Genomic DNA, 144,179 nt, shown 5'->3' with positions numbered 1-144,179 from the left:
GATGACTTGAGCTTTATTGTTGGCAATGACCAAGCCACAGGTCAATATGCATAAGACCAACAACATTCTGCTAGCTGCTTGTTCACAACCATGTCAACACCAAAAAAGAACCATGTAAAGCCCTTCGTGGGAGCTTTCCCTTCCCTCGTGCATACTTCACCTCATGTTGCTGCCACATCATGCTGCCGCTACCTCATGTCGCCGCTACATCGTGCTTCCACTACCACCTCATATTGTTGCCACGTTGTGCTTTTGCCACCTCGCGTCGCCGCCACATCGTGCTTCCACTACCACATGCTATAGTCCTGTCGTGCTTCCTCCACCTCATGTTGCCGCCACATTGTGCTTTTGCCATCTCGTGCTATGCATGTCGTGCTTCTACCACTTCGTCTTTCACCTCATGTATAAAAGCACGTCTCCTCATGCTTCGTTAGAGGGGGAAAGGGAGTGACCCTTTTCCTTTGCCAGCGAGGCCCAACACCAGTGTTACTGCAGCTTCAGCCCACAGTGGTAGCAGATGGAGGATATGTTACACACACACACACACACACACACACCCACCCATTTTATGCTACAACTACCATTATCCTGTTGATTATTACAATCATTGTTGCATTGTAATGCAAGATAACCCTCTTCTACATCATTTTCATAGGTAGAAACCCAAGAATTTATGGCAAACAACACTTGAGAATAAGCTGAAAAGTTCAGCAGTTGTCAATTCCGCTCCCATAATGTGCTAGGTGACTAGGACTTGGATCTCCCTCTTCCCTAACGTCTGCTTATATGGTCAAATTCAGCTGACACCAGCTAATAAGTTATGTAATTGGTAATCATTATGGATTTACTCCAAAATACCATGTAAATCTGAAAACATCTCTAAAATTATCATAAAGGAATTTGGTAAACCAAGATCAGTGTTCTAAAACAAGAACCAGACTGGATCACTGGACCTAAACAACCCACCTAAACTGTCCGAGTCTCTGTCAGTCAAGGTGGACATCCGCATTGTAAGAATAGAAGGAAACTCATCAGGCAATGCTAGAGATGGTTAACATTCAAATGCCTCCAACTCACTAGACTAGCTGCAGCTAGTTGTTAATTTCTTTCATTTTATCATTTTCTTAAGCAGATATCCATGCCAAAATGGGGCAGAGTGGGTCAGACTGGTTGAAGAGGTGGTTGGACCAAACTGCCCACAAAAAATGGGCGGAAGTCCAGTCTGGGCTTCAAGACAATTGATCAAAACTGTCTCCCCTTAAATCATTGTTTAGACATTGTACATCATATTCATACATTTGCGGCCCAAACTGATTCTTTCTTTATTATGGTCTCTGATCAGGAATAAAAGATAAAGCAAACAAAATATAAATATACTAATAGCAGTTTAAAAGCTCTTCCTCAAAAGACCCATTTCAAGATGGTGTGGCATCATGATAGATGTGAAAAGGGCCTTGGTAGGAATGTAATATTGAACTCAACCACTCTTTATGTGCTGGTGCTGGTATGAATGAGCCACAATGGAGAAAAACAGAAATATAGACGAGAGATCAACCTAAATCACAATGGCAGTTTCAGTGGCATAACTTGAATGACCATTCGACTGACAGCGGCTAAGCTGTTTATCTCAAGATTCAAGCTAAGACCACAATCTTAAACACATTCTCATAAATTCTTCCCAAATTGAGAACTTCCGAATTTTCTCCAAAACAAGCAAAACAGAGAAAAACTGATTCTTCGTTTCTCCTACTCTTGCAGCTAAAAGATTAGCTGTAAAAGTTTCCATAGAATACCCTATCAAAACTACCATTCTGTTTTATAGCAATCACTGCTGCAATCATCCCAACAGCAGTTCAAGTACCTGCACAACAGATTGAATATATGCATCAATAAACAACCCATGAAGTACCCAAAGGGAGGTGAATGGTATTTTCCAATATCTTTGAAAAGGAAGTGTGAGCTTCTGGCACTGTATTTGGGAATTCATTACCCCTTATATGATGTCTTTTTAATAAATCCTAGTTATATATACAAAAGAAAAAAACACCAGTGTTTTAAGTATCGACGATATCAGCCGATATATCCCACGATATATCTTGTATCCCACCTGTGCGAAATGAAACACACAAGTAGTGGGATATATCCCACATGTTCAATCCAGTGAATGTTTTAGATTTTCGACCCTTTTTTTTTTTTTTTTGTAAATCATGTTAAATCAGTGTCAGATAGTTACAAATCAATGATTTTTCATGTTTTGCATGAAAGATCATGAATTGGGAGCTTCTATTTCGAGAATTGAAGGAGATGGGCAAGTTGCGGTAAATTGAAAAAAATTAAAATTTTCCAATTTCTCGCAAATTGGTTCCAATATGTGTCCAAACATAAAATCGAACATGTATGTAACCTGATCTAGAGATTCATTTTTTGCTTTTGAATGTATTGCTTGTGTTTCCACATCTTCTTGCATTTATAAATTATATGAATAGACTTTGAATATACTCACATCAACTCAATTAGACGTTGCATAGATTACGACCCCCATACAAAGAAAACCTATTATGTGCACTTGTTTTTTTGTAATATTTTGATTTATAAGTGTGTATTGATGTCTTCTTTAACAATCACCGAAGTTCCATTGAAAATTTTGAACCATTTCCCCATGTTTCCAACAACAACGATACATTACGCGATACAACCGATATATCCCATGCGATAACCGATACATATCCATATCCCGAGGGTGCGATACGTAATGCGATACCAATATTTCAAACACTGGTGGTCACACATCACAAATAATGCAACAAACATAAATGCTGAAAAAAGGTGTCCAATATTGGGATTTGGGGTTAAGATCTAATGATCAGGGTTATGATGTGACTATAACTATAGCTTTTTCCTTGACCGGACATGCCCCTCAGTGAATGGTCTGAAAACATCCTATTGGTTAGAGGCTACCCAAGAAGGTGACAGGCAGCAAGCAACACAATCACATGAGAACCCCATCCCATATGAGAAAAGGCATGGCAGCATGCGAGCTTAGGTGGCTTTGTAGAACATGCATGCAACAACATGCAAGCCTTGAAAATAGATCATTTATAACCTTTTTCTTAATGAATGACAAGCTTTACAGAAGAAATAAGAGCATGCAACTTAGTGGCAGAGATTGCCCAATACAACGAGTGAAAGTGATTAACCCTTTATGCTAAATTGCCAAAGTAAATGACTAAATGGAATCTCAATAATAAAACTTGGGTACTGAATTTCATTGATAATTCATGAAAGTCACTGACCAGGATATCAGCTAGCATGCAATGACCGACCTGAGAGCATTTGTCAAATCCTCCTCTAGAACTAGACACCCGCTCAAAAACCCAACTTCCAAACCCTCTAGCGTGTTAAGCATTCTCAAAGGCAACCCACATTACGAAAGTTCTATTTTATCAATCACCTTCATCAATGGTTGCATGCCACAAGTCACGAGCAGTTACACCCTGAGACTCTATTCGGCAAAAAAGGGCCACAGGATTTTCTCAACCTTAGCCAAATGGACTCTTCAACTACTCAACAAAAAGGTAATCGACCTTCAGTTCTGATTACACTGCCCTCTTGGAGAAAGGAATGCAACAAAGGATCATGTTGGACATGTGTTGATGATCCAAACACTATTCTCTTGTCAAAATTGTTTCATGGAATATACACACATGATTTATCCTCCATAAGTCTGAAAGGAACATTTCATCATCCTTAGCTGTCTCCTAAACACTAGGTTCCGCATTATTCCACCACCCACCCTCTCATCCACATAGGCAACTAACTGCCCTTTAAGCCCACCTACCCTATAGAGGGTTGAATGACATGGCACAATGGCTCAGACCTTGTAGGAAATCTTCCTGAAACCTAACCTTACACCCACACTCACCCTAAACCTCAGCCCTTTGCAAATTCATCACCAATCTTGGGCCAGGTCCACGGTCCACCGAACCTGGAGCCTCTACCTCCAGCAGTACAATGACACACCCAAACCCCATACTCAGCCACAAACCTTATATCCATAGGTTTTCTTGTTCTTTTCTTTTTCTTTGCTTAGTCCATAACCATAGCCCTTCTTTTTTATTCCCCAAAATTCAGTGACTGCTTTGTGGTTGTAAGTTGACAATATAAATCTCTATGACCCTCATTCAGTTATTGAAGGTGATTTGGCTACTGTGAATCAGTGGGTGGATTCTTTGGGGGCCTTTCCTTTCCAACTTGGTGGGATGGGTGGAGGAGATTAGAGCACTGAAGGAGATAAACTCAATAGCCTTCTCTCATGTTTGTAGGGATGCAACTTTGTAGCAGATGATCTAACCAAAAAGGAATCTACTTTGCAAAGCCTTGTGTTGGAGATTCTTTATCTTTTGCAGCTTCCTCGTATTCCTTTTTTAATAAATTCATGTTAATCTAAAAGAAGAAGAAGAAGAAGAAGAAGAAGAAGTAGCAGCATCAGGTTACAGAAATAAATAGGGCTAAAGTCCATTGGCATCTTGATGAGGGAACGGAAGTTCATAGTTTTCAAAGTCGCACAAAATCCTCTTACTATGACTTCCAAAATAAGCATTACTTATGTCTTCAAACACACTGGAACTCCCTAGGACTTCCCATCATCAACATCATCATTGCCTTGTTCAAGCTATTTGGGTTGGCTTCATACACCTTGTTTTGCAGAAAACATATCTAAAGGTCTTATCATTCAGTAAGTAAACAAATGTTAATTCTCCTTGCACTACCTCAATCCAAGTCCTTTTAGCTCTTTCCTTTGTCCACCTTTTAGGTGCTTCAGCCCAATCAAGGTTCCCATCTTTACTAGCGCCATCCGGCTTTTGTAGCACATGCACCACCTCAATCCACTCTCTATCATTTTCTTGTATTGGGCTAATCTTAGGCAGCTACAAATTCTTGACTCATCTTTCATAGTCTCACCACAAGTCCATGCCAACATCATCATCTATACATTCTCATCCTCAGCTCATGTTGCCCCTTATTTGTTCAACACTCCATCGCAGGGTGTTAAACATCGACTGGCAGAATTCAGTATCGCCTTAGTCATATCGGTTTTGGTGGGAACCAGTCCAATCAGTGCCACCTACATATAAAAATCAGGCAACTTGGCCCCAACTAGGTGTGACTCGTTCCAAATTTGGACTAGTCAACCTGAAACAGACCAAAAAAGGAACAGGTCAGACTGGTTTCAGTAGGTACACAACTCCCTTTGGTATTTGATTGACACAACGACCACACCTGATAATATATAATTTCAATCAAGTTGTCTATACATTTTCGAATAAGTAAATCACGTTAGCCTGTCGTTTTGTATTGCTTCCAACTCCTCGAGTTGACTAATTATTATAGATTTTTAGGCTTAAATTTGTTAATAAAGCAATATGGGTTTAATGAATGCATCTAAATTTCTCTCAACATGTATTTAAGTTTTTGTTATTGACTGGATATGTGTTTCTATTTTTCCTAAAATTTCCGGATTTCTTCTCACAAATTTCTGATTTTTATAATTAATTTTCTAAATGTTCGGCCTTTTTTTTTGGGTTTTTCCTCACACACACACACAAAACCACACACACACACACACACAAAACCTTGGTCCATCCCATATAGCATAGTCATTCGTTGGACTTTCTAGCAATCACATTTCAACAAATGCAACATTTCAGTGCCTATATATTTGAGCAAATGATCTATCATTGGACAATCATCGATGAGGGAATATGGGTAGGAAGCCTTTTGTCACATTACACAGGTAAATAGATGAGGGTTTGGAGGATATTTGTATGTGTAATGGTAAAATTCTATGAAAATAAGGAAAATGAAACAGGAGAGCAAGCTAAGAGAGGCCAAACGTTCCCCATGCAATTGTATCTATAAACAACCCCCTTTGCAAGAATATTTGTGATGTCATACACCTCTCTAAACACATGGCTAAATAGAGCATACAAACACAACGGCAGAGAACCAAGACGGCAGATTCATCATAGATGAACACATTCTTCAAAGGATAATCCAGGTAACCACTCGTTTTCAGAAAGGTTTGGGATAAAGTGTTATGGAAGGGCCCACCTTGATCTTGATATATAGAAATAGATCCAAGGGTTGCACAACTTACAATAAGTATAGTCATGCCATACAACCAGATTTGATTATACGGTCAGGTAGACCCCACCATACGATCAGACCCACCTCTTATTCACTGTGATTGGTTGTAGCTTTTTGGTTAAATGGATCTATAGATAAGAGGAATGTGAAGACTTCTATGGGCAACTTGGATGGATATCTTTCTCCATAGAATTTTCACAACACTTCCAGTGAATAAAAGTCAGCAAGCATGTGAAGCTCTCGAATTTTCGGTATGATGTCAATGATCTTCCTTCTTCCATCTATTCTCTCTGTGGTCCCACACCATTTTTGGTCTTAGAGCACGGTTTACAAAATACTTGAAGTATTTTCTTTCGTAATTCATAGTTTTTTGTCTTCCATTTCCAAAATCTCTAGATCACATCCTTCCCTAAAAGGAAAGAAAAAAAAAAGTTCTCCATACTTCCCACCTTCGCTAAAAACCCTAGGTTTCTAATAAAGTAACATTTTCCCAAATCTCCTCTGTAACCTTACTGATGGGGACATCATGCACACGCCCCCTCTACGCACTTATTCGAGGAGGCGGGCCCCAGTTTCAATTTGGATCGACGACGACATCTTTGGAGGACCCCATAATTAGGGGGCTGCGTTATGGAGCATTGGAGTGGACTCGATCATCACATAGATCCTACCATCGGATCTCATGATCGTGGCCCACTACTTTAGATGATTTAGGATTTTGAGTTCTAATTATTTTTATTATTAGAAACATTAGGAACGGCTTTGATTGCTTAAATTGGTTATTTTATTTATTTTAGTTTTGGTATTAGTGCGCGCACATAGCGCAAGGGTAGTTTTGTCTTTTTAGATTTAGGGTTTTCTTATAAATAAAGCAATCACATGTATGGACTCTCATGATATTATGAATATTAGAAAAAAAAAAATCCTGCGTTTCTTCCTCTCTCTTTCACATTGAGTTGAAGGATCAAATTGGGTGTGAAGCCTTCCCTTCCTCGAAGGGTTAACTATCGTGGTGCGAAGCCATACCCGCTCCAAATCATCACCATCTTCTTCAGCATCTCATACATCATCCTCAACACCCCATCCACCATCAGATTCATCAATTTTCGCATCAAAATCCTCTCCTACAGCAGTACACAAGAAGGTTTTCAGATTCTGGCGCATCTACGGGGCTTAAACTTCGGCGGAGTACTACATACAAACCATGTGCCGGATCGAAGTAATTTTTGATATGGAAAAAACCCACCCCTAGCCGATCCTAGCCTAGGAGTCCTTTCTTGATTTTGTGGGCCCCACACATGTACGAACGTCCAGTCACACATGTACATCTAGGCCTACCTGCTACCCAGCATGCGTGGCCGATCCTAGGTCCTCTTTTCCCCTCTGTTTCCTTTTTTTTTTGGCTTAAAACCTCCCCATAGGATCCCCCATTAATCCTCTACCTAAACCCCCTTAGATCTACCCCTAATATTCACTCCTAAACATGATCAACCTGTGGTATAATGGATTTGTTCAATCTGGAAATTGCTAAATCACTCCCCGTACCCTCGAACACCTTGACCAATCCCTAAACGTCATCTAGAAAACCTCATAATCCGAAATCCATAACCCAAAAGGGTCCAGAATCTCAAATTTCCACAATTTTCAAACCTAGATTTTCCCCTAAATTGAAACTTAGTGAATCTCTTGAGTCAGGAACAATCCTATGTAAGAATGGGTGATTCTTACACTCCTTTGGGTTTGTTTGGCTTATAATTTTATTTGATCCAACCCTAATGGTTGTGTAGGCTTGGACCCCTATAGATTCCCCTTCTTGAAGGTTTGATAGTATGTAGGGTGTGGAATTTTGTGACTGCTTAATATTGGCATAATCACAAACTTGATTTCTTGCACTCCATTGTTAATTTCATTTCCTGCATCACTTACATTTCAAAGCTCCACTCGAAATACTCCAACCCCTAAAACTCATCCTGCCCAAAACCCAAAATCTTAATTTTCATGGCACATCGAGGAAGAATGGAGAAAATTATCCCCCTGGATGAGCACTGGTGTGCTAGGGATAAAATGTCTAGACAAGGTTAACTCAACTTAGTTGGGGAAATGGGTCTAGAGACTCATGGTGGAGGGCTTGTGGAAGTCTATTGTGTCTAGTGAGTCTTTTCCCAATGGGCTAGCTGACTAAGGATTAGTCTTTGTATTGTGTTTCCCATATTTAGAAGGCGGTAGCTAGGGTAGCTCCAATTGTGTTTTTTGGCACCGGTTTTATTGTTGGGGAGTGTCTTCAGGTCAGATTTTGGGTTGACATTTGGTGTGGAAATTCCTCTCTTTGTTTAGAGTTTCCAACTCTTTTTTTTTTTTTTTTTTAAATGACATCAGGGTATCCTTACCCCATTTTGGGCGAGACTATTCCCTATGGATGCACACAATCACCTGCAAACCACATGCATCGGGAAATCCCGAGGATAGGAATCGAACTCGCGTCTATGGGAAGCACGCCCACAATGCTTGCCATTCGCCCAAACCCCGTGTGGCTTTCAGAGTTTCCAAGTTTAGCTAGGCTTTCTCCTAATCCGGATGTCTATGTCGCCAGTTGTTTTTCGTGGTCAGGGAATAGGGGTGTTTGGCATCCCACTTGCCAACTTGATTTGTCTGAATGGAGTTTTGAGGAATTACTTCGTCTTCTTGAAAAGCTTAAGAGGATTTAGCCTTTCCCCCTGGTGCCCTTAATGCACTCGTCTGGAGATTGACTAAATCTGGAAATTTTACTATTAAATCTTTCTATATGCTCATCCCTGGCTCTAGGTCTCAGATGCATGAGAGCCACATAGGGCCATTGTGGTCGTGCAGGGGTCCCCCTAATTTTGTTGCTTTTGTGTCGTGTGTTAGTAGGAATAAGATTCTCACTATTGACAATCTGCAGAAGAGATCACTTGTGCTCCTAATGTTTGTCTGTTATGCCTCAACAACATGCAATTTATGGATCACCTTTTCATCCACTGCAATTTCTCCAAAGAAGTCTATGCTGGCTAGCTTTAAGATTCCTTGGATGATGCCATTCACTTCCAAAGGGCTTTTTCTTTCCTGGCATATTGGTTCGCAAGAGGGCAATAAGAAGTGTAAATGGAGAATCTCCATTCTCGTAGTTCTTTAGTCTATATGGGATGAAAGGAACGATTGCTATTTTCGGAACCTCTTCTTCAGCTGGGTTTGTCTAGGGTTTGAGTTTTAGATCTAGGTTTGTTTTTATCATTTCTCCCCTTTCCTTTGTATAATTCTTTCTTTTCTTTCAGCCTTTTGCCTTAATCAATTTTCAGAATCTAAAAAAATTAAAAATAAAATCAACGATAGAATCTTAACACTCGAGCACCTTCAAGGGAGAGGTCTCTATATGCCAAACAAATGCGTCATGTGCAAAAGCAAGGAGGAATCAGTGCGTCATCTGCTCATTCACTGCCTGTTCACATGTACACAGTGGAATTCCTCATTCAGATTATTTAGTATTGAGCAACCCTTGGGAAAGAAGGTGAAAGAGGTTGTGCTCCAAAGCTGGGACAACTGTCCGTATAAATCTAGAGGTAAAATCTAATGGAAGCTCCTTCCTTTAGCTCTCTAGTGGAAGCTTTGGCTTGAAAGAATAGGCATATTTTTAAGGATTAAGAGCCATCCATAATGAAGATTGGGGAGAAAATCAAGGAAAATATGTTTATTTACACGCTCAATCATAAGATCTTCAGAGGCTTATCCGTGACTGTTATTCACAGCAATTGGAGTAAGGTGAGTTGGAGCAAACCAATTACCAATGTCCCAACAGCCAGGCCTACTCCCTCAATAACCAGTTGGTACTTCAGGGTCCACGGTGTTAGCAGCAAGAAGCAAACTCCTTTGGTGAGGGGGAATTGCTCTCGAATGAGAATAGGAAGGTGGTTCTCATTTTCTTGGGTCCAATAAAGTGATCTCGGTGCATTAGGTTGTTGCATTAGGCATCAAGGATGCCACAAGGATTATTCACTCCTCAATTCCAGAGATGAGCAAGGGGAAGATCTCTGATGTTATTAGACTGGTGAAAGGGGAAGAACCTATCCTATGGGCCTTTGCTTTTATTTTTCCAGGAGATTAACACCTTGACTGTCGGGCTAAACTTTTCGTTTGACACCAACTCCATTGTCTTTGAGCTTTTGCTGCTTCAACGGTTTCACACTCTATTGTGTGTTTTGGGAATTCTCTTCAATATCATTATCTTAGAGAGAGAGAGAGAGCTCTTCCTCTCTTCCTAATTTAAAAGCTATCTCCCCAAGGAAAAAAAAAAAAAACAACACATTATTGATGCCATTTTAAGAGAATGGGAGTAATGGAGCGTGAGAGCGAGCAAGAGAGTTAAGAAACTAGAGAAACTGAGGGAGGAGAGTATTAGAGTGGGGGAGTGTAAGAAAGTAATATAGTTGTGAAAATAAGGGGGTGTGAGTGCCCATCGGCAAAAAGTAAGAGAAATGAAGCAAAAAATAAGTCCCAACACTAAGAAATCTAACAGTAGGGAGGTTATGCCACTGCACATTGTGTACACAATGGCATAACCACATAACTATGGCTTATGCAGTTGCACAGTTGCATACTTCTCTGTGCAACTGCATAAGCCCCAACGACACAATAACCACATATGCCACTATGGCGTATGTGGTCAACTGGTCCAAAATGGCAAACATGATGGCAGAAGCGCTTATGCGATCACACATGACAACACTGGCAACCATTGATGCATATCGTCCATCCTATGGGTCCTACTTTTTCTTACCAATGCCTCTCGAGAATACCGTCCATCCTATGGACCCCACTTTTGCTTGCCAATGCCTCTCAAGAATAAGTTTAACCTGATAATCCATACCATCCTAATAGCCATGAAAATGGATGATCCACATCAATTTACTTAAGATATTCTAGACTACCGATTATATGGGCCCAACATTTGTTTGTCTATGCCTCTCAAGATCTATAGGGTTGTCCACTAGATGGCCCCAAATTGCTAGAGAAAGAAAGAGGAAAGAAGTGGAACTAGGGGAGAGAAAAAGGCCTCCTATAGTCCTATGCAATGACATGTGACTATAATTCATATTAGATTTCTCCTATTCTCCATTTAGTAAAGTTGTGGCTATCATAACCTATTATTGTTATGAACTTAGTGTATGCAACAAATAGCAAATTTTTAGATAATTCATTTTGTTATAATTAATCAATTCCTAACTCATCATATGCGCTATAATGAGGTATCCAAACAGGTACCTAAGCGGTCGGTTGTACTATATGGATGTTCAAAATCAATAATAACACAGTTGCAATCAAATTATTTATAAAAGCCTTCTTTCCTTTGCAAACACATCATGGTAGACCATCTTCATCACAATGAGACTCAAAATAAAAGATAAGTTACAGACAGTCAACACTCCTAGAGATTCACAGCAAGTTTTTACCATAATGCCAGCTACAAAAATCTACCCTTTGATACATATCAGGCCTTTTCTTTTTGTTTTTTTTCTTTTTTTATTTTAAGGATGAGTAACAATAAACCCAACGAGGTTTGGGCGAATGGTCTTCATCGTAGGTTAGCTCGGGTGAGGGTTCGATTCCCCTCCTTGGCTTTACCCAATACACGTGGTTGTGGGTGATTGCGTGTATCCGCAGGGATTAGTCTCACTTCAAAAATGAGGTGGGGACACCTTGTGTCTTCAAAAAAAAAAAAAAAAACAATAAACTTATACTGAGAGAGAGAGAGAGAGAGAGAGAGAGAGAGAGAGAGAGAGAGAGAGAGAGCTACATCAAGGGAAGGAAATTCCAAATATAAAAAGAAGATATTATGACCCCTCTTTTGCAAAGACATGAGCCAATAGATTAGCAACTCCTGGAATTATGAAAAACGAAATAATCATCCTATCAATATTAATGTCAATTTCCAAGGTTCCAAGGATTTGTTTGACGTCATCCATATAATATTTCATACACCTACAGTCAAGGTTTTGAGGAGTATGTGCCAACACCATTGGAAATGCATTCAAAGAAATGAGCAAATTGATCGGTAATTCTCAGAAACAAGGGAGAAATAACTATTTTCATCAAATATAAGTCCCAACTTCCAATGTTTCAAGGATTTGTGTGACGTAATATTGAACACATTCCGAGAGGATCCCTCAACAATTAACAGGCCTGGGAAAAAAGTAGGAGAAGATTTGAAGCCCACGCTTGATAGCCTTTGGCTTTAGCTTCAATGTGGTCTACACACCATGCCAAAACATAAAACACAAATCTAGCATGCCCTTGATCATCTCTTAGTTTAATAGGTATTTGGCTTTTCAAACCTAACAATCGCCATCATCATCATCTAAGCCTCATCCCAACTAAATGGGATTGGCTATGGGATTCGTGTTCCACCATTCCACTCCATCAAGGACCATATCCTCACTTAAACCATATTTCCTCAAATCTTTTCTTATACCTCCCTACACATCCTTTTGGGCCTTCTCCTCACCCTTTTAGTTAGAGCCATCAAAACTTCAACCAACTCATAACTGGTGTAGTTCTCTGTCTCCACTAACATCGCCAAACCATCTACAAGTCTATTCTCACCCCCCCATCTTACCACTCATCCATCTCAACATCCTCATTTCAACTATGCTCATCCTATCAACATGTTGTTCTTCCTTGACTACCAAGATTCTGCCCCCTAAAGCATGACCTCATAGCTATCCTGTAAAATCTCCCATTCAGTTTGATTGGTATGTGGCTATCACATAAAAGTCTAGTTACTTCCCACTTCAACCACTTCTATGGGTAGCATCCTTCTCAATCTCTCAGTTCTCATGAATTATTGACACACGATATTGAAAATGGTCATTGTACATCTTGGTAAAAAATCTTAACAAATTCCTATTTCCCAATACTCTATTTTATACATGGTTCTGAATATTGGTATTGGAGGCGGATTTGCCTGGTCAAAAAATGCATCACATATCAATATTGATCCATGTCAACCTGTATTAATCGATTTTATTTTTTTTTATTCCAAAGAATTAAGAAAAAATATTAGAAGAAAGGGAAACAATGTATTTGAGACTATTATCTTTTTTCATATATTTTGGACAAGTATATAATGATTTATTCGACCTTCCTCTAGTTAGAATGTTGTTTATTGGCTTAAGTTGTTGAAACTCAACCAAATGGGCCATAATTGAATACAAATCAAACATAATTTGGTGAATTAGGGCCCACTGTAATGAAATATAATAAAAAAGAATATTAGAATACAAAAAAAAAAAAAAAGAGCTATGGTTTACCTTTTTCTTGATTTTTCCCATAGTAGTCCATTTTGCCTTGATTCATTAAGTCGCACTCAAATCTTCTATTATGATTCCCAAAATAGGCCTAGATGTAGTCTAAATGACTTCCTAAGCTTCTTCCAAGGTTTAAATACACAGAGAGAGAGAGAGAGAGAGAGAGAGAGAGAGAGAGAGAACTGAGAAAATTGAAAAAAAGAGAGTCAAATTTGGGCCTTTATGGCTATACAACCCTATATTGTGTATCGTATCAAGAAGATATAAATATGAAACACGCGTATCAGCCGATACAATAAGGATATTTCAATCCATGGTTTTATACTGATTGATTTTAAAACAGATTCTAAAGGACCCCTCCATAATTCTAGCTTTGTGTTTACCCCCTCTCATCTCGTCAAACAAAACTATGTCATCTACAACCAGTGTTCGAAATATCAGTATCGCACAATGTATCGCACCCTTGAGATACAGATACGTATCGGTTATCGCACGGGATATATCGTTTGTATCGCATAGTTTATCGCACTTTTTGGGAAACATAGGGAAACATTGGGAAAATGGTTGAATTTTTTAATGAAACTTTGGGGATTGTTAAAAAACCCCTTAATACACACTTTTAAATCATAACATCTCAAAAAAAATATACACATAATAAGTTTCCTTTGTATAGGGTCCTAAGCCATGCGATGTTTAACTGAACTAATGCAACTATATTAAAATTGGATGCATGATATTTATAAATATATTATAGTCATGTCTGAAAACACAACCAATTCATTGAAAAGACAAAGAATAACTGAAAAAGTAAAATTTGAGAAATATACTTATGATTAATGGGGATATGAAGTGACGTCACCAAGTTCTGAAGGGCCCACCATGATGTACGTGTTGTATCCACACTGTCCATCCATTTGAAGATATCATTTTAGGCCATGAGAAAAAGAATGAGTTAGATCCAAAGCTCAAGTGGACCCCACCACAGAAAACAGTGGAGAGAGTGACGCCCACCATTAAAAATTTCTAAGGGCCACAAAAGTCTTTGATCAAGTTGAAAGTTGTTTTTTCCCTTTTTTCATGTCTGACTTAACTTATAAACAGGTTGGATCTCAGATAAACATCATAGTGGACCCATGATCAGGGTTTCAAGGGTGGGCGTCCCTCTCCCTACTGTTTTCTATGGTGGGGTCCACTCCAGATTTGGATCTGACCCATTCTTTGTCTCATGCCGTAATATGATCTAGCCAAATGGATGGACGGTGTAGATACAACACATACATCATGGTGGGCCACACAGAACTTGGTGACGTCACTTTAGTAGCTGGTCTGGCTACGCGTCCTGAGAATCCAAGGACGCGGATTTCCTTCGCAAGCCAGTTGCAGAAAGATCCGGCGCTGAAAACTTAAATGGGGCCCAACGTGATGTTTGTGAGTAATCTACTCCGTCCATCCGTTTTTTGAGATCATTTTAGAACAAAGAGCCAAAAATGAACAGGATCCAATTTTCAAACGGGCTGAAAACGTAAGGATTGAACATCCACAGTCGAAATATTCGTGGGGCCATAAAAGTTTTGAATCAGGTTAATATTTGTGATTTCAATTCATCTCAGATCCGTGGATCCCACCATAATGTATTTGTTTCATCCATTCCGTTCATCCATTTTTCATTTTAGTGCCTGATACAAAAAATTATAGGGATATGATCTCATGTGGACCACACCACAGGAAAACAATAATGATTGGATATCCACCATTAAAATCCTCCTAAGGCCCACTGTACTGTTTATTTGACATCCAATCTGTTGATTGGGTCATAAAGACCCAGATGAAGGGAAAAAATAAATATCTAGTTGGATGACAAACAAACATCACTGTGGGCCTTGAAAAGGTTTCAACGGTAGAAATTAACAGTTCCACTGTTTCTTGTGGTATGGTCCACTTGAGCTGTGGATATGGTTCAATTTTGGGCTGAACACCTAAAATGATCGGTAAAAATGAATGGACGGCATGGATAAACCACATGCAATCACGGTGGCCCAACAGAGTTTACTCGGTACCAGCGTACCATGTCACCCGTCATTGACGGAAACGGATTGGCTACTCCACCAGCCAATGGCTGATGGTCAGTGCTCTGTGGGCCCCACCATGATGTATGTGTTTCATCCATGACGTCCATCTATTTTATATATCATTTTATGATATTGCACAAAAAATTAGATATATTCCAATATCAACTGGACCACATTACAGGTAATAGTGTGGAATGAACGTTGACCATTAAAAACTTTTTGGGGTCCATAAAAGTATTGGATCTAGCTGATATTTGTTTTTTCCCTTCATCTCGCTCTTTATGACCTAATCAATAGATTTGATGTCAAATAAAAAGTACAGTGGGCCTTAGGAGGATTTAAATGATGGATATCCAATCACTATTGTTTTCATGTGGTGTGGTCCACCTAAGATTTGTATCCCTCTAGTTTTTGGGATAAAGCCATAAAATGATCTTTAAAAATGGATGAACGGAATGGATGAAATACATACATTATTGTGGGGCCCACAAAGCACCGACCACCATCCACGGGCTAGTGTTAGGGGCAGTATCCAATCTGTTTCCGTCGTTAACGACCCCAATGCCACGTGACCAGCTTACGTGGGTCCCACCATGATGTATTTTTTATATCCACACCGTCTATACATTTGAAGAGATCATTTTATGGCATGAGCCAAAAAATGGGTCAGATTCAGAGCTCGAGTGGACCCCACCATAGAAAACAGTGGAAAGAGTGACTCCTTTAAGGTGGGCCCTTAAAATTCCTAAATTTAGGGATCAACCCCTTAAATTAGATGGGAAAACGAATGGATGACGTGGATAGACTACATACATTAAAGGTTGGCCTAACTGAGTTTATTGAGTACGATAAGAGTGTACTCCGCAACGCACCGCACAATCGAAAACCTCTTTTCACCCCATCTCCACGCCCTTCTTCTTCATTTTCCCTCTCCTTCATGCACGCGGAGGTTTCGACGATCGCGGCGGCGACGATTCTCGTTCCGGAGGAAGGGGTTCCTCAATCTGGCCCAATTTCTCGCCGGAATCTCCGAGAAATCCCCACAGATATATCGTAATGGCCCACCTCCGATCACCAATCTTTGCAGGTACTCTTCGATTTCTCCTTTTTTTCTCTAATTCAATTTTTTTTTATTCTCCACCCCATACGCATGGCGATATCGTGTGATATCGCACGATGAATTTTTACATTTTTGGTATCTTCCAGGCGTTATCGCCCGGGTATCGTCTCGTTGGGGGCCGATTACGATATATCGGCCGATAGTATCGATATTTCAAACACTGTCTACAACAACATCCACCATGAGACCTCTTTTTTTGTAAATGACTCTTTAACTCTTCCATAACCAATATAAAAAGATATGCCCGCTCAATGCCAACCCCTAGTGTAAGCCTATAGTAATTGGAAACTCACTCGTCTTTCCTATAGTGATCCTCACACTTGTTACCACTTCATGCATAGCCTTAATCATGCCAATATATTGTTTTAAGACTCCTTTCTTACCCAACACCCTCTAGATTCTCTCTCTAGGGAGTTTATCATATGCTTAAGACAATAAGAACCATAAGGAGATCCTTCTTCCTCTCCCTATATTTTAATCCAAACAATGCAACATAAAAATGTATATGCTATTGATATAACAATGAAGTAAATCCATAATGTTATGAATCAAACACCCTCTACACTATATTATACATACCAACATTACCCTACTATGGATAGGACAAGGATCCGATTTGGCAGATCTTCAAAATTGAAACATTTAGGATACAGGTAGGACAGAAAATGGTTACTGCTCATAAGCAGAATCATGTAAAATCTTCTTCAACACTATGGCAAGAAGAATTTGTACCTATTGGGAATATGGGAAAATTCAGAATAAACCTAGATAACATCTATGGAGTTCAAAATACGAGTCACAAGCATCATCTACGCCTTATCCCAACCAATGTTTTAAATAGCGTCGCTATGTAGCATAGCGTAGCCTACACACTACGTGGCATAAGTGACTATCGTATTTCCCATGTTGCATGTGCTTTGTAGCGTACACTACAAGTTAATAGCGTGTAGCGTGCGTAGCTTATACTACACCATACCACTAATTTTATTAAGAAATCCTTTTGTGTTAGTTTACCTGCTAATGTAAAATGGTGGGGAGCAATCCTTATTACATGTGCCAATGATTTAGAAGTATCCAGACTACCTGCTGTTACCTACCGTAGGACCTCCATCTCCGAAGTGAAGAAAGAGAAGCAGGAACAACAGGTTGTCCTCTCTCAGCCCAGTAGTTCTGCAACTACTACCGTGGTTGTTGCCAACGGGGATCCCCCATTCCGAAAACCAAATGGTGAGTCCTATTATTGATGAAGAATATCTGTACATATACTAAGGTATTCTGTATCGGTATCGATTGGCGTAACGGTGTCCACTGATACCGATACGGATACGGGGGTGTAACGGCGATACGGGGGCGTAATGGCCCGTAACGGTGCAATTTTTATTTTTTTTGCCAAAAAGGTATGAAAAAATATGGATTAAATCCGAAATATTCTAAGCATTCCAAATATGCATTCATTTATAAATTGGAACATGTTTATAGTGGTGTAACGGTTCACTCTTTGGTGAGAAGTTGTATCGGACTGTCTGATGAATTTATGAACCAAACAACCTAGATTTGACTGCAAAACTCATATACTTAATTTTCTAACTATCTATTATCAATGATAGATATATTAGAATGAATGTAATATGAAAATATCTTACATGTATAGGTGTTTGCAATTATTTTTTCATAATTTATTCTATATTAAGTTATTAACAATTTAACATACCTGTGGCTGTGACTGTGATTCCTGTCCTGTGACCTGTCATCCTCAAGTCAAGAATATTATGTAATTCATATACCTAATAAGTTGATATCATTTTCCCCCCTAAATCTTTAAAAAAATTAAAATTAAATTGAAGTAAATTGTGTTGTCAATTCGGGGTTGGTTTGGGGACCATTTGATGCCCTAAACTAGCCTCAAATTAATGTAATCTATTGGCACTTATTCCACTAATGGATTGGTGGACATTTATTGGACAGTGAAAAATGAAAAATATCAAATGGTCCTGTTTCAAAAAACAAGTGTATGCAAACTAATGGTAAAATTGTAGGAGTTATTTACTTTTGGGATTGTGACTTAGCAACAATGGTCCCAAAATTTAATTGGTTAATTTTGAGTTGATACATATGTCATGTACAAATTTTTAGGGCCATGTACTGGGGTCCACTCGATTATGTATTATATATCCATGTCATCCATCCGTTTTGTCAACTCATTTAAGGGCATTGGAAAAAAATAAAGTAAATCCAGATCTCAAGTGGACCACTAGTGGGCCAGGCTATGTGACCTTATGAACAAGTTCAATGGAAAATAAACATTATAGTAGACCGCATGGATATTCTATACATAAATCAAGGTGGGGCCACTTAACAAAACAATGGCAAGTGCAGAGGCAGATTGCGTACTGAGTAACTCAGTACGCTAAGCGTAATGAGTAACTCAGTACGCTAAGCGTAATGAGTAAACTCTGTGGGGTCCACTATAATTTATGTATTTTATCCGATCCGTCCATACATTTTAACAGATGATTTTAGGGCCCTATCTCAAAAACAAAGCATATAAAAAGCTAAAATGGACCACACCACAGGAAACAATGTGAATTGAATGTCTACCGTTGAAAATTTCTTAGGGGCCATAGAAGTTTTGGATCAAGCTTATATTGGTATTTTCCATTCATCCATGTTTGTATGATCTTATGAGAAGGTTGGATGACAAATAAACATCACTGTGGGGCCTAACAAGGTTTCAACGGTAGAAATCATTATTTCCATTGTTTCATTTGGTATGGTCCACTTGGGCTTTGGATAAGCTTCAATTTTGGGCTCAACCCCTAAAATGAGCTGAAAAAGCCGATGGACGATGTGGATAAACCACATAAATTCACTGTGGGCACAATCCGATTTCCACAAGTGCACTGTGCAGCGTGCACCGCAGGTCCGCTAAACATTTTAAAAAGAAATTTGAAGTACGTGGCTGTTTCACAGCCACGCAGTCCATTCGTTTTTCAAGAACGAAATGAAAAGAAGAGAGAGAGAGAGAGAGGGAAACCGAAAAGAAAAGAGGAAAAGGAGAGAGAGAGAGAGAGAGAGAGAGAGAGAGAGAGAGAGAGAAGAAGGGCCGTAGCAGTCCGAGAAGAAGAAGAAGAAGAGGAAGAAGAAGGAGGAGAAGAAGGAGAAGAAGAAGAAGGAGAAGAAGAAAAAAAAGGTATTTTTTTTCCTATTTTCTTTAGGCCTGTAACAGCCGTCACGGGTCCGGCCGTTACAGTCACAGAATTGGAGGGGGGGGGGGGGGCAGGGCGGCGCGTAACGATATTAGCCGTTACCGTTACGTATCGGCCGATAACGCCGTATCGTAACGGATGCGAGACACACTGACATATACCCATATCAGATAGTTTTAACAATCTATACAAGGGCCTACACGTGTACGATTGAAGATTTATGAGTTTTCTAAGTGGTGTGGAACTCATATACTCATACTTACTCAAAATGCTTTAAAAGAACTGGGTTTGAAAGCCCTAATACCCTTAATGGTAAGCCCTCTTTCCACCAAACTACCTATTTTCGATTCTTCCAATCCAAGGAACTGTAAGAGAAGAAACTTTAGGGCATTGATTGGCCCTGTTGAAAGGTCCTATGGCTGAAGTTTCAAGGGCATTGGAGACTAAACAAAGAAGAACTTCAAGATTCCCCTTTTGGAAGTGCGTACGGCTGTGGAGCTAAAGATTTGCATTTTTTTAATTGATTTAAAGCTAAATACAAGGATTTGCATTTTTTTAATTGATTTAAAGCTAAATACAAGTATTTCTTTTAGTCTTTAACTCAATTAATAACTTTTATTTTATTGTAATTGATTTAGAGTGTCTTTTTATTTTACTTTCCTTTTTTGTTTCATTTTTGGGGGTCATACCATGCAATATTTAGCTTGTTCTACAACCATCTGTGTAGTGTGTAGTGACTGGCATGATGATGGTGCTGGTGGTTTTGGTTTCTATGTTGTGGTTGTCTATTGTTTTTTTATGGTTGATCGAACCATCATGTGGGCCACCATATAATAGTTGGCTTAAATATAAATAGATTGGCTTCTGATAAGTGATAATTAAAAACTTGTTTTGAACATGCTTTTATATGAAAAATAAAAATAAAATAAAGGAAGCATTTTTAGGCTTTTAAAAAAATTGTTGTATTTTTAATATTTATTCTTACTATTTATCATTTTTTCTATTATTTTAATTTAAAAATAAAGAATCATGTAGAAGGATGGACACTACACAATACACTACACGCTTTTTAAAACACTGATCCCAACTAAGGTTGGGAGTTCAAAATAAAAGTAGGTGGATAGATATTGGGGAAGGGTGACACTTTTTCTTTACCCTAAATCAGATGCTACCATTTTTTGAAACACCCAGAAGTGTACCAATACATGGGCCATTAAATGTGTGCTCAAATGATGATATTTTAGGGCATGCTAAAATATCATATACAAAACGTATTCAAAATCAACTACCATAAAAACCATACTAGGAATTACTCATTGAACGCACACACACACACAACAAAACAACCAAGAAATCAGGTTTGTTAACTTAAGTTTTAAGAAAATAAAATTCTAACAAGGCATCAAAATAAACACAAAGCATAAAGTGAAAGAACCAAAAAAGTAAAACACAGCAAAAATACTGAGATGTAAGTAAATAATCAGTGAAGTAGATAATTGAGGAGTCAACATCATCATCTTATTCTCTCTCCCAGCAATTTGGGGTTACCTGACTGGTGGAGTTAAGATATGTACAAAATATCCACAAGCTTGACTATTTCTTGAATGGTAGTAACATCCCCCAAACACATGGCATGGATGCACGTCAACCCCTGATTTCCAAATCCTAGGCCTCATTGCAGATGAAGCATATCCCAAAAACCGCATTGACTGGACTATTGTTACCATCCAATAAGTAGCAAGCCGTAACCATATCAACAGTTAAAAAGAAAATGCTAAGGTATCCAACTTTGACTGCTAATATCGGATAGTCGAGATTGCACAATATGCATAATGTTTGGGCTAATCCCCCATCCACATGAAAGCCTACTATTTTATCGGTCTGGATTGATATATAAATATTCCCAATATAAAGCAAATAAGTCGCATCCATTTAAGAAATCCAAACATGTTTACTACACTTTTCTCCTTCTTTTAGCTATTATCCCTCTCTCGAGTTTTATTCATTAACCATCCACAAAATTCTCCTGCCGCTCGACTTTAATGTTTATTCAAGAAAAAAAGAACCACCAAAATAAAAATAAAAATAATAACCTACAATGCTTGAAGCTGTGACACCATTCTCTTCAGCGTCCCGATAATGCCCAGCCTCTCTTGTATCACCCATCTTTTCCATTCCTCCCTATCAATCCCAATCCCATTTCAAACTTAAAAAATAGAATTTAAATTTAAAAAAAAAAAAAAAAAAAAAAAACCCTAGCAAGCATACCCCTTTCACAGAATCGACCAAACACATCAGACCAAAACAACAACAAGCAAACGAATAAATGAATCGGGGGGTGTGTGTGTGGATTCTACTGAAGGTGTGCACCGGAACGGAATGGGTGTGGTTCCTAGAACAGTTGTAAAGACTCACAAAGAGACAACTAGCGATCTTGACAAGTGCGGGAGAGGGTACCCTGAGACAGCTCGCAGCAAGCGCGCGAATCGATCGACAGGTGGGATGTAAGGCGGGCTGCCGCCACCACGCTGTGAAGTGGAAGGAGAGACTGCGTGCATCCAAGCTCCCCTAGCAACCTGGTAATTTCGAGAAACGCAGATGGGCATTTTCGTCATATGCCATTGAAAGCAGAAAAAAATGGGATTTTCTTTCCTCTCTCTGTTACCTGGGATGGGCGAAGGTTAGGCGGCTACGAGGAGGGCGAGGGGCGGCGAGGGGCGGAGAAGGGCGGAGACGGGGAAGCGGTGGGGCAGAGCGGAAGGAAGAAGATCTCGCCGTTGATAGAAGGGTCCTTGAAAGCGATCCTGATCGCCAAGCCATCTCTCTCTCTCTCTCTCTCTCTCTCTCGGGTTTTGGAAGACTGCAGACGGGGTTTAAGCCGTGGGTTCCTACTTTAGTTTGGGGTACGCGTCTGTGGGGGTGATCGCCACTCCTGGGTGTCAGGACCCAATGGGGCCACTGTGATGTATGATTTTATCTGCGCCGTCCATCCGTTTTACCAGCTTATTTTAAGGACATGAGCGCATAATTGAAGTATATATCGAAAGCCCAAGTGGACCACACAACATGAAAGCAACGAGTATTGAACTTAAAAACTTATTTGGGCCATAGAAGCTTTTGGAAGAAGCTGATATTTATGTTTCTCCTTCATCAGGTCCGCAGGGCCTTTTGAAAACTGAAGAGGTTGGATGACAAATAAATATAACCGTGGGCCTGAGAAAGTTTCAACGGCCAACGTTGTTATCACCGCTATTTCTTATGGTGTGGTCCACTTAAGTTTTGGGTATGCTTGAGTTTTCTGCTCATGTCCTAAAATGATCCAGCAAAAAAAATGAACGACCTGGATGAAACACATACATCACTGTGGGCCCCCCCGCAGAGTCCACACCTAGCCTTATGAAAAGGTTGGATGACAATTAAACATCACCACGTGCCCCTAAGAAAGTTTCAACGGTGGATGTTGTTATCATCACTTTTTCTTATGATGAGGTCTGCTTAAGCTCTGGGTATGCTTTAATTTTCTACTCATGCCTTAAAATGAGCTACCAAAATGGATGATCGGCTTGGATAAAACACATACATCACAATGAGCCCCTACATAGTCCACACCAGGCAAAAAGTTTGGATGACAAATAAACATCATCATGGCCTAGAGAAAGTTTCAATGGTAGATGGTTATCATCACTTTTTTTCTTATGGTGTTAGAGCTAGGCAGAATCCAATCTGATCCGACGAATCCAATCGGATACAACGGATCCGACCCGATCTGAACCGAACCGAACTGAACCGAAGGCCTAGATCGGTGCAGATTGAGTAGGACCACTCAGATCCGATCATACATCGGATTGTGTTCGGATCAGTGGTCAATCCGGACCGATCCGATCCGAATTCGATCTGAATGGATCCGATACGATCCGGTCGGGCCCTATATATAGGTTTTTTACTTTTTACTACCCCTCTACTCGTCCCGAACCGAACGAATCCATAACTCTAGCCCTTCTTTCTCTACCAGAGCTCGATCTAAGCCCACCACCACCACCGCTCAACCCGACAACCCATCTGACCGTCCCTACCTTCTCCACATCTAGTAGGTAAGGTTGATTTGTTGTTAATTTTTACCCGAACCGAACGAATCCAAAATCATGAAGACCTCATCTCATCTCTTCTCTTCTCTAACAGGGCTCGATCCGAAGTCCGAACCCACCAGCAACCCGTCCGGTCGTCCCTACCTTCTCCACTCATCACAAATCTCGATCCAGTAGGTTGATTTTTGTAATTTTTATTTTTTACATTAATTTTATTTTCGAGCCAGTGGCTCGCTGGTGGACCACACTGGCTCACTGGTGGTCCGGCAAAAGTCGGGAGTTAGGACCCCGCTCACTGGCTCGGCCCTACTGCCCTGGCTCGCTGAGCGCTGTTAGTCCGGCCCTGCTGCCCTGGCTTGCTGGAGGTCCGACTCAGGCTCGTCGTTGGTCCGGCCTTGGTTCTTAGGTGGTCCGGCTTTGGCCTTGGCTCACTGGTGGTCTAACCGAACCCTAAACCCTACCCTAATCTTACACCCTAACCCCTAATCCTTAACCTAATCCCTAACCCTTAACCCCTAACCTTAACCCTAAACCTTAAACATAACCCTACCCTAACCCTTAATCCTAAACCTAAATCCTAACCGAAACCCTAACCTAAACCCTAAACCTTAAACCTAACCCTAAACCCTAAACCTTAAACCCTAATCCTAAACCTAAATCCTAAACCCTAAACCTTAAACCCTTACCCTAAACCCTAATTCCTAAATTGCTAAAGTGTTTAATTTATTTGAAAATTTGAATTAAGTTATACATTGTTTATTGTTTACTGCTTAATGCTTGTTGCTTATTGGCTTATTGCTTATTGCTTATTGCTTAATACATTTTTATAATTAAATAATTGTATTACATTGCTTTTTTACTTATCTCAACATTGTGCATTGTATAGTTAGCTTAATATGTATTGCATTGCTTTTTCTTCTTTTTTTTGGCTTAGATTATTATTGTGACTTGTAATTGTGAGTTAAATAATTAGTTGCTCATTTGAGGATTTATATATGGTTATACATAAATATAGTGTGTTTTTGGTGGCATAGAAATCGCTCAAATTATCCCATTTTGGATAATTCAAGGTTATATGGATAGTATGCTTTCATATAACCTAATTAAATGTTCAAGCCTGATCTGCGGTCCATCTCCTCATTTCTCTCTGGATATGTTTCTTCCGTTTCATTTCCAATACCAAATATCTTCACATTGCTTAGATATTTAGTATCGTAATATAACGGAAGATAAACTTATCTAGAGAGACATGGAGAGATGCCGCCGAATTTTTAGCGTGAACGTTTAAATGAGAATATAAAAGTATTACAATCTATCCAACATTGGATGAGTAACTAATTTAGGAATAATTGTGACTTGTGATTGTGACTTAGATAATTAGTTGCCCATTTGAGAATTTCTATGTGGTCATATATAAATATAATGTGTTTTTTGTGGCATAGAAATCGCTTAAATTGTCCTATTTTGGACATTCAAGGTTAGATGGATAGTATGCTTTCATATGGTTTATTTAAATGCTCATGCCTGATCTACAATCCATCTCCTCATTTCTTTCTAGATATGTTTCTTGTGTTTCATTTCCAATGACAAATATCTTTATATTACTTAGATATTTGCCATCGGAATGTAACGAAAGATCAACTTATCTGGAGAGGCATGGGGAGATGCTATCGGATTTTCGACATGGACGTTTAAATAGGAATATAAAAGTATTACAATCTATCCAACTTTGCATGGGAAACTAATTTAGGATTTAGTATAACTCTGTTAGCATTAGATTGTTAATGCTAATATGATTTAGTATATTTCAACTATCAGATGGAAAGCGAGGGTCTTTCCAATACCTATGCCGTTTGTCAATTACATCGCCGATGATTCTTAAAGATGAAGGATTAGGTCTTGAACTTAAAGATGTGTCCATTGATACTAGTACCTCACAGTCACATATTGCGGAAAAAGCAAAAAAGAGATCGGTAGTGTGGGACGATTTTGAAGAAGTAACCGTGAAGAACAGCACCGTGAAAATACAATGCAAGTATTGCAAGACTCAGTATGCTAAGCAAGCAGATGGTTCGACCACAACTTTGAAGAAATATATTTCGAAATTTATAAAAAAGTGAGAACTTCAGCATTGGGGCAACAAACACTTTTATTTACGCAATCTGCAGTGGATCTGTCGAAGGGCACATTGTCCATATACAAGTATAACAAAGAACTGGTGAATGAGTTAACGACCAAGTTAATTATTACCGATGAAAGGACATTTCAGATGGTAGAGAGTCCTGCTTTTGTCGAACTAGCCAGATGCCTTAACCCCATATATGAGAAGGTATCACATACAACAATAAAGAGTGTATGCATGAAAATATATGAAAGCGAGAAGCTCAAGTTGAAAGGAGAGTTGGAAATGATTTCCCGAATTAGCTTTACATCAGATTTGTGGACGATATCCAATTAACGAAAGGAGTATATGTCACTAACTGCTCACTACGTTGATGTCGAATGGAGGCTTTTCAAGAAAATCATAAACTTTCGTTATCTTGCTGCTCCTTATAGTGGCTTGATAATTTTATTATGCATGTATAAATGTCTTGTAGAGTGAGGAATTGAAAAGAAAATCCCATCAATAACTCTAGAAGCTCACTTACAGTACCTGTGCTCTCGTTAATGGCAGATAATCAATTTCAATTTCAACTATGCTTTAGAATATGCTTTTAGTTTGGAGAGTAGGGTCATAAGCAAGTATAGAAGCTCACTTACACTTGAATCAGTTGAAGTGCTCATGTGTACATAGGATTGGCTGTGTCCGATATGAGAGAAAGGGAACTTTATTGAAGAGAAGTTCGATGAAGAGGAGAGTGACAAACATGATGAGATAGTACCTGCAGCTGCAAGATGAGATACTGCCTTTTATTTTTGTTACAATTTGCTTAAAAGTTATATCATGATATTTATAATTATTTTTTAACGGTTAAATTGTAATATTATGGTTATGGGTGGATGGATATTTCTCTCTTTTCATTTGTACTATTCAATTAGTTAATGTTGTTTAAATATCTTATTATATTGTTGGGTAATTGCGTTCATTCATTACTTTAACTTATTTTTTTAATGTTGTCTTAACTTAACCAGATATACACCTGTAGATATGTCATCGCAAGATGATGCATCGGTAAATATTTGAGATTATGGAGTCCAAGTCTACTCCCGAGATAGAAAAATAAAGTTACAATGTAAACTGTGTGGAAAACAATTTGTCAACTAAACAAATCGGCTTAAATTACATTTGACTTGTCGGGGAGGAGACGCCACACCATGTAGCATAGCTCCTCAGGAAGTTCGAGATTTACTTCGAGCCATTCTCGACTCAAATACAAAAACTTCCTACACCCCTCACCCTACAACTATAACCAATACAACCAACTAAAGAATATATAGAAGTAGGCCTATTATAAATGAAGAAGGGTTAAGCAGAGGAACCACCTCTAGTTCCAGGCCTTCCACAATTAGTAGAGAAGAAGAACAAGAAAGAATTTTAAGGGAACAAGAAGAATGTAATTATAAAGAGACCATTAAAGAAAGCTTAAAAATGGCATCCAGATCAATGAATACCAGACAACAACATCAACCTTCGAGACAACATGATGCTGAAGAAGGTACGAGTAAACTATCAAAGTTTCTTAAAAGTCTTACAGTATTTTATAGGCGGTTAGGAATCCCGTACCAATCGGATCATAAAAAGCACTTGAAAAAACTTATTGCATCTATGAATGAGGAAGATAGGAAGGCATCTCCACTATCCGATTCAACAGAGGTGAATGACCATTTTTTGGACACACCCAGCTCGGAGTCGACTCAGAGTTCTCATGTAGTTGAATCCATAAAAAGAGAACTGAATGATGATTCTGGCAATGAAGATGGAGGTGGAGGAGGGGGTTACTATTACAGTTACGAACAAGGTTCTTCTAGTTACATGCCACAAAGACATTAATTGTACAGAAGGTATTGAATGTATAAAAGTTTTACGTAATCTGTATGTCAGTATGTGCATGTTAGGTTTATTTACTTTTGATTTTGGACTGGATTTTTTTACTTTGTTTGTTTTATGTCAGTACGCATATGTTAGGTTTATTTACTTTTGATTTTGGACAGGGTTTATTTACTTTATTCATTTTATGTCAATATGTGCATGTTAGTTTTACCTAATTTGTATATCAGTATATGCATGTTACCCTTAATTTCTTATTATGAGCCACACTGTGGATGGAGCATATCTCTTAAATGATAAATATGTTAGCTATATTATCAATGGCTATTAGATGGATAGAGTAATTGAGATTCAAATGGAAAAATTAGGTAATTAGTATCATCATCTTAGACTCTTAGTAAAACTTTTAGGTCATGCACCATCGATAGTTATGTCAGCAACTTTAACGGCTTAGATTTCAATGAAACTATACCTTAGGGCCTGTTTGGATGCCTGTAAGTTCTTTTAAGTTGTAAGTGACTTACCTGTAGGTCACTTACAGGTGAAAGTTACTTACAGGTAACCTGTTTGGATGTAAGTTGTAAGTCACTTACAGGTAAGTTAGTTTTTCTGTTTGGATAGCCTGTAAGTTACTTACAGGTAGAAAGCTGTATATTCACACCGACCAGAGCTTAGATTGGGGAATCATTCTAAAATGTTATAATCATATTAAAAAAAAAAACATAGGATCAAATATGTTATTTTGTTAAGCCCATCAAGATGAATATTTGAGATAATTATTAAGCTAAACCAATCATCAAGTGGGCTATAAAAGTGGGCCCACGAATTAATATCTATAATATGGAGTAATAAAATTTAAGCATTGAGAATAAACTTAAAAATATTAATAAAAAATTTAATAATTAAATTACATTACCAATGTCTTCTTTAACTATAGAAATTACATTTAAAATTTTTTACTAGGGAATCATCCTCTCCAACCATTCATTCCTTTGAATAGGACTTACATGATCTAGGAATGTAGAAGCAAAATGCAGTCTTTCCGTAAGGAATGTGTAGGCCCTATACATCATGTCAGAATCAATGGTTGTCATATTCTCCAACTCATCCCATAGTCTTTCTGCTGTTTTAGTTTTGAATGAAACATATTCATCCATTGTTTCCTGCATGCGTTCAAACTTTTCAATAACAGTTGATGCAATAGAGGCATTCTTCTTCTTCTTTAATGGCCTTGGAGCAGAGTTTCTCACATCCCTTTGACCGCTTCCTTCGCCATATTGATATTGACCTTGTGTTTCGTCAGAATATACATCATCGGGTGGTGCAAATGGTGTATATGATCCAGAGGGGTATGAGGACAATGGGATGTCATCCATGTAATGAGATGAATGGAGGACTTCTTTCTCAAGATCGGATGTAGTTCGTACTGCGTTCCCGGTAGCAGAATCGTCCCCACATGTAATATCAAACTGAGCTAGCAGTGGAAATGGCTTGTTTCTGATATGAATAGCTTCAGGTTTTGCTTATAAAACAAATGAAATTTAGTTAGTTTTCACTGTATATGAATGACTTCAAGTTTTGAATGAACTTCACCTTGATGAATTCATCCCAAACGTCTAGTTCAGCGGTAACACATTTTCTTTCTTCATCCCAACCGAAGCCACTTTTGCTAAGTGTAAGCTTTGCCAAGTTATATTTCTTTTTAAGCGTTTGTAACCGATTCCTGCACTTTTCTCCATCCACTTGCACAGAAAATGTTTCCATCACAATTTTTGCTACTTTATTCATACTAGCTTCTCGAATAGCGTTGTCAGATTTTTTTTCCAGCAATACTTCCTCAACTAAGGCCTTTGTCATACATTCATCTATATATGATGTCCAATTAATTTGTGCCTTTCGGCTACTGCTGCTTGCCTTTGCATTTCGTGACATACTTTAAAACATTATACATTTAAACATTACAAACATGTAAAGCTACATAAGATATAGAAATATAATATAAATTGCAAATAGATGTAGAAATATTATAAATTGCAATAATCTTTCTATCAGCATCCACATTCTAAATATATATATATATATATATATATATAAAACTAATTGATGTTTTGTTCTGACTTATATGATTCCCACATAGCCGACGCAAGTCCAAGTCGAAATTCCCTCCATCTTTGTTTTTCCCTCCTAGCAGCCGCAGATTCATTTCGGAAGTCGCATTCATTCTCATCTTCACTACTCTTATTACCTTCATCTTCATGCATCTCACTTTCATCTTCACCATTACCGATATCATTGTAATTTTCAAAATCAAGCTCTTGATCATGTTTTTCATTGATAATATGATTATGTAGGATACAACATGCAGCGACTATATTGACTTGTGTATTTAAAGGATAGCCTGAAGCAATCTTTAATATGGAAAATCGTGCCTTCAATACTCCAAAAGCGCGTTCTATAGCATTCCGCAATGAGGAATGACGAAGATTAAACAACTCTTCCTTTATCCTAGGTTGACAACCTTGCCTAAATTCTTTTAGATGATACCGAACGCCACGGAATGGTGCTAAAAAGCCTGGCGCATTCGCAAAATCAGCATCTACTAAGTAATATTTGCCTTAAAAAAACACACTTTAAAAGTCATGTAAATGTAATCTGCTTATTAACAAATAAATATATATTTATATGTCTACTTAGATCAATACCTGTTGGGACAATTAATTTGTGTTGTCGGTTAAGAGCATCTGCCAGTATTCGTGAATCTGATGCCGATCCCTCCCACCCCGCTAGTACATATTGAAATGTTAAATCAAAAGAGCAGCTTGCTAACACATTTTGGGAAATAAATCCCTTTCGATTACGCTACTTGGCTTGCTCTTTTATACTGATCATCACTGGAATATGTGAGTAGTCTATGGCTCCAACACAATCCTTAAAGTACGGGAAAAACCTCGTACTATTCATTATTTCGGGTGGTACACCATTTCTAGGTGGTTTTATAATATCGCGTTGTAAAAGTACAACTGCATTAAGCATTCTATTAAAGTGACGATTAATTGTTTCCCCAGAATGGTTAAAATGATGTTGCATGACACGGTTCTTAATATTATGGCTAATTATATGAAGAAAAATTACTAACTCTTCTTCCAGTGATACGCCAAATGTGCCTCGTAGGTTACTCTTTTCTTGTATCATATCACGAAGGCTAAAGAAAGCGTCTTTGTGCATACGAATGTAGTTAAAACATGTTGGCCCTGGTCCATTAATAATCGCATTCGCAGCCTGTGCGCCTGTCCAATTTCGTTGATGTTTTTGTGATTCTTCTAACATATTATTTTTATCAAGCCAAATAGTCATTAATGCACAAGCCGTAGTCATTGTAGACATCATATGAAAATCCATCTCAGAATCCGAATCCATTTCGCAAATAGATCTAAAAATCAAAGAATAAATATATAGTAAGATAAGTTAAAGATTGAAACAAATGATTGACAAGGTCACAAAGAACCATACAAAGAGACCACAGTTGGGTTCAGCTTGGTTCCATGTGGTGGAGACATTTTTGTTTTTTTTTGAACAAGAGGCTAGAACAAATAAATAGCAAAAGCAATGAGTTAAGAACAAGAGGCTAGAACAAATAAATAACAAAAACAATGAGTTAAGAATAAGAGGCTAGAACAAATAAACAACTCTTTTTGTTGTTCGTCCAGCCATCAAAAGGACTGGGTGTAGTGACTTCAAAGTGTGGCTTGCCATCCTCTCGAGTTATATCTAGCAGAGGAAAAAGAATATCTAGGAAAAAAATTTCTAAAATGTCGTTGAATTACTGGAGTGGTAATAAGCTGATGCTGGGGGCTAATGGATTAGGCCAACCATCACCCAAAGTGAAAGATGCTGTTTCTGAGGGTGCCTGACTGGAGCTATAATTCCAATGTTATCTTTTCTCCCCCAACAAATTATATCCTGATACATAGGAAGTGAAAGCGTCCATATGCACCGATCCGTTCTGTGCAGTTGGGTCCCATGGTTATTGTTGAGGGTCAAATATTGCATATCAGACCCCAGTTATTGCCAGGACTTACAAACATAGTATTGTTTAACGGCCTGATTTAATCATGTTTGTGTTACAGGGCGTATTTACAAGCCTAGACTGGAAAAAGGTACTAAGAGCATGGATTTAACGGTCTGAAGTCACCAAGGCAAGCGACGGACCCCAGGAGATCCAGATCGACGGATGTGCACGCCAGGGATTCAAGAAAATCGAGAAACTGAAGCTCAAGTGGCCCGAAAGGCAGCCAGAATGCAAGATCACAAGGTTCCCACCATCCGTTTGGCTCGAAAACTCATATATAGACTGAGGACCATAAATTAACCGTACACATCGAAATTCAGCCATTGGATCCTTGTGGAAACGTCCCAACGGTCTAATCAGCCCACAAAACATCGATCTGGGGCCCACCTGATATCTGGACATGCTTCAATTCTGGTCTCAACCGTTTAAATCAGATGGCATAACAGATGGTCGGAGCGGATATTTCATATACCTCAAGGTGGGACCCACCTTAAGTGGTGTGTGTGCACAGCGTACGTGCGGTAGATGAGCACCGAATCAGAGTGATAAAAGGATTTGAATCCTTCTCGCCGCCATTGGGACGCCCGTAACAGAGCTTGCGGCTCTTTCTTGTGGGCCACCACCATGATTCGACGAACCAATCCGGACCGTCCATAAGACGTGCACGGCCCCTCTCACTCAGGCCTAGGTGGCAGAGTTTCAAAAGAAGATCAAATATTGGATCTCAGCCATCCAAACGGAGGACGGACGGTGAGAACATCCGGTACAATGGGCCATGCCAAACTTGAAAAAACCCTACCTCTCCTGACCGATTTTTCGAGCTGAGACTAGTGGACGGACTAGATTTCACCACTGATGCAGATCCTGGGCCCACCGATCTTCCCAGCGAAGGATCATGCGCAGGCTCTGCGTCCGCAAAAACTGGCTGCAGTGGGCCACTGAGCGATCAAGGGGATGATCAGATAGATAATCTGATCCGTCCAGAGGATGCCAAGGGGGGTCCTGATCCCGTTCATAAAGAAAAAATCAGAAATCTGGGCCGTCATCCTCCACAATTCCGAGCCGACGCCAGTCGATTTCCAAGAATTGCTGCACCATAACAGGGACGTGCGTTCCTGGCTGCGTAAACTAACTCACGCAAGGAGAGCTACGCACACCTACAGCAGGACTCTCTCCAACCCTCCAAGTCCTGATAAAAGGAGAGAAGAGAGAGAGCCAGGGACAGTTTTTGGCAGGGAGGAAAAACGGGAAGGAAAGTGGGGAGGAAAAGAAAAGAAAAAAAGGTTTTTTTTCTTTTGGACAGGGGGCTGCTGGACCGAGAAAAAGCTGAGGGGTGCTCGATTTTGTTTGGCTGGGAACAGAGGGAGAAAGGTTGGCTGCTGGACGTGGGAGAAAGAAAAAAAGAACAGAAGAAAAGAAAAGAAAAACATGGAAGGAGTAGGGCGGGGCGCGAGCAGAGGTTGACCTGGTTCTTCTTCTTCTTCTTCTTCTTCTTCTTTTTAATTGGAGCTTAGCCCATTCATGGGTGGCTAAACCTCTTAGCTAGGGCTAAGAGGTGAAGCCTGTAGCGAGATGGGAGATTCTACTTTGAGCCTTTAAAATTCATAAACTGAATTTGATTTAGTTGATTATTAAAGGAATATTTTTTCCTTAGTCTTTAATGGTCTGTTGTGACTGAAATTATAATGGGTTTGCAATGGCTTTGAATATTTCTTTCCCATTTTTATGTTTATGAAGTCAGGAAGCCCTGTTGTTCATCATTGTTCCATGGGCATGGTAGGATGACAGTACCCTTCCTGATCTTCATACATTGTTGGTTGGTTAGTAATTAGTTTAATTCTGTTGTTTACTTTGTCTCCTGGGCATGGTTTGGTGATGGAATCCATTCTAATTCATATACCTTTCATCTCTTGAAAACTATATCAAAGGAAGTCTAGTTGAAACTCCATGATTTTTGAAGCAGGCATAAGATCTCCCTGATCTCTACAAGTGGATCCTCTGAATCCCTAGTTTCTTTGCTCTGAATTCCTTGAAGTTTTAGATAATTATTCCACAATTATTCCTTAAAATTCTATTTGGTTAGATTACATCTTAGTCTAGTTCTAGTTCTACTTGGTTTCAGATAACGTACATGTATCAGTCCCTGTGGATTCGACCTCGGTCTTACCAAGTTTATTACTACATCACAACCCTATACTTGGGGAGTGAACAGTTATGTTCAAGACCATTGATCTTATGAGATCTACAACAGACGGGGATGAAAGATTGGAAGATCTAAGAGATCCAACCTTTGGCCTTTCTTCTTGAAAGTTATTATCCGCTGTGTCTCCTTGCCATCCCGATTAATGGGCCATGAACCTCTGATCTTAGGATATTTTGGGGAATCTTTTGTCCACCCTTCAAATCAAGATTCCCAAAGGAAACCATGGGCACCATTTCTACAGACTGGTGCATCTGGATGCTAATTCCTCGGTCTCCAGCATGGCGTGCTCAGTAAAGGAACTCCACAGGTGAGGAATGAACATGTGGTTAATCTAGGAAATGCACCATCATGCAAGAAGAAGAGAATTTGCAACAGACATTACATGCTTCCTACCATAGCATGCCAACCTGTGTATGCCATCAGTCCTATTGACAAGTTTGACAGCACTCACCAAATTGAGATTCAATTCTCTACTAATAAAAGATCACTGGCTTCATGGCAAAATTTTCTTAGATGTGACAAATCTCCCCCATCAGAAAATACTAACCAGTTAATTCTCACAGAATATGGGTCTTTAGCTAAACTGTCCATCTGCAGATTAGATCAAACAATTAAAGATCGCCTGAAGGACAGTGGATGAGACATTCAGGCATGTTCCATCCATAATGGGTCCGCCAGATGAATGGCCTGGATTGCCAAAAGGTTTCCTCCACCTGTGTAGTCACCAGGCTGAACAACCTGTGTTGGAATTCATTTCGGAATGATCATGGTTCAATTCACTGGCATGCAAACAGGCCCTAAAAAGAAAATAGATTACGGTTCACATTCATGGACAAAGTCCACTAATCAGATGTTTGAACTATCTAGTTAATGTGGACATTAATGCAGGTACATGTTAGGAGGTCTGTTAAGGGAGGGGAACTAGAAGTATCTCTTTCAACTGAGAAAGAAAGAGGAAAAGGTGTTATGAATATAATCTTAGTTTGGAGTCTAGATGCATTATGCATTACCAGCAACAGCAATCTCAGCCTTTCCTTAAGATTGTTGTTGCCCTGCCAACAATGGTTGCCAGCTGTCGAGGTGAGCGAATGCAATTTGCATTTGTTGTTGCGCTCTGTAGCAATAGACATTTGGATATTTAGAATGATCCCTTGTCTAAACAGTTAAATATTTTCTTGGACTAATCTATTTAAGAAATAAAATATATTTTGTTACATTTAAGAACAATTACAGACTTGATGCTTTATGATTAAATGTGTTTCATTGCCTTCAATTATTCATAAAGACAGGGAGATTGATGAGTTTATTTTCACTAGAATTAGAGTTGGTTGGAGAAAGTGGATATGTGCCTCTAGGTTGTTGCGATACCTGTATTGCTACATCTTTTGATATGTAAGAGAAAATTTATAATGCAACTATATGTATGGCTTTGTTGATAGAGCTAAAGAAAATAACAGATAGCCATCAGCAACAGCAGTAATTTGTCCAAAACCCAGATACCAAATAGCAAATTAAGTAATGTGAAACTATGATCTACAAAAACCAGCAGAAGCCCTTTTTTTTTAAATTCATCACTGTAATGGGAAAGAGGAAAAGAGGCTGAAACAAACAAGTTAAGTGCAAATGCAATGAGAAGAAAACAAGAAATGCCCATGAAAAGGAACTGTAGTTTCTCCAACATCCAAAAACCAAATGCATTGATGTACGGAAAATAACAAATCCCCATCAGCAAAAAACCATGATTTATACAAAGAATCGTTAATCAATGATGGCCCAAATTAACAGAGTTTCCACATGCCAACAGTTCACATGAGTGCAGCACAGTTATCAGTGATGGACAATGGACACAAAAGTCACTCCTAACAATCCAAGCCATCTAATTTTTAGACTTCTTCCAGTTTGCATATCGACTGACTGCAGGATCTATTTTCATTTTACCTTGTCCATTCACAGGCCAGTTACCACAAGGCTAACATCATCCGTGGGGTATGACCTTGCTAGATGGTCAGTTCAGACATGAAGAGTTTGCATTTTAAGCAAGGTTCCCAAATCAATGAGCAATATGTCAATTAATGTATAATTTGGATGCATCCCAAGTAAAAAAATTAATCCAACATCAATGCTGATCTGGATAGACATTGAAATAGGTTTTTTTAAGGGCACTTCACAAGGCCATCAGAAAAAATAAAATAAAAAATGAAAGTCAAATTGGTGACCCAAAATCAACATCCTGGATGAAGATTTAGAGGAGTCCATCCCACCTGCCACTTGGAACACCTAAACAGGCCCTAAATTTGTATGCAAATGCATTTACTGCTTACAAATACAAATACTGCAGTTGTCAGACCAAAATAAAAAACAAAAAGAAAAAAAGGAAAAGAAAAAGATGAGAAAAGAAAAAAAGAAAAAGAAAAGAAAAGGCTCCAAAATTAAGAAATAACCTGTTAGTACCATTAATGAAATTATGAAACAAATTATGAAAATCCCAGTATGTAACAATTGACTATGAAACCAAATTAGGACTGGTTTCATGAGATGTAAGCAAAAATAATCAAAATGCACCATTGATGTTTAGGACCACTTTCAATGCAATCCCAAATTAGGACTGGTTTATCCAATCCGTCCATCTATTTCTTTGTCTAAAATTAAGTATTAAAATGGATGGACAGTGTGGATCGAATACATATATCATGGTGGATCCACAAAGTTTACGCATTACTCAGCACATGATTCCTTCCGCATAATACTCAGCCATGCACCATTTGGCAAGAGTTCTTTTGAGAACTTTTTGAGAACTCATAATACGTGATTTGAGTCCAAAATCCGAATGGTCCACGTTATGTAGAACCCGATGAAAGCCCCATTAGCCAACTTATATTTTGATCTAAAATATTGATGGGCCATGAAAAAAGAAAACATTTTCCTACCTTGATTTGCATCTCTCTTTTCTATGGCCCACCAGAGTTTTAAATCAGGGCGCAAATTGGTCCCTAAACGTTTTCATGGGATGCTGCATCACATGGTCCGTTCGGATTAGAGGCCCATAACAGGTGTGAAAAAATGCACACGTGCGCAGGTGTGCTAGCGTTATATATTAACGTCAAACCACTCCTGTTTCAAAGGAGAAAAAACAGGGTGGATGAAACCCTACCGTTTTGAGAGGAGAAAAGGCAGAAGGCACCACACAGCGATTGCAGAGACGGAGAGAGATTGCAGAGAGGGAGGGGGAGAGAGATTGCAGAGAGGGAGAGAGAGAGAGCTTGGGATAGAGAGACGAAACCTGCAATCCCCTTTTTATAGAAGCTTATCAATGGTGGTTGTTGGTGTGGTAATGGCAGTCGTTGGTGTGGTAATAATGAAGCTTTGCTGCGGTAATAGTGTTGTAAGATGTGGATTGGCTGAACTGCTGCAAGGCTTGCTGGAGTTCCTTCAATGGCTGCTGCTTCCTCTTCATTGGCTGGAGCTTCATGGCTATAATGGTGGTTGGTGGGTTGGTGCGTTTCTCCCTCTTCCCCTCTTTTTAAAAATATGACCGTTGAGCCTGTAAGTGACTTACAGGGAAGTGACTTCCCACCCCCCTTGCCCTGCAGTTTTTTGGTAGATTTGCCTGTAAGTGACTTACAGGTTGTAAGTTACTTACAGGCGATTTTTCTCCCCCAAACACCACCTGTAAGTGACTTCCCTGTAAGTGACTTCCCACTTACCCAACTTACAGGCATCCAAACAGGCCCTTATATATGATTTAAGATTCACCACCATTTTTAAAATAATGCAAAACAAACATTGAAGTCAAAAAGGTACATTTATTCATTTACAGGTATAAAAGTACATTCGAATATCTGATATTATATTGAAATAACAAAAAAGAGAGAGTCTCATTTAGTTATTTAATCACTTAGTAAAGTTACCATTAATTTCTTATTTTTTAAAACAATTTTTTAGATTTTTTTTTTTAATTTTATAAAAATAAAAATAAAAATCAGGACCGATCTAAACCATACCCAATCTGATCCGACTCCGTTTCCCTGACCGAGTCGGATTCAAATCGGATCAGGCCAGCAGTTGACTGGATCATATCGAGTCAGGTGACCCAGACTTGGTCCCCGATTGGATCGAGTTTGGGTTAAGCCACGGAAATTTCGGACCAAGTCGCGTTGGACCTGATCCAGTCCGACTCGATGCCCAACTCTATATGGTGTGGTCTACTTAAACTCTGTGTATGCTTTAATTTCTTACTCGTCTTGAGCTAGCAAAATGGATGAGCAGCTTGGATAAAACATATACATCACAGTGAGCCCCCACAGAGTCCACACCACGTAGCTACCTGGTGTTGGCTCACCACGCGATCCGATGGGCATCTATTGGATAGAGTACGTGCTCGATCGGACTATTTCTATCATCAGCACCATGCAGTCCATATCCGCTGGTTTAGGATGTGGATTGCATCCTGCCCTACCAGGCTGACTTGGTACGGGCGTTTGGGCCCGCCATGGTGTATGCGTATTGTCCATATCATCTTAGGGAATGAGCCGCTCAGGAAGACTCAAGTGGACCCGCCACAGGAAGTAATGGTGATAAGGACGCCCACCATTGAAACCTTCCCATGGCCATCGTGACATTTATTTGCTGTCTTCATGAGATGAGATAGACATGGATGAAGCGAGAGCACAAATATCAGCTTCATTAAAACTTCAAATGGCTCCCAAGAAGTTTTTAATGGTGGGCGTTCAATCCCCACTGTGTGGTCTGCTCGAGCATTGGGTCTACCTCATTTTTTAGCTCAAATTCTAAAATAATCAGGCAAAATGGATGGAAGGTGTACACATACATCATGGTGGGGCCCACAATCCTAGGGGCAGGTCACAATCCATATCAGTTAGTTTGCTACCATTTAGAAGCAGGGCCGTCAGTTGGATTTGACCTGGATATTGAACTGTTTGCAGACTTGACAGGGCGGCCTATTCAAAAATTTGATTTTTCCTGGGCCGAGACCGGCCTATTGACAGCCCAAGAAGAGAGAAATGTTCAAGGCTCCCTAGCACACTAAGTTATAATTCTCAAATCTACACCTTCACTTGGAAGTCCAATCGATTAATCTGAACTGTCTACTAACTTCACAGCATATTTTACGGGCTAGCATGCAAAGCTCACATTGATCTGGTCAATCCATTCCCAATTTGTCCTGATTTTTGTAGCCGTCTATTTTCAGAGACATGAATGGGATGGTTAGGATTTCTTAACGAAAGTGTTTCTTTAGAATCGTTATCAATCTATGAGCTCTAGCAAATAGATTGATTAAATTGTTGACAGGACGTGTACAAATGATCTCTACAGTTCAAATTAAAGGCTAATGATAAGAGAGATACTCATGGGATTAGTGTGGTATTGGTATGGTAGCCTATAAAATCTATTTCCAACCCAATGAACAATCTAGACATTCAAAAATTATTTGAATGTTTGCATGGTAGCCTATAAATTTTATCTTGGACATAAGCTATAGATCAAGCGATTGGATCGTCCAAGCATTTCTCATTTGGACCTGTTCGATTCACCGAGAAAAAAAAATGATTTTTGGAAAACAAAAGAAATGAAGAGTTGTTTCGCATTATTATTTTTAACAATATTTTCTTAAACAGACAATTCTCTTCCATATTTATCTCAAATAAGGAGAGGAGGAGAGCCCATAGAAAACCCCATAATAGCGCTAGGGCCGAGCCAAGAGAGATGCATTATTATAGCCCACACGTATGGATGTGTGGGTGTGAGAGGGAGAAAAGAGTAGCAATCTTTCTCACCTTTTAACCTTCCTCTCTCTATCTCTCAACATAGTTACACCCTAGGGGGCTTGGGGTGCCCAAGGCTCTCTCTTTGGGTTTTTCCCCTCTAGAATATGATTTTATTTATAAGGAGAATTAGGGTTTAGGGAGAGACATGTATGGTGCTTAACCACCCTATAGGTTTTGATATACCCCACTATATTTAAAATTTGTGAAGCCCAACCATGTATCCAAACTAACTCCATTCTTCCATTGATCATGGGCATCCATCCTCATTCCAAATTCTATGCAAATCAGCTGATGGACCATAAGATCTCAACCATCACAATCATTATAAAATGAAATGAAATATTTTATGACTAAAATAAAAAATTCAACGGTTGAAAACACACTCATAAAACCATTTCAAACCTTCAAGGTATCGATATCAATGAAAAATCACTTAATGGATAGTTGATCTACCATATCTTAGCCATAAGAGTGTTTTTAAAAGACCAGCAGATCCCGTGTTGAATAATAAAGAACTCGACCATATCGTTATGTATGAACCTAACGACACCCGCATATAACCTACTATAACTAAGCTCGTGAGGCAGGTCAAAGAACATTATATCAATAACTTGAATTCCCCATGTGTCTTCTAGTCAAAAGACGAGTCAAAGCTAATATTATATAGTCTAGAAATGATAAGTCCTCTTAAATCGCTCCTTCAATGTGAGTGTCTAACAAGTAGGGGTGTGCATCGAGTCAAACTGAGTCGAGCTGGCCTCAGCTCAACTCGGCTTGAACACTGGCTGACCTCAGCTCAAACTCGGCTCGGCTCGGTCCTTGAGCCTGACTGGCCAGCTCGGCTTGGTTCGATCAGTAGCTCGGGCCGAGTTCGAGCCAAGATCGGGCTGAGTTCGAGCCAAAATCGAGCCGAGTTCACCATTGAGGCATTTCCATAAACACCTAAACTGCAACTTCAAAAACCCACTGTTTTACAAACAGAGGCAATGGTTTTACAGGTGTTTTATCAAACACCTTCTAAGTAACATAAAAACAAAAAACAAAAAAAAAAAAGAAGAGAAAAAAGGTATTTATTTAATGTACATACCTTGCTTGCCATTGGCCAAACCTTCCTTGCCACCAGCCACATCTCGTTGAATCATTTTATCAAACAATTTGTGAGCAACATCAGTGGCAAAGTAACCGAGTCACCAAACTGGTTCGATCAAAGTTGGATTCGAGTTGGATTCAATCCGAGTCGAGTTGAGCTGGGGCCTGCTCGAACTCGATTCTAACGCATTTTCGAGCTCAAAAAATCAGCTCAACTTGGCTCGAACTCAGCTTCGAACCGAGTCGAATCGAGCAAGCTCACCGAGCTAGCTCGGTTCGTGTACACCCCTACTAACAAGTCTAACACCAAAAGTCTATTTCCATGACATACTTACACTCCTATCTAAGGTAGAGCACAAGCCTGCCAACTTATTGTTGAACCTGATGGTGGAGATCTTACATTTCGATTCATCATTGGTTCTCTCATCGGAGATGACCACTGGTTCTCTCATCGGAGATGACCACGTAAGAATAATAACAACTACAGGTTTATCCTATAACCTGCTAGCTGGTTACAGAATAACATGGTACAATCCATAAGGTACAACTCTCCCTTGACTAGTGACCATTACGTTCAAACTCGAGTTTCCAAGGACAACCTAAGGGCCCGTTTGGCCGGGTGGATTGGAAGGGATTGGATGGTATTGGGGTGGATGGCATGGATTTCTAGGTAATAATGATGTTGTCCGTGGATTGTCTTGAGATTCATGGGATTGCTCTATCCCTGGACTGCTATACTCAGTCTGTTTGGCACGCCCGGCCAATACCGGATTAAACCTTCCCATCCCTTCCAATCCCTCTAACCAAACACGTCCTTGGCAAATATGAAAGTATTAGGGTGGATTGGATGGGATTTAAAGGTAATAATGGCATTGTCAGTGGATTGTCTTAAGATCCATGGGATTGGTATCAGATCACCGGCTTTGTTTGGCACGCCAGGCCAATCCCGGGATTTAACATCCAATCCCTTCCAATACCATCCAATCCCTTCCAATCCAACTGGCCAAACGGGCCCTAAGGAATTACTTTATTAACCCATAGACATGTATGATTTAAGATCTACCACCAACATACTAGTAATGATATCAATGATATATATACACTGGACATATGACCATCATAATCTACCGTCAATATCATCAAATCAACACTTAAAATTAATACATTGGCTTTGTATGGCACACACCATTAATAAGATGAACCACAAATTTGCAAAACAAATGCATGACTCTAAAACACTTGGCTAAAGTTTTCTAAGCTATCCACCTATTTCAATAGTAATGCCCATCTTTTGAGTTGGCTACATTAATTTTAGAGAAACATGGTCAGACCAATCGGTGGATGGACTTGACGTTGAATGGACTCTACACTAATGTGCAAACAAACCTCAGAGAGAGAGAGAGAGAGAGAGAGAGAGAGAGAGAGAGAGAGAGAGAGAGAGATCTTCGATTCTGTGAGTGCTTTTGGCAAGTTCCATGAGCGAAAAGAGTGTAGGAAAAGGTGGGGTTAAGTGTTGCGGAAAAAATGTGCAAGTTTGAAAAAACAATTTGTTTTTGTTTTCTAAAAATTAAGTGGCTAACTAAACACACTTGAAACCTAAAAAAGTGATTTTAGAATTTAAAAAAAAAAATCTTTTGCAAACCAAATAGACCTTGAAAGTTGGAAAATGGTTTTTCTACAATTGATTTAGTGCTAACCGAACACACTTAAAGCTAAAAACGTAAATTTCAAAATGAAAAAAAAAAAGAAAAAGAAGAAAAAAAACACTTTTTTTAGCGAAGCCAAATGTGCCCTTAAAAGAAAGTCTCATCGGCAACTAGTTGTAAATTAAAATATGTCAACCAGGACCCACTGTGGTGTATGTATGTCATCCAATCCATCTAAAAGGGAGGTAGCCCATCACGAAGATAGGGTGGCCAAAAAATCATGTTGATGCAATTACAAAATGAGCTACATGATTGTTTATTTTATTTTATTTTTTTAAAAGAACCACCCAAAAACCTCAATATTCACTTGGTGGTCCACTTGATGGTTGAATTTATAAGAATTTGGGACAACAAAGTTGGAATGTATGGATGCCATACATACCCGAAGATGGGCCTGACAACTCAACCAATTGCATTTACAACTAATCGGAGGTGAGACCTTACCATTTCAAAATCCAGATGAAACAGACCGATTTTGGAACCGGGTCCAATCCCAGCCAATCCAACAAAGTCAGCATGTTTTACTGCCGCAGAGGTGAGAAGCTAGAGCACCGCTGAGCAAGGAAGGCCTGACCACATGCGCATAGCAGACATGCCCAATCTACACATTAGGCACAAAAATGGGAGCAATCTGAATTTTTTGTCAGGCGGGCAACCATGCATCGATTGGTCTTCTGATCCAAAATCAGGACATTTCACACCTCCGGTGGGCCATTGAAAAAAAAAAAAAAAACACCAATGCTAAATGGTTAACTGAGGGACATGCTCCAGCAAACCGCATTGCAGATACTAAAAAAGTGTGAAAATCGATTAAATCAGATGACGCTTCTAATTTTGGGCTTGATTAATAACTGCGTGAAACTCAGGTTCAACAATTTGAATCTGATTACAAATCAAGTTTGATTGGCTCTGAGGCTGAATATTTGATAAATGATTTTTCTAGTTTATCTTCTATTTAGTTATTAATTAAAACCTGGTATATTGTTCGAATTCATGATGAAAGTTACAGCATAACTTTGATACTGGCTACCAGCCTAACACAGCCCTTGTCCTTTTACCTGAGTTGGGAACAGGCAATGAGAGCACAGAACTTCCACAGCCACAATGTTACATAAGTTGATTACAACATTTTCATAGGATGCATACTGGAATAAGGATGTTGAGATGGATGAGTGGCAAGCTAAGAAAGGATAGAATTAGAAATGAGCACATTTGGGGAAACCTACGGGTGCCGCCAATAGGAAAGTAGACTTAGATGGTTTGATCATGTGCACTGACAACCAAGAACTGGGCTAGTTAGGAGTGAGTGGATACAAACTGAAGGCTCTAAAGGGGAGATACTAAGGAAAGTCTCATCGACCTATGGTCTAACTGAAGATATGACCCTAGATAGAGTGGAATGGCACATCGTGATTCATGTAGCCAACTCCAATATATTGGTATAAGGCTTAGATGATGATGCGGATAATTTAAAACCCAGTGGAAAAGATTGTTTTAGGCAAGGATTCTAGTTTGATAATCTGAATTCAGATATAAACTTTATGCACACCCAACCGTAGACTTGATTATGGATACACAGCTGAACCCATCTGGCCTATGGGATATCCAAACCTGATCAGATTTGCATTGAATACCTCATACAAGGTACTTGTTTCTGAACCTGATGCCCCGATTTGACTCCTTTGGTCAGTTGGGCACATTTGGACACCCTTAAAAATGGTTTTTGGTGCTTGAACCATGTTTCGAGCCCAGCCCCTTTTTGTGTTATGCGGTTGGATGAGCCCACTAAAGTTAGATCATCCTGCTGTTTTGGTAAAGGTCGGAGAAAACTTGAGAGCTCTAAAACAACTTAAGAGCACCCAAGAAGAGAATCCTTCTGAGACCACTCAAAGGATTTTCTATTTCAACATAGAAAACACCTCTACTTTCTTTTAGTTGTTGTGTAAAATACAGGGAGAGGAGGGACTCCTGTAAATAGAGGACAAGGAAGTCTATTTAATCCTCTCCTTACATGTGAAACTAAAAAAGAAAAAGAAAAAATAACTAACATACTTATGAAAACCAAAATAACCTAACCTAAACTTGGAAGATAACAATGAATTCCCCTCCAGCTTGTTGCAAAGTGCAAAAGTTTGTAGTAGAGATGTTTTTTGCATGTTTCTATTTGAAAACTATTGTTTTTCATTTATTCAAAGTTCAGATATTCTTACGAATGAATCACAAAACTAGAGAAGAGAAAAGGTGGCATGAACACCTAAGGACATGAAATTAATTAGCGTGAAATACGTGAACACAGACGCACAAAGCTAATGATAAATGCATGTCCCCTTATGTCACTTGATAAAGGATGTGAGCCACAGCTAATTGATCAACGTGTGCCCCCCTTATCACTTGCTAGATCAAGGATGTGGGCCTCGCAACCCTTCATAGTCTGATCTCTAAGAACCATTCATGGCAACCTCTGGCTGTGCATGTTCCCCACTGGACTTCTCTTTGAGCAAATTTCAACAGAATTTGGAAATAAAGGATTAAGCAGATACCCAATACCAATCAAAGTGGTGATCCATTGACTAAGTGGACAAAGAAACAGCACAAACCCTCATTGACTTTCAATAGCCAAATTGCTCTATCTAATCAGAACATCCTCAAAGACCCCGTACAGTTTCAACTACTTCAAATTCCTGTGTACATAGTCCAGGTAGCCCTGCCAAAACACCAACCCAACATGATATGAGCCACCGGAAAACTCCTGAACCACAATACACATGCAAAATAACTGACCCGTGCCTTTTGCATAGGAGATGACTTTCCTGTAACCTGGGGTTACATGAATCTCCTGTAAACCCAAGATCTGTGGGCCCACAGATAATGTGTTATATCCACCTCATTTTTGAACATGAATCCAAACAAAAACCCAAGTGGGCCACACCACAAGAAACAGTAGGGGTGGAAACACCCACCATTTGGAACCTTCCTGAGGCCCACCGTGATGTACTAATGTTTATATACCATTCAACCCAATCATAAGGTCATTCCCATTGGATGAAGGTAAAACACAAATATCAGCATGATCCAAAACTTCTGTGGCCATCAAGAAGGTTTCAATGGTGGGTGTTCAGTCCCCACTGTTTCTTGTGTTTTGGATCTCCTACATGTTTGAGCCCATCTCCCAAAATGAGGTGGTGAAACAGATGGATGGGGTGGATATAACACAAACATCACGGTGGTCCCATAGAGCTTGAGGTCATAGGGGATTTGCCAGTCGCGTGCTGTTGTATGTGCCTAGTTTGTGTATGGTGATTCCTGCATACATGCATATTAAAAGGTACATGTGCTTGCTCATCCATTGATACACGCATCTGTAAAACTTGTGAATGTGGCAAGAGAATACCTGGAGTATTCCCACAGCAGCAAATTTGTCCACAATCGTTTTTGCTTGTACTGGGTGCAGATCCAAAGGCTTCAACAGCGCTTCCACGCACTGAGAACCACAAAGCAAGTTAGAAACATCCAGCATGATATCATTATTGTTTTTTTTTTGCGAAGTCCCCACAAATCTAGCACTTGTACACAACAATTTAGCTGTACATCAAGTGTGGGGCCCAGGTGCAGATGATCTATGGCCCAAAAATAGGAAAGTTCTCATCACGAAAGGTCGCACATGTATGCTGAATGTGGACCATCAGTATTTTTTTAAACCGTCCATTTTTTACATGTCACCTACCTGTTGAGTTGATTGGCCAGATTTTGGGCATGCTGTTATACATGGTGAGGCCAGGTCTTGTACAGCTCAGATGTCCAATGTACCCAGGCTCTAAATACAGTCCAATGCCATGTCGACTCGATGATGATGGGGAACAAAACGAGTCACTGGGCAAGTTACACTCCGAAACCAGACAGCTGGAACGGTTTGGACCAAGGCAAGGCAAGCTGTGGAGTTTCAGCCTCCAGGTAAGTCACACATCTGAAACTGACAATATGACATTCCACGACTGTACATGTGCAGATACATCTGTACTTAGCAAAACTCATATTGAATGAAAATACGCGCACTCACCTTTGATGTAAAGCGCTCATCCCAATATGTGTAGCTCACACCTTCAAGTTTTCCTGTTTTACGGAGATCCTCCATGAAAAGCTTCACTTGTACTGCCTAATTCAAAGTAGAAACGAATGGCCAAGAAGGGGAAAATAAGTTTGAATTTCTTATTGAGAATCAATAAGACTTTAGTTATAAAAAAAAAGTACCAGTGAGATGGAGATCACACCTCTGCATTGGCTGAACCCATCAGATCAAATGGGTAGCCTACAACAAAGCCCACCAAAGAAAGTTCCGAAACCTGTGCACAGACATCCAGTACTTCAGTTATTAGGTTTCGTTGTCAAGCAATTTTGAATATCATATAGCTTAGTTCATAGCACTTGTTAATATAAGTTGGGGCGGTCAGGATCAGACCATATTATTCAGTTTGGGAGTTGTATTCCTATTCTGGACTGGAAGTAACTGATATTGGTAGAGACAAAGTTTAATATACTGGTAGTATGAAGAAGATACCAAAAGTAGATATTTGATAAGCCTGTACGGCTGTACATGCTACAAGCTGTGCATCATGCATTAGATGCACCAATCAGGATGCTTTTCTTGATGACAATTTATTGATAAAGGGAGGGAGATCCTGGCCAGACATATCACAATCGCACAGATTCACTGACATAATACAATCGTGCAAATTCACTACAACTGAAGTGATACAGGATATGAAATTCAAATATGATGTGCAAGATTTTCAGGCTTTAGATCATGTTAGTTCAGACACAATTACACAAAATTCCATATCCCACACAAAAGTTCAAGCATTCAATCAAAGGGAATCTATGCAGGCCTAGGCCTACACAAGCTAGGGTTGGACCAATCAAAATTAGAGACCAAACAATAATCAAAGGAGGGTAAATTTATCCACACACGCACAAAAATAATTCCCCAATCCAAGGGGTTCACAGATTTCAATTCAGGGAACCCTAAGGTCGAAGAAAGGGGCATAAAATTGAGGATTTGAGTAATTTAGGTTTAGATTTAGGGATTTTGGATGAAAGAGGAGTAAAAGAGAGGAGAGAGACAAATCAGAAAGTACCGCACGTGTGGACAACAACAATGGCCCAGATGCACGTGCGTGTGATCCCGGCCGCACGCGTGTGGGGCCCACTACTCAGAAAAAGGTCACCTTGGCCCTAGTCGGCCAGGGATGGACTCCAAAACTCCCAAATCTCAACTTGATCCGACGCACGGTTTGTGCGTGGTGCTCCGCCGAAGATTCAGCCCTCATGCAGGGCCAGATTTTGGAAATTTGCTGTAGAGAGAAAAACGCCTGCAAATATTGATGGATTTGCAGATGGAATTCTTGTAGGAAAAGAGAAATATGGATGGAAGAAGGTGGGGGTGATTCGGGATAGGTGTGGCTTCGCACCACGATAGTCAGCCCTTTGAGGAAGGGAGAGTTTCGCACCCAATTGAATATCCACAACTTAGAAATTTAGAGGAGCAGAAAAATGCGACAATTTTATTAATCTTCATTAAGAAAAAAAGACACAAGTGGCGCCTATTTATAATAAAACCCTATACCCCAAAACTCGCGCCATGTGCGCAACCTATTACTTGGAGACGAAGTAATAAAAAATAACAACTAATCAAAGCAATCTAAACCGTTCATGATATTCCTAATAACAATAATAAGTAAAACCCAAAGTACTAGATTAATTAGAATAGCGGGCCATGATCATGAGAACCCATGGTGGGATTCATATAACAATCGGGTCCACTCCAAGGGACCAAAACGCAGTCCTCTAGGTAGGAGGACCTCCCTAGACATCATCGTCGATCCAGGTCAACGGAGGGGTCTTCTTGCGTACGTGCGTAGGAGAGGCGTGTGTGTGTGCATGATGTCCCCATCACGAAGCCCATCCTGCAACCAAGGATCTTGCTTTAAGGAAAACTCCTTTGGAAGTCCTAGAGATATCTGTAAAACATCTGTTGTCTATCACACCCCATGCAGACCAACGACCTGTAAGAAGGGGCATTCTCCACAGTTCTCGACCACCATGACACTGCCTAAAGATGCCTTCGATATATTTGGGTAAAACCCATGCTACTCCAAACATCCCGAAGAAGCTTTCCCATACTTCCCTTGAGAATGAGCAGTGCATGAAAAGGTGATTCACTGATTCCTCACTTGCAAACAAAGGGGGCACACATTCACAATATATAAACTCCTCTTCCTTAAATTGTCGAGTGTTAGAACCCTATTCCAACTTAACGACCACACAAAAGCCGCCACCTTTGGAGGAGCCCTGTAGGACCATATGAAGAAAGAATGCGCTTTTTCATTCCCGGCCGAATCATCAGACAACATATGAAAAAGGGACTTCACTGAGAATTTTCCCAACTTGGCCTGATTCCATTGCAATTAACATCGAATATATATCCTTTGGAAGAGCAACCCCTGTTAGTTGATTCATTCAACAAAGACATCAATTCTTCAATTTCATCAACCTGAAGATTTCTACGAAACAGAGGAAGCCAAATCCCTTTGGTCCCTTGTAATGAGAAACATCGGCCAACTGTGATGCCAGAATCCATGACCGCTCAAGTCAAGTTGGGATAAAGATCTTGCAGTTTCCACTCTCCTAGCCACACATCCTTCTAAAGCCTAATCCTCAAACCATCCCCCACCCCAAAACAAACCCCCTCTTTTACCGCACCCTTCATCGTCATAATAGCCCTTTCACATCCCTGATGCTCTGTTTATAGCGAAGTTGGAATGTTTGCATGTTGTTAACTACCAATTGTTTTCACACATGCATGGCCCAACCAGGAGTCGACTAAATTGATTTGTAGGCCTAGTCATCTATGTACACACTCAAATGTCTGATGCTGTAGACACCCACCTAATACATGGTCTTCCAGGCCAACCCAGCCATTTCCAAAGAGTCTCCTTTTCCTGGAAACAACCATTTCCAAAGAGCGTCTTGCACCAATCTAACTTCATATGCATTGAAGTTTTGACTGTTTGCAAGTTAGTAACCACAAACTGTTTCACACGCTTGAGGCCCACCCAGGAGTTGACTAACCTGGTTCATGGGTCAGATCTCTATCAACCGACGGGTTTAAACGCAACCAGACCTCGTTCTGACCTATAAGCTTGATCATGTACATCTCCAACTTCAAGTGACAGCATTCATCGAGCCACTCTCTGATCTGAGGGATTGTAGTGTTTACTTTTGTAACAATAGCCACCGGGAACTGAAGCCATTCCCAGGACTTCCCGATAGCCTCTCCCCTCCTATATCCTCCGTGACTGCCCACTTCCCCTCTACAGTCTCTGTCATAGCAGGGCTTGCTCCGGTCTCCTCGGCCTTTTTCTGCTGCCAACTCCTCGCCGACGACCACATGTCTGAAGGAAGCAAGAACCTCTCCCACAAACCTTCCGCTACAAGTTTTCTTTAACGACCTCCGTGGATACTTGGGGTATTGAGTTTTGGATAGTGTAGTTCCCATCGTAGGACTTCCCTTCTCCTCTCCTGCTGTTGAGGCTGAATCTGGCTCTGGACCTGAAGCTTCCTTCCCCCGAAAACCTCCCCATGGAGCATATCCATTGTTCGGGCAAGTTCCTCCTCCGAATCCATTCTCATGAACGCAAAGCCCCGTAATCTACCCGTGACCCTATCCCTGGGAACGACGACTTCCATAACAGCTCCTCCCCAAACTTGTACTTATTTTTTTCATGTTCCATAGAGTTCCCCACTTGGGAGCTGAACCTATTTCATTTTCTTGTTTACTTGCACGTTAGGGATACTTAAGTAATTCTACTCTTCATTAATCTTTGTAAGGCTACAATTAGAAGAGATGAGATTCCAAGGTTATTATTCAATGTCAATAGGGTAGTACAGATAAACTCTTTGCAAAAGTGAAATTAGTTGTTGAATTTGCTGAATTGAGAAGAAGAGAGTGATAGAGCCCAATTCACTTGGTTTGATATAGTTTCTCTTCCAGTTCTTTATCTACTTGTTACTTGTGAAATCTGTGGGTCAGATTGTCTGGGCACCACCCTTCCTACTTCAATAACTAATCTAACAAGACTAAGACTAGAGCATCCCTAAAGACCCGATAGGACAGCTCAGCTCAATCAAACTTAAACCTATCAGATTCGATCCCTAGTTGCCCATTCTTGGCATGGAACTTGTTCATGAATGTACATCGGCCAGGGAATAGGCTTAGGTATTATACTCACGAGCTGCCCTGAGCCTCATATACACTAGCCATACTCCATCATATTCCAATTCAGAAAACATGAATCCATCCAATTTACAGCAGAGGGAAGCAAGAAAGACACTCCCAAGTCTCAAATCAGATCATTTGTTATGCAGTGGTTTGGAAACACAGGGGTTTGGGGGGGGGGGGGGGGGGGGGGAGGGTGTGTGTGTGTGTGTGTGTCTTCTTGCCTATAAGCCCTAATCTGGTTCCTTGTCAATGGGTTTATAGTGTGGAGTTACTTTTTAACATTGGAAATATCGTAATAGGTTTTGGTGACTCAAAATCATGGTCTGCCAAAACGGTTAGGTAACGGGCGTTAAGTAAAGGTATTGGTCATAATCGTTACACACACATTATGGGGGCCAAAAGAGCTGTTACAAAAAAAAAAAAAAAAAGAAAAAAAAGAAAGAAAGAAAGAAAGAAAGAAAGACCTGTAACGGTCTTGAAACAGTTTTCTTTTTTTCTTTTTTCCGAAGATCGTAATGGTTGTTACAGCCCGTATTGTAATGGTAACGGCAGTGGCTATTACAGCCACCGTTACTGTTATGGAACACGTTGCTCCAAATTGATGTGCTAGGTTCATAGAGGGGATAGGAAAGTTCATTTTAGCTCAGGAACCAAGTTCTATTAAGATCGACTGCTTACATGGTGATGGTGGGTAACAAGCTTGAAACCCCAACAACATGAGAAACCGCTACATACATTCACCCATGAGAAACAAAAAGACAGGTAAGATATCATACTCCGTTCCAAATAGAGTGTTGCTTTGTGTTCAAAGTATCGGTATTGCTACATGTATCGATGACCGGGGAAATGGAAATATGGATTGGTACCAGTGTTTTAAATATCGACGACATCGGCTGATATGTCCCACGATATATCTTGTATCCCACTTGCGTGATATGAAACGCACAGGTAGTGCCGATATATCCCACTTATTTGATCCAGTAAGCATTTCCAATTTTTTATACATGTTTTTGTTGTAAATCGCATTAGACCAGTATTAAATGGTTACAAATGTATGATTCTTCATATTTTTCACGAAAAATCATGGATTTGGAACTTCGATTTCGAGAGTTATGGGAGATGGGTCAAGCTTGCAGAAAATTGAGAAAAATCAAAGTTTCTCAATTTTTCACAAATCAGTTACAATATTTGTATCCAAACACAAAATTAAACTTGTATGTAACCTGATCTAGTGATTCTTCTTTTTCTTTTAAATGTATTGCTTGTGTTGCCATACATGTCTTCTTCTACTTCTAAATTATATAAATGGACTTTGAATATACTTGCATCAGTTCAGTTGGAAAGCGCATATATTAGGACCCCATATAAAGAAAACTCCTATTATGTGCAAGTTTTTTTTTTTTTTTTTTAATAATGTTTTGATTTCTAAGTGTGTATTGATGTCTTTTTCAACAATCCCTGAAGTTTCATTGAAAATTTTTACCAATTTCTCAATGTTCCTATGTTTCCCAACAATAGCAATACATTACGCGATACAACCAATACATCCCATGCGATAACCGATATGTATCCGTATCCCAAGGGTGCGATAGATTACGTGATAACGATATTTAAAACAATGATTGCTACTGCTGATACTTGGAAAAATATCCCTGTCCAAGGGAAACATTGGGAAAAAGGTACAAATTTCCAGTGAAATTTCAGGAGATGTTAAACGGTACATATTTACACATGTAGAAATCAAAATATTTTTTTAAAAAACAACTATACATAATATGTTTCCATTTTATAGAGGCCTAAATATGCGCTATCGAAAAAATGAGTCTAAAATAAATACATAAAATTTGTAGCCAATCAATAAATCAGCCAACACTCCTTAGTATATAAATTTACCACATTAATAAACAGTGAAAAATGTATATTTTCCAATATAAAAATGGAAAAATTAGGATTTCACCAATTTCCTCCATTTTTCACTAAAATGTAAATTTATTTTATTTTATTTATTATTTATTATTATTTTTTTTACACAAATCCATATCCATGCATAAGAATCGTGCACATACATGGATTTCAATCTATGCTAACATTTGAAAAAAAAAAAAGTTCTTATGGATTTTTTGTCACCTTTTGAGTTTTAGACCGTCTTCATTTTGAGTCGAGATTTCTTGTCAAATACAAACTTAATTCAATAAAAATCAAGAACGATCAAAATCACCTAAGGAACAATATGTTTTTGGAAAATTTATCAAATTTTTTTGTCAGCTTTTGCCTATTTATGAATGTTTACGGGGCTTTGGGGATATTATTGATGGTATCGCTTGTACCAGGGAACTTTTATAAGGGATTCTTCTCAAAATATCACTAATATCGATAACATCCCCAAATATTGCCGACATTAAAATATCAGTGATATTTTGAAAATTTTATATTACCAGCAGTTTCTGTATTGCTGACCTGGCAATACTATTGATAATATGGGTGATATTTGGAGCATAGGTATTACTTAAGATAAATCCCCTAATTTATCAATCCATAAATCCAGCACTGGAGCTCAGTGGGAAACAACCCAACTTACCAAAGTTTGAAAATCTTTGACCATCAAATTGATATTTGTTTTTTTTCTGACCAATACACTGCAACATGGATGCAAAATTAACATGATTAGCAGCAGTAACCATACAATGAAAACAAGTAGAAGTAAAACATGACCAGCAAGCAAAACTGAACATAAATAGGAGATTTTAAAGCAAACACAACTGCATCAATTAAATTTTACCCTATCAGCACAAATGCAGTGACTTCAATTCTATTGTTTCGAAAAGGCCGATCTATCAATTTGTAAAGAGAGTGTCTGAAGAAGATGCTTAGATTTTATTTTGTCATGGAACTAGTTGGCTAATCCGACATGAAACCATAGATCAATACCCATTTACGAAAGTACCTTGCCCATAAAATTTAATTGCAGTCATTCTATATATTAGGACGCTTCTGCCAGTTGTGTCGTCTGAAACAACAATGTGAATATTTGCTTCTGCAGACTGCAACTTGGTGGAGCAATATATGTTTTCATGCGACAGTCCAATAGGTGCAACGCAACGTGTTTATATTACAGATGGTGTTACAAAATAGAATGCATGTATGTTGTTGTAAGTTCCATTTGTATTTTTTTTTATTAATGAGAAGCAGCCTGCCATTTAGAAAGGATATATGCCTATTTGCTTTTATAGATAAATTGACGGAACTCAGCTCACTTTTATGCAATAGCCCAATAGGAGTGATGTTCTTGGTTGTAGATCAAAATGAAATGCAAGAATGCTACTGTGAATGTCAAACCGATTTTGATTAGTAGAAACAAGGTATTACATAATGGTAATGGTGGCCATGATAGCCACTGCTGTTATCGTTACAATATGGGTTATGGCTTCTTTTTTTAAAAGCCTATTTTGGCCCCGTAACGGACTATTACGGAGCCATTACAGGTCAATTTTTCCGTAACAGCCATTATGAACCCATAACACATAATGGTTACCACCTTACTGTTACATAAACCGTTTTGGAATACCTTAGTCACAAAACATCTAGAAGTTAGCACTGTGACTTGCGTAACCAAGATATCACCACTTCCACACACAAATGCTTCCAAGATATCCACTAATCTTTAGGGGAAGGCAACATCTCAGTTCATCTTATGAAAAGAATAATCTCAATGCCCTTTCAAACTGTCATTAGCCATCCCATCCACAATAGAGTTCACACTCCATGCAAATCTAGGATATTAAATTGTGGAGGGCAAATACTTCAAAATCAACGTCATCACCTAAGGCTTATCCTACTTAAATGGGGTTGGATACACGAATCCTGTTCCACCATTCCACTTTATCAAGGACCATATCCTGAGTTAAGCCGTAAGATAAAAACAGATAAAAATTGTGGAAATGAATCCTAGGAGCATGCAGGGGATTGCTCTATGTGATAATATTATGGAGAGTCCTTCACTCCATGGAAGGGTTCTAACTTCAAACAATCAATTTTCCAAAATGATATGACCATTTTCAACAGTGTTTCAGCTTCAACCATGAAGTTGACAGATACTAAGTGGATCCCAGGGGGTCTCACTTGGCAAAAACCATAAAGAGAAAGACGAGACATATTTCAACTATTCGCCACCTGATCATGCTACGTGTACCAATCCCATAGCACCACCAAAAAAAGGCAAGGTCTGTTCCCACCTACCTGCGAACTGGCTCAGCCACACGTTTAAAGGACAGATGGCACATCCTGCTTAAAACATTCACTCGTTCGCCTGTATCATGTTAATGACCCTTTAATATCATGAGACGAGATTTTCCCTCCTCCCCTCCCAAGAAGAAGGGCACTCATCTAATAGCAAGAGAGGCTCGAATATCTCAAGATCATATCTTAGCAACACCCTCAGCCTATATTCCAAGATGATCGTATGGACGGCAATGATGATCCCTATTGTTAAAGTAGATCTCGACACTAGATCTTCAGTAGCCCTAAGGCCACCATTCTTAGAAAAAAATCTCCCATTATGGAGATCTCTAGGAGGTAGGATTCGCTACGCTATACAACCTGGGCATCCACTACTCCTCTGGAGCCAACCAGGGTAGTGCTGAGCCCTTTGGAGAGATCCCAGCATTACATTTGGATATTCATGTTCATTGAAGAAAACATCCATAGTAGGGGAAGGGGAGACATTGGAAGCGACCAACAGAGGAATTAAGGAGCCAAGCAGCTCGTCACCCTCAGGGAAGTGATTCTGACTAATGCTGAGTGTCTCTATGCAGTAGGAAAAAGACCTTTCATCTGCATCATTGGAGCCAATCCTACTAGATTGGTACCATGGGAGGAAACATTCATACCGGAAGACGACTCGGTCCATTTCAGGGGAAGATGTGTTAAGTTGGGCACAGGTGGCATCTGCTATGGAAGCGTCAAAGGTCGACATCAACCCGGGTCCAGAAAAGACAGTTGCAATTGTGATGGAGCTGGACATCATGACAGCTTGCACAAATGGCCAAACCAAATCATGTAAGGTGTTCAAGGGATTAGACAAAAGGGATGCAGGAGAGCTAAGGAAGTTGAAGCCCAAGTTGACAAGGAAGCTCAGAGGTTATCATCATCAGTAAAATACGAAAGCAAAGTTCACAATAGGAGAGAGTGAAGAAAGGAATTGAACATGGCAACAATGATAACAATCCAAATCAATACAATATAAGAAACAGGAGACATCAACAACAATGAACAGAATCATCATCATAAGCCTTGTTCCAGCCATTTGAAGTCAGGTTCGTTAATTATGTGCGAAAATCGACAGTTAATGTCTTTGAATAAGCACGTGCATTCAATGCATAGGAATTTAAATACCTCAGAGGCGCTGCAATTCTATTATCAGGATCCGAAACTGCTAGCCCAACATATTTATGACCAACATCTAATCCAAGAAACCGCCCCCGTTCCATTGTATTTTTCTGGAAATACTGAAACAAATCAGTTGGCTTCACCAGCTTCATCTGCAAATCTATAAAGTGATCATATCACATTTAGTGTTGTTTAGATAGATATGCACATTAGATGTCTACCCAAAATACATAACCAAGATAAGTAACAAACAAATAATTGCATTTTGGAGTATCTATTTTATTTCCAGAATTGCAATGAGAAAAAGGTGTGTATGAAAATGAAACTTCAAAACTCACCATAGCAAAAAAATCCATTTTTTCTATAAACTAGTTAACCTTTTTAAATCAAAGATGCTCATCAATACTTCTAGGCACTAGGCTGTAAACACACTCATAAGCAGTGATCACTCATACCACTTCTCTTAGTATTTGCCTCTGAAAATATTAATCATGGCTTGGGAAGATAGCGGATGACAATCAAAGGTAATGAAGAGCAGTTTGTTGTACTTCCACTAGAAAGAAGACAAATAGAACACCAAGCACTATGATAGTGACACAGTCCATATAATGCAACTACCTTTGGGAGGCACCTTGGGCTTGAATATCGATTCAGAATGATCATAGCTTGTTCAAAGTTTTCTACAAATCTACTGGCTATCATACATTGCCCAAAAAAGATATGCACGCATGACGCTTCATCATGTAGGACCTCAACTTATGCCCTAAATCCAGTGAGAAGATTAGTAGCATAATTTTTTATTTCTTTCTTTCTTTCTTTTTCTGATTTTCTTACGGAGCACGCAAGTTGAGATATTTAGTCATTTATATTAATTAGAAGGGTCTGGTTTAGATTCAATAGTTACAATTAGTTGCAGGGTGGGTCTAGGTTCCTGAATAGGTTTATTAAGTTATTAAAAGTGTGATGGTCATTGGTCGTGTTGTGCTAATGAAAGTTTATGTTGGTTTTTGTTCCAAAGCGATAAAACCCCTTTTGACCGGTTTCTCTCTCCACCTGCTCTTTCAAAATTTACTCACTAGATTTTTCTTTGTTTTCCCCTCTTGCTGATTGAACTCAATAGATTAGTAGATTGAGATTCTATGGCATCGTCATGCGGACATTAGTGGTGCACCATTTAGAGTGTACCGGAGGTGGAGGCGTTGCCGACAAAGTACCGGAGCGGAGGAGTTGATGTAGATGGATGTTGGGTCTCGGACCCATTTTCTGACGCGCTATGGGTGCAGGATCGACACGACCGCACCCTGACCATATATCCATGGGTCGGATTTCACACCCTACCACATGGGTGTTTTAGTTTTAGGCGTTTTTTTGTTCTCTTCCTTATTTCAAGGGCTTTATTACACTTTCTTTACTTTTCGTCTTTTTTTGTTATTTTTCTTGTTTTCAGGGGCTTTAGTGCACTTTTACTTTTTCCATAGCGTATATATACGTTGTGAGAAACCCTATTTTCATTATTATTGAATGAATAGAAATTCGTTTCTTTTCTTCCTCTTTATTCAAGAGATTAGGGCTTCAGGATTGACCATTGGGTGTTGAGGATTCCACCTCGATTTCAGGTTTCCCTCTTTCTAAGATCTTCGAGGTGTAGGAAAAGGTAAGAATCATCCTCTTTCTTTTCTTTTGACAACAAAATGACCTATACCTTCTTCATCTCGAACCCCTCATCCTTCACCCCTTTCGTTCCTCTCTGGATATCCCCTTTCTAGTTCGAATGGAAAAAAGGGATGGTTAGTCAGTAGAATTAGATCCAAGCTTAATCGTTGACTGACTTATGTTAGATCTGGGATATCCTCATATCCTGAGGTCCTCACTTTTTACTATTTACGTGATCTTATGCTAAGGGGCATGATCCTGACGGAATAACCTCATCTTTGTGTTGAAATTTACCTAATCCCTTTGATTGGAAACAGTTAGTTAATTAGTATATTTATTTGAATATTCTTTAACTTGATTATACATGCATCTAGGGTTAGGTCATCACATGTCCCTGCATCACATTGAATACCCAAACCACAATCAAACCAATGTCCATTATATTTTCTTTTCTTTTCTTTTGAAAGGTAACAATTTTTTATTAAATAGAGAAGGCCAAAACAGCCGCAAACAAATTACAAGACAACCCCAGATACAAATTGTAGGGGACATCTTCCAGGGCCTTAATATTAGAGGCCCAATTCATTACATCCAATTTTGCCCCCCTAAATACTGCCGAAGCTAACCTACTACAATTATGGAAACACTAGTTATTCCTCTCTCTCTCTCTCTCCCCACAAGGCCCAAATACCTACCAATAAGGACAGTCTCCATAGCATCCTCCCTCTCTTCCCAATCATCCCATGAAAGTAAGAGGTCCTCAATAGATTCCGGCATCACCCACAATAAGGACAACCTCCATAGCATCCTCCCTCTCTTCCCAATCCCACCCCAATGCCAAGAAAGTAAGAGGTCCTTAATAGATTCCAGCATCACCAACAACATTCTAAAAAATCTCCAAGAACCTCTCCCAAAGCCCACTACCAAAGGGACAATTGATCAAGATATGGTGAACTGACTCCTCATTCTGCAAACACAAAATGCAGATGTTGGTGATCACTATCTTCCTACTTCCGAAGATTATCAATCATAAGCACCTTATTCCTACCCACCAACCATGCCAAAGCTGCTACCTTAGGGGGGTTCGCATGGTGACAAACAAATGTAGTGTGTCTACTCTCTAGTAAATTGTTTTAGAAGCGAGGCAAGAATCAGGACAGAACTCTAATTATTTGATTATTTATAGTACAATCAACATTTAAAAATATGCAGGTGGTCTACAGACTGACCTAGGTCAAAATTCAGGATCCAGGTACTATGTCCACACATACTTGCTGATTTAGCAAAACTCCCCAAGAAAAGAAAACTTGGCCAAGTTCTTCTTCTTCTTTGAGGAAGATTAGCCAAGTTCTCAAAAACCTGCTAAATTCCTTTCCTTTTATAGGGTAATTTTTTATTTTTTAAATAACTCATTGAGTTTTTAACCTAACTCCCATTTTCAGAATTTTTTTATCCATTTATTTGGGAGGGAAATTCTTGTAAGTTGTTTTCTTTTCCCTATATACCTGAGAGAATGAGGTGATATAGGCTTAAACCATATTGGATCATAGATTGGAAAATTGGTATCGTATTGGCCGATACGGGCGTATTGTATCCATATCGGCTCGATACAATAAGTGATACTAGCTTGTATTGGTCGTATCGGGTTGTATCGGCTGATACAGCCCATATCGGCACCAATACGTTGTACCCGTATTGGTTAGACCGATATGGGTATAAAAAGGGCAAAAACACCCCTTTTTTTTTTTTTTTAATCTCTTTCTCCCTCATTTCTCCTCCAAGCCTCGAAATCAATCAAATACATCAACCTATAGGGATTTTTGGCGCCATTAACGGTTTCTTGGATGATCAAAACATCAAATTTTAGCCAATTTGAAGGATTGAAACAGTTTACGGCCGGTTTTGAAAAAATCCATTTTTTATTGTCGATCCTTGTTGTAATCCATATTTATGTTTATTATACCGCTATATCTACCAAAAACTATCAAATTTGAAGTTTTTTTTTTAGCATTTTTGGTTTTTTCTTTTTTGGCGGGGAGGGGGGTATTTATGCCCGATTTTTGTATATTTTTTGAAAATTGCATTTTATTATTATTATTTTTTATAAATATGATCTCAGATCTGTGGAGGCAACCCATTTCTGATCAGATCTCTGTAGATCTGATTGGAAAAAAAAATTAAATTAAATTAAATCTATCGAAAAATCTGTAAATTCCAGAGTATTTTTCTTTTAAATCTTATCACAGATCTAGAAAGGAGATGCATTTGCTATTAGATTTACATCACATCCGATAAAAAAAACAAAGTGTGTGTGTATTGAATTTTGAAAATTTTGGAAATGCCAAAAAATTGTTTTTTTTTTTTTTTTTTTGAAATATACTGCTTTGGGGGGGGGGGTGTAATTTTGTTGTTTTTGGTTGTATTTTCATTAGATATGATCATATGAATAGTTTGGTGGTGTTTTTTTTTTTTTTTTCCAAATATTATGTCTAGTTTTTTTCAATTTCATTTTTTTTTTTTTTTTTTGTTAATCTTTTAAAATATGTTGAAACTTGAATTGTAATGCATGTCTAGGGGGATGCAAATTGGTGTAAATTTCTTAGTTGCTTCAATTTCAAATATCAATTTATGACATGTATCAACAATTTATATGAAAAAAATAATGCAAGAACTTACAGTAGGTCAACCTGCCAGGACAATATATTTACCATAGAATGGTTTGATATACTATTGAATACAAAAATAAAAAATAAATGATATATTCGTGAACATCTCATTTCCCCCTATTTTCTTATATCTTTTCAAATTTTTTTGCTTCAAAAAAGTTTCTGACCGTTGTGGGCCCAATTTCGATACACGATGCCATATCATCTCATTTTTCCTCGAGGTTGATACGATAGTTGATACCGTCGTTCAGACATGTATTGGATAACCTTCTTGACCATAATAGACAGTTTATGAACCTTATCCAACAACTAAGACCTAGGCATCAAATGTTCTTGGGATGGAGACGGAAGGGAAATGAATTTCTACTTTCTTCAATCTCCTCTTCTTTCTTCTTTCTTCATCCTTAGTTCTTTTTTCTAAAATCAAGAAAATGCAAGGTTAGGAAATTCTCTCCCTTAAAAACTTCTGCTTTTCCAAGTATTAGCTTTTTAAATGCTTTCATCATCCTTTCACAACAATATTTCCGCCCTCTGCTTTTTCTTTTTCTTTGTTGTGAGAGGAAACAACATTTTATTCAAGAAGCTCGCAAAGCGGAAAAGAATGCAAGGCAAAGAAGAAGAAAAAGAAAGTTAAAGTGCAGTGTTAGCTGCTCCCACATGAGGAACCCAGCCCAACAAAAGATTAATGACCTTTCAAATCAGGGGGTCGACGGAAGAGCATCTAACCCGAGAGCATTGGTCGTTCCATTCCTTCCAGATAATCCAAAAAACTGCCATAATGAGCAACTGCCAAGCTATTTTCCTACCTTTCGATCCACCACCCCCATGCCAGGCCCACAAGAGAGCATCCACCAACTCTGGCGTTGCCCAGGCCACTTGCATTACAGAGAAAAAGAACTCCCAAACTGTCCGAGCAATGGGGCAGTGAATAAACAAATGGTCGATAGACTCCGCGTCCTTAATGCACATCAAACATATATTGGGCAGAATTAGGGATCAACGCTGTAAATTATCTATCATCAAGATTCATTCTCTCAACTAGCCAAACGAAAACTGTCACTCTTGGAGCCCCATAGAACCGGTAGTGGAAAGGATGAGATGGTCCTTTGGAGGGATTTGTGGAACATATCGCATGAAACAACAAATAGATTGAGAATCTCTTGGATGGATGGGCTCTCCAAATCAAGTAATCAGCGTTTGACGAAGGGACCGAGAGCTTCAACAAATCCAGCAGAGCAATAAAATCAGCTACCTCAACATCATTCATGTTCCTATGACAAGGGGGAGCTCCACACAATCGCGCTACCCAAGAAAGAGTAACAGCTGGCCACTGAAATATGACGGTCCAGGGCAAGAAGAGCCAATCTAGGAAAGACCTCTTGAAGAGCCGTAACGCCACACCAAATGTCCACCTAGAAGTGGATGCGAGAGCCATCCCAAGAGCAAATAGGACCCTGCTTTGAAATAGATGTTCAGTTGTAGCGATCCCTTTCCATATGCCTGATGCTCGACAAAGCGATGATCGCTTGACATACCATCCACACTCAACCACTCCATATTTGGTGGCTACAATTTCCCTCCACTGCCTCCCCACTTCGGTGCCAAATCTCCAATGCCATTTTCTGAGAAGAGTGAGATTCATAGAGCACAAACTTTTAATCCCCGCGCCTCCCTTTGACACTGGTATGCAAACCTCTCAGTTGAGGAGATGTCTTCTTCCCCACATTGGCCCCTTTCCAAAAGAAGTCCCGTCTACAACTTTTTGAGCCTGTTGACCACCTTGGTCGGGCATTTGAAGACCGACATGAAGTATATCGACATGTTTGAGAAGGTAACTTTAATAAGAGTAAGTCTTCCCCCATAGGAAATATACCTGCACTACCACGTCGAAAGCTTTCTCTCGATCCTTTTAATTACCTTGTCCCATAGATGAATTGGCATCTTACCAATACACAAGGGAAGGCCTAGATATGTAGAAGGAAATGAGCTCATCTTGCAACTGAAGACTCTAGCAAAGTAAAGAAGATCATCCTACGGAACATGAATCAATAACATCTCACTTTTGTTGATGTTAACCTTCAAGCCTGACATCGCTTCAAAGCAAATAATGACCGTCCAAAGATTGTCGACTAACATCGCTTTCGCATTACAAAATAATAAGGTGTCATCAGCATACTGCAAGTGACTGAAAGTATGCTCATCATCTACTACATTGAAGCCATTGACTAGACTAGCCAATTCTGCTCTATACATCATTTTGCTGAAGGCCTCCCCAACAACCACGAAGAGATAAGGAGAGGGGATCCCTTGTCTAAGGCTACGAGAAGCCTTGAAGAAACCGTGGGCAGAGCCATTGATCATAACCGAAAAAAGAAGCAATTTGTATGCAGGATCAAATCTACCACCACCTATCTCCAAAGCCTAAACAATGCAACATATAGTCCAAAAAAGCCCCAATCGATGTGATCATACGCCTTCTCCAGATCCAACTTACACACCAATCTAGGCTTCCACTATCTATGTCTTGAATCGATACATTCGTGAGCTATTAGGGCACTATCAAGAATTTGCCTGCCCAGCACAAACACCCCTTCTTTCTCTGATATGACCTTAGATAGGGCTCCACAGAAACGCAGCGCAAGTAATTTAACAAGGATCTTATAAGGCCTCCCTATGAGACTGATCGGCCGAAAGTCTTTAAGTTGCTCCGCGCAATCGGTCTTGGGAATAAGAACAATAAATGATGCCCCCAACTCCACATACAATCTACCGCGCTAATGGAATTCAACTATGAAGTCCATGATGTTAGAACGAATAGAGTGCCTAAATAACTAGAAGAAGGCCATAGGCAAACCATCTAGCCCCGGAGCTTTGTCCCTACACATTGAGTCTAACGTCGCTTTGACTTCATCGATCAAAAATGGAGCTTCAAGGGATGCAGCTTTTGCGTCGATATAGTATTAAACATCAAATTATCGAGCCGTGGTCTATTCTAATTATCTATAGAAAGCAAAGATCTATAGAAGGAGGCGATAGAGTCACAAATTTTCGCATTGTTTGTAATTCTAACACCATTTATAACCAAGCTGAAAATTCAGTTATATAGCGCCCGAGCACTAGCTATGTTGTGAAAGTATCACGTGTTTTTTATCCCCCTCCTTGCGCCACGCCTGCCTAGACCTTTACTAGTACTTGATTTCATCTTCCTTCGTTTTATTGAGACGGGGCAGCCCTTTTAATCCTTCCCTCCTCCGAGAGGCTACCTGCGTCTTCTAAGAGATCTAGCTCATGGATTCTTTGGCCATCTCCTTAAACTCAGCCTCCCGAGTCCCAAGAACCTCCTTTTTCCATAATCTGAGCTTTTCTTTCAGCATTCTTAGCTTCTTGAAAAGATGGAAACTAACAAATCCCTCTACCTTAGATGACTTCCACCATTCGGCTACCAACTCCTTAAAACCCTCAATCTCCATCCACGCCATCTCAAACCTGAAAGGTTTTGGGCTTGCAATTCTCTTGAGGAACTTCCAGAATAATAGGCCGATGATCCGAGACCACGCGGGGCAATCCCCGCTGAGTGACCAATGGAAATTTATCAACCTAGTCCGAAGAAACTAAAAAATTGTCCAAACCAAAGAGGATAGAATTTTGTTGGCAATTCATCCACGTGAAATTAGCCCCCTAAAGAAGTAGATCGACGAGCTCGTGCTTAGAAACCCAAAGGTCCTCATACTGCGAATGGCGTGGCCCCCATTAGATTTCTCATGAAGAAAGCGGACCGCGTTGAAATCCCCTTCAATGCACCATGGTTCGTCCCATCTGCTTCTAACTGCATCTAGCTTGAGCCATAGACGATCCCTATCAATGGGAGTACAAGGACCATAGACTCCTGTAAAAACCCACTGAAAATCTGTGGCAACCTCGCTGAACATAAGAGAGAGAAAAAATCCCCTGGAAAAAGTCTATCTTCTTCCACAGATGTGTGTTCCAAGCAACAAGGATACCCCCTGCCATCCCATTCACATCAACCAAAATCCAATCTTTATTTGATATGCGGTATACGCCCCACAAAGAATCCAACATACCTCTATCGATGCGTTGCAGCTTTGTTTCTTGCAAGGTGATGATATCTGCTTTAGTCTTCTTGCATAACTTTTTCATCGGACCTTGCTTCTCCCTACGTCCCAAACCCCTAATATTCCAAGATATAATGATCATTGAGAACTAGTCTTACCGGATCTTGCCCTCTTTCCTACACTTACTTTCCCATTAGCATCATAATTGATTTAACATTCGAGGCTAAGCAGTTCTCAACAACCCTTAGAAGACTTCTTGCTCATAGACAACTGACCTTCCCTCAATCTCTGCAGCACTTTCTGTCTGACAAAATGATAGAAATTAGTTAGGTGATAGACCAATAATCTCCCCCCCCCCCCCTCGGAGCATATCTATAGACCATCTATGTTGTTCTGCAAAGATCACATCACTTGCCCGTTCAAGTTGTAAGCCAACCGTATCTGAGTGTCTTCTCTCTAGCCATCGATAGCTTCAGGCGCAACCAACAGAGAAGCTCTCAGAGGCGTGATGACCACCGCATCTTCCAGGGAAACTTCCTCCTCGAGACCTCCTTCACGAACTACGTTATCTGCCGATCCCTCATTAGGTTCCTCACTCAAGGATTCCGTAGAGTCCGATTGAGCTTCAGCAGCATCATCACCACCAGGTGCGAACCCCAAATTCGGAGGGGGATCAGGAGCCGTAACAATCTGTAAGCAAGGAGCCAGGGGTCGGAGTCATCATGATAACCTTTTCTAATGCAAGGATCATGACAATCTTGAGAGAATTGGGTAAGTACCTCTTTATAACCCGAAGAAAGCCTTCCCCACGACCGCAATTTCGGCACACGAGTGGAAATTAAAGAAAAATCCACACAAGTGTAATGTGAAGGCAGAACCGCCTGATCTGGAACTCCAAGTGGCAAATTTAAATAGTCCACACACGTAGGACTACAAATAATAGCTCTTGAGGTTATATCCCCGCCCTTCGAGGATCCATCCCTACAAGCACCACATGTTGCCTCAGAAGGCACGCTTTCTGCCTTTCCTTGACACCCCAGCCAAGTGTCGAGCGAAGACGAAGATACTTCACGCCTTGGAGGAAGTTCTTGAATATGCTTTGAACGTGTATCCCTACTGAGCTCTGAAGCTAATGCGGGGCTGCCATCTGTCGAACCCTTAAAAAGGGATAGAGGATCGAGTCCCAAACGTAACGCCAAAGCAAGATTCGGAGCAGCACATACATCTGTCAAAATGGACTCGGAGCATCAATAAGGGATTGAAGTGTCCTCGTTGGATCGTACCTCACCTACCTCCCATCCATTAGTAGGAATAAGACACGTAAAGTTTCCAGGATCCGGTTTGCTGCGAGAGCAAAGTAATTGGCTCCTTCTTCTTCCCCTTTCTCGTGCTGAGCCTATTTGACTGGCATCGTCCTCCTCTCTCGTCGCTTCCAAACTTCAGTCCGACTTGCTGAGGGCTTATCGATCTCCTCCCTGTGCAGCAATACTAAAAGGATCACTTCCCCAACCCTGAGCTTGATCGTGGGGGGGAGCATTGTTGTTTTCTTCCTCTTCACACAGATTCCAGCGATACCCAATTCTTCTCCCTTTTCTTACACTTTGTCGATAAGAAGCATCTCACCAATATAAGAACCGATTGTAAGGAACACATCTCTGAACCACATTTCAAGTGGGATGCCTCTGATTGAGATACAGGAATCCTCTTTTCCAAAGATTGAATGCTCAATCCACTTCCTGAGGCACTCAACTAGCCCGTTGCTCCATAAAGCAACTGTAGAGAGCACCCATTCTAAGTCTACCCCTGGATGAATGGATAACCAAACCCCCCTTTCTCCAATCGGTTTAAGGGAGTAATCGTTCTCCCCCAAACCACATGGCTCCTCTAACCACTTCTTGAGCTGCGGAATAGACACTCCTCTGGTAACAACCACAATTGATCTGTGCAGGGAGCTCCAGGCCATGTCTACCAGCTCCGGCCTTACTTGCACTATCTGTTCCTCACTCGTGCCCTCAAGCCATAACCATTTCCCCTCTGTATGTGCACTCGGACGATCTGGGACAATTGTTGCTTCGGTAGTCTACGCCTCTAAAATTCCTCCATTATGGCCTACCACCGCATCATGGAAGGAATCACCATTAGCAATTCCACTGCCCTATCCACCTCCTTGGTATCATTCATTTGAACGAAGGCGAGTCCCCAATTTTCACCAGAAAATCGATCTTGAGGAATCACTACTTCCATGGCCACCCCTATGTGATGGGGACATCACGTGCACACGCGCACTCACGCCGCCCCCCCTACGCACGTATGCCAGAAAGAGGGCCCCACAGTCGATCTGGATCGATGACGACTTCCAGGGAGGGGCTCCTAGTTAGAAGATGGAGTTTTAGTGCAAGAGAGTGGGCCCGATAGCCAAGAAAAGCCCATCATGGGATCTAATGATCGTGGCCCACTAGTCGGATTGATTTCATATTTTAGGTTTTGCTTATTTATGTTATTTAGAACATCGTGAACGCTTTAAATTTCTTTGATTGGTTTTTATTTTAGTTTACTTTATCGCCAAGTAATAGGTTGCGCCAATGGCGCAAGTTTTAGAGTATAAGGTTTTCCCTATAAATAGGCACCCCTTGTAGTTCTTTTGATTCATTGAAGATGAATAAAAATTCTGCGTTTTCCTATTCTCTGAGTTATGAAGCCTAATTGGGTGCGAAGCTCTCCCTTCATCGAAGGGTTAACTACCGTGGTACGAAGCCACATCTATCCCGATTCGCCCCCATCCATCGCCATCTTTACTACCCATTTTCTACCATCCATTTTTCTCATCTCACCCCATCATATACACTTCAAATCAATCATCTATTGCAGTAATTCTCTTCCTCGCAACAGAATTTCAAAATCTGGCCCTGCAGGAGGGCTGAAACTTTGGCGGAGCACCACGCACAAATCATACATCAGATCGAGCTGAGATTTGGGGTTTTGGAGTCCATCCCTGGCCGACCAGGGCCAAGGTGACCTTTTTCTGAATAGTGGGCCCCATACACGTGTGGCCGGGATCACACACACGGGTGTGTCTGGGCCATTGTTGTTGTCCACGCGTACGGTACTTCTCTGGTTCATCTATCTCCTCTCTTTCATTCCACTTTCACCCAAAATCCCTAAACCTAACCCTAAATTACTCAAATCTCCAATTTGATGCCCCTTTTCTTACCCTAGGGTTCCCCGAATTGGAATTTCTGAATCCCTTGGATTAGGGATTGATTACTATGCATGTGTGGGTGATTATTTCTTATCTTTGAGTATTGTTTGGTTCATAATTTTTATTGATCCAACCCTATCATGTGTAGGCCTGGACCCCCAACTTTCATGTGGGATATGGAATTTGTGTAATTGTTTCTGAACGAACGTGATCTTAAGCTTGAAACCTCGCATATCATATTTAATTTTCATGTCCTGCATCACTATGTGTCCAAAAACCCTAGAAAAGTTTACGGGCAGCCATCCCCTCGGGAACACAGTAACAAACAAGGTAGGATATTTAGCTAGCTCCCTAATGTTCTTCTCGTTCTTGGCCCCAAATCTCTTCTTAGCCTTCACTTCCGTCCAATCCCCACCATCATCTGTCAATGGCGCCTCTTTTCGATGTAGCTCGCCGCCGCTTTCCGCATCATTGCTACTGGAACTCATGCTGGAATGTGCCCTCGCCTATGTATCCCCTTCTCTCCTAGCATTGGGATTGCCCCTCACTAATGTTTCCCCCACAAACCCTGAGCCCAAATCCTTCTCTCACCACCGCAAACACATTGCGAAGAGTATGTTGGTCTAGTTCCTCAATGCCTACATGAGTATGTTGCAGGGACACATTTTGTTGGCCCTTCTCTTGCCATCGCAAATCCGGAACCCCTCCACTGCTTTGTTGGTCTAGTTCCTCGATGCTTACAAGAGTTTGTTACAGGGACACATTTTATCTATGTACCAATCTTGGATGTATGCCTTGCATATACATGAATGCTAGTCATTTGAGTACCCTTTAACTATTTGAGATATGTGCAAATAGTTCCAAGTTCCGACAAAAGAACTTGATGTTCAGAGAAACATCTGCCCACTCTACATGGTTGACCAAATTCCTATATGCTCATATTCCTAAAAGATTCTATTCCATAGTGGGGTGAAACACAATAAATTCCAACAAGAAATTTGACCATTTTGGAATTCATACTTCGCTGTGAGAAGCTAAATAATAGCAGAATGACAATAGTTTATATTCTAAAAAGACGTGTAAATCACATAACCGTGGAGCCCACACTTTAAGATCTAATTAGGATACCAAAACCCTCAACTATCATAACATTCATAAGAGCACTAATGACTATCTATTGGAAGCTCAAGCAACCATTAAATAGGTGCAATTAGCGAAATTCTAATATCTTGTCTAAGATTTTGGGTTTCAATAGGCCAGCTCATTTGGACGAACTCTGATTTTCACATAAATTCCAATCACATCAAGGAAATGGAACTTTGCTAAGCTCACATGTGTTTTCCAGGCAGCCCATCTACATGCTGCCATATATGTTAGCACAGCATACAGGTGAAAGATCCAAACCACCCATTAGGTAGGTTCAACCGTGTAGGCACCCTGGCCAAAAAATTGGCCCGTCTTCTAATCAGCTGGGTTACATATTAGAAACATGAAGATGGCTTAGAAAAACTCGCCCAAGTTCCTTTTTCCGAATCCATTTGTTTAGTAGACTGTTGCACACCGGGTTCAGTGACCAGCGTGGTTTTCATGCCATGGCATATACACAATTCTTTTCAGCCATCCATTTGTTTTCTAAACTGTGGCCCACCAGTTCAATGACCAGCATGGTTTACAGGCCATGGCATGTAGACAGGCAGACTCACCTGATAGACAATTGAATCTCTCGTCTGTGTGCCATGCTGGGACATGTGGTGGCATTTAAATGGACTGCATTACATGCATATGCAAAGCTCATGAAAATTGAATCCTGCCCAATCAATGAAGACACTCAATCATGGTGCAACCAACCAATACCTCTTCAATTCCAAATGGGAACTTCTAGTCCTGTCTGTACAAAATTTTCAAAGTTTGGAGAGTAGCAGTGCTAGCTGCTCATCAGACACCTTCACTTCGATGCATGCTTCTACTGCTGCTGCAAGTTGTGCTGCTAATTGATGCTTACACTGGAAAGTCAAAAAGTAAGAAAGAAAAAAAAAATGATGATATCATCAAAACAAAAATGAATATGGTAATGAATCCATTAAGTGTAAAACGAACAACGGAATCCAGATTGCAGGAAATCTTCAGAAAATAAAAAAAATAAATAATCCAGATTGCAGGAACATTGAGATAGGATCATACACACAGTTGTTCTCCCCGGTTGACGGTGTCATAAAAGAAAGAATAGCAAGTACAATGGTGATCAGCAAAGCAAATGTACTCCTCCTTTCTCCTTGATTCTCCTACCACCTGATATTCTCGTCACAACAAATAAAGAAATACGGAAAAAATCAGGTATTGAGGAAACAGACAACACCAGGCTAAACAAAGTGTTCAGCCACTAATGGTGCAGGCATGCTGTCTGCCCTACCTTTTTGTGATCCATATTGCTCTCTAGCAGGCTTCCTCACAAATGGATCATGCCCCCAAAACTTCCCCAGTAAAAAAATTGAACCCATGTGATCATTTCGATCTTTTTTGTCAAGTGCAGACCATTGGTGAAACCATTACCAGTGGACCATCAATTAGATGCTTAAAAGACCATCCAATATATGAGATCCTTTACAGGTCGGCCCATCCATAATAGGGCCCAGCAGACGAACATTCTGGATAGGTGGGTAATGAATCTAGGGCCATACACAATCGGTTAAAGGATGCATCCAGGCAAAGCAAACTGACTGATCAAAGGATCTAGACCATCTAACCAACCAGATTGGCCTGATCAAGGATGTGGAATAGATCAATGATTTGACCCAAATCAATGGTCCAATTGGACTGTGTGGTTCCACAATTCCATAGGTTTATTAAATTAGTTGCTAGAGTTACAACAAGTTATGACTTGCGGAACAATTTTCCCTCAGTATTTTCACTGCTTTCTTTGTGAGCCATTTCCAGGTATCAAACGATGTCTGAATGACAAGAAATTGGTACCATTTGAAAGCCTGTTGAGTTAGCTATCAACAAGTCAAAGATTAGGCGATTCCGATATCATCAAAGCAAGTCCAAATTTCAAAGGCATGTATGGTTAGGGCGGATTAAGGGATATTTTAGTTCATTTAATGTTTTATTCAAATAGATGGTTAGGATTATAAGCAATGGAAGATTAGGATTAGATTAAGGTTTCTTTTAGAAAGATTCTTTCAACGAGTTCTCATGGTTGTTTGAATAAAATTGTTTTCCTTGAGTGTAAAGCATGAGGCATGCATTGCTTATGATAGAAGAAGAGGAATATTGTGATTACAAGCATGGCGGCAAGTAGGATGTTGGATATCAGTCCACAACCCTTGTATTTTCCATTGCATCTGTGAAGAAATTTTATGGTTTGACCTTCAAAGAAAAGGATAGATAAGCAGTAACAAATGTGAGGTCTCTCGATGACGAGCATGTTTGATTGGTCATAAAATGGTCATACGATAATTACAACGAGAATGTATGCCTATGGACGGGCCTCTCATCATTCTCAGTGAAGAAATTCATTGAAGAACCAGAAATCATTCGAGATTTGTCTCTCGAAACGAGCCAAGGGTTCTCCCTGCAGATGAAAAGGGAGAGATTCATTGAAGAACTATTGGAGATCAGTCTCTTGACAAAGGGTCAAGGGTTCTCCCAATAGGCGGAACGGGAGAGATGCCTCCTGCAGAAGTCAAGGAAAGAGCTCTCTTTCCTTGTTTGGTATCCACTTTAGGAGTCCAAGGAACAAAAGCGAAAGAAGACGTATTAGTAGATTCGGGACTCTGGCTAGGAGCAAGAAGGGCAATAGAAACATATATGTATCCATAGGAATTAGGAAAGGTTATCATCAACTGAAGATCAAAAGGTCTGCCTGAGCCAAGTTGTGAACCAGAGGAAGGTGTATGGATTCCGGCAGGTAAAGGCCGAAAAGACTTTAGTATAGAAATAGAAACCGAATGAGAACAGGTGAGTCTCTGAGTGAGTTCCCAACCCTGTTCGTTGACTGATTTCTAGAGGAATGGATGGATATAAAACTCTTTAAGGTTTTTGGGCACTTTGGAAAGATCGAAGAAGTGATTATTCCGAGGGTTAAGGGTTCAACTTCAATTAGAGGCTTTGCTTTCATTAGAATAAAGAGCGTTGAGGAGGCCATTGAGAAAATGAGAGGGAGGAGTTTCAATAGAAATGAAATTCGTGTCCAGGAAACCCATTATGGATGGAAAAGGTTGATCGAGAGGGAAAGGTAGGTCTAGGTGGGAGAGTGATGCAGGACAATTAACCACTTGCTTTAAAAGCTCGCACTGTTAGAGTATGGAGAATTAATCCCTTTATCTCATAGCCTAGGCCCCATATCGCATGGGTTAGGACCTTGACCGCACCTCCCTCATGGGCCCCATATCGCATGGGTTAGGACCTTGACCGAACCTCCCTCATGGGTACCGCCTCACACAAGCCACCCGCCTCACATGGGCCGCCCACCCCGAGTGTGTCCCCGCATCCCACAGGCTACCCCACTCGAGCCCGTCACATGGGTACCGCCTCACACGAGCCACCCGCCTCACACGGGCCGCCCACCCCGAGTGTGTCCCCGCATCCCACATGCTACCCCACTCGAGCCCGTTATGAAATGCGCATTAATCACCCCGGTGAGGAGTCTCGAACAATCTCCCCCGTGGGCCTTAAATCACATGGGTCACCCACCCCGAGTGTGTTCCAATATCCCACGGGCTACCCCACTCAAGCTCGGTGTGAAAATACCCCTGCATTAATTCATGTGAGGCGGTACCCATGTGATTTAGGGCCCACAAGGGGGTTCGGCCGATGTCCTAACCCATGTGATGTGGGGCCTGGGCCATGAGATAAAGGGATTAATTCGCTATACTCTAACATTTCAAGCTTTTAGAGCAAGTGGTTAATTGTCCTGCATCAAAGAGTCCCCGAAGAGCCTAGAGGGTCAAAGAAAGTGGCCACCCAAGTCCCATCATTCTTCGACGATGCCGACAGGGGACACGGTTCCCCTTCGTGGGGGTTCGTCGTCTTTCAAAAATGCCTTTATGGGCAAAGCATCCTTTGACCCAAGCATTAGGATTCCGGTTCTAGTCCCTAAAGAGGTCCCTACCATTTTAGAGTCCTCTTGTATTTTTGGTTCAGAGATCTCCATTTATTAAAGAATCATAGAGAAAGCGTGAATGGGTCTTCAATAGAGTCTGGTTGGTAATTTAAGGTTTGGGTATTCGGAATCTGAATTGTGTGCTTGGCTTATTGAGTTTATTGATTCTTACAATTTAGTGGTGACGATTTTCTTCATTATCCCCTCTTAGATTTTGTTTATTGGGTTTCTCTTCGACCTACGGAAAATATTGACAAAGTCTTATTTACTAGTTAGATATACCGGAATGGTCCGGTTGTGTCTCTGGTTAGATGGACAGAGTGGTTGATGTTCAAGAAGTTGAAGGTATGGGTCGATTTTCGGGACCTTCCTCTCGAGCTCTGGTGAGAGGAAGTCCTGGTGGCTATAGGTTCCTATTTTGGAGAAATTCTTATCATCGATGAGGCTACTGAATTGTGGGCTGATTGGAGTCGGGATAGAATCCTAGTGTGTCGAAAAAACTCAAAGTTGTTGTCTGAATCTCTGCCAATAGTGGTTGGGGAAGAAAAGATCACTATCGAAGTAAGTTGTGTCGATCTATTGGCTAAGGTTATTGGGTTTGCTCCTACCAGATTCCATGGTGAAACAATCGGTCTAAGGGTGATGCAGGACATGGAAATTAAACATGATATGCAAAAAAAAAGCGTAACGGCCCGTAACGGCGCAAAAAAATATGAAAAAATATGGATTAAATCTGGAATATTCTAAGCATTCCAAATATGCATATATTTATAAATCGGAACATGTTTATGGTGGTGTAACGGTCTACTCTTTGGTTTATGAACCAGATAACTTGAATTTGACTACAAAATTCATATATTTAATTTTCTAACTATCTACTATCAATGATAGATATATTAGAATGAATGTAATATGAAAATATCTTACATTTAGGTGTTTGCAATTATTTTTGAGGGCCAAAATTCATGCGTAAATAGAAAAAATATATATAAAAAAATAATATGGCACCCCAAATATGTAAAATGCACATTAACATGTTCTACTATGACACATCATATGACATCATTAAAACAGCAAAAGAATCATTAAAAAATGATTTTTCGAATTTTCAAAAAAAGGGCGAAAATAAATGGAAAAAAATATTTAAAAAATATAAAATGTCACCCAAAATTTGTAAATTGCACCTTAACATGTTCTACTATGATTAACACATCATATGACATCATTAAAAAATCAAAAGAATCATTGAAAAATGTTTTTTCGAATTTTCAAAAAAAGGGCCTAAATAAATGCGTAAATATGCACCCCAAATCTGTAAAATGCACATTAACATGTTCTACTATGATTAACACATCATATGATGTCATTAAAACAGCAAAAGAATCATTAAAAAATGATTTTTCGAATTTTCAAAAAAGGGCCTAAATAAATGATTAAATATAAAAAAATATAAAATGGCACCCCAAATCTGTAAATGCACATTAACATGTTCTACTATGATTAACACATCATATGATGTCATTAAAACAGCAAAAGAATCATTAAAAATGATTTTTCGAATTTTCAAAAAAGGGCCCCACATCTGTAAAATGCACATTAACATGTTCTACTATGATTAATACAAACATGGCATGATTAAAACAGCAAAACCCAATCCAAGGGATTTAAAAAATTATTAAATGGCACCCCAAATCTGTAAAATGTACATTAACATGTTCTACTATGATTAACACATCATATGGGAACCCTACGGTTGAAGAAAAAGGCCATAAAATTGGGGATTCGATCTATTGGCTAAGGTTATTGGGTTTGCTCCTACCAGATTCCATGGTGAAACAATCGGTCTAAGGGTGATGCAGGACATGGAAATTAAACATGATATGCAAAAAAAAAAATAATCAGGCTTAAGATAACACTAAATTAGAAACAATTACACAAAATTCCACATCCGACACAAAAGTTCAAACACTCAATCAAAGGGAATCTTATGCGGATCCATGCCTACACATGCTAGGGTCGGATCAATCAAAATTATGGACCAAACAAGAATCAAAGGAGGGTAAATTCATCCACACATGCACAGAAATAATTCCCCCAATCCAAGGGATTCAGAAATTTCAATTCGGGGAACCCTACGGTTGAAGAAAGGCCATAAAATTGGGGATTTGAATAATTTAGGGTTATGTTTAGGGATTTTGGGTGAAAGATGAATAAAAAGGAGAAGAGAGATGAACCAGAGAAGTACCGCACGTGTGGACAACAGCAATGGCCTAGACGCACGTGCGTGTGATTTCGGCCGCATGTGTGTGGGCCCACTATTCAGAAAAGGGCTAGCTTGGCCCTGGTTGGCTAGGGGTGGACTCCAAAACCCCCAAATATCAGCTTGATCCGATGCATGGTTTGTGCGTGGTGCTTCGCCGAAGTTTCAGCCCTCCTGCAAGGCCATATGCTGGAAATTTGTTGTAGAGAGAAGAACGGCTACAATAGAAGATGGATTTGAAGTGTAGATGATTGAAGGAGGAGAAATATGAATGGATGAAGGTGGGGGCGAATTTGGATAGATGTAGCTTCGCGCCACGGTAGTTAGCCCTTCGAAGAATGGAGGGCTACGCACCCAATTGGGTTTTCATAACTCAGAAAGGAGTAGGAAAACGCAGAAATTTTATTAATCTTCAATGAATAAAAAAGACTACGAGGGCTGCCTATTTATAATAAAACTCTATATCCCAAAACTCGCGTCATGTGCGCAACCTATTACTTGGCGACGAAGTAATAAAAAATAACAACTAATTAAAGCAATCTAAACTGTCCATGATACTCTTAATAACAATAATAAGCAAAACCCAAAGTACTATATTAATTAGAATAGTGGGCTACGATCGTGAGAACCCATGGTGGGATTCACATGATTATTAGGTCCACTCCAACAAACCAAAACGCAGTCCTCTAATTAGGAGGCCATCCCTGGACGTCGTCATCGATCCAGATCGATGGTGGGGCCCTCCTTGCGTGCATATTTGGGGGGGCGTGTGATGTCCCCATCAAAGGGTGACCCTTGGTCAAAGTTTTTTGGGTAGTGATGAAGTTCATGTCCCATGCTCTTGCAGTGTTCCTTCTCCTCAGGCCCACGTGTGCAAGATGAGATCTCCACACTTGACCCATGTGGATGATGGTGACCCTATGATTGTTCTCTGTGTCCCTCATCTTCAAGTGAGAGGTAAGTACAAGAGACATGTGTCTCTATCTTATCAGGATACTTCACCAGTTGTCCCCTGGGACATGTGCTCCATCCCTGTCCATTTGATCAAGGCCAGTTGACTCATTGTTCATCATCGACCCCACTTGGCACCGCGGATGGTATAGACATGCAAGAGTGGATTTGCTATCTTATCAGGATAATTTAGGGTCTCTCTTCACTTGGTTTTTTTAGGGGAACGAGAGAGAGAGAGAGAGAGAGAGAGAGAGAGAGAGAGAGAGAGAGAGAGAGAGATGTGGGACAATTGGCATCAACTCTCTACATCGCAACTGGCTGGATCATCAGGCCAACGACGACTTCCTACATCCTTTATTATCTCCTTCAGTGAGGTGGACACGCATCTCTCTGAGTGTTCACATGGTTTGTTCTCATTTGTTAAGTCGGCTAAGGAAATTACACGTGGTAGCCTCGAGATCGTTTCATGTCCTTCGCCAACACTTATCTTAATGAGCCCTGCCGAATTTAAGTCTGTAGATCACTTCACTTCCCTCAGAGTTTGATCCACATAGCACATTTTCTTTCGTTGCTAGTGCTCCTTAGATCGATGACATCAATATGGGCATTGATTCATATGTGATTGCGTCCAGGCCTCTCCTTCCTTGAGCCAAATGGTCATCAAGTGCCAAATGGTTTGCCAGGTGGATTTAATCAACTATGCGCTTTGTCTTCACGTGTGGACTCCCCTCCTCTTGTGGATCTCTTAAGCCCTTGCTTTCACGATCCTCCTTTCTCCGTCACATGTGACCTTCCTCACTACTCTCCTACTCCTTCAAAATCATTTCATACCCCTTTCTCTTCTCCAGTCTTTATCCTTCCGTCCAAACCTGCTTTCGTATCCTTTGAGGGGGATGCCCATCGGTCGGAGGATTTTGGTCCTCTAGTTGTCATTCCCTTCTCCCCTTGCAAGTCCCCTTTAGGTTCCTTTTAGGATGAAGGTTTCCTTGCCGTGGAATCCCCTGTCTTTTTCTCCAGTGCTGAAGCTCTAGAATCTAGATGTTTCCCCCCTTCTGGCAACCCTTTGTTTTGAGGATGCCCTTCCCCTCTCGAGGAACCCTAGTCCCTTTTATTCCTCCCCAAAAAGGTCGGAGCTCTTGGTGGCTATAGTTAAAGGTAAAAGATGGGGCCCTATGCCATGTGGGTAGCTTGTTAGAAGTGGTTTTTGGGAATAAGGATGCTAACTACACTGCTCCTTTTCAAATTAAGGAAGAGAAAGGTCTGTGTCATGCAGATGTACTAGGGTAGTGTTGCTCCCCTAAATCCACTAAGGAATGTAAGGAGCTTGTCAACTTGGGGGTGAGCCCGAGAGGAGATGTAGTTGTAATTCCTAGAAATGGTAGAAAATGGAAGCTTGTTTCTCATTGAAGATGATGTGTTGGAATGTCCAGGTCTGGGTTGCCCCAAGAAGCGGGTCTTAGTTAAAGACTTGTGTATTTAAAGCTAGTACCATAGCCCTTCAAGAATCTAAGCTTCAATTGATTGACCGAGGTATTGTCGAGTCCATTTGGGGCCGGGGTAGCGTCTAGTGGGAAGCTTTGGACTCTACTGGGGCTTTTGGGGACATTTGGTCAAGTGTAGCCTCTAGTTCAAAGAGGAAAGCTGGGTGGGAGGCCTTTTGTTTAGTGTGACTTTCTGAGAGATTTCCTCCGGCTTTAGGTGGGTCTTTTAGGGAGTCTATGGTCCTAACAAACCCTCTTTGAATTCTTCTATCTAGGCAGAATTATCTTTTGTTTGTCTATGGTCATTCGTTTCACCCATGAGAAGCTGCACAAAGGAAAGGTTACTGAGAGCGTGCGAGGCTTTAGTGACTAGATCCTTAAAGCATGGTTTGTTCAACCTCCCGATAGGTGATATTTAATTTTCTTCGTCGAATCGGCAATCTCTTTCGACAATGTCCTTGTTGGACAGGTTTGTTGTCTCTCCAAGTTGGATCCAAAAGTATTGTTTGGCTCAATAGAGAGGATTGCCTAAACCTATTTCTAACCATTACCCTATTCTCTTGGAAGTTGGTGAGGTTAAATAGGGACCTAAATCCTTCCATTTCGAGTTAGCCTGGCTTGAATTTGGAAGGTTTCGGTCCCTAGTTGTTGATTGGTGGTCTTCTTTTCATGTTGTAGGTCATATGAGTTTTATTCTTTTTTAAAAGATGAAGTTGTTGAAGTCCAAATTAGCGGCCTCGAAGCGTGAAGTTCTTAACTCTCGGGAGCAAGAGATGGATGCTTTGAATAGGGAAATCCAGGCTTTGGACATTGAGCATGTAACACCTCGAGCATTTCAACAACCAAATACTTAAGTGTTAACATGGGACGCAACCTATTACGTACATATGTTCGGTACTAACCTAGCTAGTCTAACCTTACAAAGCCGACTATTAGGAAAAGTTTTCTTTTCACAGCCCAAGCCATCTAACCATTGATTTTAAGACAAGACTAACCAGCAAGTGATTTAATGTACGTACCTCCTCTTAAGTAAATTGACAATTAACCCATTACTCATAATGATTCGGACATAGGTTCATTTGTCAGATACATTTGGAAAGATGCATGCAAGCCTGTAGAACCATTAGATTTCACAAGACTCTTGGATCAACCATAATTACGAAAATGCCCTTAACTTCAACCCCTGAATACTAGATCACTGGGTTCCCACGATCCACTTGATGTGAAACTTCACATCAGACCTAATTACTTCAAATAAACCGTACAGACAAAAACTCGGCCGTTGGATCAGCGAGATCGACATTTTAACAGACTTTCAATCAGGATGGCCCATCCGGGGCCAGCACCGCTGCCTGCTTCGAACACTGACCCCTATATCAGCCAGACAAAGTCAACGGATGGAATGGATCTACTCCGAAACACCCATGGACCCCACCTATAAATCGTGTACATATACAAGCCACGTACATCCGCACCAAACCATACCTGGAAGTCGGTCAAGGAGTCCTTCACCTGACAAAATATGCAGGAATCCGGAACCGACCGCGGACGATCGTCCGCTGGAAGATGCATGGGCCATATCATCATTTTTATGAATGATCCAGACCGTTCATCACAACAAGCAGGAAAAACCAACCAGACAATTGGGTTCTCCGCATGCTAGCCAAACTCCCACATGCGAGCGCAGTCCGTCGTGGATCACCAGGCTGTGATGGACCACAAACTGTCGATCCAAGTGGGCCACCATTTCGCCTAATCTGGGGAATCTAAATCATTCATCGAGATGGGCTCTCGATCCCGACCGAGAACAGGTGATCTATGAGGACCCATGCAAACAGTTGCATACGCAATCTGCTCCCATGGAAACCTACAAACCATAAGGAAACAACGGCACCATGATCAACCGATCGACCCCACATGCAATGAAGACCGTTCAAGGTCATCCTTAGGAGTTTTCGACCGCACCCATGGAGGCCGTTTGGGAAAATACCCCGCACAAGGATCACTGGCTGAATCATTCTTCATGCAACCGACTCCTTACACAGTGAAAGGAGCTACGTAAGTTACAACTCAACACGCTGCGGAAGGAGCCTTGCGTAAGGGCTACACACGGAAGTTTCGAGAACTTCCACGCCTATAAAAAAAACCCTCCTACCCCACCGTCGTGAGATCATAGTAAAGGGGGGAGAGAGAGAGAGAGAGAGAGAGAGAGAGAGAGAGAGAGAGAGAGAGAGAGAGAGAGACCAGTTGAGCGACAGCAGGGACAGAAGCTCTACTCGCTGGAATTGCAACCGTCTAGCAAGGAGAGAAGGAGAAAGGAAGAAAGAAAGAAAGAAAGGAAGGAAGGAAAAGGAAAAGAAAAGAGAGGAGGAAGAAAGAAAGAAAGAAAGGAAGAAAGGAAAGAGAAAAGGAAAGAGAAGGAGGAGGTCATGCCAAGATCCATTCAATCCAGAAAGTGAGGGTTTTATCCTTTAGGCTTACATTAATTTAAGTTATTATATTTACCTTGCCCTTACATGTCATCCTGTCGTTTCATCTTACCTTTACATGCCTTCACGTTGTTTCTATCTTGTCTTTAACATGCCTTCATGTTATTTTAAATTTTTCCTGCAATTATATGTTTTACCATCAATTAATTGCCCTTTGAGATTATAGTACAATGTTGTTTACAAGTGATCTTATGAATTTATGTGGGGCGATGGATACAAGCCTTGCCCTTGCCTTTATCAGTTTATTGAGTTGGCCCTTGCCACTCCTCTTTATTACATTGGCCATTGCCACTTTTACCTTTGTCGAGTTAGCCATTGCGACTCTTCTCTTTATGTTATTGGCCTTGTGTTATCTATTTTAGAGGGCTTGGGCATTTGTCTTGATATTCCTAAACTCCCATGATTCAATGGATTTCCTTTTTGGTGCAAGTACTATGTTGGGTATCCCTCTTCTAGCGATCGAATAAATATCATGGACGTAATGCGTTTTCGGTTGCGGCCTTGGGGCGACACGTAATTCCATGTTTCATGGGTGATGGTGTACAAATTGGTGTATGTAAATCATTATATATACGTGTTACATCAATTCTTTTCTTTTGGGGGTTGGATGTCGCATTTAGTTGCTCCAATCTGGTCTTTTCTTTTGGGGGTTGGTTGTCGCAATTAGTCGCTCCAATCTGGATTGTGTGATTCACCTGGTCATGTGTTATATTCGTCTTGAGATAACCGCATAAATCCATGTTAAACGTGGGACACGTCGGCGAATCTCCGTAGTATGGGATGCGGGGCGAGTTGGATAACTCTAATTATATTCCACATTGTGGCGATCACTAAGTGTGATAAACCGCATATACTTTGCTAGGCATGCATCTCATATAAATTGCTTGTGCATTGATACCTCTTGTAGTTGTGGAGTATGGGACGTATCAGAACCTTTACATTGCTTTTATGAATCTCTTGAATTACTGTTAATCTTAAAGGATAATCATCACTACGAGTAGGGCATTGACCCTCTCCCAACCGTACAGATATTGTAGGTGACGTACAGGTCGAGGACCCAGAAGACCAGACCTCGACCGAAGACTTTATTGAATAGACTAGGAAAAATTAGTTTATGGTTTATTTTCTTTATAATTCCGATACCCAACTCAGAACTTGTAATACGCTCCCATTGTGAGAGCATTTGACAATTTATTTGATTTTGGAATAAGAAATATAGTTAATATTATTCTTGTGAATGCTATCTTCTTGAATGTATCTGGATGTATTATAAGATGCGTTTTCTAAAGCATCCAAGTTTTACATTATTAACAACCGACTTTCTCAGGCACGAGTATAAACTCTGGCCGTGAAAGTTCGGGACGTTATAGCGGAAGCCGATGTCTTTTCAGAAGAAGAGATCCTAGCCAGAGCTAAGTTATCTTCCCATTACTCCTCTAGGGTTAAAGAGCTTGAGATCAAATGGCGTCAATGCTCGAGAGGCGATATGGTAAAGGACGGCAACAGAAATGCCAAATATTTCCATGGTATAGCTAATGCTTGAGCTAGGGCCAATTGTATCTCATCACTTGTTGTTGATGGTAAGAGGGTCTCCAATAAAGAGTCCATCTCTAATGTCATAGTTAATTTTTATTCAAATCTACTGTCTGATAAGGGTAAGGAACAAGGTGTCCCGTATCGGTATCGGTTGGCATAATGGTGACCTCCAAAACCGATACGGATACGGGGTCGTAACAGCGATACGGGGGCGTAACGGCTCGTAACGGCGGAAAATATTTTTTTTGCGAAAAAAATATAAAAAAAAATATGTATTAAATCTGGAATATTCTAAGCATTCCAAATATGCATTCATTTATAAATTGGAACATGTTTATGGTGGTGTAACGGTCCACTCTTTGGTGAGAAGCTGTATCAGACTGTCTGATTAATTTTTGAACCAGGTAACCTGAATTTGACTACAAAATGTATATATTTAATTTTCTAAATATCTAATTTATATACTTAACAATTTAATATCTTTCTCCTAGTAGTTCTTTAAAAAAATGAAATTAAATTCAGGTAGATGGCGTTGCCAATTTTGGGTTGACTTGGAGGACCAATCTATGCCCCAAATTAGCCTCAAATTCATGCAATTTATTATCATTATCCCACTTATGTATTAGTGGACATTTATTGGATAGTGAATCATGAAAAAAATCAAAAGGCCCTATTTTAAAAAATAAGAGTACACAAAATAACAATTAAAACTATTCAAATAATTTGATTTTGGCATTGTGAGTTAGCAATTGCAGTTTATAATTTAATTGGTAAATTTTAAGTTAATATATGTCTTTCGTACAATTTTTTAAGGGCCCAAATTAGGCGGGACTCGGATTGTGAAGTGTAGCACACATGTCAAAGTTTTTTGGGCCCCACCCATGATGAATGTGTTATATCTAAACCGTCCATTCATTTGACGAGATTGTCTTAAGGCTTGACACAAAAAATAATACAGATCTAATTATCAAGAGGACCACACTGCAAAAAGCAGTGGGGGATTGAACGTCTACCATTGAAAACTTTTTTGGGATCACAAAACTTTTAGATCAATATGAAATTTGTTTTTCCTCTTCATTCAGGTCTTTTTGACCTTATGAACAGATTGGATGGAAAATAAATGTTACGGTGGGCCTACGAATTGTTTAACGGTGAAAATCATCATCTCCGCTGCTATTTTTGGTGTAGTCCAGACGATCTTTGGATACGATTCATTTTTTAGGTAATGCTCTAAAATAATATTTAAAAATAGATGAACGGTGTAGATATAATAAATACATCACTGTGGAGCCCATAAAACTTTGATCTCCTTTGAATCGTTCGTACAACTCGGAGCTCGAGGAGTGTCAGCGCTCATCTCAGCGTGACACGTACCTACAGCCAGTGTTCGAAATATCGGTATCGCACAATGTATCGCACATTGTTGATTTTTTCAATGAAACTTCAGGGATTATTTTAAAAGACCCTAATACACACTTTTAAATCATAAAATCTGAAAAAAGAAATGGTCATAATAGGTTTCCTTTGTATATTGTACTAAGATATGCGCTGTGTGATTGAACTATGACAACTATATTCACTATCCACCCCATCCATCCGTTTTTTCATATCATTTTAGGACATTATTCAAAAAAAAAATGAAGCAAATCCAATAATCAAGTGGACCGTACCATAGGAAACAATGATGATTGACCATTAGTGGGCCACAAAGGTTAGATCAAGCTGATAATTGTTTTTTATCTTCATTCAGAAACCCTTTAGGGTTCACAGAATTTTTGGATCAATATAAAATTTGTTTTTCCTCTTAATTTATGTCTTTGTGACTTCATGAACAGATTGGATGGAAAATAAACGTTATGGTGGGCCCTACAAAATGACTCTTGCATTTAATTCCACTGACATTTAATGTTTAGTGCATTTTAATGCAACCAAGCTTATTATTTGGTGTGGTCCACTTGAGCGTTGGAATGGCCTCAAGAAAAGGGATTAACGGTTTGGATGTATAGATACATCACGAGCAAGAAGAAGAGAATAGAGAAGAAGAAGATTATTTTAGGAAAAGAAAGTGGAACACCAAGGTAAGGTCACACATGGATATTTATATTATCCAAAACTTTCCGACCTCAAAGGGTTTCAATGGTAGGCCTTCTTGTCTATTGTTTGGGGTGTGGTCCACTTGTTCTCTGGATCTGCTTTTATTTTTCGGCTCAAGCCTTACAACGAGAAATGGAAGAACGGTTTGGATATAACGCATGCCTTATGATTGACCCAAAATCATTGAAAGAGGGCTCGGACGCCCTTGTCAGGAATTTGCATATCTCACGGTGATTTCTCGACATTTCGGAGAGGATTTCTCGATTTCGCTGATTTCTTCTGACGTCGATAGATTTCGTGACCCGAGAAATGTCGACCACGGCACGATTCCTCGCCAATCTCCAAGAAAGGGGAAGTTGAAGAAAATTTGCAGAAAATCCTACTTACCTGTCGAGTGGCTCATCTATGTATTTCTTTTTCTTTTTTCTAATTCAATTTTTTTATTCTCCACAACCCGGATCCGATTTTAGAGGAAATCTCGCCATATTGTCGATATATCGTGCGATACGTAATCGGCGATATTGGGACTTCATTTCAATAGGAAGACATAATCCACGATGAAACAGTAGTGACAAACTAAGATCATTATGCCTGAGAAAAAAAAAAAAGGTACTGAAATAAACCGAAAAGAAAAAAGAGGGAAAGAAGAGAAGAAAAATGAGGGAAAGAACAGAGAGAGAGAGAGAGAGAGAGAGAGAGAGAGAGAGAGAGAGAGAGAGAGAGAGAGAAGAAGAAGGAGGAGGCCGCAACTTGATAATCTATCGGACGAAGTTAAAGAAGTTGTTTGGGGTTTAGGGTGAGATGAAGCCCTAGGTTAGGATGGATTCCCCTTGGTGTTTTTTTAACCTTTTTGGGACCTAGTTCTTTAGGATTTGTTTGCCTTTGTGGTGTAATTCTTTGATTCGGCTCGGATCTCGTTTGAGTTGGGTTGCACCTTTCTTGCCCTCATTCCCAACTGCTAAAGTGCCGATAACCTAAAAAAAATTAAGCCCATTAGCGTGAAAACCTTTAGGCCCATTAGCCCAAGGTATTCCGTATTGGTAACAGTGGCCGTAACGGTCACCACCATTACTGATACGCGTATCGGCCATAAGGGGGCGTAACGACCATTACGACCCCCGTAACGGTTGAAAAAAAAAATTGCCCAAAAAATTCTAAAAAAAATCTATAAAATCAAGAATAATGTAAATATTTCAAATATATATTCATTTTTTGTTTTGAAGATGTTTATGGTAGTGTAACGGTCCACTCTTTGGTGATAGTGTTGTATCGGGCTGTCTGGTGAATTGTTTAATATGATTGTCTCTAATGTTTACACATCACAATCAAGCATTAGAACTAGAAATCAAAAAAAGGCATAAATACTGTTTTTTCAATTTTTTGAAAAAAAGGCCCTTGGAGAATCTATTCACTCAAATCACTTCAGTCCACAATTTTAATCTTATAAGCTATAGTAAGAGTGGTCGAAATCTGTTGTAAAATTATACAAGAGAGTTTTTAGAATGAGAAAATTGAATTTAAATAGAAAAAGAAAAAAAATGATTGTTTTTTTACTGTCACGGGAGTAACGGTCGTTATGCCTTGTAACGGCCTTTACGGCCACTGTAACGGCTGATACGGTTTCAAAAAACTAACTGCCCCTTTTCAACCCCGTATCGCATAACGGTCATGGCCGTTACCTATACGTATCGGCCTTTACGGGTGTATCATAACGGATACGGAACACCTTGCATTAGCCTGATAGGGGGTCCTTATAAGATAGTTTCTAAAATTTTGAGCCAAAGAATTAGGCTAGTTTTGCCTAAAGAGGTTTTGGCTTTCCAAAGTGCTTTCAACTCAAGCTGGCAGATCCTTGATAGCACTCTCTCATTGCCCACGAGTATCTGGATTCCTTACAAAAATTGAGGAATAAAGGTGTTGTTTGTAAATTGGATCTAGAAATGGCTTATGACCATGTCAACTGGGCTTTTCTGGACCATATGTTGAGGATGGGTTTTGGAATAAAATGAAGAAAATCGGTCCATTGTCCTGTCTGCTCGACCCCTTTTGTTGTCATGATCAATGGATCTCCTCTTAGCTTTTTCAAGTCCTTCTAAGGCATTCGGCAGGGGGACCCCCTTTCCCCCTTCCTCTTTGTGATCGTTTCCAAAGCTTTTAACAAATAGTCTACAGGGCAAGTTCTCGGTAGCTAATTTCCAGCATCAGATATCTCATTTGCAATTTGCAGATGGCACCATTTAGGATCTATAGTGGCCAATTTGAGAGCTTCAGTTTGTTGGTTTGAGATGGTTTCTGGGCTGAAAATCAATTTATTCAAGTTTGAGATTGTCGGGATTCACACCTATCAGGAAGAGCTTTCTTCTCTAGTTGGGATTTTAGGATGCATGCCGGGGGCCTTTCCTTCCTCTTACCTCAGTCTTCCTTTATGTTTAGGCAACTTGAGACATCTGTGGGATAAAGTTGTGTAGAGAATGAAGCGGAAGCTTAGCCCCTGGAAAAGTAGGTTACTCTCTTTAGGGGGTAGGCTAACCCTTATTAAATCTTATCTTTCCAATTTACCTCTCTACTTCTTGTCCTTATTTAGATGGTTCTAGGCGGTGTTCGGGCGTATTGATAGGCTCAAATAGGATTTTCTTTGGCAAGGTGGAGACTCTAATGGTAAATTTCACCTCCTGAATAGAAAAGATGTTTGTCGTCCTTTCAATGGAGGAGCAAGGATCAGGAGGCTTGATCAAGGTGTTTCATAACGGTAACGGTGGTTGTAACAGCTTGTCGGGAGTAAAGGACTCACCGGTTTTGAAGTTCGGGAAGTCTGCAGGATTCTCATCCACTCTATCATTCTAAGCCTGTCTAATTTAGATTCCGGGAGTGAAAGCCACTGCTCTTCTCTCATTTGGTCCCTTGGTGCTCCACCGAAAGTTGCTACTTTTGCCTAGTTAGTTGGGAGAAAAAGGATTTCGATGATTGACGATCTATAAAAAAAAAAAAAAAAAAATGAAAATGAAAAAAGAGGCATGGTGCTCCCAAATGCTTGCATCCTTTGCCTCAAAGGGGAGGAATCGGTGGATCAACATTTTATTCACTACTCCTTTTCTGGGATCATTTGGTCAGGCATTCTCCAATCTTCAGGTGTGTCCCAGGTTATGCCTGTGTCAATTGATTCCTTGCTTTTGTCCTGGCATGGCGATTCAGGTGGTTGCTTCTCCTCTCAGAAATGGAGGCTTGCGCTCCTGGCTTCCCTTTGGTTATTGTGGTTAGAGAGAAACAGCCACGTTTTTCGGAATCAGTGCAATTCTTTGGGTGGGTAGTCAACAAGGTGTTTGTGCTATTATCTAAGTGGACTCATTGATCCTGTTGCGGTTGGATTTGGGGTTTTGTATCTTCTCTTTTCTTTTGTTATTTTCCTTTTCTTTTCTTTTTCCTTTTTCCCCCTTCTTTGCATTGTATCGTTTTCTTCTTCTTTTTTTGGTCTTTGGCCCGAATAAATTGCATCATCTTTAAACAAAACAAAAAAAAAAAAAGGTAGGTAGCCGAACTGAGATTTCCCCTTTCGATTTGGTTGTAGGTGGAATCCACTTCTACATTAGCTGAATCAAATGGAGAGAGCTGAATTTAAGAAGCATGAGAAGAGACGGAGAAGAAAAACGTTAAACCTGGAAAACAAAACGACCACTGGGATCGCCAGAGACCCTCTTGACCCCACCCTGATCGACGATCCTGGTTGCGCGCTCAAAGTTCTTCCCGAACAGGAAATGTAACCTGAAATTAGTGATGTAATACAACTCTCTATCAGATATTTTTTTTTAAAAAAATAAAAAATAAATAAAATCCTTCCATTTTTTTTCTGGAATTAGGAAAATGGTAAGAGAAGAAACGGAGTATGATACTTACACTTGGAGCTGATCGTCTGTCACTGCTTTGTTTTTTTATTTTAGGGTTTTGGGGAGCGAAGAAGAAGAGGAAAAGGAAGAAGAGAAGGTTAGGATCGTAATTAGAAACAAAATGAGGGGCAATTAGAAGATCATGAAAAGGGTATTATGGGAAGAGGAGAGAGATGGAGAGTGCCTGAACGGGATGATTTGATGTCTCTCCACACCGCCTCTGCTACTGAAGTGCATGCAGCCATCTATTCACTCATACTCTCCACCTCTCTCACTATCACCCTCACTTTCTCGTTGAGTAACCCGAACCGAATGCATGAAAATGACCTGCTCGTGTGGTACAGACTCGTTTGGTGATCCAAACCGTTGATTTGATGTGCCGCACGGTCAATGAGGGATACTCGAAAAAATCTACCGCATTGGAATAATTCAAATTTTGAAGGTTCAGCTTCCATCGGCTTCATGTAACCATATCAACGGTTTGGATTACCTAAACATGGTCACAAGTGTACGGTTTCATGTATATCGGCAAACTAACGTTTAATGATGAGCATGTCCCCATATTTACTGTGTACAACATGGGTTCCTCCGGGCCGGGCCAATGTTTTAAGTTCTAAGGCCTGACCCAACATGGGCCTAGCAGGCCCAAGCCTGAGCCTCTAAATTTGGCTGGTCGCAGAACACACCAACCGAGCACAAAAAGTAATAAAATCCTTATTTTAGGATTGAATGTTCTTATCTATCCCTTGATCAAGTAGACCACACATGCATAAAGAAGTAGACACCTAGATGAATGAAATCAATGGTCTACATTAAAGATGCACAGGTTGCTAGGATATAAGATATCTAAACATGAGGTTGGTCAGGCCAAGCTAGTCTGGTCTATAATAACTTGATCCGAAGCCTGGCCCAAAATTGACAGAGCATTCACACTGTGTGGAAGAGGCCCATGGGCCAAGAAAATATGTCCAAGCCCTTTGCCAGGTTGGGTTCATCGTCGTCTCGCCCATTGAGACCCTTATGTACAATATCCTCCTTCCCTGCAGGAGGAAAAGGAGAGATGGACGTTCCTGCATGTTCCATTCCACCACAAATCAGCATTGAAAATATGTTCAACTTGGTCGACTTGGACGAGGGAGGAATTGCCGAGTGTTAAATCCATGGACGAACATGGTGGGTGGATGGATTAACCATGTAAAACAACTGCCCATGGACATGATTGAGCTAAGGAACTGAGACCCAGCCCAGCACATCCCCTGAGCTAGGGGATTTGGGTTCCGACCCAATCAGCCCTACTATCCAAATAATCATCCCACTGTTATTGAATAAGTGGGGTCGGCCAAATCCAATCGTTCTTGTTGAACATTTAATCAGATGCAAGCCCAGGTCTAGCACTATTAAACGGACCTTAGATTCTAGCCCAAGTCCTGCACACTGGCATTTACCATCCTAGTTGAATGATTTCGCTGAGCCTTGCCAAGTGCACTGGATCGAGTGCCAATTTTTTTGCTACTAGCCCTTCACACACAAGTGCTAGATGGCACACATGTGAGAGATATAAGCTGCTAATAAGGTGGCCCCACTTTTACCATCCTTGACCGAGAAAACAGCCTCCTGCAAGGTTCAGATGGGCCCCATGAGTACAACAAAGGAAATGGGGGCCAACAGGAACTAATCAACAGTCAAACGTAACACATGCATGGGCCACAAGATAAGTGAAGAGAGTTTTGATACATGACATCTGGACTATGAAGACCTGCCTGATGAGCAGTTTGGATCCTGCATACATTTGCCAAGTTCGCGCCTGTGACAGCAACAACTACCAGGAAAGTGCACTCATTTCTCTAGATTAGGTGATCCTCTACACAAAGAACATGTCTTGTCTTAAACTTTGATGTAGAGCGGGTCAGGGACACTTTCATGTCTAGGATGGACTAAAGAAGGCCCGATCGGAGGCGGAGGTGATCCGGACCCATTAGAACCTAACAATAGGCGTATCTCGCAAACTAGAATGAGTTACTCAACGTACCCTATATGAATTTGGGGTAAGAGAAGATACTTTAGCCAATTAACCCAGCTATGCTGGGTTGCCCACACTGAATTTGCGGGATTTCATCATATCGAGTGTCAAAAATCTATTTTATTTCTGTTTTTACTATTTATGGTAAGTTTTAGTTTGATTATAACTCTTCATCCTTTGAGTTTAGGAGTTGTGTCCAACATAAAAAGTGCTTAGAAAAATTAGGAAAATAACGTGGTTAAGCTAAATAGGACACTTACTATAAATAGTAAAATTTATAGTAAGTTACTAATTTTGAGGAGTTTGAGGTTGATTCTTAAACTTCTTCCAGGGTTTGTTATCACTATTTAAAGGGTTGTAAATTTGTTTTTATTATGATCGATAAAATTTCAAATTTATTAGAATTTATTTATATTCTTTCCTCATTTTTTATCGTGGATTTGAGGAATCTCTATGAGGAGTCCCAAGAAGCTCCATGAATTTGGAGTAGTTATCCTTAAGGGCCTGTTTAGGCAAATGGATTACGGTGTATTAAAGGGTATTAGGTGGGATAGGATTGTCAAATCCCACCGACCCTAGCCCCTTGCGTGTTTGGGCGGCGTCGACTGCAAGAACTCGATCGTCCTTCGCTGTATTCGCTGGAGATATGGAGGGATTGCGAAATCCCTCATTGGATTCGATGCCGGCTCTCTCACATCGAGCCCATCCACAGCGATTTCACAGGCCATCGTACGGACAACCGATGGGATTTCTCAATCCCTAGCGCTGGCGGGAGAGAGGGTATGGCAGGAGAGATGATAGGGTAGAGGTTTTTGGCGCGAAATCGCTGTTATATAGATGGATGCATGTTCGTCACCCGAGCTTGCTGGGTAGAGAGTTATTGCAATCGCGCATTGCCGTGGAAGTGGCTGTGAGGTAGGTGTTCCCAAAATCGACGTTTGGATTCTCTTTGATCTTGTAAGAGGGAGGGATTAGGTAGAACGTGCATCCTATAGCTTGATCTCCCATAAATACTCACCAGCCAATAGGGCTTCTGAGATCATTCTCTCAGGGTTTTCTCCCATCTATTCCGTACTTGAATGGTGAGGCCCCAATAGGCGCACGTTGTGGGTGATTAGGTATTGAGGATGAAAATCGTCTATATGGCTCTCTCACGAAAGTGGTTTGTGTATACAATCTTAATCACTTCTTTTCTTGGTTTGCTTGGCAGAGCTGTGGCCAGCGAAATTTCGACGCTGTGGTGTTCTCTTACTTCGCAATCCAGGTTTTTCATAATTTTCATCTTCATTGATTAAAGTATGGTGGTGTATTGATTTTTTCCTTGTCCTGTTTATCTATTTCCTGAGGTTTTCAAATAATGGATGGTACTTAGGCAACCATTTTCATAAAATGGATGGTATTATCCTTTTTCATAATACCATAGAAGACATGCCGTTAGTAATTTCATTCACTTTGGGGCAAATTTCTCTGTGCAAATCTGGGTATATAAATCCCCTTGGGTTTCAATTTGTTTGCATATGCTGAAGAGTTTAACTGTTCAGTTTTATGTCTACGAAAATCGATCAGCCTGTAATTGAAATTTGCATAGTATTTTAGATGGTAACGGTCTTTCTACTTGTAGATCAGCTTCTGTAGTTGGTGTACGTTATTTGTATAAAATGATTTTATATGTTGGGGGTTCACCAATGCCCAGATCTGTTTGGATGTGTTTATATTTATAGGCTGCATAGGGCATTTCAAACTACTTTATTCCTTCTCTCATTTTGCTTGGAAGAAACTATTATTCAGCATTCATCACTGTTTATACATTCTCATAAAAATGACTAGAAATGCTACTAGATCAGCGTGTGTGCATGATTTTTGTGCATGTGTGGACCTAAAATATCATGGTTCACTGAATTATAGGCCTGATTTTTATAAAATGAACAACTACATGTCACTTAATCATAGGCCCCATCAGTTTTCTGATTTTTCGGTGAGAGCATCTGGCTGTGAATGGGATTAATGCCCTTATTACAATTTGATGGTACCCTGCTGCAAGTGCTGCTCCAATGAAAGGGCCCACCCAAAATATCCAATGATCACCCCAAGCATGGCCCTTGTTGAAGATGATTAACTTTCAAGATTCCTGGCTGAGGTTGATGCCAGATCCAGTGATGGGGATTGTAGCCAAGTGCACCAGGAACACTGCAATCCCAATTGGAAGTGGTGCAAGGATAGGCACATGAGAATCTCTGCCATTTCTCTTGGCATCAGTAGCAGAGAAGACAGTGTAAACAAGCACAAAGGTGCCTATAACCTCTGCACATCAACCATCTCCCTTGCATTATCCATGGTTGATGTGCAGAGCAGCCATAAAATTTTTGCATGAGATCTTCTTGAGTTCACACACTTATTTGCCGGAAAAACACCATCTTGAAATTGCTTATCACAAATGAAGATCCTTTGGTAGCAGTAAATAGATACAACGAATGTCAGGACTAGATTATCCTATTGCCGAGGATTTTTGCGACGATTTTGATGGACTGTTGGACAAAACTTGACAGACTTGTTGCAATGAGTCACTAATCTCTTTGCTCCCTCTGTTTTAGCAATTGCATTCATTTCTTTATTAATCTGTCTGTATTGAAGAATTCATGGAAGATGAGAATCAAATCTTTTAACACTATGCTAGCATGTCTTAGAGAAATCTATAGTGAAACCATCAGGGTTGAGGGCTTTGTCCCCATTCATTGAAAACCCAGCCTCTTTAATCTCCTCCCTATTGGAAGCCCTTTCTAAAAAGTTGGCTTTCTCAAACAAGATGGACTAGAAATCAAGGTCTTTGATGATGGGTCTCAAGAAATCTTCCTCAGAATAAGGATTATGGTAGAAATTGACAACTATCTTGTTCACCTCCATCTGGCCCCCAAGATTTGCACTATCTATTTTTTTTTTTGGCCCCCAAGATTTTACAATGAGTGTATGTAAAGCGTGTAATCTAAATAAGGAATGTACCTTGTCATGTCAAGGAAAAACCTTCTACATTTCCCTTCATAGACATTGATTCCCTGTATCCAAACATGGCCTTAAGGTTACTTGGGATTGGGTTCCATTTTTGAAGAAAAAACATGCAAACATCTTAATACTTAGAGAAGAATGATGCAAAATAGCAGTATGATCCAGTTTTCGAGCTGGAACCTGGTGGAAATGTTGCAATAGGACCCAGAATTTCAAGCTAGAACCTGATGGAAATGCAGCAGTAGGATCCAAATTGGAAAAATGGATCCTAGTGGAAACCTTGAAGGCTACGATATTAAACTCCATACCATTGTGACATTATTAAGCTCTGGAAAACCAAGTCTCATAAATATCAGCAATAGTATAACAGTTTTTTTTTTTTTTTTTTTGAATGGTCAAATACACACACACACACACACACACACACACACACACACACACTCTCACATCTATGCACTAGATGGGTTGTAGAACCCATTGATGGCTTATGGTCTAACTGAAGCTATGCCCCTTGATAGAGTGGAATGGAGGAATAGGATTCACGTAGCTGACTTTAGATGATGATGATGAGCTCCAGCATCAATTGTCACCTTGTCAACTATTATACGTATTTCTATCAGAGGCAATAATGGTAAGTCAAGATGGCTTCTTTTGTTGTCGATTGGGCATCAAAAACTCAAATGAAGCTGAAGCTAGAGATTTGTGTAACTGTGTGATTGCCTCTGCCTCATGTTGTCCTTCTTGACTGAGGTGATTGCTAATGGGGATTCTGCTAATGTATTCAAGTGCGCTTTCTTCACCATTGTGGAGATTTTCTGCTAAAAATCTTTATAATAGTTTGTGCATTCTCTGAATGCATGCATGTCTGGGTTTACTTCCAATTAAATACTGTTGTTTTCCTTTTATAGTTTGAAACTCATGCACAGATTTAGACCATTGAAGATAGTTGGATCCATTTAATTTGACCGAAGTTACTTGGACCTGAATATCTGATGGATTAATATCCATAACCTGATTGTCAACTATTTCCTGCATAATAGAATGGATAAATTAATTTGATACAATAAACATGCAACATATGGTGGAAGTCCTCTTGAAAAACTTCAAATAGAAACGAGCTTTCAATGGGCTGCCAGAAACCCCCATTTGAAAATGGGTTGTTGATGAGATGCTGGAAGCACTCGATCAAAAAAAATGGTTTGTTTTTTGTGTTTCTCAGTATGGTTATTCATTAAAAATAAAAATAAAAAATTGGACTACAGGTCTAGCAAGCTCTTTCAAATGATGGCAGTATGATTCTTTTGCTTTTGGTACCAATGAAATGTTAATGCAAAACAGATATAATGACCTTAGGAAGTTGATGAATGCAACATTACATTTTGCTTGTTTTGTTGTTGCTGCTGCTGTTGTTTATTTGAATTTCTTCTTCTTGTTGAAAAGTATTGTTTCTTTATACTTTTGATTTCATGAATATGATAATGAAATGAACACGCAGGACAAAGAAGATTTTCTCGTTTGTTCGTTTGTTCTTTGCTAGACAAACAACAGTGCAGTGTCACCATTTGGTTGAGAAGGCCCTGAATAGATGAGCTTTTATTGAAGATAGTGTTCTGGTTAACAAACACCCGGCCATGTTTGCATGTACAAGTGAATTGAATTGTTATGTTTCCTAATATTTCATAATGACGGAGAAGTCTTCCTGTAATAACCCGGAAAATTTTGTGCCAAGACCCAAGTACTACCTCTATTTTCCTTAGAAGTTATTTGTGGGTTACTTAGCGCTAAACTCGATTGCTTGTGAAATTAGCATCAATCACTTTAAATTTAATCTGCATGACTCAAAACCTGTAGAATCATTAGCGCTAGGTTACTCTGAAATTTGGGATTCATCGCTAAATCCAGTTGCTCTTGGAAATTTTTGGAAGTTCTGGATCGGATCTGGACCACACGTCGAAAGTCCGATAGCGATGATATTCTGGGTCGATTTGTTTGAGTCCGGAGTGAAGAGTGTGAGAACGGTGGGAGATTAAATATGCTTTTATGAAATCTGAGTTGTGTCGCTTGCGCGACGATTTTAAGCAATCCGACCGTTGGATTCTAACCCAATTTCACCCTCGGATCAGGGAAGATGGCCCAGGCAGGTCATAGTGCTTGTGGACCTGATCGAGTTTCGGTTACCGTTGAATTAAGTGTAGTCCGCCACGGCTGATATGAAGATCCGATTGGTACGAAAACTCAGTCTGACCTAGATCCATGGTCAGTGAGCTTAAGTCCGACCGCACGTGGAAAAAGGCCCACTGGAAGTGTTCCGTTGGATCGAGAGAGGCCTGTTTTGGTTATAACCTAAGTATACCTTGGCCCTGGGGTTATTTTCGTCAATGTTAGGCCTATATATAGACCTTAAAACCCTTACTCTCTTTTCCATATGAATTTCCTAACCCTAGCTAAGAAAGAGAGAGGAAAAGAGAGAGAAAGTGAGAGAGAAGTTGGTGAATCATCTTAGATTCTTTCCTGTTGCTCTACATCCTTAAACCACCACTTTTAAATCGTTATTCCGGCGATTCTAAGTTCATCTTTGGGTAAGTTAACCTAACCCTAATCTGTTTTAGAGCTTAGAATGGTTTATGTGTTGTTGTAGCTCATTTCCATTCTTGCCTTAGGTTATCTGGTCGTCGTTGATGAAGACATATCGTCTGAATCAGTTCGGTGCTCTATTTCTGGTTTAAGGTGCGGACTTTAATCGTATAGGTTATGGTTTTCAAGGCTTTCAATGCCAGTGAATGGTTTATTCTTGTTATGGATGAGATTTCACATGCTAAATGCTATGTTTATTTTGCGTTCCTGATATGCATGTGTTATATTGAGATTTGTGTATTCTATGTATATGTAGGAAGTACCGTATACGTATAAAATATGAACATGTGTTTGCCATGATTATTTGTCGTGTATTTATGCAAGATGTATGTGTGTCAACTCCTTAGCAAAAGGAATTGTCCAAATGTGTGTATTCCAACATACATCATGTATGTTGACCTATGTATTCTAAGTGTTTGTAGAAATGTCTGAATGATCTAAGGTGTAATATATTATCCTATTTGCGGGCGTTGAGAAGTGATTCTCAACTCTCCTAATGGTGTGTATGATTTCCTACATGTAAGTCACATTCCTTGTTGTTTAATTTCAAGTATTACTTATGTGAAAATCCATGTTAAGTTGATATTCTTCAAATGCTCACATACTACATGATTTGAATTGCTGTTCCATTACTATTCTAAATTGTTGATATGAATATCTGTTGTAGTGGAATATGTTTGGGACTATGAATAGTCCAGGAAATCGGTAACCAGCCTTGAGATCGTGGCTGAGGTTGCTTTCGCCACGTAGGACGTGATTTGACGAACCCGAGTCGTATTAGAGTAGTCGGCAGTGGTTTAGCCACACGGAGTGTTTGCGCACTCTATGTCGTTCAATCCAACGTGCGCTCGTGCTAGTCGAGTTCGTCAAGTAACCCGATTGTCCGATGTATGTTCATCATGTATGGACGCTATTGTATGAATCTAGGGTACCAAACTTACTGATGAAATCCCGTTAACCGTTGTACTTTGATCCGCTAAGACTCATGAGCCGGACATGGTGGTATGGGACACTGTGGTCGAGCTGTCGGCCTACGCTGGGGTGACGAGCCTCCCCGTAGTGACCAGTGAGCAACCAAACTCGTAAGCCGATTATGGTGGTATGGGACACTATATTTGTGCTGTCGGCCTACATTGATTGGTGACGAGCCCTTTGTAGTGACCTCGAGCATATCTGGATACCGCATTGAGGTGACGAGCCTTATTGTAGTAACGAAGGTATGATAGGCGTGCATTGATTGGTGACGAGCCCTTTGCAACGACTTAAAATCATATGATCGTATGTGATGTCTAGGACTGACGACCCTAGAATGGATCACTATTTGAAAATTGATATGAGGAGGGTACCTTAGCTTTCCAATCCTGCTGTATGAAAAGGACTAATAATAACTTGGTAATCATGTTCATGCACCGCATTGCATGTGCCTGGAAGAGCTGGAGCACTTGAGGTGATGTCATGCATAACGTAAGATGAAGACGCGGAGGATGTACCGGCGAGGGCACGCATCATTTTACATACATCCTTGCACTAACAAGAGTACTTAGGACATGTTTGATTGTTCTGCTTTATCATTACTGCTTGCTTGAATTGATAACATGTTGACCTTCGCTTTATTATTCCATTGAGTTGATCACTTACTCCCACGTTCTGGGACGGTGTTTAAACACCCACCAGACTCTGTCTTAGATGCAGATATTGATGCGACCCCTAAGGCAAGCAGGAGTTCGAGGATGATGAGGCTGCATTTTCTTTCATGCAGTTTTCAGGCGGGTTCTTGTGAGCCATGTCCTGATGCGCGGGAATTCTGGGTTTCTTTTGGGAATAGATATTGTCATTTAGTACTTGTATTTTGTTAGCAACACTTGTAATATGACCTGGTATGTATACGTATTTCAGGAACTTACACATGTACACTTATGTTTCTTTAAGTCTTCCACTTGCGTCTTTCACTTATCCCTGAATTATGTTTGCAGTTTGGCTTAATCTATTCCATGGTTTATGTACTCTTACAGACAACATACATCCATCATTAAATATGTTGCATAAGTGATGTTTTGAAACTCGGGAGCTGAGTTATGCTCGACCCCCGAATTTTAGGGCGTTACACTTCCAACTCTTGTTAGGACCCTTTCAAGTCCTAACTTTAAAATTAATGAATCTATACCTTCCGTTATTTTGACTTTATTTAATAGCTGATTACAACTCAAATCTAAGAGGCATCCAAACACATTACAATTGCACAATGCTGCTTTTTTCTTTTTTCTTTTGGTTCTGCTTTTTTTTTTTCTTTGACAATGGTATTGCCATTTGTTTTATGTGGGTCCAAAGTCGACTTGGCAGAAAACCCATTTCATATTGTCCTCATTGAGAGTTCCAGCTGAGTTTCTTTTGAGTTTTACTGGATTCATCCATTTTTTTTCCATATATTTCCTAGATTACACTCTTATCTCCTATAATATTTAATGATTTATAGTTTACTAATAATTTCTTTTAATCTAAAAATGATATCTAAATCTCTGATTTTTCTTCTCAAGTCTTAAGTTATGCTACTCGACTTGGTGGACATTATTAGTATGCTCTAAATAGATCTGCTCTAAATAGATCCAAGAGACATTCTATAACTCAGATTAGTTAGTTGAATTGTCAGCCTCATTTCACTCCACTGAAGTATTTTTTAGGCGCATTTGGGTGACTCTCAAATTGTATTTGCAATTAGTTCCAAATTCTGATTTCCTTGGCTTTCAAATAGGGGTTCTAGGCTTGAAATTTCTAGTTGGGTTTGGAAAAAATGATACCTGATCACATACTAGGTTGTTGATAAGGTACATCAACTTTATTTTCTACTTTAGGAGATGGATAGCGACGATGAAGATGAAGTAGCTGAGACCATAGTGGTGCAAGCTGTGGCCGCATGCGTAGCTGCTGTTGGTGAATATTGTTGTCGTTAAGAGAATCGGCGCGTCAAGGGGATGACGAGCGGGCAAGGTTTATAAACTTAATCGTGCGTGCAAGTGACAATGATTGTTTTACGCAGTTGAGGATGAGACAACAATGTTTCTTCTCATTATGTAACGTACTGCGCGACAGAACGTACTTATGCGATACTCGACACGTTAGTCTTAAGGAGCAAGTAGTGATCTTCCTCCATACCATAGGAGATAACGTGCGTAATCATGTGATAGGACACAGATTCATACGTTCAGGCGAAACGGTAAGTCATCACTTTCATCATGTCCTTAATGTGATAGTGCCCTTGTACCCTGATTTTGTGAAGCAGGTGGGTACTGAGACCCCCTCGAAGATTTAATCGAATCCTTACTGGCAAACATATTTTTAGGTAACATTCTCGTCAGGGGATGCCATTTTCTGTTTTGATTTTGTAAGAAGCTAATATTTGTCATATTACTTATATGTGAAATTTGATGTCATCGACGATAGGATTGTGTTGGTGCAATAGACGGGACGCATATTTCCGCTCATGTGGAATAATCCCAACATCCAAGCTTTCACAATCGAAAGGGTATCGTGTCTTAGAATGTACTTGCTACTTGTTCTTTTAACATAACATTCTTATACGTGCTAGCTGGATGGGAGGGTTCTGCTTCGGATGCACGGGTCCTATATAACGCGCTAATCCGAAGTGATGATCCACTAATTGTACCAAACGGTAATTGTTTCTTCAGAAATAACATATAATATTCTTCACCCTAAACATCATTCTCAACACACTAATCCCTATGACCCTAACTTTTACGAAATGTAGGAAAATATTTCGTCGTCGATGTAGGATATGCTCACTCACCTGGGTTTGTGGCGCCTTATCGCGCTGTTTGATACCACTTGCACGAATATCGAACCGGGAGAGCACCCATGAACAAGAAGGAGATGTTCAATTACCGACATGCGGAATTGCGAAATGCAGTTGAACGTTGTTTTGGGGTAATGAAGGCACGATTTCCTATCTTGAAGACAGTTGCGCAATATCAATTTGAAACCTAGGTGAAGATTGTAGTAGCATGCTGTACACTACATAATTTCATTGGTCAAGAAGACGAAACTGGATAAGATTTGGAGGATGCTGGTATAACTGTGGGGGATGCAGAGAGCAATCCTACACCAAATGAGGTATCAACAATGGATGAGCGCCAGTGGCTAGTGCATGCGACACAACAAGAGAAATCTGCATGGATCAATGTTCGAGATCAGATTGCAGAGTGAATGTGGATCGACGTGCAAACAAATAGTAGGACTACATAGGGTCCTTTTATTTTAAAGATACATTAACTGATGTGATTGGCAAACACACACACACACATATATGTGAGAGAAGACAATCGATATGAAGTCTGTCATTTTTTGAAATACATATTTGCTCGATACGATTAATTGCTCTTTCAGTAATACATAGTTGCTGGTATAATATTGAACTTCATTATTGTGTAAGTTGGTTTTTAATTGTTTGTTAATCCATGTAATAGGTGACATGTCTGACTATTCTGTAAGAGATACACAAACTCCGACGCAGTCCCCAATAAGAACTCCAGTTCTACCAACAAGACGCTCTCCACATGAGAAGACTGTTAAATCGCTTGCTGAGCCGCTATCATGCACGGCAAAAATCAAATAGACCCGGGCCATGTATCAAATATTATTCGATGCTTTGCTTGAACAAATATCTCTAGGCCGAAAAGCAGATAACGGTTTTAAGAAGGAGGTATATAATGAGGCCGCTGTGGAGGTGTCGAGGAAGACGCAAATTACGGTGAACTGGAAAAACATTAAAAACTGAATGTGGTATCACAAGCGTGAGTACAACGATCTAAAGGACATGCTGGTCGTAAGTGGTTTTGGTTGGGACAGTAAGCGTATGGTAGTAACCGCACCCGACGAGGTCTGGGATGAGTACCTAAAGGTAATCATTATGTACAACCTCTTATATTGCAAATCAGGATTGTATCAAATATGTTTACTAAACTAATATCTTTCTTGATTATAGTCGCATCCAAGAGTAGAAAGGTTACGTGGAAAGTGGATTGAGCGAATGGACGATTTGGCGGCGATTGTTAGTTCGGACCATGCAATAGGTCGCTACGCTCAGGGAAGCAGAAACATGGCTGCGTCTTCCTCTCATATCCAAAGAGATTTGAATGACGCTTGGATTGAGCTGGATGACGAGACAGATGTACCTATCGATCTTTCTGAGGATCATCTCAGATATTTACCCAGGAATTATGACTTTTTAAATGATTCTCATCGGGCAACTGAAAATCGTTCATTCCGTAGCACTCCCAACCGAGCGACTGACTCTGAGAGTAGTCGTGGTGGGAGTGCGTCTACGAAATGGATGCGTGCTGCTCGTCCTTGTGACGTCCTTGGCAATTCCCTCGATGGTGTGGTAGAGGCAATGCGAAACTTTGGACTTGGGAAAGAGATGAACCGCACTAGTAAAGTGCTAGATGTCCTCGAAGAGGTTTAGGGACTGTCCAACATAGAGTTTATAGAGGTTGGTCAGATGCTGACTCGGGATAAGCAGCTAGCATCCTTTTTCGTAAGTCTTCGCCTGGAGCGGAGGGCCGAGTGGTTGAAAAAAACTGTCTGATATGAATGGAGGGCTTGGTGGGGGGTCTTCTTGATGGATTAAAATACAGTTATTACGCATCGAAACAGGAATTTCTATTTGGTGGTTTTGTAATAACTATATACTGATTTGTGGGGGAATATATATATATTTTGGATGTATGCTTATCTGTGTGAAATGTTGGTTGGATACTTAGCCATTATACCATTCTGCTTGCGTTTACATATTTATAATGTTGCTTAAATGCCATTTTATCAATCTATCATCTTTACATGCTCTCATTCTATGAATATTATAACATGCATTTTCTCCTATCCTCGTCATATTTATGTGAATGCAGATGGGTAACAGTAAATACTATTTTGTAATCAATGGACGATGATCGGGGAGATATATGTCCTGAGATGAGGCACGACTACATGTGAAGGGATTTAGCGGTGTCAGACATCGATCATTCAAAACATTCCAAGATGTGACCGCATGGTGGAATGCAAACTATGCAAGTTAAAGTAGTGGATTAATTAACAAGCGATGTGGTGAGGTACATTCACCTATAGATGCTCGGAATTCTATCCAAGAAATTACGAGATCCATGGTGTGCAAGAGTACACAAACAGATGATGCCACCCTGAAAGTCGAGGAAGTGGTGGCAGCATTAGTAGTTGTAATCTTGGTTTTATTCTTCATATTATATATAATAATTAAGCTGTAATTATGGATGATGTTGCACCACTTGTTGTTTAAATTTTGGTAGACAGTAGATAACTTATCCTCGAACACTTTGATATGGCATGTATAGCTGCATCTTAACTTAAAATCTCATTATATGTAGATTTGAATGTAAATTGTGATAGAATTGCATGCATTCATCATTTCTTTTATCCATATTTCCCTTAATCTCCATTAGTATGAAGTTCGTTACAAATGAAGTCTAGCCTCTTGAACCCAGTTGAACCAAGGGCCAGGTATGACTACTTGAAACTCGGATTGGATTACTGTATCATTTCCTAATTAAGTAACGTGTTTTTGTGTGGAGGCGATAGATGTTTGCTTGGAGGGTAACGACCACATCAATTTTGACACAGGTGAATTTGACAGTGAGTAGTAATGCCCGTTGCATATAGGCAATCGTCTCCTTTTATGTAGTCATAACGTACTTACATCAGTCGGACATGAACAAGTAAATCTCAGCATTTTGGTAGAAGTAAGTGAAAGTACATTTGACTGAGAGTATGGTGTTCTCTTCCTTACATTATCAATATGGACAGGCACTGAGTCTGCACATTGGCATCATGAGTTTTTGTTTAGTACCTATTTATATTACATTCATTTTTGTATTAAATTCTTTATAGGTTCACCTGAGAGTTTAGGCGGGAATCATTATCCATGCCTACAGTATGCAATGGTTTAGAAGACAATCCAGTTGCCACTTAGACTGCCCCTCCTTACTATGATGTTAGACATGTGAATTTGTTGTTGTTTTGGTGTTGAGGAACGGGTTTCATATGGATGTTCCCGGTTCTATCCTTTTTTTTAAATGTTTATATTTTATTTTGTTTCTGCCTTTTATTTATTTATTTATTTATTTTGTTCGCCGTTTGCATGCATCGTAGACCATTCCATTTCTGTTTTATTTTGAAGCGTACATTCTGTGCGTAGGTCTGTTTGATTATCATACGTAGTTGACAGATTTCATATGAAAGATGTTTTCATACAACGGTTTAGTTTCCTAATAATGTGTTGATTGTATGTAGAATCTAAGCCGTTAAATTGGTAGAATAGCCCATTGAAATCACCTGGTGAAGAAGTTGAAACAATATATTCATTAGAGGGGCCACATCGATTACCCAAAGGTTTCGATAGTGTAGATAACGTGATCAATTGACCATCCAGTTTTCTCATTTATTTTGGGGAGCATTTGATACTCGAGACTTTTTTCATTGTACAATGCCCGGGCACTAATGTTTTGGTTTTCGGTTTGTATGAGAGGGCCTCTGGTTCAGTGATCTAAAGCGTTTAAACTATGGGGTCCACCATGAATAGATTATGCACCAAAGATTTGAGCCATAAAATTTATGGATCCACCATGATATCCACCATTTTGGATCCGTGATATCCACCGTCCTAGACTTTTTATCATGTAGTGCATGGGCCACCCAAAGTGTAGCCCGTGATATCCACCGTTCTGGAACCATTGAACAGTGGCTCTATTTGTACAAAACTGAAATTTGAAGAATAGTGTACAATCTCCCAAACATCATTCTAGTGGGTATAACGGTTTCTGGAAGCAATTCCTAAGTTTTCCAAACAGCATGGGTGTTGTGGGATGGTTGCAATACCACAACACCCAAACAGAACCGTAGCTGGTCATGGGATTGGCGTCTACACCCAAACCATCCGACCATCCACTGACAACATTAAATGCATCTGACAAGCTAATTCTATACACCTCAATACACCGTAATCCATTTGCCCATACAGGCCCTAAGGAAGTTGGGAATCGACCTCAACATGTCCTTCCCTGCGTCAAACAGCCACTAGCAGCCCCAAGTCATAAGGGTTAGGTTGTCCAGTTCAGATATTTATAAAAATAATTTTATTTTATTTTTATTTTTATTTAAAAAAAAAGAGGAAAAAAAGACCTATCATATCAACGACATCAATGAGTCCACCATGAATCCTATCTTTACGTCAGAGGATCCTAACCATCCAAACTCGTCCATCAAATGGGCTGTTGAAAAAGAGAAAGGTTAACAGTCCAAATTTAACCAAAGAAGGCCACTGACAGGATGGTTGGTCATGTTCATCTGATCATTCTAACTTTTCGGGTTATGCTCTTGATGGACCGTGCCCAGAAATCTCCCAGAGTAGAAGATCATAGACATCTAATCATGCACGTCTTATAATTGAATGTTGACCATCATTGTATTTCCTATACTGAGACTCCTAAGTACAGGCCACATACCGTTATTCACCTCCATGATCGATGTTCTGGATCGCCAAAACATGAATTTCAGTTATGAACTCATCGTGGTATTATCCATATTTTTATGCCAATGATCATAAAATTTCCTCACTTGTCATTGCCCTTAAGACAAGGAACTCTCCAATCCAACAAACAAATTTCACCAATAATCCCCACAAGAACACGATCCGTCCACAAAATGGTGGAACCGATTGCGATCCCTCACGACAATCTTACGGCCGGTTATCTTCGAAATCAGTTTGGTTACAGTGTGGCAATCCGGACACACCCGGAGGTTCTTCACAATCCTAATTGCGGTCCCTGGTTGAGTACTGATCAGCCCAAAAGCAATGGCCAGCTTCTCACTGTGAACTCCGAGCGCTCTCTCTTTCTCCGACTCTTCAATGTCATGCAAAACAATCTCTGTCTGTGGGAGATACCCGTGGGCCTTGATCAGCCCAATCAATTCGTCCAACATCAAATAAATCTCCTTGCTCCTTGGGTGTCTCAGATCTCCTGCAAAGAATTCATGTATCTTGTTATTCACTTCAATGGAGCTACACCCTGGCTCCTTCTGGACCCCACTGTCCTTCATCATGGTCCGCACCCGCCCCACTGCATCCCACTTGCCGGCCATTGCATAGATATTGGAGAGAAGAATGTAAGTTCCCGAGTTGGCGAGACCCTTATCAAGGAGAAATTCAGCTATAGTCTCCCCTAGATTCATGTTTTTGTGGAGCTTGCAAGCACCTAACAGTGACCCCCACAGCACCAGGTCTGGCTCAATGGGCATGCTCTTCACAAGCTCATATGCCTCTTCCAACAACCCGGCCCGCCCAAGTAGATCCACCATGCACCCATAATGCTCTATCTTGGGTTCAATCCCATACTCATCCTTCATCGATCTGAAGAACTGACGCCCCTCTTCCACTAAACCTGCATGACTACAAGCATTCAACACACCAATGAAGGTTATATCGGTGGGCCGCAGCCCCAGGCAGCACAACTGAGAGAATTGTTCTAAAGCCTCTTGGCTATGCCCATGCATCGCATATCCAACAATCATTGAATTCCAAGCGACAATGTCCTTGTTAACAATCTTATCAAACACCGAACAAGCATCATCTAAACTCCCACACTTGCAATACATGTCAATCAGCGCCGTGCCCACTTGCACATTGAATTGAATACCGTTAATCTCCATGTAGGAATGCACCCATTTCCCCAATTCCAAAGCGCCAAGCTGGGCACAAGCAGAGAGCACTGACAGCATGGTGACTTCGTTTGGCCTTGTTTTAGCTGCCAGCATTTGCCTGAAAAGATCCAACGACTCACCGGGCCATCCGTGCTGAGCATACCCATCAATCATGACATTCCAACACACGACATCCCTTACACCCATCGTATCAAACAGCTGACGGGCATGAACAATGCGCCCATATTTCACATGGCAAGTCATCATAGCAGTCGAAGAGACCAAGTTCTTCACAGGCATTGTGTCGAACAAATGTTGGGCGGAATCAACATCCCCATTTCGGGCATAAATATCCAAGAGGGCAGTCCGGACATATGGATCGGAATCAAGGCAGAATTTCAGGGCTTGCGAATGGAGGGCACGGGATTGTGTGAGGGAGCAGGATTTTAAGACGGAGGAGAAGGTGAAAGCGTTGGGTTGGACGGTGCCATCAGTCAGCATCTGGAAGTAGAGGAGGAGTGCATGGGAGTGGAGGCCCGCAGTGGAATGGGCGTGGATGATGGCAGTCCATGAGAAGATGGTGGGCTCTGGTGTGTGATCGAACAGGGAGCGGGCATATTCGAGGTGGCCGAGGGAGGAGTAGGCACGCTGGAGCTTGAAGGCGAGGACTGGGTGGTGGTGTAAGTTGTTGCGGAGGAGGGCGGCGTGGGCCTGGAGTGTATGATCGACGGATCGGATTCGGTCGATGAGAAAGGTGGCCCGATCAACGGTTAGAAGATGGTGATGAGTGGTGGGGATGGGAGGATGTGGAGGAAGGAAAGGGGTGGGGAAAGGAGAGGCGCTTGTGGAGGACATGGATCGGATGTGTATGGTTAGACGTTTTTTTGAAGTTTTGGCGCCAGGAAAGAGAGGTTAGCCGTTATACGGAGCTAGGTGATCTCTCAGCAGTACACGTGGCACAGATAAAGGATGATCGGAACCATTAATCTAGTGGGCCACCACATGGATGAACCATAACACCGGAAAAATGATAGTTAGATCAGACTTGTTATCTCCTGGACGGACGCGGTTTGGCTAGTGACCCTAACTAATGGTCGGTGCTCTGTGGGCCCCACCATGATGTATGTGTTTCATCAATTCCGTTCATACATTTTAACAGATCATTTTAGCGCTTTATTACAAAAATTAGAGGGATATAAATCTCAGGTGTAACACACCACACGAAAACAATAGCGATTGGATATCCACCATTTGAATCCTCCTAAGGCCCATTTTACTGTTTATTTGACATCAAATCTGTTGATTAGATCATACAGACCCAGATGAAGGGGAAAAACAAAGATCAGCTTGATCCAAAACTTTTATGGCCAATGTTCATTCAGCATTGTTTCCTGTAATGTGGTCTAATTGAGATTGGGATATACCTCATTTCTGGTCTCATACCATAAAATGACCTATAAAAATAGATGGACGGAATGGATGAAACACATACATCATGGTGGGACCCACATAGCACTGACCAACAGCCATTGGATGGTGGCAGGGGGAGTAGCCAATCCGTTTCCCTACGGTGGGTCCTCGGAGGGTTTTTTTTTTTTTTTTTTTAAATTTATTTATTGACATTCAATTACTACTTTTTTACCGTGGTCAGATCACCCTAATTTTTGGGATTAAGCCCGGCAATGATCTGTAAAAATGGATGGACGGAATGTATAAAACACATACATCATGGTGGGACCCAGAGAGCACCGACCACTAATTAAACACCTAGCTACTAGCAGCGTCACTGGCCAAACCACGTCCCTCCTGGACTGTCTATTTGTGGACCTCTAGATTTAAATATTCGGATGGGATCGTCTCCGCCGATGAGAGATCTGGACCATGGTTCATCTACGGTCTGTATTGCTGAATCATGCAATGGAAACTACAAAATCGAGTAACCCACACATAACCTTCGGTCTGGATCAGCCAAGATAGGATCACCGGATCAAATTGAAATTTTGAGAGACAGTAAAGGTTAAGCTAACTTATCAATGCTGGACCATTTATAGGATAATCAATATTAACCGTTCATTTTCGTTACCATTGACTTCATAGCTGGAATCACGAGACCAAAGTAACTTTTTGTGAAAGAAGGGAAACCAAAGGAACCTCGTGAGGGATGTCCAGACCAATTATAGAAATATCTGTAGCATGATCGATGCGGAATATCAACTCCTGCGGCTATTGATCGTCAGCTAGAGCGATGGGACTGGCAACGTATTTTCTTAGAGGGATGAACCATCAAAGCTGGGAACACATGATTGATGATTTAGATCAATGATTGGAGATTTTATAGCGTGATTTACTGGTGCTCGGTTTGTTTCCCATCACTAGTAGTGTTTGCAGGTGTGCTTGAAATGATAAAACTGCGCAATGCAAACTGATTAACTTCGTCCCTAAGCATCGAAGTAAGCCGATATGTACAATATAAACATATGATTAGATTCTGGGAAGATCAATTAGTTACTTATTTACTTGTAGAATTTTTTAATGATTAAATGATAATCAAAGGGTGACTAAAAGAAATGACTTTTTAAAATACTAGAGTATTTAAACAAAAGGAAAAACTGACAATCAATTATTAAGAGCGACTATAAGAATGTGTCTTTTAAAAGAACTGTATGATATTAGATAGAGGACAAATCCAACGTATGATCATAGATTTGAATTACAACTAAAAGGTTATATCTAAGAATTACCGCTATTTCTAGGATAAGTTGAGATAAAATAAATTGATCGATTTGTTTAGTTTGATTTGTAAATGATTGGTGATATCTTGCTCTATAGAATTCTTCTGCTATTTATAGGGTTTTGTTGCAACTAATTCTTTAAGATCTTTCTTTCATTACTGCAACAAAAACATTTCTCTAAATCTTTCTTTTTGTTATTATTCTTTTTTGTAATTGTTCATCTTTTGTCGGCCAAGTTTTGTTCCCTTTATCGGTCACCTTATGTATCTTGAACAACTTGACTGCGTTTATCTCTTTGCTCGCAAAACGTTTGGATAACTCGGCCACATTACTTCATCGACCATCTAATGATGTGTAAAATTAGATTTAAGCCAGCTATGATTCTGCAAAAAGTGCTTCAAATATCTTGAAGATCTTTTCATTCACCTCATATTTCTTGTGCAATGCCACATGTTGCCCTCCTATTGGTTTTTTCTAGAATGGCCATAAATAGGGTGTAATATTTTCTCCTACGTCGCTTTGCCTTTGGAAAAAATGTGAAAGTAACATTGTTCCATTGCCTAATGTAATAAATGCAACCGGTCATTGGTCCATGCGTTGTCTCCCCATTAACTCTACCTGACCGAGGTTGTACCAACAGATATCCTTTGCCTCTTCCCTCTATGCTGTAGGTGTGGCACGTCGCATAGAATCTTATCGTGCGATGAGTTATGATCATCCTTTCATTAATGCGCACATATCGTAGCCGATATATAAACACAACTCTAAGTCATTGCCTACCTTCCTTCACCATTTGCGTCTTCTCTCGCGTCGAAACCCCCTTTCCAATTTTCTTCCTCGCGATTATCATGGTTGCATCTTCTTCTTCTTCCATTCCAGCCTTTCACCTAGAATCGTTTATCAAAGACATAGATGTTCTATCTTCAGGAGTGGTTAATGACCTCCTATCGAATCGAAGAAGGCATTGTTGACACTTCATCAAGCCTTTTCAATACTCCTCTTGAAGACGTGCAAATGCATGCACGAATATGTACTCAAATCGATAAATTAAAGGTAACGCTCAAGGACATCTAACTCTAAGTTGGTAAAAATCCGAGACATTACACCAAGCAAAGTGACCGATGATAAAAGAAGGCTTGATGATCAATTTTATTAATAAGTTGTTACAGTACAAAGGATGAATAGTTATAATATAAAGGAAGAGAATTGTTGAATCGACACTTAGACCTTTTCTAGTTGACCCTTTGTCGTGCGCAAAGCGGACTTCTGTTTGACGACTACTCGACGAACTCAGCCGATGATTGTTGTTCCTGCTTTAGCAGACGCAGCTATGTCCTCGACCGTTTTCTTCTGTTGAATGCGTTTAATGCTCCTCTCTTCAAAGTTTCTCTTCAGCGTCATCAGCTCTACCACTGGAGCAATGATCCATATGCTCATTTTCTCTAACTTGGCACCATATGTCTTCAATTCCGTGTGGTAGGCTGATAGTTTATCGACGATATCTTTGGCCATAGCCATTTGGGATTCTATTGTTACGTGCTCAACCTCGAAATAATTGATGATGGTGCAGAGCTCGTATTTTCTCTTTAATGCATTCCAAGAAATCCCTAAGGGCTAGCAGTTTGGCCATCTGAATAAGAGAAAGCTCAATATTGATCGATTAGCTAGGTAAGCCTATCAATCATCTCAACCGATATAGTCCTAGACGATCCTGAATGTACAAGCATTCAGAGTTCTTCCTTGAGACACTGTAATTGAGTTAAGAATGCAAGGGCCTCAACCACATTAGTATCGTCAACAGGAGCTTGTCGGAGGGAGAAGAAGATGTCTTTAACCGGAAGTGCATCTTCATTTACTTTATAGGAGGCCGAGACGTCATCAACGACCATTAGAACTGATATGGAAAGCGGGGCCGAACTGGGCAAAGGGATATCAATCGTAGGGATCTCCTCTATTGCCTGGTCATAAACGACTACCTCACGTGTTGCATCTAATTGAAGAGGTTCTTCAATGGTTGAGGGGAGAAATTCTACGATCAGGGAAGCTGCTGAACATATGGAAGAATAGGTTGATGGGATGATCCTCTGTTTGAGCCCTGAGGAGTGGCACTTAATGGACACTCATCTTCTTCTTCATCTTCTCGGTTGACAGCAGTAGGTGATTTCTAAGGAATGTCAACCATGTGTTCAGACTTGGTAATGAGAGTTGTAGCTTCAGGAGAAGTACGAAAAGGAAGAGCCTTGTTACTAATTATTCTGTCAGAGTCAACAGTCTGTACATTAGTAATCTCGAGAATATCGATTGCTGGTTAGCGTTGTTGCAGTGGTTGTAACATGACGATTTATTTTTATGCGGCCGATAGCTCTCGAGTAACTACAAAAAAAGACATAGTTTGAAAGAAAATGAGATAAAGAGCAATTATGCAAGTGAAAATAACATCTGCCTAAATCAAAATGGACAGTGAAGGTGACGAATCATCTGCCCACAAATTGGGGATTTTTTAATAATCATCGCCATTGCTCGAGTAAAAGTGGGGAATGGTGGCGGATCAGGGTGATAAAGGGGTAAGATATTTTTCATCGAATGGGAGATAAAGATTGTTTAATCTTTCCCTATCCTACCACCATTTATTCCAGTATTTATTATAGTGAGCTTCTTGATTATGTTTCAAACCTTCCTCGATTTCTTTAGAATAGTCTTCAACGGAGAGCCCTGGCCAATATTTGGTTTTGAATTATTCTTTAAATGATGACACAGCTTCGGCCAGTGAAGTACCTAATTGTCATCGTCCCTTAGATGAGGTCAGTAGCGGCTGATTGATTATGGTCAGCTGAGGAGGTGGATTAGAGCACTTGAAAACTAAAGTAAGAGGCTAGGGATGTGAGTTGAGAGGAGTTCCTAAGTTAAGGATCCTCTTTGGAGTTGATGGAGGCAGTCGAGCTGGTGGAGATGTCGGAGTGACAAGTGCCTTCACCATAGATTTTTGACGCTTTAGATGAGGAACTGTCTCGGTCGGTGAAGCTTGCGAGGAGGAGATAGTGGCCGATTTGGTCTTTAAGTTTATTCAGTTTTCGGCTGGGAGTCGTGGCTATTGAGACTCAAATAATGCATAATTTCCCCCATTTATATCTTAGTTTTATAAACATCAATTAACTTAATGTTATATTTTACTCATGTTTGTGTTGCAAGGTGAATTTAAGAGCTTGGATTGAAAAAGGATGCTAAAAGCATGGATTTGATGGTCAAGAATCACCAAGGTAAGGGATGGATCTTAGGAGACCAAGATTGAAGAATTCATATGCCAAAGATCTAAGAAAACCAAATGAGGAATGAAGAAAATCAAAGATTTGAAGTAAAGAATCTTGAAATCGTCCTGAAAAAATGTATTCTAAAACTCTAAAGTCTATTTTGAAAACCTAATGTAGAGTGAAGTCTATTTTAGTAAACTACGTAAATTTGAGGCGGTTTTTAGAGTTTTCCAACTTAGTGCGAAAGTTGGAGTTCCCCACTTATAAATAGGGCTTCCCAGGGCATTCTTAAGCATCATTCAAGGCATCCTAAAGCAAGATATAGGATTTTTAGAGAGTTTTATAGTTTTAATTTGTTTTTCATTATGAGCTTTTAGATATTTATTCTTTCTTGTTGCTTTCTTTCTCTATTTTAGTTATGTTTTTCTAAGTTCCCTCTAACCCAAGATAGAAGGGAAGCACATTGGTTTAGTGTTTTCATAGTTATGATGATTGATTATTTTAATGATGAGAAGAATGGTGTATGCATTTTATCTATTGTTTAGGTTTAGTTTTTTTTATTATAATGTGAGATTCATATGTTTCTATCATATGAGATCTACATTGATGGATAGGCTTACCTTAAATTAATTAGATTTCCTAGATAAGAGAGGTTCTCAACTTACTACATTTCTTTGATATCAATTATCTTATAGATATGAATTCTTAAAATCATTGGCGCTTGAGAATATATATTAAAGGTGCAAATCCATGATTTTCTAATCTTTTATATCATTTATTTAAAATGTTTAAAATGTTTTATTTTTGGATTAGGCCGACCATAGTGCTCGGATCCTAGTTGTGTTATCCAAGACATCATGATTTTGGAACATTAACCTATGTGTGAAACTTTGAAGCTTGGGTGTTGTTTTAATTCAGTTGAATTACATCCATTCAAAACTTCCAAAATCAAATCATCAATTTAGTTTTTATTACTTAGTTTGTTTTGCATTTGATTTTCTCCTTCTCGCAATTTATCTCCCTGTGGGATTGACCCTAAATTCAGGGATATTACTTATGAACCTTTGCACTTGGAGGCAAGAAATCGGTGGTAGATTGAGATGATGCTATTTTCTTTCCTCGAAACTCTATAGATGAAGAAATTTGGGCTATGATAGCCTGAGTGTAAGGCCCGTATCCTAGTCTATATCATTCCTTAGACTCCCGCGGTCCTCCTAGTCGAATTCCGGCGACCTGCAACCTATAGTTGGCATTTGCGCGTGACCTTAAGTTGCATTCCGTAAATCTAAGTCGACTTAACCCGAGACTTGTACCCTAGCGAACACGCTATCGCCGCGGTTCCAATGCCGCATCTTGCATACCGATGTGATAACTAGGCCAGAAGTTGTGGGCCCGCATTTATTTCAAGAAAATGCCGTGCATTACAAAATTTGAGAAAAAAATCTCTACCATTCATCACATCAATCAATCAAGTCAAGTACAACCCATCCCTTTCTTACCAACAAAGCATGACACTCCTCTCTCTCCCATCCTCAAAGTCAACCCTTCCTTACAACAACCCATCCCTTCCTTACAACAACCCATCCCTCTCTCCTTACATCTCCTCTCTCTCTCTCTCTCTCTCATTTTCTCCACCATTTTTTCAAGCACCAAGAGAGAGTGGACGTCCAAGCTTCCCAAAGAGAACCTATGTGTGGCCCACTTCCTACCCTCTCAACTCTCATCTCCACCATTCAAATCTCATCATCCTCCATCAAAGGGACAGCTTAGGAGCCAAGGATTCCAAGGAGCTTAGAAGATTTGCAATCGGTGGGTGTTCATAGCACTAGATCGTGATTTTGATTGGTGGGCCTACATGCATTGGGACCCACTTGATGTATGTTTTATATGAACAGGAGCTCTCATAGTGGTGGAACCCTCCATGGCACATCTCTCTCTCTCTGTGTGAGAGTCTCTCTCTCTCTCTCTCTCTCTCTCTCTCTCTCTCCCTTTGCGACCCACTTTGATAAATGGATTAGATCCACACCGTCCATTAGTGGCAGCTACCTTGCTGCCCACAATGGGACCCACCTGATGTATGTTCCTTACATCTCTAGACCTTGGATGGTGGAGGGGTCGTTTGATGTATGTGCTTTACCCATGTTGGTCAGCGACAGTGGGGCCCACATGCTATGTGCATGAAATTCAGACCATCCATCTGTTGTGGGTCCCACGCAGCATGCAGTTACTGCTACATTCACGTCGGCAGTCCTGTGGGCCCTGATCATGAGGTATGTTTTATATCCAAACTGTTCATCCGTGTGTAACCCACACATGATGTATATGTTTTATATCCACACTGTCTGGTGGTCTGGACGGTGGGGACCACCATGATATATGTGTTTTATATCCAGGCTGTTCGTCCAGGGGCCTGGACAACAGCCTGATCATGAGGCGTGTGTTAAATCCATACTGTCCAACCATTTGTATAGATTGTTTTACAGCATTACAAAGAGAATGAGATAGGTTTAAATTTCAGCGGGACCCACTGCGTGTGTGGAAACCCACCTTGATTTGTATGAAAATCCACACCGTCCAGACCCCTTAGACTGTGGGACCTGTTGTAATGTATGGGTTTTATTCTAGCCATCCATCTGTGTGGACCCCACGTGATGTGGGTGTTTTATCTAGCCGTCCACCTGGACGGTGATGGGTGGGGCCCTCCTTGATGAATGTATTCTATATCCAAATCGTCCATCCATTCGCTAGAGCCAGTAGCCCAGCTATATAGCCGCTGGATTGACGTCAACAGTTCTGTGGGCCCCACTGTGTGGTATGTGTTTTGCTCCACACCATCCATATGACGGTGGGCCCCACCGTGATATATGTGTTCTGGGTGCATCGTCCATCTGGACGTGGGGACTCACCGTGATATAAGTGTTTTAAATCCACGTCGTTCATCTGTTTTATATTCACACTGTCCATCTGACGGTGTGACCCACCTCTAATGTATGTACAGCCTCGTCGCCCACCTATTTTGGCTGGGACGTGGGGCCCAGATGATGTATATCTACCGTTCGTTTGCTGGATGGGTAGGGCCCACCTTGTAATGTATTGTACATTCGCACCGTCCATTCATGTGGCCCCCAGGTGATGAACGTATTTGACCCAAATTGTCCATCTGATGGGGTCCATTTGAAATGCGCAGGGCTCACCTTAATGTTATGTATTATGGCCCATTTGCCGAGGCCCATTGTGATGTATATGTGGCCCATGAGTGAGGCTCATATAATGAGGCCCGATGTGTTATATATGAAGCCCATGTAATGCAGCCCATTGTGATGTGTATTCGGCCTGTGTTTGAGGCTCAATGTGATGTATACGCAGCCCATGTAATGAGGTCCATTGTGATGTATATGCGGTGCGTGTATAAGGCCCAATGTGATGTATATGAGGCCTATGTGGTGAGGCCCATTGTGATTTATATGAGGCCCATGTGATGAGGCCCATTGTGATGTATATTAGGCCCATATGAGCCGCCTATTGTGAGGTATATTAGGCCCACATGAGAAGCTCATTGCGATGTATACGAGGCCCATGTAATGTGGCCCACTGCGATGTAAGAGGCTCATGAGATGCGGTCCACTGCGATGTGTAAGGCCCATGTGATGAGGCCCATGTGATGTGGCCCAATTGTGATGTGATAAGGCCCATTGTGATTGTATTGAGGCTCTTATGTGAGGCCAAGGGCCCCACCATATGTTTGGCCCTATGAGGGCCACTCCTTGGGAGCAATGTTGGTTGAATGTCCACATTGATGGGCAATGATGGTTAAATGTTGACATTGTGACCTTCACTTAGGCCTTATTAGGCCCATTCTTAATATAAGTAGGCCATCTAGGCCCATCCTTGATATGAGGAGAGTACATTATCATCATATAACATGCTTAGTATAGCTCCACGATACATGCCCGTGCGCATCATATATATGCTTGATATGAGGAGTGATTGATCATAGCACATGCCATTGGACGGATTATTATGGGACTCCCCGAGAGAAGAAGTTGCCCCACATGAGCACGCGGTATGCGCAGGTTTGATGCATGACTGGATGGTATGACTCATGCATCTCATATTTTATGATATGACCACCGTACGCCCCAGCGACATCAGGGCCGTGGCCTCCACAGGCATGTTGTGGATGGCCAGATGGGATACTAAATTTTTTTTTCTACATGGGGTACCATAGATGTCCTTGGGTGAAAGTTCCTAAACCCTCTTGTACCAGAGGATGCCCTAACGTCGAAATCGAGTGGATATATATGAGTGCATGAGGACCGTATACCAGTAGGCCGCATCTCTCATTATGTCGTGGTCGATTGGGAGGGAGTGTGGTCTTACTCGCCTGATGAAGTAGGCAATATTAGGCTGACTCTAACCAGCTCATAAATGGGTCCGCTATCGACAAGCCGGGCCTGATATTAGTAGGCGGATAGACAGGTCTATTCCACTTATCCAGTTGTGTGCTCGGATAGGGGCGACAAGCTAACGTAGAGTGTAATAGACCCCGATGATGATTACAGAGATGTACGGTACTGATATATGGACTTATTGAGTAGGAGTTGTATACTCATCATTTTATTCATTCATTCACTATCCACTCGAACTGGTGGTGCGCAACTAATTGTTGTGTACCTTCACAATGGCTAGAATTTCGATTGTGGCGCACGACTAACTTGAGATCAGGAGTTTACCACATTGAGTCTGGCTATCCAAATTTAGGTATAGGACTAGTTTGGATAGAAGTCCCTTGTGATGGACCCCATAGCCTACAATACTACATACTATCATCCCGACTTCACACTCCAGCTTGGTCATTTCATTTGCATCGCATATTTCATTACATTCGCGACATATGACATTTTGGGTTGCTATGCTTCTGCATTTATATGGCCTAGATGAGGTTGATGGTATTCGTAGACTCATCAGGATTTACATATTGCATTCTATCCTCAGTATATGATATTTGGCTTATTATGTCTCCGTATTGCATAACTGATCTACATTGCTTCCACAAAATATGATATTGGCTTATTATATTTTTGCATCGCATAACCTAGATAAGGTTGATGATATTTATGGACTTACCAGCATATTTTCGCATTGCTCTCATATTGCATCCTAAGTACGCTTATATTGCGCACACACTTACACCATCCTCTAAGCTTTCTATAAGCTTATGCACGATAGATGCATGCAGGTGGCGTTAGGTTGCAGCAACGTTGAGCTTGGAGCGTGCAGCTGTCTTCTGGAGCTTTGATTTTCGATATATGTATTTTCCTTTTAGCACTGTATTCAACTATTTATAGTAGTGGATATGTGATGATGATGTTGCATTTGTGATTTGGGTAAACTTGTGGTTATGCTTCTTACGAGGTAAATGTATGTTGAAAAATTCTCCTTGTAGGATCCCAGGATCGGAATTTGGCGTATGGGTGTTGGAAGCCAAGAATGGGGTACTACGGAGGCTGTCGGCACCGGATTCGACGATCATGAATTCTGTGAGCCTGGTTTTCGAGTTTAGGGCGTGACACTGAGGAGACTTATTAATCAACTTTTTATAATGACTCTCCCGCTAAGCGGTGAAAGTGTCCATTACTTGAGGTTGATTCAAGTATATGAGAAGATCGAGAGTCAAACTGGCTGAATGAAAGGCAAAGTTAATAGAAGATAGAGATATATTCGATCGGCGATCAATCGAGTATAGGGAGGTTGGTTGCAGGACGTGCTAGTCCAAGTGGAGAAATTCTACTTCCCTGTAGATTTTCTTGTACTAGACACTAAACCATGTATAAATGCTAGTGCTCAAGTTCCCATCATTTTAGGCTACCCATTCCTAGCAACTTCAAATGCAATCATAAATTGCAGGAATGGAATGATGAACTTATCTTTTGGTAACATGACTCTAGAGCTAAATATTTTCAATCTATGTAAGCAGCCCATTGACAATAATGAGATCCATGAGCTGAATTTCATGGACTGCTTGATAGAAGAAGAAGAATTGGAATCTAGTCTAACTAAGGAATCGATTTAAGTCCTTAGGGACTTGAAAAATTCTGATTTAGAAAAAATACTTACTAAAATTTATGATGATAATGAGAGCACTACAATCCAGAACATTAGTATGTACCAATGGAGACCGCGCACTCAAATCTTATCTATCGAGGACTCGCAACCTCTGTCATCAACAACCAATGTTCAAAAGCTTGATCTAAAACCATTACCAAATGAGCTTAAGTATATATACCTAGGTGAAAATAAAACTTATCTTGTGGTGTTCTCTTCATTTTTAGACAAGGATCAAGAGATTAAATTGTTGAATGTTCTAAGGGACCATAAAAGAGCCTTGGGCTAGACCATTTCTGATATTAAGGGTATAAGTACTTCCATATGCACCCATCGGATCCACTTCGATGAGGACGCAAAACCAATTAGACAACCTTAAAGGCGTCTCAATCCAAACATGATGGAATTTGTAAAAAATGAAGTGATCAAATTGTTGGATGTGGGTATCATCTACCCAATATTTGATAGTGTTTGGGTAAGTCCAACTCAAGTAGTCCCAAAGAAATCTGGAATAATTATCGTGCGAAATTCTAATAATGAACTCATACCAACACGTGTCACCACAGGTTAACGCGTTTGCATTAACTATAGAAATTGAACCAAGTCACGAAAAAAGACCATTTCCCTCTACCATTCATTAATCAAGTTTTAGAGAGGGTAGCAGGTTACTCCTTCTATAGTTTTCTTGATGGATATTCCGGATATAACCAAATAGAGATAGCCCTGGAAGACCAAGAGAAAACCACGTTCACTTGTCCATTTGGCACGTTTGCTTTCAAATGGATGCCATTTGGATTGTGTAACGCCCCAACAACTTTCTAATGGTATATATTAAGTATTTTTTCAAATATGGTTGGGAAGTTTTTTAAAGTTTTCATGGACGACTTCTCTGTATTTGGGAGTAGTTTTGAGGAATGTCTCAACAATTTATCTCTTGTTTTCTCTAGGTATGAAGAGAAGCACTTTGTCCTAAATTGAGAGAAATGTCATTTCATGGTTCAAAAGGGAATTGTTTTGGGTGATGTTATCTCTAAAAATGGAATCGAGGTATATCGCTCAAAACTCAACATTATTATTAATTTACCTATCCCCCGAACTGTTAGAAATATTAGATCACTTCTAGGACACCCCGCTTTCTATAGAAGATTCATTAAGGATTTTAGTACCATTACTAGACCCTTGACTAATCTTCTCTAAAAGGATGTCCTATTTAAGTGGACAGATGAGTGTGCATGTGCCTTTAATAAAATTAAATCATCCCTTACCATTGCACTTATCATGCGTCCACCAGATTGGATACTTCTTTTTGAACTAATGTGCGATGCAAGTGATTATGTTATAGGGGCTATTTTGGGCCAAAGGAAAGGTAAACAGCCCAATGTTATTCACTATGCGAGTAGAAATCTAAACTCGGCCCAAGTGAACTTCTCAACAATTGAAAAGGAGTTACTTGCAATAGTTTTTGCTTTAGATAAGTTTAGGTCGTATTTGCTGGGATCAAAGTGGTCATTTTCACAGACTACTCAGCTCTAAAACATTTGCTATCTAAGAAGGATGCAAAGCCGAGACTTTTGAGATGGATCATCCTATTTTAAGAATTTGACTTAGAGATAAAAGATAAGAAAGGAGTAGAAAACGTAGTGGCCGATCACTTTTCTAAACTGGTGTTAAATGATTCCACTGAGGAGATGCATATTCAAGACACTTTCCCTTAATGAACAATTATTTGTGATCTCCAAATTGCCTTAGTATGCGGATATAGTGAACTATCTTGTAACGGGAAAAATGTCATATCATTGGAAGTCACAAGATAGGAAGCGTTTTGAAACTGAGGTTAGGAACTTCTTCTGGGATGACCCGTATTTATATAAATATAGGACTGGTGAAATTTTTAAACGTTATGTCATAGATGATAAAGTTCAGAGTGTTATTTCCTTTTGTCACATGGAAGCATGTGGTGGCCATTTTTCTGCTAGAAAAACCATTACGAAAATCTCACAGTGTAGTTTTTACTAGCCTACCATGTTTAAAGATACTCATGCTTTTTGTGTTACTTATGATAGATGTCAAAGGTTGGGAAGAGTGTCCTGGCGCAACATGATGCCTTTATCCCCAATTTTGCCATTGGGGATATTTGATTGTTGGGGTATTAGTTTTATAGGCCCATTTCCATCTTCTTTTGGATTTCTTTATATATTGGTTGGTGTGGACTATGTTTCAAAGTGGATTGAGGCAGTTCCAAGTAGGACCAATGACAACAAAGTAGTCATGCGATTCCTCAAGGAAAATATTTTTTCTAGATTTGGAACTCCAAAGGCCTTCATTAGTGATGGCAGGTCTCACTTTTATAATGGGACATTTGCGGCTTTGATGAAGAAATATGGCATCAAGTATAAAGTGAGCACCCTATACCACCCACAAACGAGTGGGCAAGCTGAGATTTTTAATTGGGAATTAAATATATTTTGGAGAAAACTATAAGGCCAAACAGGATGGATTAGTCCCACAGACTATCCGACACCTTATGGGCTTATAAGACTGCTTATAAGACCTTGATTGGAATGTTCCCATATAGATTGGTGTATGGGAAGGCTTGCCACATGCCTGTGGAATTGGAACATAGAGTCTACTGGGCAATAAAGAAATTAAACTTTGATATGGACCAAGTAAGTGGATAAAGGAAGTTAGAGTTGAATGAATTAGAAGAGCTGAGGAGAGACTCCTATGAAAATTCTAAAATTTACAAAGAGAGTACCGAAGCTTTTCATTACACAAACATCCTAAGGAAAAATTTTGAACCTCAGTAAAAGGTCCTATTGTACAATTCTCGTCTCCAGTTATTTCTGAGAAAATTAAAATCAAGTTGGACAGGCCCCTTCATTGTGAAGAATATTTATACTCATGGGGTTGTTGAAATTGAGAATCCACGTAATGACAATATGTACAAGGTTAATCATTAGAGATTGAAGCCTTATGTGGAAAACTTTCATTTGGGAGAGGAGTCCATCCCTCTTCATGAGCTAGAATATTCAAATTGATGCTCCTAGTCTGACGGATCATTTATGTAGGATTCGTATCATATTCAATTTTTTTTGTCACTTAGCAGGTGAGTTCTTCATGGTAGGTATTATCCACCATTTCTTTTATTTTTATTATTCTCTGCATTATATTATCATTATCATTACATTTTAAGTTGGGGGTGTGAATAGTTATCCATGTGAGTTTTTATTTTTATTTTTATTTTTTTTAAGATTTCAGTTTATTTTTTATTTTTATTTTTTAGATTTCAGTTTATTTTTTTTATTTTTTTTAAGGTTTCAGTTTATTTTTTAGGTTTATGGCGAAATTTTTTTAACATTTTCAAAATAATGTGTTTATATACAAGAATGTGAACATGATATTATGTGAATTTCAAAGGCAAAATTAATACTTATTATAGGTTGATAGTAGTCAGAATTCTGATAACTGAAAATTATAGACTTGAGTTCGATTATCTAATCACTAGTTTAATGTGAGTTGTAATTTTATGTACTAAATTCACAATACACCCTAGCTAACTAAGTGAGGAATATGATATGTGAACTAGAATAACAAATTTTGATTCAAACAAAGTTGAATGAACTAGTACCATTGATATATGCTTAAAAGAGAAAATATTAAAGAAAAAAAGTGATGCAAAAAAGAAAAATTTATTATAGAGTATGAATGCAATGACCATAACAATTGTGTTAGTAATCCGGAGTAAAGATACCTACGTATCCATTACTGTTACCATTACAATTATGATACCTTAGGTTATGAAGTAAACCCGGTGGGAATCTTCATCTAAGGGTAGTCTATAATAATGAGGATATGATGATAAAAGAAGAAATGACATGAAGGAAATGAGATAACTAAAGATTTCATATTCTTGGGATGATTAAAAGGAGTTAGGATAGGGAACATGCATATTTCTCAAAGTTAGACTAGTGTCACCGAGCACCTAAGTATATTGGATCATAACTATTCTAAATTTTGATTAGGTCTCTGAACTCAAAGATATAATGGATTAGGAAATTGAGATTCTAACTAACTTCAGACTTAGGGTAAGTATTGTTTTGTTTTGGAATTCATATGATAAATGGAGATATAATTGTATAAATTCCTAAGTGTTGAACTATTTTTCATGTTTTCATTGTTTGTGGGCAACTTTTTTGGAAACCCTCACGAGACTATAACTCGTCCACTAGGGGAAACCTAGGGGTTTAAAGGGTTGTTGCATATGCTAAAAAATGTATTTTAAAACTTTGAAGTCTATTTTGAAAAACTGTGTAGAGTGAAGTCTATTTTAGTGAACTGCGTAAATTTGAGGCGGTTTTTAGAGTTTTTCAACATGGTGCGAAAGTTGGAGTTCCCCACTTATAAATAAGGCTTCTCTGGGCATTCTTAAGCATCATTGAAGGCATCCCAAAGCAAGATCTAGGGTTTTTAGAGAGTTTTATAGTTTTAATTTGTTTCTCTTTACAAGCCTTTAGATATTTATTCTTTCTTATTGCTTTCTTTCTCTATTCTAGTTATATTTTTCTAAGTTCCCTCTAACTCAAGTTGGAAGGAAAAACATTGGTTTAATATTTTCATAGTTATGATGATTGATTATTTTAATGATGATAAGAATGGTGTATACATGTTATCTATTGTTTAGGTTTAATTTTTTATCCTAATGTGAGATCCATATGCTTCTATCATATGAGATCCACATTGATGGATAGGCTTACCCTAAATCAATTAGATTTCCTAAATAAGAGAGGTTCTCAACCTGCTACATTTTTTTAATATTCATTATTTTATAGATATGAATTCTTAAAATCATTGGCGCTTGAGAATATATATCAATGGTGCAAATCCATGATTTTCTAATCTTTTATATCATTTATTTAAAATATTAAAATTATTTTATTTTCCGATTAGGCCAACTATAGTACTTGGATCCTAGTTGTGTTATCCAAGTCATCAATATTTTGGAACATTAACCTATGTGTGGAACTTTGAAGCTTGGGTGTTGTTTTAATTCAGTTGAATTACATCTATTCAAAACTCCCAAAATTAAATCATCAGTTTTATTTTTATTATTTAGTTTGTTTTGCATTTGATTTTCTCTTTCTCGTAATTCATCTCCCTGTGGGATCGACCTTATATTCACGGGATATTACTTACGAACCTCTGCACTTGGAGGCAAGCAATCAGTGGCCAATTGAGATGATGCTATTTTCTTTCCTCGAAACTCTATAGAGGAAGAAATTTGGGCTATGATAGCCTGAGGAGACTTATCAACCAACTTTTTATAATGACCCTCCCACTAAGCGGTGAAAGTGTCCATTACTTGAGGTTGATTCGGGTATATGAGAAGATCGAGAGCCAAACTGGCCGAACGAAAGGCAAAGTTAAGAGAAGATAGAGATATATTCGATCGGCGATCGACTGAGTGTTGGGAGGTTGGTTATAGGACGTCTGAGTGAATGGGTGAGGAATGCACTGGACTACACCAAATTGATGGGCAAGCAGGTTTGGACAGTATTGCTCGATTCCAGCTTTGACATTCTTATCGGTGTCAATCGTATCACCATATGGGAGATCCCTACCGATGAGGTAACTCTCCCAAGCAAGATGTATTTGAGATGCCTCATGATTGTCTTCATTTTCGTATCGGCCAATGAACCAAGCTGAGCCAAACTCTTTATCATGAAAGAGAGTAAACGATCAACTTTGTTTACCCCTATTCAGAGAAAGAATAAGGAGTCTATATAAACAGAAAACATATGGATCTCCTGGGATGAATGGATGACGCGTTCACCATATGAAGAATAAATAACATCAGAATAAATAAGGGCATGTACAATGGATGGACAAAAATATTCATAGATCTACATCTTAAGAAGCTATAGTGGTACTCCTTTAAGATACAGACCTTTGATGGTGATTTCAAAAATGCATATGTATAGGTGGCCGAGTACAAAAGGTGTCAAAATGAGTTTTCTACCCTGCGCAAGCACCTTGACTAGTTGAATATATTCGTTTGTGATCTGGAAAGCATTCACGCAGAGTAAATGTTGCCAAATCCGGAGCAACAGGAAAGCTGTGTGCTCTTCGTAGTCGACCGGGCCTCCATGTTTGTGGTTCGTTTGCATGAAGTGAGAATAGGCTTTGCCGGCCTTATTTGTGAAACGTCTAGATTCTTTTTGAGCAAAACTCGAGAAAATGGCTTCACTGAAAGGAAGAAGTTGAGTTAGAGCTGCAACGTCCAAAATCATTGGACTTATAAGGCCGCATTCGAAGAAGAATATATTAGAGGATGGGCTCCAAAATGTCGAAGCTACTATGAGAAGGGTAGTGTCTGATGGATAATTATAGACGGAGAGTTTGATGCATTCATAAATGCCGGAGTTTCTCCATGTCGCCTCATGTTGAGACGAAACGCGAGCAAACCAACCATCCCATTTTGGTAGTGGTCTCGGCCATTATCGAGGATTCTTCAGAGTGTTGGTGGGTTCGGGGATGGATTCGAATTGAATCAAGAAAGTCTCACCTGGGCAGATGGGGAGCAGAGGATCTATCATACAAACTTCATTAACATCGATCACAGGAAAGAATCCTGGTCACATACAGTAATAGTCTCCAATCGGTGATTTAAAGACTATCTCATTGAAGTATTTTTTTGAGAGGGCATCTATTATGAAAACTAAATCATCCAGATGAAAAGATGGGGAAGAAGATGATGTGGCAACCATTATTAGGATACCATAAGGAGAAAGGAATCAATATATATTGAGGAAGAAAGAAGTGTATGATGAAAGAACGTCGAAACGACGCTTATATCAACCGAGGAGATGGAGCATTAATATTTATTAGGGCATTATTAAAATTTTAGTTTGTATAATGTAAGTACAGGTGTTGCAACGGGTTTAGACATTATTTTGAAAAAGGGTGGTTAGAGATGACGTGTAGGGATATATCGATCAAAGACGGTTACCATGATGCTGCCACATGTATGTAAGGACTGCTGCATTAATGAGGGGGCACATGTCGCTTTCATCTTTTTCCAAAGGTGAAGTAACGTGGGGGGCAATGTTCATCCCCATTGTCGCTAGTCTTGTAAAAGCCAATAGAGTAAGTTATGCACAATCTAGATGGATTTACATGGTGTATTTGGAGATTTGCAAGGATATACGAAGATGATCTCGCGATAGTACAACTGGAGTACATCGAGCGATGCCACGATATCTATTACGCAATCGATTGAAGAATGATTGTGTAGAAGCAATTACAGGATAGATAACAGAAGTAGAAGTAAAGAAGGCCATGTAGTGTTAAATATTGGTTATAGCAACCGTCAGAACATGGGAATGATTTAAATGGCTAGGGTAAAGATATACATAGTATGAGTGTGGATCATCTGCTTCCAGCGCACAGTGGCTTCCCGTGTCCTTTAATTTAATTAGTCCACGTCATTTATACTGACATCAGCACAACACATTAATGAAATAAAGAACTATTTACAAAATACTGCATGATTAACCCAGAAGATAACGGTAGAGCACCTTATCCTAAGGACACATCTTAGCCACAACCCAGGATCCAGTTATGTTTTCAGACCTCAGGTCTACTTCCAGAACCTTATTCAAGGACCCGTATTAGTTGTGATCAGGTTACAACGACGTCGGTGGGACTTTGACTGTGGCCCACCTCAATGTATGTGTTGTATGTCTTTGCTGAACGTGGATTAGCTACTGGCAGGTTGAACAACAAGCTTGGCTACTGAAATTATGTCATCAAGTTCTGTGGGCCCCACCATGATGTATTTGTCGTATCCACACCGTTCATCCATTTGGAAAGATCATTTTAGGGTGTTAGGCAAAGAATATGTCAGATCCAAAGCTCGAGTGGACTCATCATAGAAAACAGTGGGATTGAACGCCTACCATTAAAAACTTTTAGGGGCTACAGAAGTTTTCAATCAGGATGATATTTGTGTTTTTCCTTCTTTCATGTCTATGTTAACTTATGAACAGGTTGGATCTTAAATAAACATCATGATTATAAGTGTTATGGTTTTCTAGCTCCTATGATTGTCAAATTTTGGAGTGCTAAAACCTCTCAGTTTGTAATGCCAAAATCTCTCTTGGAATCTATGTCTTATTTAGCTCATAATGAAGTCTGTGCATCTCTCAAGAACAAGGGTCTTTTATACAAGAACTTCAAGTGCAAGTGTACTTGTTCATATTCGTGTACAATATCAATTGTGAATTTAAAAGCTTTCAAGAAGAATTCAAGAATGTCAAAGCTTCGTACAAGTCAAGACAACATTCCTAAACTTTGAAAGTTCAAGATACTCAAGCTTTATTGTTAGTCGTTCTCAAGCTTCAAGACTCTCAAGTTCAAGCTTTATCCTTTGACAAGATCTTAAGCTTCGCGAACTTCAAAGAACGTCTATCATTTGAAGAAAAGAACTTTCAATATTCATACTTCATGATTAAAGGTATGAATGACCTTAGATTGACCTTAGGGTAGGTCATTTTGAATACATAATTCAATTATATCATTTTATAGGTGAATGGTCTATTTCACGACTAGTCCTGGACTCTATTCGACTAGTCCTAGCGCTGGCTTGACCAATCCAAGAAATTCCACCACCAGTCCTAAGTTGTTGTAGATTTTTAAAATTTTTTGTTAAGCCACGACCAGTCTTGGAGACTGCTTGACCGGTCATGTGAACAGTGCATGACTCGTTCACGACCAGTCCTGCAGTTACGACTCAAAGTCCAGCAACTGTTTCTGGTTCCACACGACCAGGTCGTGAAGGTCCTACGACTAGTCGTGGAACGACTATATCTGACCGTACTCAAAATTTCAAAAATCAGTTGGTCCTACGACTAGTCGTAGTGTCCACAGGACCAGTCGTGAATGTGATTTCTTCACTTATAAATAGACGACAAATTTTAGAGTTTTTCATTTAATTCAAGCTAAATCAATACGATACTCTGAGAGATAAGTTAGTCATTATTTTAAGCTATATTGTGCTCATTTAATATTCTCTTTTATTAGCTTTCTTTGTATTTGATTTTAAATTTTCGCAATCCAATTTCATTTGAAAGAGGTATTGAGGTATTCCCATTTCTTGGAATTAAAATCAAATCAAGTTAGCCCAAGGTACTTTAAATTTAAAATCAATTTAGAACCTAGAACCATTTCATATGTGAGTATTGGACATTGAACTTCTATGTTGAACTTCTACTCCGATTTGGTTTTGCCGGGCTGCATCAAAGAGAATATCTAGGTATTTTACAGTTTTGTAATTTCCTATGTTTTGGTTTCTTTCAGATTAAGCTAGAAAAATCTCTCAATTTTGGTTATCTAAGGTGATCTAGAAAACTCAGACTGTGGGGTTTTTTAATTGTGAAAGCCCACTTGAAAGACATAATTGTGAAGGTTTTAGGTGAACATGGAAAAACTTATTTTCATAGTGAACACTAATATCCACTATGTGAGGATATTAGGAGTGGAGTACCTGTATGGCTGTTGTTTAACAATTGGTGTACACACAGGCGAACCACTATAATTCTTTGTGTATTGTGGTTTTCTTTCTTTATTCTTTTTGGTTCAAGATTGTGGAATGTATTTGTGGATGTGAATGTTGTAATCTTTACATTTTAGCATTGTAGAGAATATTGTAATAGTTTAGATTTCCTTTCTTGATATTTCCTTTTTATTCCTCTTCAGTTTGAGTTTTTGATACACAAATCATTCTAGTAAGGTTGTCCTGCCATTAACTCTTGGTTTTTATGGTGTAAGGTTGTCCTTAGAACAACATTTGTATCAATCTCTCAATACTAAAATTTTGAGGTTGTTGCTTCCTTTGATTATTTGCAATTCATTTTGCTATCTTATTGTTTAATTTCGCTATTAATTTTTAATTTGGCATTGTCCTATTCATCCCCCCCTCCTCTAGGACATATAGCTCAGCTTTTTCAAGTGATATCAGAGCCTAATAGTTCGTTTTTAATTATTCTATTTGGATTTATTTTCTGAGCTAATCGATCTGAGCTATTTAAGATGTTAAATTTTGATAGTCTTTCCGTCACTAAGCATCCATCATTTGATGGTTCCAATTATGCTTATTGGAAAGCCAGAATGATGATTTTTCTAAAATCCATGGATGAGAGTGTGTGACAAGCCACAGTGACTGAATGGACCCCTCCTGATACTGAAGTAACTGGTATCGATGGATCCAAATCTATGAGAGTTACACCTCACTTCTCTTGGACCACTCTTCAGAAAATGAAAGTAGTGCCAATGCAAAGGCTTTAAACACCATAACTTGCGCACTATCACCGAATGAATTCAAAAGAATTATATCATGTGATACTGCAAAGTAAGCTTGGGATATTTTAGAAATGACACACGAGGGAACAACAATTGTCAAGAAATGTAAAGTCCAAATCCTCACAACCAAATTTGAGAAAATACGTATGGAGGAAAGTGAAACATTCATGGACTTTTATACTAGATTAAATGACAATGTTAACTCTATGTGGGGTCTTGGTGATAAAATCCCAGAAAGTAAAGTTTGTGCAAAGATACTACGTTCACTACCTGAACCGTTCAATTCAAAGGTGACCGCGATCCAGGAACTTCATGATATAGATAATATGAGGGTAGAAGAGTTAGTTGGTTCTTTACAAACCTATGACTTAAACTTTAAAGCTCCTAAAGGTAAATCCATCACCCTTAAATCTTCTAAATGTATTTCTCAAGAAAATAGTAATTCTGATTTAGAACATTCTGAAGATGATATGACCCTTTTAGCTAAAAAGTTTTACAAAATTTTTAAAAGTAAAAAGAGGTTTGATTTTCAAAAATCTAATGATAAAAAAAGATCTAATTCTAAAACTTGGAAATCATTAAAAGATAGTTAATGTTACAACTGCCATGAATATGGGTATTTAGCAAACAAGTGTCCTAGAAAGGACAAACCTAAAAAGAAAGGTATGTTGGCTACTTGGGATGAATTTTTTGGCACTGAAGCCTCTTCTGAATCAGAAGATTCTGAAACCGAGTCGGGTAATGAAGTCAAAGCCCTTATGACTCTAGCCAAGTTCACTTTTTTCAGATCATGATGATTCAACTAGTGAAGAAAATCTGAATAGTGATCATGAAAATAAGAAGATCTTCAAGATGCTTACAATGCCCTATACAAGGAAAGTTGTAAAATTGCTGTAAAATTAAAGCTTCAGAAAGAAAAGTTTTTGAAACTTAAAGAAAATTTTGATACTCTTGTTTTAGAAAAATTCCACATTTTAGATTCCTTCAAAAAAACTAAATGCGATTTAGATTTCAAAAGCTCCCTTATTAAAAATCTAAAATCTAAAAATAAAAAACTAAAACTTGAAGTCTCTTCACTTTTGAGTTTAAAGGATACATGGAGGTATGCTCAAGGAGATTCTAAGTTAGAAAAACTATTTTCCGGATCCAGAAAATGTGGCGACCGATCCAGTTTGGGCTACAACAAATGTACTCCTCCTAAACATAAGAATACTCCTCCTAAGTTTGTGAAAGGAGAGTCTTCAAACTCAAAAGGGAAAAGTTCAAATTAAAATTTTTCTAAAAATTCTAGAACCTTTTAATCCTTAAAACCTAAAAGCAACTATATCAACTATAAAAATCAGAATTGCAATCCGTTAGTTGAGAATTTACTTAAGGAGCTCTTAAAATCTAACCCAATGGGTCGGTCTTATAACAACTACAATCATAAGAAGACCAACTATACTCCTAAACCCAAAACAGTTATGAAATGGGTTCCTAAGGTTACTTGCTTGGTTGCCCACACAACTTTCAAAGCATCAAGCCATTCAAAGTGGTACTTAGATAGTGGATGCTCCAGGCACATGACTGGTGACAAAGGTCTGTTCACCACTCTTAAAGACATGACTGATGGATCAGTCACATTTGGTGATGGTAACAACTGCAAGATTATTGGCCAAGGTATGGTTCAACTTTCTAACCTCCCTTTATTTGAGAATGTCTTATATGTAGAAGGTTTAAAACACAACTTATTAAGCATTTCTCAAATATGCGATAAAAAACATAACATAAAATTTTCTAACCTAGGGTGTGAAATTTTAAATAAAAACGGTTCTGTAATATTAACTGGTCGCAGAACTTCTGAAAACTGCTATATTGTAAGTGATTTTAGCTAATCTAATTTATCATGTTACATGGTCCATACCGATGAGACCGAATTATGGCATAAATGCCTTGGACATGTACACTACCATAACTTATATAGATTGAGCAAAAGAGAGTTAGTAAGAGGCTTACCCAAAATAGATAAAATATATGGCGAATGCCAGATTGACAAGCAAAGTAGGAGCTCTCACAAAAAAGTGGACTCCAATGCCACATCTAAACTACTCGAACTCCTCCATATAGATTTTATTGAACCAACTAGAATGGAGAGTCGAGGTGGAAAAAAGTATATTCTGGTAATCGTTGATGACTTTACCAGATATACTTGGGTAGTCTTCTTAAGAGACAAATCAGAAACTCTCGATAAAGTCAAAAGGGTACTTAGACTATCCAAACTGAAAAAGAAACTCAAGTCTGTAAGATCCGCAGCGATCATGGATCAAAATTTGAGAATAGCAGTTTTGAGAAGTTTTATAGTGATCAGGGAATATCACATGAATTCTCTACACCCAAAATTCCACAACAAAATGGTATAGTACAAAGAAAAAATAGAGTGTTTTAAGAAATGACTAATGTAATGTTAAATAGTATGAAGCTACCTAAAAATCTTTAGGCCGAAGCTGTAAATACTGCATGCGATATAATTAACTGTGTTTATATAAGAAAATTAAATGGTAAAATGGCTTATGAAATGTAGTTTGATAAGAAGCCTACTGTCAAATACTTTCAAGTTTTTGGTAGCAAGTGCTATATTTTGCATGACCGAAAAAATCTGGGTAAGTTCAATACCAAAAGTGATGAAGGGGATATTTCTAGGGTATGCTCTGAATAGTCGAGCATATCGGGTTCTTAATAAGAGGATCGGTGTGATTCAAGAGTTTATTAATGTGATTATTGACGATCACTTGAATACACCTGTCTCAAGTTCAGATAATGATAAAGTACTTCTAATTGATAAATCACTCTTCATTAAGTTAAAACAACTCTGAACTGAGAACTGTTAAAGACCATCCAGCTAATCAAATTCTTGAAAACCCTCTCACTAGTGTAAGCACTCGTAGACAACTTGAAGATATGTGTAATTACGTGTGGTTTACATCCTAGATAGAACTGGATAACGTAAAAGAAGCTCTTACTGAAAAACTGGATAGTTGTAATGCAAGAAGAGCTTAATCAATTTGTAAGAAACGATGTTTGGTACTTAGTTCCTAGGCCAAAAGATAAACATATTATCGAAACTAAGTGGATTTTCAAAAATAAGTCTGATGAACTTGGTAATATAATTCGAAACAAGGTTAGACTGGTTGTACAAGGGTACACTCAAATTGAAGGCATCGATTATGATGAAACCTTTGCCCCAGTAGCTCGTCTTGAATCAATCAGACTATTTATATCCATTGCTTGCTTTAGAAAGTTTAAAATTTATCAAATAGATGTAAATAGTGCTTTTTTAAATGGCGATTTGCATGAAAAAGTGTACGTTGAACAACCAATGGGTTTTGAAGACCCTAAGAATGCTGATTATGTATACCGTCTAAAAAAGGCTCTTTACGGTTTAAAATAAGCTCCCAGGGCATGGTATGAAAAATTGACTAAGTTTTTACTAAGTCATAATTTTCTAATGGGAAGTGTTGATAAGACTTTATTTGTAAAGAAACATAATGATCACATTTAATTATACAGATTTATGTTGATGATATTATTTATGGATCTACCTGTGCTAACATGACTGTTGAGTTTGCAGATCTTATGAAATCTAAGTTCGAAATGAGCATGGTTGGGGAATTGAATTATTTCCTAGGGTTGCAAGTTAAACAGCAACCTGATGGTTTCTTCATCTCTTAAACCAAATATGCTCTGAACTTAGTTAAAAAGTTCAAATTTGAGAATGGAAAGAATTTTGATACTCCTATGAGTACGACTTTAAAACTCTCAAAGGACTATACATGTAAGAAAGTGGATCCTAAATTGTATCGCAGTATGATAGGTAGTTTGTTGTATTTAACTGGAAGCCGTCCTGATATTGCATTTAGCGTAGATATTTACGCTAGATATCAATCTGACCCTAAAGAGTCTCATTTAACTGCTGTTAAGAGGATTATGCGATATGTCGCAAGTACAACTCATTTGGGTCTTTGGTATCCACATGATACTAATATTCAATTAGCTGGGCACACTGATGCTGATTGGGCTGGTAATGTTGATGATAGGAAATCAACCATTGGTGGTTGTTTCTATGTCAGGAACTGTTTAGTTTCTTGGCAGAGTAAGAAACAAAGTTCCATATCGCTCTCTACCACTAAGGCTGAATACATTGCAGCAGGAAATGCATGCATTCAGCTGGTATGGATGAAAAGAATGTTAAGTGATTATGGAATTGCACATGACTTTATGGTTTTATATTATAATAATTCTAGTGCAATCAATATATCTAAAAATCCAATCCAACATTCACGAACCAAGCACATTGACATTAGATATCACTACATTCGTGAATTAGTGGAAGAAAAGACAATTTCTTTGGAATACATTCCGACCGAGGCTCAACTTGCTAACATTTTTACTAAACTGCTCGACAAAAGTAGGTTTAATAAATTGAGATTTGATCTTGGTATGTGCAATTTTAATTGATTATTTATGCATCTCTGTATCATATTGTATATATTTGTTATTTTAAATGATTAGAATTTTAAATTTTAAAAAAATGCACATTTTTTACTGTGCACGACCAGTCGAGTACATGCTCGACCAGTCGTGGCACAATCGATCAAGCACGTGCTCGACCAGTCGTGGAATTGCGAATTTCACTTTGATTTGGGGGAAAAACCCTTTTCTTCCTCATTTGTGCTTCTTCCCCAACGAGTCTAAGCCCGACCGGTCATACCCACCTTTCTACATCTTCAAGGTTAGTGCGTTAATTCCATTTTTCTTGTAGATTCAAGTCCATATCACTTCCTTTTCATACTTGGAATGATTTACTTCTTATCTCTTTGAGATTTTTGGGGTCTTTTTCTCTAAAATCTGATCTAGAGAAACCTCTCTCTACATTTTTTGCAACCTCTTGATTTCTTATATTCCTAGTTACAAATGGATGCTAGAGGTAGAAAGAAAAGTTCTCGAGATCCTTCAACATCTAGATCAACACCTATCACAAGGCGCCACCTTCGGTCACCCGAAGTTGATCCTCCCTATGTGTAGGATTTGAGGTTGCGTAATGTAATAGTTGAGCGACCTGTGCATGTTGAACATCTTACTCCTTTTGATCTCCTTCCACTTCTCCAATTTGTAGGATGGGCTAACATTCTACATTGGAGTGGGCTGGCATACCGGTCTATTCCGCAGGCTATGTTTGCGTGTATTTCTAATTTTTCAACTGAGAATTTAACTTTTGTTATAGCTACTAGAGAAGGTCCATTTGAAATTGACCGACATCTGATTTCTGGCTTAATGGATATACCTGTCAATGATGAAGGTATTCCAATTAGCTATCTAGTTGCTAAACCTTCTGAATCAGAAAAACGTATGCTTACAAGAGCATTGTGTAATATAGATGCGCAATGGAGTCAAAATGGGAATGCGCTCGCTTCAAAGTACTTGTTACCTAGATACAGGGTCCTTCATAGGATATTTATTTCTAATTTGTATCCTCGTTCTTGGAACAAAACCGAACTCACTACTTTCATGCATGGTTCAGATTTTGCATTCTACCATCTCTAGTACATCAGTTTGTCTTCCTTCTTTAATCTGTCATTCTATCATACAATTCCGTCTCCATCCTGGTCACAGTGATATCCCCTTTATATATCTTATGACTGTGTTGGCCACTCATATGTTAGTGGCTATGCCTATTGGAGAGTCTCCTATTCATCACCTTATTTTCAACAACTCCAATATAAACAAGATGAATTTGAGGTTGGCTGATGGCCAAGTGAATGTAGGTGGTGGTGGAGCTAAAGCAGTGAATGAAGAAGAAAGCGATTTACCTCCAGATGATATAAACATGGATGATATCTTTAATGAGATTGAATCAGATTCTGAGGCTGATCCTGACTAACAGCCTTCTAATTTTGCTGAGAGGTTGCATTCTCTTGAGGAACAGGTGGTTTAGATTCGTGTAACCCAGGATTCTCAATTTTCTTATATGCATAAATATATGAGGCGTATTAACAAGGGTTTACACCAAATTGATCCATCAATTCCTGATCCTTCTTTTGGATCTGATTAGTATTTTCTTATCTTGGTTCGTAATAACTTTAATGATACTTGTTTTAATTATGTCTTTTGAGATAGTACTTGGACTTGATTTACCTTAGTTGTACTTGATTGACTTTGGTTAATTATGGTTGCGCATGACTTGCTTATGGATTTGATATTTTGTCTATCTTGTGGTATCATTTATTCCTCAGTACTTTTCTTATTCTTCCTTCTCTATCTACTTCCATTTCTACTTTTTAATTCCTTCCTTTGTCATATTGTGACAAAAGGGAGGAGAATTTTAGCATACTTAATATATGGTGATTGTGGTATATATTGGTATATTGGTGTGTGGATTATATATGGATTGTGGATATGTAGCTTTTCTTTGTAAAAGGAGGAGGAGTTAAGTAAGGGGGAGTATTGTTGATGCAAGTTGATGATAACTGGTGTATGATTCTTTAACCAGGTTGTAACTGGTTTCTTTTGATAACTGGTGCATGATTCTTTATGCGTATATTGGTTATGTTACTGTGGAGTGTGTTTTGTCACAAATTTGACAAATGGAGAGATTGTAAGTGCTATAGTTTTCTAGCTCCTATGATTGTTAAATTTTGGAGTGCTAAAACCTCTCAGTTTGTAGTGCCAAAATTTCTCTTGGAATCTATGTCTTATCTAGCTCATAATGAAGTCTGTGCATCTATCAAGAACAAGGGTCTTTTGTATAAGAACTTCAAGGGCAAGTGTACTTGTTCATATTCGTGTACAACATCAATTGTGAATTTAAAAGCTTTCAAGAAGAATTCAAGAATGTCAAAGCTTCGTGCAAGTTAAGACAACGTTCCTAGACTTTGAAAGTTCAAGATACTCAAGCTTTATTGTTAGTCGTTCTCAAGCTTTAAGAGTCTCAAGTTCAAGCTTTATCCTTTGACAAGATCTCAAGCTTTGCGAACTTCAAAGAACGTCTATTGTCTGAAGAAAAGAACTTTCAATATTCATACTTCATGATTAAAGGTATGAATGACCTTAGATTGACCTTAGGGTAGGTCATTTTGAATACATAATTCAATTATATCATTTTATAGGTGAATGGTCTGTTTCACGACTAGTTCTGGACTCTGTTCGACTAGTCCTAGCACTGGCTCGACCAGTCCAAGAAATTTCATGACCAGTCCTAAGTTGTTACAGATTTTCAGAATTTTTTGTTAAGCCACGACTAGTCCTGGAGACTGCTCGACCGGTCATGTGAACAATGCACGACTCGTTCATGACCAGTCCTGCAGCTACGACTCAAAGTCCACCAACTCTTTCTGGTTCCACACGACCAGTCATGGACAGGTCACGACCAGTCGTGGAGGTCCCACGACCAGTGTGAAGGTCCTACGACCAGTCATGGAACGACTTTATCTGATCGCGCTCAAAATTTCAAAAATCAGTTGGTCCTACGACCAGTCGGAGTGTCCACAAGACTAGTCGTGAATGTGATTTCTTCACTTATAAATAGACGACAAATTTCAGAGTTTTTCATTCAATTTAAGCTAAATCAATACGATACTCTGAGAGATAAGTTAGTTATTATTTTAAGCTATATTGTGCTCATTTAATATTCTCTTTTATTAGCTTTCTTTGTATTTGATTTTGAATTTCCACATTCCAATTTTATTTGAAAGAGGGATTGAGGTATTCTCATTTCTTGGAATCAAAATCAAATCAAGTTAGCCTAAGGTCCTTTAAATCTAAAATTAATTTAGAACCTAAAACCGTTTCATATGTGAGTATTGGACATTGAACTTCTACGTTGAACTTCTACTCCGATTTGGTTCTGCCAGGCTGCATCAAAGAGAATATCTAGGTATTTTATAGTTTTGTAATTTTCTATGTTTTAGTTTCTTTGAAATTAAGCTAGAAAAATCTCTCAGTTTTGGTTATCTGAGGTGATCCAGAAAACTCAGAGTGTGGGGTTTTTTAATTGTGTAAGCCCACTTGAAAGACACAATTGTGAAGGTTTTAAGTGAACCTGGAAAAACCTATTTTCATAGTGAATGCTAATATTCACTGTGTGAGGATATTAGGAGTGGAGTAGTTGTGTGGCTATTTTTTAACAGTTGGTGTACACACAGGCGAACCACTATAATTCTTTGTGTATTATGGTTTCCTTTCTTTATTCTTTTTGGTTCAAGATTGTGGAATGTATTTGTGGATGTGAATATTGTGATCTTTACATTTCAGCATTGTGGGGAATGTTGTAATAGTCTAGATTTCCTTTCTTGCTATTTCCTTTTTATTCCTCTTCAGTTTGAGTTTTTGATACACAAATCATTCTAGTAAGGTTGTCCTGCCATAAACCCTTGGTTTTTATGGTGTAAGGTTGTCCTTAGAACAACATTTGTATCAACCTCTCAATACTAGAATTTTGAGGTTTTTGCTTCCTTTGATTATTTGCAATTCATTTTGCTATCTTATTGTTTAATTTTGCTGTTAATTTTTAATTTGGCATTGTCCTATTCACCCCCCCCCCTCTAGGACATATAGCTCGGCCTTTTCAATGATGAACCTAGTAAGGTTTCAATGGTGGGTGTCACTCTCCCCACTGTTTTCTGTGGTGGGGTCGACTCGAGCTTTTGATCTGTCACATTCTTTGGTTTATGCCTAAAATTATCTCTCCAAATAGATGGATGGTGTGGATACAACACATACACCATGGTAGGGTCCACAGAACATGGTGATGTCACTTCTGTAGCCAGTCTCCCTACTCAACTCAATCGGTTAGTAGCTAATCCGCGTCCGTCTCTGCCGACTTTTTTTTTTGGCAACTGATTTTAATGCATTGTCTAAAAAATGAGATAGAAATCTTAGGTGGACCACACCATAAGAACTGGTCATTGAAGGGCCACTATTGGAAGCTTCCCACTGTTATCATGTTTATTTGCACCCAACCTGTTGTTGATAAGTCATACGGAAACCAATATGAAGGAAAAACACAAATATCAACTTGATTCAAAACCTATGTCCCAAAATAGATTTTAAAATACAATGGCTACTGTTTTTTACGATGTGGTCAACCTAAGATTTGGATGAATCTCATTTTTTTTTACCATTCCCTAAAATAAACTGGCAAAGAGGATAACTGGCCTAGATACACAATGTATCAAGTTGGGCCCCAACATCATGTTCCACCCGCATGGTGGTACATGGGTTCCAACAAAGGTGTGTTCCCTTTTCAAGACTTAGACTGCCTAAGGCAGCACACAACACCCATGTCGGTACTGTATGCTACTAAAAAAACTATGGGCCCACCATGATGGATGTGTTTTATCCATGCTATCTATCATTTCATATTAGGGCATGCGCCCAAAAATGAGGCAGATCCAATCCCAGGTGGAGCACATCATTGGAAAGAGTGGTGATTGAATGCCACCATTAACAAATTTCTGGGGCTCACAGTAATGTTTATTTGCTATCCAACCTGTTGATAATGTCACAAAGACATGAATGAAGAAAAAAAAAAAAATACAAATCTCAACTTGATCTAAAACTCTTGTAGCCCTCGAGAAGTTTTTAATGATGGGCCTCCAATCACCACTGTATCCTGTGGTGTGGTCCACTTGAGGTTTGGATCTGCCTCAATTTTGTGCTTCTGGGATAAAATGATCCCTAAAAATGGATGGATGACATTGATAAAACACATACAACATGGTGGGCCCATGGAGCTTTTCCAATAGCATACAATAGCATTATCTATGGTGTGTGCTACCCCATGCAATTGGGGTCTCTCTTTTGCCACAGCCAGTGCGAGCAAATAAGTCATTGGCTTGGGTGGGCTCCACCGTAATGTTTATGTAAAGTCAACTTTGACCACCATGTGCATCATTTCATGTCAAGTCATGGCTCTAAAAATCAATTCCTTCTATTATTCAGGTTGACCACTTGATTGGAAACCATGCCCAAGGCAATGCTCACCTTCTGAACTGTTTCATTAGTGTGGCCAAAGTAATTCATATATTGGTACAAGTTTTTGGCGACATGCCTTTTTTTTTTTTTTGTAATGTAAGTGGTTAGAATGAATTTCATATATAGATATATCATAGAACCCCATCACTTAGGAGAACCCCGTCACTTTATTTAATAGAACTTTATCAATTTGTTTAATGGAACCATGTCACTTTGTCTAGTAATCCCAAACTTAGTCTAGTGGAATCCCGTCACTTTGTTTGATAACTCTGTCACTTTGTTCTGCAGCCCTGCGACTTTATCCTGTGGAATTCTGTCACCTTGTCCAACAACCCCATCACTTTACCCAATAAAACCCCATCAAATTGTTTAGTAAAACCTCATCATTTTATCTAATAGAACCTCGACACTTTGGCTAGTATAACCACACCACTTTGTCTAGTAATTCCACCACTTTATCTAATGGAACCCATCATTATGTCTAGTAAACTCATCACTTTGTCTAGTCGAATCATGTCACTCAATCTGACAACCCATCACTTTGTCTTATAAAACCACCACACTTTTTTCGGAAACCCCATCACTTTACTTACTAGAACCTCGCCACTTTGTCGGGCAATGCAGTCACTTTCTCTAATAAAACACATCACTTTATCAGTAGAATTTCATCACTTCGTCTCATAATCCTGTCACTTTGTCTAGTGAAACCTTGTCATGTTGTTTAGTGAAACATCGTCACTTTGTCCAGAAATCTTGTCAATTTATCTTGTAGAATCCCGTCACCTTGTCTAGTGGAACCCTGTCACTTTGTTCGGTAATCCTGTCACTTTGTCTAGTGGAACTCCATCACTTTATCTGGCAATCTGGTTACTTTGCCTAGTAGAACCCATCACTTTGTCCAATAGAATATCTTTAACTATATATGGAGTTTACTTAGGAAAAAAATTGTATGGGATACAATTATTGACTTAGACATGGCCCACCATAATATTTTTATAAGATCCATCATGACCATTTGTTATTAAGTCTCAAATTGGGCATAAAGACAAAAAATCATATTAACCTGTGATTCTCGTGGGCCGCACTAAAGGAAATGATTGGAAGAGATATGTATACCCTTGATTTTTAAAGGGTCCACCATGATACTTGTATGAAATCCACTTTAACAGTTAGATTGCACAGAAAAAAAAAAAAGCCCTAAAAATTGTAACTGGACATGAATCACATGGGATACACCGATGGAAATAGTTTGGCAAGCTCTATACACTATGTACAAGTCAACATGAATCATAAATGAAATTGATTTTTAGGCCCATGGCCTAACATGCGGTGAAAAACCTAGTGGTTGGGGTTTATTTTATATAAATATCACAGTGAGGCCCACCCCTATTCACCAATTAACCATTTGTTCTTGCAGGTGGCTGTGAGGAACGATACTCAGATTGCCTAGGATAACATGCAACAAGGACGGTTGTGTGCTACTGGAAAAGCTTTGTAGGCCCTCTCATGATGTATGTGTATCATTCATGTCGTCCATCCTCCATTTTTATGGATCATTCTAGTGCATGAGCACAAAATTAAGGTAGATTTAGATCTTAGGTGGACTACACCACAATAGATTGGTGATTGAATGCCTACCATAAAAAACTTTTTGGTGGCTACAAAAGTTTTGGGTCAAGCGGATATTTATATTTTCTCTTCATCCATGTCTTATTTGTGACTTTATCACCAGGTTGGATGGCAAATAAACATTACAGTGGGCCCTAGGAAGTTTTTAATGATGAGCTTTCAATCACGATTGTTTTAGTGTGCTCCACTTGACATTTGGATCTACTTCATTTTTGGGCTAATGCCCTAATATGAGGTGAAAAAATGGATGAACAACATGGATAAGACACATCTATCATGATGGGCCCATGGAGATTGTTTAGTAGAACATAATACTAACATGGGTGCTACTTGATACACTATGCAATCTAGTCTTGAAAAAGTAATGCATCTTTGTTGCAACCTGCCTAGGATGTGAGTGGGACGTGACCATGAGGCATACTTTGATGTATGCATTGTATATCTATGTCGTCTATTTGTTTTGCCAGCTCATTTTAAGGAATGGAAAAAAATTGAAATAGGTGCAAATCTCAGTTAACTACACCATAGGAAATAGTAGTTATTGATAAGTAAAAATTTTATGTGGGGTACAAAGGTTCTGGATCTAGCTGATATTTGCCATTCATCTGGTTTGTGTGACCGATCTAGCTGATATTTGTATTTTCCCTTCATCTGGTTTGTGTGACCGATCTAGTTGATATTTGTATTGTCCCTTCATCTGGTCTGTGTGACCTTGTTAACAACAGGTTGGATGATAAATAAATATTGCGGTGGGTACTAGAAAGTTTTCCATGGTGGTCATTCAGTGACCATTGTTTCCCGTGGTGTGGTCCACCTGAGATTTGTATCCTTTTCATTTTTGGGACAATGAATGTGGAAAAATGGATGAAGTTGGGTAGATATATAAAGCATACATTGAGGCGGGCCACGATCAGGTCACATCGACGTCACCAGATTCTGGGTCGTAGCTACGCATCCTTGAATCAGGTGTTGCAAACATAACCTTTCTTATTAATCAGGCAGTATTTTGTAAACAGTTCTTTATTTTATGCTGACATCAGCATAAATGACGTGGACCAGTTAAATTCAAGAACACGGGTAGTCGTTGCGCGTTGGAAACAAATGATCCGTACTCAAATAACAGAAGAATTCATCAAGAAAATTTTGTCTTATACCAACCCAATAAAACCCAAACATATTTTTCAATTATCCTTTCAATTACTTACCATTTTACCTTCCTTAATATAATCACTTTACTATTTTTACAAATCAATTACATTTCCTAGGGTAATCATTTCCTTTTCTACCCGCTATTTACCTTCCATAGTGTAATTCGTAGCGTTAATAAGGTAGCTGGTAATTTTAGCTGTAATTCAGGTCTACGCTCATACATTAGATTCAATTCTCTATCATAGTCGTATCGTTCTTTACGACCGATTATAAGAATTCTTTTCTCATTTGTATTTTATCTGTATTGAAAAGTCTTTTTATACTGAAGGTAAATATATAACTTATCATTAGAGGATGAATCTTACCATCTGAATATTGTCTAATCTTAATTACAAATTAAGTGAGTGATTGAGTATCAGTTTATCTTGGAGCTCGGGGTCATAATTGTGAGGTGTGGCAGCAGCATGATGGAGACAGGGCAATTACCCTCCTTTGAAGGTAGTTGGGTCAAAATCCGGCGAATACCCATCAATGATAAGGAGCTCTCAAAATGTCACCGCAATTATACTATCCGCGGTACGCAGGCGTGCTGATCAAATTCAATTCCGGCAGCCCTCGCTCACCCCGCAACAAAATTCAAAACAAAACAAGAAAGAAGAAAAAAAAACAACGATCAACGCATGGCACATGTGCCGTTCCAAAATATCATTCGACTAGACAGCCATGATGTCATGGCTGTCGCAAACATATACATTGTACATGTGCGGCTTCTAAATACCATCCTGCGCTTCCGCGGGAAGCTCGTAGCGCAAGCATATACATTGTACATGTGCGGCTTCTAAATACCATCCTGCGCTTCCACGTGAAGATCGTGGTGTTAGTAGCTGCGTTTGACCCAACGAGAGATGTTCATGAGAATTCCACTCCGTCCATCAGTTTCTCGGATTCATCTTACCACATTATTCTAAAAATGAGGACGCCTCAAAGCTGAAGCGGATGAAACTAAAAGAATCAGTGATGATGGAAATGACAACCAGCAAAACCGTCCGGGTACCCACCATGGTGTTTATATACCATCAAAACCGTTCATATATAAGGTCATTCTAGTTGCGATGAACTGTAAAAAACAATGTTAGGCTGATCTAAAACTTGTTTGTCCCCGTAAATATTTTGATGGCGGAATTGTATCCTGTAGTATGTTACACTCGAGTTTTGGATCAGTCTCCTTTCCGGAATCATATCCTGATTTAATATAGAAACTGATGGATGGAATAGATTCCCAAGGGACATCAGAGTGGGCCTCACGTGGATTCCAATAGCAGGAACTTCCCGCGGGGAAACGGATCGGTTATTCACCTTGCCACTAGCCAAGTGGTCGGTGCTCTATGGGCCCCACCATGATGTATGTGTTTCATCCATTCCGTTCACCCATTATTACATATCATTTTATGATATGATCCCAAAAATGAGGTTGATAAAAACCTCAAGTGGACCACCGTAGTATTAATTGAACGCTCATAGTTAAAAACTTGATGGGGTCACAAAAGTTTTTGATCAAATTGATATATATTTTTTCCTTCATCCAAGTCTTTATGACCCAATCAACATGTTATTATGTCAGATAACCATTATAGTGTGCCCAGGAGATTTTTAATGGTGGACATTCAATCACTACTGTTTCCCATGGTCTACATGAGATTTATTTTAAGGGTCAAATATTGCATATTAGACCCCAGTTATTACTTGAATTTACGAACATGATATTGTTTAACAGCCTATTTTATTGTGTTTGTGTTGCAAGATGTATTTAGGAGCCTAGACTTAAAAAGCGTCTAAAATCATGAATTTAACACTCTGAAGTAATCAAGGTAAGGTACGGACCATAGGGGACTAGAATCGAAGAATTTACACGTCAGAGATCCAAGAAAATCAAACTACTCACGTTAAACAGGCCTGGAAATCATACAGAATGCAAATCACAGGTTCTAACCATCCGTTGGGCTTGAAACTTCATATATGACCTGAGGACCATAAATTAATCGTACACATCAAATTTCAACCATTGGATCTTTGTGGAAGTAGCCTAATGTACAGATCCGCCCCTAAAATCCTGATTTGGGGCCCGTCTGATATCTGGATATGCATCAAATTTGGTCTCAACCCTTAAACAGGGTGAACGAACGGATGGACGGAACAGATTTCACATATACATCATCGTGGGACCCACACACATGACGCATGTGCATAGTGTGTACATGGTTGCATGTGCACCGGATCATGCCTTCTTTAAAATCACAAAACCAAACAGTGGACGAACGTTCAACTGCCGTTTTTGGCTTGTAGGCCCCACCCATCATACATTTTAAAGATCTGGACCGTCCATTATGTCCAGAGGGGGGGCTATGACCCTTGCCTAGGTGGCCTTTTGGCCTATGCAAATGTACACATATGAATCGCTAGAAAACGTAAGATTAACAGCTAGTTGGTTTGATACAGTGGACCGCACCAAAACCTGATAAAAACCACTCTCTCCTGACTGATTTTTTACTAGGAATCTAATGAACGGGTCAAATTTCTCAGAAAACATCAATATGGGGCCCACCGAACACGTCAGCATGGTGACGTGCGAATGGCGTGCGTTCGTGAAAACTAGAAATTCTGGGGCTTTGTGGCCCACTATCTTTGATCTTTTTGATGATTTGGACCATCCACATGTTGCAACAGGTGTCCATAACCCTATCCAAGGTGTCAGAATCAACAGATGTGTTGATTTCGCACCGCAATCTCAGTCCAAATGCAAGTAATTTCTTATTTGCACGCTGCGTTGTGTAAACTCCTTCTGCACACGTGGAGTCGGTTCTCCACTCCACCGACCCATGTTCAGCAATAAAGAGAGAGAGGAACGCACGAAAGGGGGAGGACGGGCAGCCGTGGAGGCAATCTTGTGCATGTGGAGAAAGGGTGGAACGTGGAATCAACACCTAGAGTTCTTGTTTCTTCTTCTTTATCTTCTTTCTTTCTGATTATGTTTTCCTTAGCCTAATCATGTCTGGCTAAGCCTCTTAGCTAGGGCTAAGAGGTGAAGCTTGTAGTGAGATGGGAGACTTTTCTTTATGCCTTTGATTCAAGTTTAAGTTAAACTGATTTTGATTATAGTTTGATTATAAGGAATGCCTTTAGTTTTTAATGGTTTGTTGTGACTTAAATTATAATAGATCTGTAATAGCTTTAAATATTTTCTATGCATGCGTAGAGGTTATGATCGTAGTAACCTTGTTGTTCACCATTGTCTCATGGGCATGGTTGGATGACGAAATCCTTCCATACGTTCATAACTCTCTCTGATTGGATGTGGATTGGTTAAATTCTGTTGTTTACTTTCTCTCCTAGGCATGGTTTTGTGATGGAATCAAGTCTAATTCTCATACCCCTCATCTCTTAAAAACTGGATCAAAGGAAGTTTAGATTTGATATCTTCCAACTGGATGAAGATGACACTCTAAGTCCAGTTGAGTTCATGAATAAAGCATAGATCTCCCTGATATCTACAAGTGGATCCTTGGCACCCTAATTTCCCACCTTTCAAATTTACAAATTTTAGTTAATTAAATTTACAATTATTCCCTTAATTTTTCCTGGTTTAGATTTCATTTTCGCCTAGTTCTAGTTCAAGTTACTTTCAGATTACGTACAAGGTTCAGTCCCCGTGGATTTGACCTCAGTCTTACCGAG

General features: G+C 39.6%; 6 protein-coding genes across 12 annotated transcripts; all 6 read right to left on the bottom strand.

Moving 5' to 3' along the window:
* Positions 1-1,550: 1,550 nt before the first annotated feature.
* Positions 1,551-22,813, bottom strand: LOC131228753 (protein NONRESPONDING TO OXYLIPINS 2, mitochondrial-like). 6 transcript variants are annotated; one of them, XR_009163085.1, is made up of 4 exons: positions 22,524-22,809; positions 22,274-22,434; positions 21,956-22,039; positions 1,551-1,861 (listed from the first exon to the last, which is right to left on the bottom strand). XR_009163085.1 is itself a non-coding variant. In XM_058224616.1 (3 exons), exons 1-2 carry the CDS (start codon positions 22,676-22,678, stop codon positions 22,284-22,286), a joined length of 306 nt encoding a protein of 101 aa, XP_058080599.1. In that variant the 5' UTR covers positions 22,679-22,813; the 3' UTR covers positions 1,551-1,861; positions 22,274-22,283. The 6 variants fall into 6 exon arrangements, 4 of the variants coding, with proteins under 4 accessions (XP_058080599.1, XP_058080601.1, XP_058080598.1 ...); XR_009163086.1 differs by having other exon boundaries at positions 22,316-22,434; positions 22,524-22,792; XM_058224616.1 differs by lacking the exon at positions 21,956-22,039 and having other exon boundaries at positions 22,524-22,813.
* Positions 22,814-28,890: 6,077 nt separating this feature from the next.
* LOC131228856 (uncharacterized) lies at positions 28,891-29,863 on the bottom strand. Its single transcript, XM_058224705.1, has 2 exons — positions 29,520-29,863; positions 28,891-29,428 (listed from the first exon to the last, which is right to left on the bottom strand). Exons 1-2 carry the CDS (start codon positions 29,861-29,863, stop codon positions 28,891-28,893), a joined length of 882 nt encoding a protein of 293 aa, XP_058080688.1.
* Positions 29,864-30,027: 164 nt separating this feature from the next.
* LOC131228855 (uncharacterized) lies at positions 30,028-30,892 on the bottom strand. Its single transcript, XM_058224704.1, has 3 exons — positions 30,814-30,892; positions 30,634-30,714; positions 30,028-30,545 (listed from the first exon to the last, which is right to left on the bottom strand). Exons 1-3 carry the CDS (start codon positions 30,890-30,892, stop codon positions 30,028-30,030), a joined length of 678 nt encoding a protein of 225 aa, XP_058080687.1.
* Positions 30,893-45,091: 14,199 nt separating this feature from the next.
* On the bottom strand, positions 45,092-56,596 carry LOC131228940 (uncharacterized). The gene is made up of 5 exons (XM_058224774.1): positions 56,451-56,596; positions 53,638-53,695; positions 47,053-47,124; positions 46,842-46,937; positions 45,092-45,488 (listed from the first exon to the last, which is right to left on the bottom strand). The coding sequence occupies exons 1-5, from the start codon at positions 56,594-56,596 to the stop codon at positions 45,453-45,455; spliced, it is 408 nt and encodes a 135-aa protein (XP_058080757.1). The 3' UTR covers positions 45,092-45,452.
* LOC131228941 (uncharacterized) lies at positions 56,459-88,140 on the bottom strand. Of its 2 annotated transcripts, none has more exons than XM_058224776.1 (6): positions 88,013-88,140; positions 87,839-87,860; positions 87,601-87,706; positions 70,217-70,324; positions 69,890-70,038; positions 56,459-56,596 (listed from the first exon to the last, which is right to left on the bottom strand). In XM_058224776.1, exons 1-5 carry the CDS (start codon positions 88,071-88,073, stop codon positions 69,937-69,939), a joined length of 399 nt encoding a protein of 132 aa, XP_058080759.1. In that variant the 5' UTR covers positions 88,074-88,140; the 3' UTR covers positions 56,459-56,596; positions 69,890-69,936. The 2 variants fall into 2 exon arrangements, with proteins under 2 accessions (XP_058080759.1, XP_058080758.1); XM_058224775.1 differs by having other exon boundaries at positions 56,467-56,604; positions 88,013-88,139.
* Positions 88,141-103,799: 15,659 nt separating this feature from the next.
* LOC131229469 (pentatricopeptide repeat-containing protein ELI1, chloroplastic) lies at positions 103,800-106,226 on the bottom strand. Its single transcript, XM_058225430.1, has one exon. It carries the CDS (start codon positions 106,073-106,075, stop codon positions 104,186-104,188), a length of 1,890 nt encoding a protein of 629 aa, XP_058081413.1. The 5' UTR covers positions 106,076-106,226; the 3' UTR covers positions 103,800-104,185.
* Positions 106,227-144,179: the final 37,953 nt, after the last annotated feature.

This window comes from Magnolia sinica, chromosome 16 (assembly GCF_029962835.1).
Source record: "Magnolia sinica isolate HGM2019 chromosome 16, MsV1, whole genome shotgun sequence".
In the NCBI taxonomy this organism is placed as follows: Eukaryota; Viridiplantae; Streptophyta; class Magnoliopsida; order Magnoliales; family Magnoliaceae; genus Magnolia; species Magnolia sinica.
This window is presented reverse-complemented; position numbering and strand designations above follow the sequence as displayed.

Bases quoted from the DNA above. Each gene is read 5' to 3' on its own strand.
- LOC131228753 (XM_058224616.1), bottom strand. From the start codon at position 22,678: ATGGCTTGGCGATCAGGATCGCTTTCAAGGACCCTTCTATCAACGGCG. The intron at 22,435-22,523 runs GTAACAGAGAGA...CGAAATTACCAG, and splicing joins CTAACCTTCGCCCATCCCAG to GTTGCTAGGGGAGCTTGGAT.
- LOC131228941 (XM_058224776.1), bottom strand. From the start codon at position 88,073: ATGGCTGCATGCACTTCAGTAGCAGAGGCGGTGTGGAGAGACATCAAA. The intron at 87,707-87,838 runs GTAAGTATCATA...CACTAATTTCAG, and splicing joins ACAGACGATCAGCTCCAAGT to GTTACATTTCCTGTTCGGGA. The intron at 70,039-70,216 runs GTATGATCCTAT...TTGACTTTCCAG, and splicing joins ACCGGGGAGAACAACTGTGT to TGTAAGCATCAATTAGCAGC.
- LOC131228856 (XM_058224705.1), bottom strand. From the start codon at position 29,863: ATGTCACGAAATGCAAAGGCAAGCAGCAGTAGCCGAAAGGCACAAATT. The intron at 29,429-29,519 runs GTTCATTCAAAA...TATTCATATCAG, and splicing joins GATGAATTCATCAAGGTGAA to AAACAAGCCATTTCCACTGC.
- LOC131228940 (XM_058224774.1), bottom strand. From the start codon at position 56,596: ATGAAGCTGGTGAAGCCAACTGATTTGTTTCAGTATTTCCAGAAAAAT. The intron at 46,938-47,052 runs GTGTGATCTCCA...ACTTTGAATTAG, and splicing joins TGGGTTCAGCCAATGCAGAG to GCAGTACAAGTGAAGCTTTT. The intron at 45,489-46,841 runs GTGAGTGCGCGT...GTGTTTTGGCAG, and splicing joins ATGAGCGCTTTACATCAAAG to GGCTACCTGGACTATGTACA.
- LOC131228855 (XM_058224704.1), bottom strand. From the start codon at position 30,892: ATGAATAGTACGAGGTTTTTCCCGTACTTTAAGGATTGTGTTGGAGCC. The intron at 30,715-30,813 runs GTATAAAAGAGC...AATATGTACTAG, and splicing joins ACATATTCCAGTGATGATCA to CGGGGTGGGAGGGATCGGCA. The intron at 30,546-30,633 runs GTATTGATCTAA...TGTTTTTTTAAG, and splicing joins CAAATTAATTGTCCCAACAG to GCAAATATTACTTAGTAGAT.
- LOC131229469 (XM_058225430.1), bottom strand. From the start codon at position 106,075: ATGTCCTCCACAAGCGCCTCTCCTTTCCCCACCCCTTTCCTTCCTCCA.